This window comes from Anomaloglossus baeobatrachus, chromosome 4 (assembly GCF_048569485.1).
Source record: "Anomaloglossus baeobatrachus isolate aAnoBae1 chromosome 4, aAnoBae1.hap1, whole genome shotgun sequence".
Classification (NCBI taxonomy): Eukaryota; Metazoa; Chordata; class Amphibia; order Anura; family Aromobatidae; genus Anomaloglossus; species Anomaloglossus baeobatrachus.
Window position 1 is genome coordinate 8,982,147 of NC_134356.1, and position 142,590 is coordinate 9,124,736.

The 142,590-nt window shown below is 51.6% G+C and overlaps 4 protein-coding genes across 10 annotated transcripts in view; 3 read left to right on the forward strand and 1 right to left on the reverse strand.

Moving 5' to 3' along the window:
* The window catches only part of CREBL2 (cAMP responsive element binding protein like 2), an 11,671-nt gene extending 9,961 nt beyond the window's left edge, over positions 1-1,710 (forward strand). Inside the window, 1 exon segment of the mRNA XM_075341958.1 lies at positions 1,031-1,710. Coding sequence (XP_075198073.1) covers positions 1,031-1,159 — 129 coding nt within the window. The 3' untranslated portion in view covers positions 1,160-1,710.
* A 32,819-nt stretch (positions 1,711-34,529) lies between these two features.
* On the reverse strand, positions 34,530-55,479 carry GPR19 (G protein-coupled receptor 19). Its single transcript, XM_075343573.1, has 2 exons — positions 55,261-55,479; positions 34,530-36,305 (listed from the first exon to the last, which is right to left on the reverse strand). Exon 2 carries the CDS (start codon positions 36,282-36,284, stop codon positions 35,037-35,039), a length of 1,248 nt encoding a protein of 415 aa, XP_075199688.1. The 5' UTR covers positions 36,285-36,305; positions 55,261-55,479; the 3' UTR covers positions 34,530-35,036.
* LOC142302499 (uncharacterized) lies at positions 54,988-112,447 on the forward strand. 5 transcript variants are annotated; one of them, XM_075343577.1, is made up of 2 exons: positions 54,988-55,062; positions 109,072-112,447. In XM_075343577.1, exon 2 carries the CDS (start codon positions 109,171-109,173, stop codon positions 110,104-110,106), a length of 936 nt encoding a protein of 311 aa, XP_075199692.1. In that variant the 5' UTR covers positions 54,988-55,062; positions 109,072-109,170; the 3' UTR covers positions 110,107-112,447. The 5 variants fall into 5 exon arrangements, with proteins under 5 accessions (XP_075199692.1, XP_075199694.1, XP_075199693.1 ...); XM_075343579.1 differs by lacking the exon at positions 54,988-55,062 and adding an exon at positions 58,562-58,580; XM_075343578.1 differs by lacking the exon at positions 54,988-55,062 and adding an exon at positions 105,659-105,679.
* A 10,269-nt stretch (positions 112,448-122,716) lies between these two features.
* On the forward strand, positions 122,717-126,786 carry TUBA8 (tubulin alpha 8). Of its 3 annotated transcripts, XM_075343571.1 has the most exons (6): positions 123,137-123,538; positions 123,574-123,626; positions 123,819-124,044; positions 124,218-124,366; positions 125,584-126,264; positions 126,471-126,786. In XM_075343571.1, exons 2-6 carry the CDS (start codon positions 123,603-123,605, stop codon positions 126,759-126,761), a joined length of 1,371 nt encoding a protein of 456 aa, XP_075199686.1. In that variant the 5' UTR covers positions 123,137-123,538; positions 123,574-123,602; the 3' UTR covers positions 126,762-126,786. The 3 variants fall into 3 exon arrangements, with proteins under 3 accessions (XP_075199687.1, XP_075199686.1, XP_075199685.1); XM_075343572.1 differs by lacking the exons at positions 123,137-123,538; positions 123,574-123,626 and adding an exon at positions 122,717-122,820; XM_075343570.1 differs by having other exon boundaries at positions 123,137-123,626.
* The last annotated feature ends 15,804 nt before the right edge of the window (positions 126,787-142,590 follow it).

A 142,590-nucleotide genomic window follows, 5' to 3' on the forward strand; every position in this document is an offset into this window, starting at 1 on the left:
ATATATATATATATATATATATATACATTTTTTACATTATTATTCACTTTTTATTGTATTTTTTACCGTACAGGACTTGAATCTCCAACCACAATATGTAAATACTGCTTTGTATAGTAAAAATCCCTGCCCCCACACCCCCCCCCCCCCCCACGCCCCTCCCCATGACATGGCCACGGGATGCCAGGAGAACAGTAATGACCGGCACGGGGGTCTTCAGCACAGCACTAGCTATCATAACAATTCAGGGGAGCTGATGGGTGGTTAGAACAGTGCCCCCCCCCCCCCCATCCCCCCCATCCCCCCGACATGTGCTGACATCATCATTTGTCAGGTTACCAGCCTTGGGCTGAGCTCCACTAGCAGCTGTTAGAGGCAGTTGATGGCTGCATATCACAGCTATTATCTGCTGGGAATGGTGCGGGCTCGGCTCCTGTGCCTGTATCAAAGTCAGTGATCCAGTATATAATATATCTGTACTGGGGCACAGCTCCTGAGCGCACTGATTGGTTGCAGCGCTGCAACCAATCACAAATGATGGAGACAACACTTTTTTTTGTCTCCAGCTTCTATACAAAACTGTGTCTCCATGGTAACAGAATACAAACAAGCTCCGTGTAAACAGATTCTCCATTCCTAGTCCCATCTGGGAGGTGACGTAGGGGTGCAGTTTATGGTCCCACACATCACACACCTGTCCCCTCCCGACACCTCAGAGCTGAAGTTGGGGTGCAGTTTATGGTCCCCCACATTACACATCTGTCCCCTCCGAGGCCTCGGAGCTGAAGTTGGGGTGCAGTTTATGGTCCCCCACATTACACAGCTCCGAGGCCTCGGGACGGGACAGCTGAAGTTGGGGTGCAGTTTATGGTCCCCCACATTACACAGCTGTCCCGTCCCGAGGCCTCAGAGCTGAAGTTGGGGTGCAGTTTATGGTCCCCCACATCACACATCTGCCCTATAATGTCTGTGACTGGGAAAATAAATAATTGTAATCATTAATCTTCTTTATTTTTTTTTTATTTTAAAGGAGCCGCTCGCTATTTTGTTGAAAACGTCTCTGCACAGATGGCTACGTGGAAGAACGGGGGTCTGGCAGCTGAGATTTCCCACCCTCTTCCCCGGACCTGAGCCCACCACCCCCCGCCCCCGATCATAACAGCAGACAGTAATGGAGGTCACGTTGGCTCCGCGCTCCCCTTGTTCCGCCCCGTCCGTAGCCGGCAGGAGAGCGAGGGCGATTCCTCGTAGGATGTAAGGGTTAGATGCTCGGTGTTCTGCTTCCAATGCTGCAGTCTCCTCACTATTCGGTGCTCGTGCACTACACGCCCAGAATGCAGCGAGGTACAGGGCCTTTATATGGAGGATTTCTGGGGGTGATGAAAATGTGCATTACATGGGTTCATCTGCCGCTCCGTTTTGCTTAATGTTGTCAGTCCAGCTCTGCTACATCCCAGCCACGCACATACATAGTGCCTTGTAAGGTGGACGGTCAGCAACGCCTCATCTGTCCCATCCAGAAGCTGAACTGCATGGCAGTCACCACATTAATGCTTCATGCCTTAAAGGGTAACTCCAGCTTAAATAGCGCACACCCACACACACACCCCCACACACACTATATACACACACCCACACACATTTATATACACACACACACATATATATATATATATATACACACACACCCACACACAGATATACATACACACACATGTTTATATATATATATATATATATATATATATATATATATATATATATATATATATATATATATATATATATATATATATATATATATATATATATATATATATATATATATATATATATATATATATATATATATATATATATATATATATACATATACTACACACACACACATACTCCCTACACCTGACAACCCGCATGGTGGTTGTCAGAGCTTGTAATGATTAACATCACATAATAGCAAGGAATAGGAAGTTAAAGGGTAATTGCAGAAGTGCTCACGCCTCCTTGTGTCCAAGGCTGATGGTTTTGTCTGGTCTGAATGTCACCCGTTGTGTAAAGGCGCAGTACAAATAAATAGGATTTCTGTACAAGAAAAAGTGCAATAAAATAATGAACTCTGAGCGGTAGCTTGTTTTTTTTTTTTTTTTTTTTATCACAACCCTCATCAAACATGGCGAGACCACCGAGGTGACCGGCATCGGAAACGCCTCCCCCCGCCGCCTATGGGAGAGGATGGTAAGATATGGATAATGTCGGGGTCTGGGGCTCCTGTACGGTGACACTACGTAACTTCATAACACGCAGGTCACCGCAGCCGTCAGAGGACAGCGATGGCCGCTTTATTAGAGGCTCCGAAGCTTTCATCATCGGCTCCTATATAAAAATAAGAGAGGGATCAAAGAGCAGGCAAAGAATTGCTCCAAATAAATAAGCAGAGGAGGAAGTGAAGGATCGTTCTGATGAAAGGATCAGAGGAGGATGTGAAATGTTGTTCTGTGAAAGGGTCACACACTATTACGTTGGAGCAGGGCTGGGAGAAGTACAGCCTGTGGATGGACAGCCGAAGGACTGAAAACTGGACCGCAAGCCGCACCGTGCCCTACCAATATAGTCCCCTCTACATAGTATGAATCCCCACATAGCCTCCTATATAGAGTAAAAGCCCCCACATAGCTCCCTATATACAGTATGAGCCCCCACATAGCTCCTATATACAATGAGCCCCCACATAGCTCCATATATACAGTATGAGCCCCCACATAGCCCTCTATATACAGTATGAGCCCCCACATAGCCCTCTATATACAGTAGAGCCCCCACATAGCTCCCTATATACAGTATGAGCCCCCACATAGCCTCCTATATACAGTATGCGCCCCCACATAGCCTCCTATATACAGTATGCGCCCCACATAGCCTCCTATATACAGTATGAGCCCTCACATAGCCTCTTATATACAGTATGAGCCCCCACATAGCCTCCTATATACAGTATGAGCCCCCACATAGCCCTCTATATACAGTATGCTACAGTATGCGCCCCCACATAGCCTCCTATATACAGTATGCGCCCCCACATAGCCTCCTATATACAGTATGAGCCCCCACATAGCCCTCTATATACAGTATGCGCCCCCACATAGCCTCCTATATACAGTATGCGCCCCCACATAGCCTCCTATATACAGTATGAGCCCCCACATAGCCTCCTATATACAGTATGAGCCCCCACATAGCTCCCTATATACAATGAGCCCCCACATAGCTCCCTATATACAGTATGAGCCCCCACATAGCCCTCTATATACAGTATGAGCCCCCACATAGCCCTCTATATACAGTATGAGCCCCCACATAGCTCCCTATATACAGTATGAGCCCCCACATAGCCTCCTATATACAGTATGAGCCCCCACATAGCCTCCTATATACAGTATGCGCCCCACATAGCCTCCTATATACAGTATGCGCCCTCACATAGCCTCCTATATACAGTATGAGCCCTCACATAGCCTCTTATATACAGTATGAGCCCCCACATAGCCCTCTATATACAGTATGAGCTCCCACATAGTCTCCTATATACAGTATGAGCCCCCACATAGCCCTCTATATACAGTATGCGCCCCCACATAGCCTCCTATATACAGTATGCGCCCCCACATAGCCTCCTATATACAGTATGAGCCCCCACATAGCCCTCTATATACAGTATGCGCCCCCACATAGCCTCCTATATACAGTATGAACCCCCACATAGCCTCCTATATATAGTATGAGCCCCCACATAGCTCCCTATATACAGTATGCACCCCCATAGCCTCCTATATACAGTATGAGCCCCCACATAGCCTCCTATATACAGTATGAGCCCCCACATAGCCTCCTATATATAGTATGAGCCTCCACATAGCCCCCTATATACAGTATGCACCCCCATAGCCTCCTATATACAGTATGAGCCCCACATAGCCTCCTATATACAGTATGAGCCCCCACATAGCCTCCTATATACAGTATGAGCACCCCCATAGCCTCCTATATATAGTATGAGCCCCCACATAGCCTCCTATATACAGTATGAGCCCCCACATAGCCTTCTATATACAGTATGAGCCCCCACATAGCCTCCTATATACAGTATGCACCACGCATAGCCTCCTATATACAGTATGAGCCCCCACATAGCCCCCTATATACAGTATGCACCCCCAAAGCCTCCTATGTACAGTATGAGCACCCATAGCCTCCTATATACAGTATGAGCCCCCACATAGCCTCCTATATATAGTATGAGCCCCCACATAGCCTCCTATATACAGTATGAGCCCCCACATAGCCTTCTATATACAGTATGAGCCCCCACATAGCCTCCTATATACAGTATGCACCACCCATAGCCTCCTATATACAGTATGAGCCCCCACATAACCCCCTATATACAGTATGCACCCCCAAAGCCTCCTATGTACAGTATGAGCACCCATAGCCTCCTATATACAGTATGAGCCCCCACATAGCCTCCTATATATAGTATGAGCCTCCACATAGCCTCCTATATACAGTATGCACCCCCCATAGCCTCCTATATACAGTAGGAGCCCCCACATAGCCCCATATATATACAGTATGCACCCCCTATAGCCTCCTATATACAGTATGAGCCCCTACATAGCCTCCTATATACAGTATGAGCCTCTACATAGCATCCTCTATACAGTATGCACCCCCCATAGCCTCCTATATACAGTAGTAGCCCCCACATAGCCCCTTATATACAGTATGCACCCCCCATAGCCTCCTATATACAGTATGAGCCCCCACATAGCCTCCTATATATAGTATGAGCCTCTACATAGCCCCCTATATACAGTATGCACCCCCATAGCCTCCTATATACAGTATGAGCCCCCACATAGCTTCCTATATACAGTATGAGCCCCCACATAGCCTCCTATATACAGTATGAGCCCCACATAGCCCCCTATATACAGTATGCACCCCGCATAGCCTCCTATATACAGTATGAGCCCCCACATAGCCTCCTATATATAGTATGAGCCTCCACATAGCCCCCTATATACAGTATGCACCCCCATAGCCTCCTATATACAGTATGAGCCCCCACATAGCCTCCTATATACAGTATGAGCCCCCACATAGCCTCCTATATATAGTATGAGCCTCCACATAGCCCCCTATATACAGTATGCACCCCCATAGCCTCCTATATACAGTATGAGCCCCCACATAGCCTCCTATATACAGTATGAGCCCCCACATAGCTCACTATATACAGTATGCGCTCCCACATAGCCTCCTATATACAGTATGGGCCCCCACATAGCCTCCTATATACAGTATGAGCCCCCACATAGCCCCTTATATACAGTATGCACCCCGCATAGCCTCCTATATACAGTATGAGCCCCCACATAGCCTCCTATATACAGTATGAGCCCCCACATAGCCTCCTATATATAATATGAGCCTCCACATAGCCCCCTATATACAGTATGCACCCCCATAGCCTCCTATATACAGTATGAGCCCCCACATAGCCTCCTATATATAGTATGAGCCTCCACATAGCCCCCTATATATAGTATGCACCCCAAATAGCCTCCTATATACAGTATGAGCCCCCACATAGCCTCCTATATACAGTATGAGCCCCCACATAGCCTCCTATATATAGTATGAGCCTCCACATAGCCCCCTATATACAGTATGCACCCCCATAGCCTCCTATATACAGTATGAGCCCCCACATAGCCTCCTATATACAGTATGAGCCTCCACATAGCTCACTATATACAGTATGCGCCCCCACATAACCTCCTATATATACTGCTCAAAAAATAAAGGGAACACAAACAACAAAATGGTATTTTAGTGTTCCCTTTATTTTTTTGAGCAGTATACATTATTAGGCTCCACATAGACTCTCACATATATACAAACATCCCATAAACATGACACAAAAAAAACAACACCCCATACTCTCCTCGCTCCTGCTCCCGCCGCATTATACTCCATGCAGCACACGCACTCATGTGACGTCATCTGCTGTGCCTCATTCTGATTGGTGGAGGATGGAGCCGTGTTCCCCGCAGTCTGCACCCTGTGGATGCAGATAGTGGTGACACTGGCGGTGGGGAGGGCATGGTGCGGCCTGTGGTCCACTGTTTTCAGTCCTTCGGCTGTCTGTCCGTGGACTGCACTTTCCCAGCTCTGCTCTAACCTAATAATCTTTCTTGTAAGGTTTGTGTCTCTTCAAAAAGAAATAAATTTAATAATAATTCTATTTAAAAAGACTCTGCACCAGATAGATATATTATATATTATATATATATATATAAGTTTTATATATGTTTTATTGCCGGTGTGGGGTTACATTTCTGTTCAATTCTTTGGCTTCTCGCACCAGGTTCTTCCATCTCTGCATTTCCAATGCTTTTCATTCTATTCCTATTGGTGGTGATTTCTTAGAAGCTCCTTGGTCTCTTGATACCAGCTGCTCTTATTTTGCCCTGGACTTGGTTCTGAATTCTGTCCATTTTTCTACATGATATTATTTTCATACACTTCTTCTATAGAGCTTGCACGGCATATCTGCAAAGTCTGGTCCGCTGTTCAATGTTTGCCTGGGGGAGAGCTGGCTGATGCAGTATAACTACCTGGTGCCTTGTAGCTGTGTTCAGGCTCACCATGGTGTGTGACCTGTGACTGTCTTCCATAACCTCACCTATATAGCAGAGGTTGTCTGTTCCTCACCCATAATTAAACCTTCTACTCTCTTTTTTCAGTTAATAACAGTGTTTCAAACTCCAAAATGATAATTACTGACTATTTGACTGCTCCTACAGCTGACTATAATCCTACAAAATCCCTGTCCAAGTATAACTAGAAAACCCAATGCAGGCAAAGTGCGGTAACCAATCACTGATGGGATCTGTTTCTCTTTGTCTCGTTGTCACCAAAACCTCTTGGATACAAAAACTTTCAAAAATGGGGGCAGAACTGCAAAGTCAGATGATAAAAAGACGAATGGTTTCTGCTCCTGATGGCAGAGACTTGTTTCAAGCTTCATATAACATGAAGTGAATAGATATATAAAGAGTCATATACAAATATACATGTATAGTTTTGGGGATAACCCCCAGGGTGCAGATTGTGTGCCATCCTGCGAGCTGCAGCACCGTGCGCACACGTCTCGCTCCGCGGCGGGAGTCTGCTGCACCCACAACACAGACTAATTGGCAATTATAGAGAAATGACTATCAATAAGCCAACTCTGGATTTAATTAAATCAGAGCGTCAGGCACACGCAGACGGGAAGGAATTAGCAGCCCCCGGAGGAAAGCGATCACTTCTCACTGCTGCAGGAGGAGACGCGTATTACACGGAATCACTGGAGACAGAAGCGCTTGTCTGGCAAATCTTCAGAACGGGAGATCCCATAGCAAGGAGATGCCGGAAAGAATCTACTATAGGACCATAGATATACGTTATCAGGGATGGCAGAGAGATCCATCACCAGAGATCAGCGGTGACATCACTGAGAACACCGCCTATCCATCACCAGAGATCAGCGGTGACATCACTGAGAACACCGCCTATCCATCACCAGAGATCAGCGGTGACATCACTGAGAACACCTCCTATCCATCACCAGAGATCAACAGTGACATCACTGAGAACACCGCCTATCCATCACCAGAGATCAGCGGTGACATCACTGAGAACACCTCCTATCCATCACCAGAGATCAGCAGTGACATCACTGAGAACACCTCCTATCCATCACCAGAGATCAGCGGTGACATCACTGAGAACACCTCCTATCCATCACCAGAGATCAGCAGTGACATCACTGAGAACACCTCCTATCCATCACCAGAGATCAGCAGTGACATCACCGAGAACACCGCTTATCCATCACCAGAGATCAGCGGTGACATCACTGAGAACACCTCCTATCCATCACCAGAGATCAGCGGTGACATCACTGAGAACACCTCCTATCCATCACCAGAGATCAGCAGTGACATCACTGAGAACACCGCCTATCTATCACCAGAGATCAGCGGTGACATCACTGAGAATACCTCCTATCCATCACCAGAGATCAGCGGTGACATCACTGAGAACACCTCCTATCCATCACCAGAGATCAGCGGTGACATCACTGAGAAAACCTCCTATCCGTCACCAGAGATCAGCAGTGACATCACTGAGAACACCGCCTATCCATCACCAGAGATCAGCGGTGACATCACTGAGAACACCTCCTATCCATCACCAGAGATCAGCGGTGACATCACTGAGAACACCTCCTATCCATCACCAGAGATCAGCAGTGACATCACTGAGAACACCTCCTATCCATCACCAGAGATCAGCGGTGACATCACTGAGAACACCTCCTATCCATCACCAGAGATCAGCAGTGACATCACTGAGAACACCTCCTATCCGTCACCAGAGATCAGCGGTGACATCACTGAGAACACCGCCTATCCATCACCAGAGATCAGCAGTGACATCACTGAGAACACCTCCTATCCATCACCAGAGATCAGCGGTGACATCACTGAGAACACCTCCTATCCGTCACCAGAGATCAGCAGTGACATCACTGAGAACACCGCCTATCCATCACCAGAGATCAGCGGTGACATCACTGAGAACACCTCCTATCCATCACCAGAGATCAGCGGTGACATCACTGAGAACACCTCCTATCCATCACCAGAGATCAGCAGTGACATCACTGAGAACACCTCCTATCCATCACCAGAGATCAGCGGTGACATCACTGAGAACACCTCCTATCCGTCACCAGAGATCAGCGGTGACATCACTGAGAACACCGCCTATCCATCACCAGAGATCAGCAGTGACATCACTGAGAACACCTCCTATCCATCACCAGAGATCAGCGGTGACATCACTGAGAACACCTCCTATCCGTCACCAGAGATCAGCAGTGACATCACTGAGAACACCGCCTATCCATCACCAGAGATCAGCGGTGACATCACTGAGAACACCTCCTATCCATCACCAGAGATCAGCGGTGACATCACTGAGAACACCTCCTATCCATCACCAGAGATCAGCAGTGACATCACTGAGAACACCTCCTATCCATCACCAGAGATCAGCGGTGACATCACTGAGAACACCTCCTATCCATCACTAGAGATCAGCAGTGACATCACTGAGCACCTATCCATCACCAGAGATCAGCAGTAAGGAATAACGTTTGGAACTCCATTCTATGTCTGAACTGGGTGCAAAAAACCTAAAAAACATCACTATGGGGAGATAAGGTATGCACACCAGTGACTATGGAAGGGGAATACATGGAATAGCAGAAACTGCTGTGTGAATACTGACATGAAAAATTCAATAGCTATTTGTAAGAATGAAATGTGAAAAATGGAACCTGCATTACTGCCATGAATATATGAATAAAGAGAAATTTAGCTACTGAATTGATCAATGCAGAAGAGCCCCAACACTACGCCAAAGTATTTCTCTACGTTGGGGTCCCTAGCTTGTGTGTGTCCTCTCATGCAGTTAAAAAACTTACCGTGTATGGGACGCTGAGACCCAGGCTATATATGCGTATAATGTGGATTGGCAATAGGTGTGTATGGGGAGGGTGACATCACTGAGAACGCCTCCTATCCATCACCAGAGATCAGCGGTGACATCACTGAGAACACCTCCTATCCATCACCAGAGATCAACAGTGACATCACTGAGAACACCGCCTATCCATCACCAGAGATCAGCGGTGACATCACCAGAGATCAGCGGTGACATCACTGAGAACACCTCCTATCCATCACCAGAGATCAACAGTGACATCACTGAGAACACCGCCTATCCATCACCAGAGATCAACAGTGACATCACTGAGAACACCTCCTATCCATCACCAGAGATCAGCGGTGACATCACTGAGAACGCCTCCTATCCATCACCAGAGATCAGCGGTGACATCACTGAGAACACCGCCTATCCATCACCAGAGATCAGCAGTGACATCACTGAGAACACCGCCTATCCATCACCAGAGATCAGCGGTGACATCACTGAGAACGCCTCCTATCCATCACCAGAGATCAGCGGTGACATCACTGAGAACGCCTCCTATCCGTCACCAGAGATCAGCAGTGACATCACTGAGAACACCGCCTATCCATCACCAGAGATCAGCGGTGACATCACTGAGAACACCTCCTATCCATCACCAGAGATCAGCGGTGACATCACTGAGAACACCTCCTATCCATCACCAGAGATCAGCAGTGACATCACTGAGAACACCTCCTATCCATCACCAGAGATCAGCGGTGATATCACTGAGAACGCCTCCTATCCATCACCAGAGATCAGCGGTGACATCACTGAGAACACCTCCTATCCATCACCAGAGATCAGCGGTGACATCACTGAGAACACCTCTGTGAGGTAAATCCGCAGATATGACGATAAATCATGATATTCAAGTATGTCAGGAAGCCCTCTCCTGGTGTCACCCCCCCTTTCCTTCACACAACTGGTTTAGCAACAAATCCCATGGCCATCTCCTGTGATATGGAGATGAGGTGGTGTGGGAACAATGGACACAGGATGACTCCCTGCCGTCACCCTGTAACAAGAGTTGTATCTCATTAGCAAGGCTATGGAACTAGCTAGACAGAACGACTCCAGTAAAAAATGGTTCATATCTCGCAAGCCATATTTCCGATAAATACGGCAACCATAAAAATGGTGTCTCCGCATGCGGACGATGCCGGCACACCCTTTTTATGGGAGCAGGACATTGGGAAATGCCCCAGGCGTGATATCAGCCAATGGGGAACTGGCAGGCAGGTCATGAGTCCCCTCGTTCTGTAGCTAAATTCATAACTGTCACAATGAGAGCATTGGCGTCCGCCTACGACGCTCCCAGGCCAAGTTATGGCCATATTCCATGTTGTGGATTTTGTCCATAACTCCAGCCAGGGGTGGAGCAGTGCTCCCTGTGAGGTCACTAAGGTAGGAGGGGACCTGGATTGCCCAGGTTGATAACCCTACTTCGGCCATTTTCCAGTGTTCTTTTCGCTGGGGGCACGTGTAGGAAACATCTGTGGGAAGGATCCTAGAAACCTGGGTACAGCGCCCCCCTGTGGCCAGACGCAACAAGGTAACTGCTGGAACTGTGTATGCCTGTTTGTAACCCATGCTTTGATTGTAACTGTACTCTGACATATGTATATTCTGTAGATTCCCTATTGTATATATTGTAGTTTCTAGTGTGCTTTAGGCTGATTAAATTATATAATTAATCTTGGGCTGTTCTGTTATCTCGATCTTGAATCCCACGTCTGTGTGTTCGGCTAATAGTTACCGTAAATCGGTTGGTGGCAGCGAATTGTGCCAAGGATTATTGTGGGGAGGCCAGTGAGATTCGGGGAGATTTTATATATTCCGCCCGCGGAGGTCGGGGGAATATATACCTTACTCTCACCGGGGACCCTTCAATAATCGGCATAAGTAGTATAGCGGCCTCCTTGCTTATGGTCGGGCAATTCCATAATTGGCCTGACTATAAGAGGGGCGCTAGAGAGCGCGTCACGTGCTCTGTCTGTCGGTCGGGAGGTATAAAGGAGGGGTGACCCCCACTTGTTACCCCCCGATTGTGACGTACTGGTAGCCAGCGCGGGGGATTTCTGAGTGACCCCCCCGGTGGTTTGTGACATATTGGTGGCATAGCGGTGGGATCGAGATAATAGTGTGTGTGAGTGTGAGACCCATACTCCCAGACACTAAAGACTGCCTGCAGCAGCTGTGGCTGCTGGGGTCTTCAGACTAGCTCAACACTAGAGTGTCAGAGTGCAGATACTGTAAGGTGTGTGGAGGCATCAGGTGTCAGTTCTGTGTCAGTGACCAAAAGTCTGCAAGAATGGCTGATGGCACCAGGAGCAGAGCTATGCAACTGGCCAATGCTAAGGCAGGAGCCGAAGAGAGGGAGGACGGTGCTGTGGACAGCAATGAGGAGGTTGCCCACGAGTCCTCCAGGAGCTCGACGCCAGAAAACCGTTCTGCCGAGGACATTGCGCAACCTGGCACTGCTGGACAAGATGAGGAGGAGCTCACCCAAGGTTCCTCAACGAGCCAGATGCCAGCCCTCCGCTCTGAAAGGGACAGTGAATCGCCTAGCTCTGCAGCGTGCCGCAGATCACCACGTGCCATTCCACCGAGCCTGGGAGGCTCGGATAGCCTTCTTCAAATGGCTATGGCCCTTCTCCAGGCTGGAGACCAGAAGGGCTACAAGGAACTCCTGGCAGAGCGCAGGGCAGAGCGGCAGGCAGCGCGTGACGCTGAGGCTGCGGAGCGGCACGCAGAGCGTGAGGCTGCGGAGCGAGAGCGGCAGGCAGCGCGTGAAGAGCGAGAGCGACAGGCAGACCGTGACTACCAGCTGCAGCTAGCTCAGCTCCGGCCCTCATCAGCCACATGTGACCTTCGAGACACCAAACTTCCAAAGGTCCGTGTTGAGGACTTCCCAGTGCTGTAGAAGGATGGAGACTTGGACTCTTTCTTGACTGCTTTTGAACGGACTTGCTTGCAGCACCATCTGGACAAGGACCAGTGGGCCAAATACCTGACCCCCCGTTTAAGGGGTAAGGCCCTGGATATCCTTGGGGACTTGCCTGCTGAGGCAGATCAGGGCTACGACACCATCAAGCGGGCCCTGATCCAACAGTACAACCTCACTCCAGAGTCCTACCGCAAGAAGTTCCGGAGCCTACAGAAGGGACCAAAGGACTCCTGGGCTGACCACCGGCGGGCACTTGCCCGAGCTGCCGACCACTGGACCCAAGGCCTGCAGCTTTCCACCGGACCGGAGATCCTGGACTTGTTCATCACGGAGCAACTCTTGTGGAACTGCCCTGAGGATCTCCGCCAGTTCATCCGAGACCAGAAGCCAAAGGGGTCCACGGCTACAGCTGCCCTTGCCGATGACTACACCAACAACCGGGCCCCTGAGGCCAGGAGAGCGGCCACCAGCAGCACCTGGAGAGGGGGTAAGATGAATTCTGCGACTGCCCCACCTGCCCCTAGACTGCAGGGGGTGTCCCCCTCAACTCCCCTCTCCAGGCCCGTGGCGGAACCAAGACGGTGCCACCAGTGCAACCTACCTGGACACTTCAAGGCCATGTGCCCTCAGCGTCCCAAGGCCCCGGCTCCGTCCCCGTCCCAAGGGCCGCCCAAGGTGTATTGTGTGGGTGGGGGTGGTGGTAGGTCCCTGGACAGCTTCCAACCTGTCACCGTCGGCCGGTCTGTGACCATAGGACTGCGAGACAGCGCCTCGGAGGTGACTCTGGTGCGGCCTGAGATGGTGTCCCCCCAAGACTTGATCCCTGGAAAAACCCTCGCTGTCTCCGGGATTGGAGGCACTGACCCGGCGCTGCCTGTTGCTGACATTTATGTGGACTGGGGCGCAGGGCGGGGGGTGAGGGAGGTGGGGGTAACTGATCGGATCCCTGCAAACGTGCTACTTGGGACAGATTTGGGGCAGATAACCTCCCAGTTTGGGCCCCCCCCAAGGGCTGAACCTTCAGCCCGTACTGACATGACTCCTAACAATGTTAATGTGTTATCTATGAATGATGTAAGGGAGGAGGGAGTGAACTCTGATATTTCTGCTTGCATAGACACCATAGACACACACTCAGCTGCAGCTGTGACAGGGGAGGGGGTCAGAGAAAGGTGTGACAATGCCTCTACAAGTAATCAGCCTGTGAGCTGGGATCTGCTGCCCTCTGCAGGGATAAGCAGAGAGCAGGGTGCTGCAGGGGGAGGACCAGTGTGTGGGGTGGGGGCTACCACAGCAAATGTGGGGTCCCCAGAGATTTCACAGCGGGGTTCTGTTGCTGCAGGAGGGGAACAGGCAGGTGAGATTGGGGCCGGTCCAGGAGCGGAAGTGCTCCCAGGTAAGATCTCGGTGCATGGTTCCCCCACAACCGGGGTGTCAGGAAGCCAGGTAGGTCTGCCTGAACCGGCGACTTGGTCAGGAACGGAGGAGGAGCAGGCACGACCCACGGTCGCAGCGGCTGTGGCCGCTGTCACCCGCAGTGGGAGTGCTGGAAGCCAAGGGGCCTCCCGGAGGTCCGATAGCTCTTCCCCTTCTGACCAAGTGGCAGCCGAGTCAGGTGGAGGCCAGGACACAGGTCCCGGGGTACTGACTGAAGATGTGACAGTCTCGTCGATTCTGGCCACATCTAGTCAGGGGTTTCAGGCAGCGTTAGAAGCTGACGACAGCCTGAAAGCTCTTAAGGAGCAGGCGGCACAGCCTCCCTCGGACTCGGACCCGGAGCGAGTGGTCTGGGACCAAGGACGGCTGTACCGGGCCACGGTCCAGCAGGGTTCACCGGAGGCGTGGCCCAGGGACCGACAGTTGGTGGTACCCTATCCGTTCCGGACGGAGTTGTTGCAGATCGCACATGAGATTCCGATGGCCGGACACCTAGGGATCGCTAAGACCAAGGCCAGGTTAAACCAGCATTTCTACTGGCCAAAAATGGGGGCCGATGTGGCTGCCTACTGCCGTTCGTGTGAAACCTGTCAGAGAGTGGGGAAGGCGGGGCCACGCCCCAAAGCCCCACTGGTATCTCTGCCCATCATCGATGAGCCTTTCAGGAGGGTGGCTGTGGATCTGGTCGGCCCGCTGGCCATCCCCAGCAGCTCCGGGAAACGCTTCATACTGACGGTAGTGGACTATGCCACCCGGTACCCAGAAGCAGTGGCCTTGTCGTCCATTCGGGCTGACAAGGTGGCCACCGCATTGCTGGAGATTTTCTCCCGAGTGGGTTTTCCCCAGGAAATGCTCACTGACCGGGGGACCCAATTCATGTCCCAGCTGATGGAGGCCCTCTGTAAGCAAGTCCAGGTGCGACATCTGGTGGCCAGCCCGTACCATCCACAGACTAATGGCCTGTGCGAGCGGTTCAATGGCACCTTAAAGCAGATGCTTAAGATGTTGGTCGACTCCCATGGGCGTGACTGGGAGCGGTATCTCCCACACCTGTTATTTGCTTACCGGGAGGTTCCACAGGCCTCAACAGGATTCTCACCGTTTGAGCTCCTGTACGGGCGACGTGTGCGGGGCCCCCTGGCTCTGGTGAAAGAGGCTTGGGAAGGGGATTTGGCCACCCCTGGAGTGTCGGTTATCGAGTATGTCATGCGCTTCCGGGACAAAATGCAGGCCTTGACGCAACTGGTACACGACAATATGGCTCAAGCCCAGGCCGATCAGAAGCGTTGGTACGACCAGAACGCTTGTGAGAGGACCTACCAAGTGGGTCAAAAGGTGTGGGTACTGGTCCCCGTACCACAGGACAAGCTTCAGGCAGCCTGGGAAGGCCCATACCTCGTGTACCAGCAGCTCAACCCTGTAACGTACCTGGTCACCCTGGACCCTGCCCGTGGAAGGCGGAAGCCCTTCCATGTGAACATGATGAAGGCACATCATGAGCGGGAGGCATGTGCGCTCCCCGTGTGCAACCTGCCCGAGGAGGGAGAAGCGGAAACCCTCTTGGATATGCTAGCCCAGGTTAGGGCAGGCGGATCCATTGAGGATGTGGAGGTTGGCCACCAGCTCTTGGAAGACCAACGGTCCCAGCTGTGGGCCACCCTCCTCCCCTTCCGGGGGTTGTTTACCAACCAGCCCGGAAGGACTGACTTGGCTGTCCATCACGTGGACACTGGGGATCATCCCCCGATCCGGCGTTCAGCATATCGGGTCTCCCTGGAGGTGCAGCAACACATGCGCCAGGAGATTGACGAGATGCTGAAGCTGGGGGTGATCCAGGCATCCAACAGCGCTTGGGCCTCGCCTGTAGTCCTCGTCCCTAAGAAGGACCGAACCACTCGGTTCTGCGTGGACTACAGGGGGCTCAATGCGGTCACGGTCGCCGATGCGTACCCAATGCCACGCATCGATGACCTGCTCGATCAGTTGGCCGGGGCTCAGTACCTGACCATCATGGATCTGAGCCGGGGATATTGGCAGATCCCCCTGACTCGCAAGGCCAGGGAACGCTCTGCCTTTATTACCCCATTTGGACTATACGAGTCCACGGTGATGCCATTCGGGATGAGGAATGCCCCTGCCACTTTCCAGCGGATGGTCAACACCCTGCTCAAGGGACTTGAAGGGTACGCGGCCGCGTACCTAGATGACATTGCCGTCTTCAGTCCCACCTGGGAGGACCACCTAGAGCATCTAGCACAGGTGCTCAGGCGGATCCACCGGGCAGGTTTGACCATCAAGCCGGGAAAGTGTCAGCTGGCCATGAGCGAGGTCCAGTACCTCGGTCACCGGGTAGGTGGGAGAACACTGAAGCCCGAGCCTGAGAAAGTGGAAGCCATCGCATCCTGGCCCACCCCCAGGACCAAGAAGCAGGTGATGTCCTTCTTGGGGACCGCTGGGTACTATAGGAGGTTTGTTCCATGCTATAGTAGCCTGGCAAAGCCCTTGACGGACCTCACCAAGAAGAAGCTGCCCTCTGCAGTCGATTGGACAATGGACTGCGAGACAGCCTTCCGGGCCCTAAAGGACGCCCTGTCCAGCCCGCCCGTGCTACAGGCAGCCGACTTCACGCGGCCGTTTGTAGTACAGACCGACGCCAGTGACTTCGGCCTCGGTGCGGTGCTCAGCCAGGTGGACTCTGCGAGCCAAGAGCACCCAGTCTTGTACCTGAGCAGGAAGCTGTTACCAAGGGAAGTTGCCTATTCCACGATGGAGAAGGAGTGCCTGGCCATAGTGTGGGCCCTGCAGCGTCTGCAACCCTATCTATACGGGCGCCACTTCATCGTGGAGACGGACCACAATCCCCTCAGCTGGTTGCACACCGTCTCTGGGACGAATGGGCGATTGTTGCGATGGAGCCTTGCGCTCCAGCAATACAACTTCACCATTCGCCACAAAAGGGGCCGTGACCACGGTAACGCAGACGGGCTGTCCCGACAAGGAGAGGTCGCGGACGGGCGCACGGGGGAACACCGGAGTGTGCTGCCCCCTAGCGCCCTCAAAAGGGGGGAGGTGTGAGGTAAATCCGGAGATATGACGATAAATCATGATATTCAAGTATGTCAGGAAGCCCTCTCCTGGTGTCACCCCCCCTTTCCTTCACACAACTGGTTTAGCAACAAATCCCATGGCCATCTCCTGTGATATGGAGATGAGGTGGTGTGGGAACAATGGACACAGGATGACTCCCTGCCGTCACCCTGTAACAAGAGTTGTATCTCATTAGCAAGGCTATGGAACTAGCTAGACAGAACGACTCCAGTAAAAAATGGTTCATATCTCGCAAGCCATATTTCCGATAAATACGGCAACCATAAAAATGGTGTCTCCGCATGCGGACGATGCCGGCACACCCTTTTTATGGGAGCAGGACATTGGGAAATGCCCCAGGCGTGATATCAGCCAATGGGGAACTGGCAGGCAGGTCATGAGTCCCCTCGTTCTGTAGCTAAATTCATAACTGTCACAATGAGAGCATTGGCGTCCGCCTACGACGCTCCCAGGCCAAGTTATGGCCATATTCCATGTTGTGGATTTTGTCCATAACTCCAGCCAGGGGTGGAGCAGTGCTCCCTGTGAGGTCACTAAGGTAGGAGGGGACCTGGATTGCCCAGGTTGATAACCCTACTTCGGCCATTTTCCAGTGTTCTTTTCGCTGGGGGCACGTGTAGGAAACATCTGTGGGAAGGATCCTAGAAACCTGGGTACAGCGCCCCCCTGTGGCCAGACGCAACAAGGTAACTGCTGGAACTGTGTATGCCTGTTTGTAACCCATGCTTTGATTGTAACTGTACTCTGACATATGTATATTCTGTAGATTCCCTATTGTATATATTGTAGTTTCTAGTGTGCTTTAGGCTGATTAAATTATATAATTAATCTTGGGCTGTTCTGTTATCTCGATCTTGAATCCCACGTCTGTGTGTTCGGCTAATAGTTACCGTAAATCGGTTGGTGGCAGCGAATTGTGCCAAGGATTATTGTGGGGAGGCCAGTGAGATTCGGGGAGATTTTATATATTCCGCCCGCGGAGGTCGGGGGAATATATACCTTACTCTCACCGGGGACCCTTCAATAATCGGCATAAGTAGTATAGCGGCCTCCTTGCTTATGGTCGGGCAATTCCATAATTGGCCTGACTATAAGAGGGGCGCTAGAGAGCGCGTCACGTGCTCTGTCTGTCGGTCGGGAGGTATAAAGGAGGGGTGACCCCCACTTGTTACCCCCCGATTGTGACGTACTGGTAGCCAGCGCGGGGGATTTCTGAGTGACCCCCCCGGTGGTTTGTGACAACCTCCTATCCATCACCAGAGATCAGCGGTGACATCACTGAGAACACCAACTATCCATCACCAGAGATCAGCGGTGACATCACTGAGAACACCTCCTATCCATCACCAGAGATCAGCGGTGACATCACTGAGAACACCTCCTATCCATCACCAGAGATCAGCAGTGACATCACTGAGAACACCTCCTATCCATCACCAGAGATCAGCAGTGACATCACTGAGAACACCTCCTATCCATCACCAGAGATCAGCAGTGACATCACTGAGAACACCTCCTATCCATCACCAGAGATCAGCGGTGACATCACTGAGAACACCTCCTATCCATCACCAGAGATCAGCGGTGACATCACTGAGAACACCTCCTATCCATCACCAGAGATCAGCGGTGACATCACTGAGAACACCTTCTATCCATCACCAGAGATCAGCAGTGACATCACTGAGAACACCGCCTATCCATCACCAGAGATCAGCGGTGACATCACTGAGAACACCGCCTATCCATCACCAGAGATCAGCAGTGACATCACTGAGAACACCTCCTATCCATCACCAGAGATCAGCGGTGACATCACTGAGAACACCTCCTATCCATCACCAGAGATCAGCGGTGATATCACTGAGAACACCTCCTGTGGAGACACGGGGCTCAGTGGGTGCTTTCGTCCACTAAAACCCGCCGCCTTTAGAAAGACAGCGTGGCTCAGGGCTCATCCCAACTGAACGCCGGCCTCCTTAACCGTGGGCGTAACACTACTCAGACAACACAGGGTGAGGGAACCACAATAATTAGACTTTATTGGATCCCCAAACAATTAACGGCACATAACACATAACCAGCAAAACACACAAATGTAACAGGCAACAGAGTCTCACCCTTCCGCTGGCTCACCAGGGATTTAGAATGTCCGTGCCTCAGAGGTTCCAGGGCTATTTACTCCAGTCCAGCAGCACCCCGCTTTTGGCGGGCACCCACCGAGAAAGGAATAATGCCAGATTTAGGAAGCTGTCTGAGGTCTGCAAAGTCTGTACCAGGTGACTGAACTGTCCCAACCTGAGTGTCCTCCTTAGGTAGTCCTGGTATGATGTTACAATCCTGGCAGCCGGAGTCGAAATCCCTAGGCTGCGGATATGGTCTCCAACCGGAACCGGAGTCCCTAGATTGAAGCCATAAGATATCCTGATCGTCTAGTCAGCTCCTAAGAGCTTAGACTGGATCCATCAGCATCCATCAACAACCCACTGGTGGCTTAAAGAAATCCCTTTTATAGCCACAGCCTTCCACTTGGATACACTGCGTCTTCATCGATTGGTTGGACAAGATCGCCTCTCCCATTGGATGAATCTCAAGCTGCATGGATAATGTTCATTTAAATGGTGTGCATAGAAAGACTGAGGATATCTACATGGAGTCTGCAAGTCACAGACTCGACAATGGCTACTAAGGGTGACATTAGCAATACACAACTACAATACAATGATTACTGGAAGAGTCTGGAGATACAATACGTCTGGCTTTCAGTGGCCAACACAATTACACGAGTCAACAAGAGTCTTGTAAAAACAATGAGAGTCCATGTCGTCACATTCCTCCCCCTTCTTAATATTAGCCAGACATGATAGGCTTCCGATCATCCTTCTCCTCTTGACGGCATTGTCCTTTTTAATGGTGAGGTCAGCAATAGAGGCTCGCATCTATACACCTCCCCCTGATTATCTCCCCCAAGTTGAGCAGCCATATTGCGGACAAGCACTAAGGTGGGGTCCATGAGTTGGGCTTGCATACATTTCTTACTATCAATCTTTCCCCAGTCAATAGCCACAGTGTGGTTAGGCTTACTCACGGTTCTTGGCTCAGAAGTGGATGCTAGAGACTGGGAATGTGAATTATCCTTGGAAAAGATGTTAGAAAGATCCACATCAGGGTCCTGCTTGGCTTGGAAGTGGGTGATGGCTGCTTCAAACTGACTGGATAGTCCTTGTCCTAGGTCATACTCCAATCTGACTGGTGTGAGCAGGTAATCCCCAAGCCCCACTTTCACTTCCCTCTGAGTGGTATCTGAAACAACAGGCTTGGTGGGGCCATCTGTGAACCCCACTTCAACTTCCTCCTGGCTAGTCCCTGAAACAACAGGTGTGGGGAGGCTGTCCATAAACTCCATATGGACCTCTTCCTGGTCAGACCCCAAAGTAACTGGTGTGGGGACGGTGTCTATAAGCTCCACATCAGCCTTGCTCTGGTCAGTCTCCAGAATGACAGGTATAGGGAGCCTCTTCACAAGTCCCACATCGATCGCTTCCTGGTTAGTTCCCAAAATACCAGGGGCGGGGAGGCTGTCCACAAGCTCCACCTCGACCTCTCCCTGGTCGGTCCTTAGGTCCAACTGCACACATGCCAGAGGGATGTCCGAGCGCTGGCCCTCAGCCAGGGAGATGGATAATTGGGAATCTGGTAAATGGTCTTCTGGGGAAACAATAACTGGGCTTACCAGGGTAATGGAGGAACCAGTGTCTCGTAGTCCCTGGCTCTTAACCTGCTGAGCTGGCAGATGGGCTACAAGCATGCGGCCTCGGTTTTGGAGACAATCTTTATCTATATGTCCATGGCTCCCACATGTATAACAGCGCCATAGATTGGGCGAGTCACAGGCCCTGTTTGTAGTCCTTTGTTTTGGTGCAGCTTCTGCTGGGTAGCGGGACCATCCTTCTCGAGCGGCTGGTGCTAGCAGTGCGGCAGCTGGAATCCCATAAACATATTCCAGAACCCAAGCCCTCTCTTCTCTTGAGGATCTAGGCCCCAATGCATCCAACAACGCTGTGGCTTGGGCCATTTTAGACAAAGTTGATTCCCGATTGTCACTAGATCCATGATGTGGCACATAGTTTAAATCCTCTGGGTCAATATCGGCGGGATCCTCATCGTCCTCTGCATCATTCTGGGCATCCCAACGGACTAATATCTGGATCAAGTCCGACCGAGTCTCAGCGTTCCAGGAGATAATCTTTCGCCTCTGGCACAGATCCTGTAGCATCCATTTACTGCAGCGGTCGTAACTCCTCTCTGGTCCGTGTCCCATGGCTGAGCTGGTGGGGTTGGACATGGCAGCGTCCGAAACCTGAATGCCTCACCTATGGCCTGCTGGGTATGCTTATGTGCCTCCCTGGTTGTTGAGCCCGGGACGGTGTCCACGAACACCAGTCCTCTGCAGCTCTCCTGGGTAAACCAGGCTGAGTAGTATCCCACCGCTGCCCCCAATTGTGGAGACACAGTGCTCAGTGGGTGCTCTCCTGTGGAGACACGGGGCTCAGTGGGTGCTCTCGATCACTAAAACCCGCCGCCTTTAGAAAGACAGCGTGGCTCAGGGCTCATCCCAACTGAACGCCGGCCTCCTTAATCGTGGGCGTAACATTACTCAGACAACACAGGGTGAGGGAACCACAATAATTAGACTTTATTGGATCCCCAAACAATTAACGACACATAACACATAACCAGCAAAACACACAAATGTAACAGGCAACAGAGTCTCCCCCTTCCGCTGGCTTACCAGGGATTTAGAATGTCCATGCCTCACAGGTTCCAGGGCTATTTACTCCAATCCAGCAGCACCCCGCTTTTGGCGGGCACCCACCGAGAAAGGAATAATGCCAGATTTAGGAAGCTGTGTGAGGTCTGTAAAGTCTGTAACAGGTGACTGAACTGTCCCAACCTCAACCGGAGTGTCCTCCTTAGGTAGTCCTGGTATGATGTTACAATCCTGGCAGCCGGAGTCGAAATCCCTAGGCTGTGGATATGGTCTCCAACCGGAACCGGAGTCCCTAGATTGAAGCCATAAGATATCCTGATCCTCCATTCAGCTCCTAAGAGCTTAGACTGGATCCATCAGCATCCATCAACAACCCACTGGTGGCTTAAAGAAATCCCTTTTATAGCCACAGCCTTCCACTTGGATACACTGCGTCTTCATCGATTGGTTGGACAAGATCGCCTCTCCCATTGGATGAATCTCAAGCTGCATGGATAATGTTCATTTAAATGGTGTGCATAGAAAGACTGAGGATATCTACATGGAGTCTGCAAGTCACAGACTCAACAATGGCTACTAAGGAAATCACATTAGCAATACACAACTACAATACAATGATTACTGGAAGAGTCTGGAGAAACAATACGTATGGCTTTCAGTGGCCAACACAATTACACGAGTCAACAAGAGTCTTGTAAAAACAATGAGGGACTTATCCCCCGTCTATAAACAATCTATCATCCTGTCTGGCTGAATTTTAAGAAATGTTAACCCATGAGAGTCCATGTCGTCACACCTCCTATCCATCAACAGAGATCAGCGGTGACATCACTGAGAACGCCGCCTATCAATCACCAGAGATCAGCGGTGACATCACTGAGAACACCGCCTATCCATCACCAGAGATCAGCGGTGACATCACTGAGAACACCTCCTATTCATCACCAGAGATCAGCGGTGACATCACTGAGAACACCACCTATCCATCACCAGAGATCAGCGGTGACATCACTGAGAACACCTCCTATTCATCACCAGAGATCAGCGGTGACATCACTGAGAACACCACCTATCCATCACCAAAGATCAGCGGTGACATCACTGAGAACACCACTTATCCATCACCAGAGATCAGCGGTGACATCACTGAGAACACCACCTATCCATCACCAGAGATCAGCAGTGACATCACTGAGAACACCGCCTATCCATCACCAGAGATCAGCAGTGACATCTCTGAGAACACCACCTATCCATCACCAGAGATCAGCAGTGACATCACTGAGAACACCACCTATCCATCACCAAAGATCAGCGGTGACATCACTGAGAACACCACCTATCCATCACCAGAGATCAGCGGTAACATCACTGAGAACACCACCTATCCATCACCAGAGATCAGCAGTGACATCACTGAGAACACCGCCTATCCATCACCAGAGATCAGCAGTGACATCTCTGAGAACACCTCCTATCCATCACCAGAGATCAGCAGTGACATCACTGAGAACACCGTCTATCCATCACCAGAGATCAGCGGTGACATCACTGAGAACACCTCCTATCCATCCCCAGAGATCGGCGGTGACATCACTGAGAACACCGCCTATCCATCACCAGAGATCAGCGGTGACATCACTGAGAACACCTCCTATCCATCACCAGAGATCAGCAGTGACATCACTGAGAACACCACCTATCCATCACCAGAGATCAGCAGTGACATCACTGAGAACACCACCTATCCATCACCAGAGATCAGCGGTGACATCACTGAGAACACCGCCTATCCATCACCAGAGATCAGCGGTGACATCACTGAGAACACCGCCTATCTATCACCAGAGATCAGCAGTGACATCACTGAGAACACCTCCTATCCATCACCAGAGATCAGCGGTGACATCACTGAGAACACCTCCTATCCATCACCAGAGATCAGCAGTGACATCACTGAGAACACCACCTATCCATCACCAGAGATCAGCAGTGACATCACTGAGAGCACCTACTATCCATCACCAGAGATCAGCGGTGACATCACTGAGAACACCTCCTATCCATCACCAGAGATCAGCGGTGACATCACTGAGAACACCGCCTATCCATCACCAGAGATCAGCGGTGACATCACTGAGAACACCTCCAATCCATCACCAGAGATCAGCGGTGACATCACTGAGAACACCTCCTATCCATCACCAGAGATCAGCGGTGACATCACTGAGAACACCACCTATCCATCACCAGAGATCAGCGGTGACATCACTGACAACACCACCTATCCATCACCAGAGATCAGCGGTGACATCACTGAGAACACCTCCTATCCATCACCAGAGATCAGCAGTTTATACTGTGATATTCGGGGCTCTGTTCTCTACATTGTGAGAATCTTGTTTTGTTTTCAGCAGGTTTAATCATTGACTGGTGTTTATCCTGTTTCCCAGCAACTGAGCAGCTGTGAATGGATGAGACATGTGATTGTCTCCAGGATACAGTCTATCATGGATTTAAAAGTTACTGCAATGAATGAATATGCGGTGATCTCAGTGATGTCACCGCTGATCTCTGGTGATGGATAGGAGGTGTTCTCAGTGATGTCACCGCTGATCTCTGGTGATGGATAGGCGGTGTTCTCAGTGATGTCACCGCTGATCTCTGGTGATGGATAGGAGGTGTTCTCAGTGATGTCACTGCTGATCTCTGGTGATGGATAGGTGGTGTTCTCAGTGATGTCACTGCTGATCTCTGGTGATGGATAGGCGGTGTTCTCAGTGATGTCACTGCTGATCTCTGGTGATGGATAGGCGGTGTTCTCAGTGATGTCACCGCTGATCTCTGGTGATGGATAGGAGGTGTTCAGTGATGTCACTGCTGATCTCTGGTGATGGATAGGTGGTGTTCTCAGTGATGTCACTGCTGATCTCTGGTGATGGATAGGCGGTGTTCTCAGTGATGTCACTGCTGATCTCTGGTGATGGATAGGAGGTGTTCTCAGTGATGTCACTGCTGATCTCTGGTGATGGATAGGCGGTGCTCTCAGTGATGTCACCGCTGATCTCTGGTGATGGCTAGGAGGTGTTCTCAGTGATGTCACCGCTGATCTCTGGTGATGGATAGGCGGTGTTCTCAGTGATGTCACTGCTGATCTCTGGTGATGGATAGGAGGTGTTCTCAGTGATGTCACTGCTGATCTCTGGTGATGGATAGGTGGTGTTCTCAGTGATGTCACTGCTGATCTCTGGTGATGGATAGGAGGTGTTCTCAGTGATGTCACCGCTGATCTCTGGTGATGGATAGGAGGTGTTCTCAGTGATGTCACCGCTGATCTCTGGTGATGGATAGGCGGTGTTCTCAGTGATGTCACCGCTGATCTCTGGTGATGGATAGGAGGTGTTCTCAGTGATGTCACTGCTGATCTCTGGTGATGGATAGGTGGTGTTCTCAGTGATGTCACTGCTGATCTCTGGTGATGGATAGGCGGTGTTCTCAGTGATGTCACTGCTGATCTCTGGTGATGGATAGGAGGTGTTCTCAGTGATGTCACTGCTGATCTCTGGTGATGGATAGGCGGTGTTCTCAGTGATGTCACCGCTGATCTCTGGTGATGGATAGGAGGTGTTCAGTGATGTCACTGCTGATCTCTGGTGATGGATAGGAGGTGTTCAGTGATGTCACTGCTGATCTCTGGTGATGGATACGTGGTGTTCTCAGTGATGTCACTGCTGATCTCTGGTGATGGATAGGCGGTGTTCTCAGTGATGTCACTGCTGATCTCTGGTGATGGATAGGAGGTGTTCTCAGTGATGTCACTGCTGATCTCTGGTGATGGATAGGCGGTGCTCTCAGTGATGTCACCGCTGATCTCTGGTGATGGCTAGGCGGTGTTCTCAGTGATGTCACCGCTGATCTCTGGTGATGGATAGGAGGTGTTCTCAGTGATGTCACCGCTGATCTCTGGTGATGGATAGGCGGTGTTCTCAGTGATGTCACTGCTGATCTCTGGTGATGGATAGGAGGTGTTCTCAGTGATGTCACTGCTGATCTCTGGTGATGGATAGGCGGTGTTCTCAGTGATGTCACCGCTGATCTCTGGTGATGGATAGGAGGTGTTCAGTGATGTCACTGCTGATCTCTGGTGATGGATAGGAGGTGTTCAGTGATGTCACTGCTGATCTCTGGTGATGGATAGGTGGTGTTCTCAGTGATGTCACTGCTGATCTCTGGTGATGGATAGGCGGTGTTCTCAGTGATGTCACTGCTGATCTCTGGTGATGGATAGGAGGTGTTCTCAGTGATGTCACTGCTGATCTCTGGTGATGGATAGGCGGTGTTCTCAGTGATGTCACCGCTGATCTCTGGTGATGGCTAGGCGGTGTTCTCAGTGATGTCACTGCTGATCTCTGGTGATGGATAGGAGGTGTTCTCAGTGATGTCACCGCTGATCTCTGGTGATGGATAGGCGGTGTTCTCAGTGATGTCACTGCTGATCTCTGGTGATGGATAGGAGGTGTTCTCAGTGATGTCACCGCTGATCTCTGGTGATGGATAGGCGGTGTTCTCAGTGATGTCACCGCTGATCTCTGGTGATGGATAGGCAGTGTTCTCAGTGATGTCACTGCTGATCTCTGGTGATGGATAGGCGGTGTTCTCAGTGATGTCACCGCTGATCTCTGGTGATGGATAGGCGGTGTTCTCAGTGATGTCACTGCTGATCTCTGGTGATGGATAGGCGGTGTTCTCAGTGATGTCACCGCTGATCTCTGGTGATGGATAGGTGGTGTTCTCAGTGATGTCACCGCTGATCTCTGGTGATGGATAGGAGGCGTTCTCAGTGATGTCACTGCTGTCTGGTGATGGATAGGCGGTGTTCTCAGTGATGTCACCGCTGATCTCTGGTGATGGATAGGCGGTGTTCTCAGTGATATCACCGCTGATCTCTGGTGATGGATAGGAGGTGTTCTCAGTGATGTCACCGCTGATCTCTGGTGATGGATAGGAGGTGTTCTCAGTGATGTCACCGCTGATCTCTGGTGATGGATAGGCGGTGTTCTCAGTGATATCACCGCTGATCTCTGGTGATGGATAGGAGGTGTTCTCAGTGATGTCACCGCTGATCTCTGGTGATGGAGAGGAGGTGTTCTCAGTGATGTCACCGCTGATCTCTGGTGATGGATAGGCGGTGTTCTCAGTGATGTCACTGCTGATCTCTGGTGATGGATAGGAGGTGTTCTCAGTGATGTCACCGCTGATCTCTGGTGATGGATAGGAGGTGTTCTCAGTGATGTCACTGCTGATCTCTGGTGATGGATAGGAGGTGTTCTCAGTGATGTTTCCGCTGATCTCTGGTGATGGATAGACGGTGTTCTCAGTGATGTCACCGCTGATCTCTGGTGATGGATAGGAGGTGTTCTCAGTGATGTTTCCGCTGATCTCTGGTGATGGATAGACGGTGTTCTCAGTGATGTCACCGCTGATCTCTGGTGATGGATAGGTGGTGTTCTCAGTGATGTCACTGCTGATCTCTGGTGATGGATAGGAGGTGTTCTCAGTGATGTCACCGCTGATCTCTGGTGATGGATAGGAGGTGTTCTCAGTGATGTCCCCGCTGATCTCTGGTGATGGATAGGAGGTGTTCTCAGTGATGTCACCGCTGATCTCTGGTGATGGATAGGAGGTGTTCTCAGTGATGTCACCGCTGATCTCTGGTGATGGATAGGCGGTGTTCTCAGTGATGTCACCGCTGATCTCTGGTGATGGATAGGAGGTGTTCTCAGTGATGTCACCGCTGATCTCTGGTGATGGATAGGCGGTGTTCTCAGTGATGTCACCGCTGATCTCTGGTGATGGATAGGAGGTGTTCTCAGTGATGTCACCGCTGATCTCTGGTGATGGATAGGAGGTGTTCTCAGTGATGTCACCGCTGATCTCTGGTGATGGATAGGCGTGTTCTCAGTGATGTCACCGCTGATCTCTGGTGATGGATAGGAGGTGTTCTCAGTGATGTCACCGCTGATCTCTGGTGATGGATAGGAGGTGTTCTCAGTGATGTCACCGCTGATCTCTGGTGATGGATAGGAGGTGTTCTCAGTGATGTCACCGCTGATCTCTGGTGATGGATAGGAGGTGTTCTCAGTGATGTCACCGCTGATCTCTGATGATGGATAGGAGGTGTTCTCAGTGATGTCACCGCTGATCTCTGGTGATGGATAGGAGGTGTTCTCAGTGATGTCACCGCTGATCTCTGGTGATGGATAGGAGGTGTTCTCAGTGATGTCACCGCTGATCTCTGGTGATGGATAGGCGGTGATCTCAGTGATGTGACCGCTGATCTCAGGTTTGCTTCCATCGTTTTCTGCCATTACATGTGATATGTGGATGTCGCTGCTTCCGTGTGATGTTATATACAGGACTGGAGAACATATACACATTACTTTGCAGGACACTATGTAACGCTGACCTCACACCATTGATACTGCGCTCACTGATAATTCTAATGACCTTTTTTTCACATTAATAATCCAGAATATTGTTTCTTACTTTCATTCAGATTCAGTTAAAGGTAAAAATAGCCGTGTGCTATAGATTCCCATAGACCGCCACCCACACACTCCAGCTGCCACCACGGGGTCTGTGCCAGAATCACTGCGCTATCATACACCAGACCGGACCCTCCCCCAGAGAACATTAATGATCCCACTATATATACATATGAATAGAAACATAGCGGCTCCTTTTCGGCTCCGTTCCCACCAGGAGTATTTGGTGCGGTGTTTATCCTGTGCACGGCAGCTCCAGAATAGTGAGTGGGATGCACAGATGAGACTTCATCCACGCTGCGCAAACTGAGCGCTTTTTGTAAATCCGCAACATTTCGATTTCACTTGCAGTAAATTCGCTTTTTATTGGTGGATTTTCTTTATAGACTTGAATGAGATGATGAAGATCAGCAGAAAAAAAAACACGCGTTTATGTAATCCGCACGACTGTATCAATAAAGTTTTATCAAAGCTTAGTCACAAAACAAAACCTAAACATTGCAGTTTTATTTAAAAAAAAAAAACGACAATAAAAACGAAAACAATGGATGCAATTAATAGGTGCAAAAACTCCACATAAAAAACGCACCAAATCCTCCTTCTGGGACTACGGCACGGGTATAAAGGGATTCTGCAACGTTCTCAAATACTTTGTGTCTTTCATTATTTTCAGGATTTCTGCTTGCTGTGAGTGAATGGAAACCATTATACACAGAATGCTGCCAATCAGTGGTATGGGCAGGAATTATAGATAGCATGCTGACAATCAGTGGTATGGGCGGGAATTATAGATAGAATGCTGCCAATCAGTGGTGTGGGCGGGATTATACATAGAATGTTGCCAATTAGTGGTGTGGGCGGGATTATACATAGAATGTTGCCAATTAGTGGTGTGGGCGGGATTATACATAGAATGTTGCCAATTAGTGGTGTGGGCAAGATTATACATAGAATGTTTCCAATTAGTGGTGTGGGTGAGATTACACATAGAATGTTGCCAATTAGTGGTGTGGGCGGGATTATACATAGAATGTTGCCAATTAGTGGTGTGGGCAAGATTATACATAGAATGTTTCCAATTAGTGGTGTGGTCGGGATTATACATATAATGTTGCCAATTAGTGGTGTGGGCGGGATTATACATAGAATGTTGCCAATTAGTGGTGTGGGCGGGATTATACATAGAATGTTGCCAATCAGTGGTGTGGGTGGGGTTATACACAACTTAGGATTCCGAGCTCTGCTAGATCTGCAGCAGAAAAAAATATGATTGTATCACAACACCTGTAGCCAGTAAACTAAGTGACACAGTCGGCGGTCATGTGGCCACAAGTACGTGATATGTATACTTCCGGCCACATTCAGACTAGACTTTTTACGGTGTTGCTCAATACACTTGCATTGAGTCCATGCAAGTCTAGTCGGTATGTGACTTAATGTAACCAATTCACATACTTATGGTCACGCACCTTCCATTTACAGCACGGTGTGAGGATTTACAACAGTCACAAGTGACACAGAGTGACTGCAGGCTAGTAGTTTAAGACCAGACAACCCCTTTAACATGTACAGTATACAGAAGAAGAATATATGGGCTGGAATATAGGGGTGAGCAAGTTAATGTGCAGGACCTTAGTCCAGTAGCTGCTGGATTGATCCCTGTGCCATCTCCTGCAGCCCGGCACAGTGTTCTGTATACATCATACTGCAAAGATGTCATCACGCAAGGCCCATACGCCAAAAGTGGAGCCAGAGGTGCCTCACAGCGTCGGGTCTGGTGGTCACGGACTATTTCCATATTGCCCACTCCTGTCACTTGCCACATGGAAGTCTGAACGACCATCACGTGCTGGAAACAAAGTTGTTTTACCCACAATTCTGTAAAGGAGGCGATGATTTTGTCCGGCCCATTTTTGGGATTTTGTGTAAAATTATGTACAATTTGCTTTTTTTTTTTCTTTTGCTGCAATAGACACAAAGGAAATAAACCTGTGTATAAGAAATCATGAGCAATCCAATCATTTTCTGGGAGAAATGCTTCATTATGTGGAATATTTTGAAGACTGCCATCAACCTGTAGAGTTCGGGGTCTGTACCGGACCACTAGTGCCCATGCACGGACTTCTCAGGGAACGCCGTGTTACTGGTCGGGTTCGGCCACCCAGATAATGATAGAAATTAAAAAAAAAATACAAAAAAGAAAATAAGGAATAAAGCAGGGCAGTTATACAGCACTTACCGACCTTCCCGCAGCTGTAGCACTACTTCCGGGTCCAATCATTAGCCCTCATACATATTCACTACTTCCCCCACCCACCATCAGTCCCGGCGTCTGCGATTGGTTGCAGTCAGACCGCGCCCCCAGCCTCTGTGACAGCATCTGTGATTGGATGGAATCAATGGAATCACATACGCTCTCTGTGTCCCTAAAGGGGTGTAAAAATGAATTAATACATAAAACAATTGGTGAAGGGTCCTCCCATAACGTGATAAAGCCAGGGCTACAGGCTGCAGCCCCCAGCCGTGCACTTATCTTGACTGTGTACCAAAATAAGAGGAACCGCATGAGGATTTTTTTTAACTTATTTAGATAAATCTTTTTAAAAAACAGCATACACCCCCTCCCCCCAAACCCACAATTTTAACACCCAGCCATGATAAAGCCGACAGCTGGGAGCTGATATTCTCAGGCTGGGGAGACCCAAGCTTATTGGGGCCCCCAGGCAAAAAAAAAAACGCTTCAAAACCATTTCACATTTTGATGCGGTTTTTTGTTTATGTGTTGTTTTTTTTGCAGGAGATACAGATTTGGTGCAGGCATTTGGTGTATAAATTCCAGCACCAAATCTGCATCTCTTGCCAAAAAAAAGTGGTTTGCTGCCAGGAGATGCTGGTCTCATTGAACTCAATGAGTTCACCCGAGGTGAGGTTACTGAGCTCAATGAGTTCACCCGAGGTGAGGTTGCTGAGCTCAATGAGTTCACCCGAGGTGAGGTTACTGAGCTCAATGAGTTCACCTGAGGTGAGGTTACTGAGCTCAATGAGTTCACCTGAGGTGAGGTTACTGAGCTCAATGAGTTCACCTGAGGTGTTTACCTACGGTTACAGGTTGGACTGTTGGACCCTCCAGCTGTGACCGCATGTAAACTCAGTGACATTACCGCTCACAGCTGGGGCCCAGTCAGCATCTGCCTGAAGCCGCAGCGGGCGGTCATGTTCTTTAATGTTCCCATGCTCTGCGATTTCAGTATGTAGCAGATTTGAGAACATTGTGGGATTATGTCAGACCTGGGTGTTTTGGGGGTTGCTAAATTGGAGAAAGAGGGTGGGGTTTTTTGAATTTTGTTTCAAATAAAGGATTTTTTTGGTGTTTGTGTTTTATTTCTTTTCACTACAGGATTAGTAATGGGGGCTCTCATAGACCCCACCCATTACTAATGGAGGGCTTAGTGGCAGCTGTGTGCTGTCATTAACCCCTTATATTGCCTCGATTGCCACCGCACTAGGGCAATCGGGTTGAGCCGGGTAGAGCACAAGGATTGGCGCATCTAATGGATGCGACAATTCTTGTGCGGCTACAGGATGCTATTTTTAGGCTGGGGGGTCCCAATAACTATGGCCCTCTCCAGCCCCCAGCTGTGAGGCTTTATCTTGGCTGGGAAACAAACTGGGGGGGACCACGCGCCGTTTTTTTTTTTCACTATTTATTTAAATCAGTTTAAAGAAGCCACACAAGGACCCTCTATTTTTAATACACAAATAAGATAAACGCACGGCTGGGGACTGCAGCCTGTAGCTGTTTGCTTTATCTGTGTTGGGTATCAATATACGCCATTTATACGGGTTACCTTACACCATTTTTTATTTATTTATTTTTACACCACTGTAGGGACGCCGACAGCATGATTCCAACCAATCACAGACGCTGCCACACAGGATGGGGGCGTGGTCTTACTGCAATCAATCACAGACGCCAGGACTGACGGTGGGCAGGGAAAGCAGTGTAAATTATCGGACCTGAAAGTAGTGTTACAGCCATGGGGAAGGTCAGTATGTAAGTCCAGCCAGACCCGCCGAACCTAAACACCTATGGGTTTGCCCATCTCTAGTGCCAACACTTTTGGTCATGACTGTATATCACCAGCTGCATATCATATGATGTCTGGATACATAGTATATTACATCTGGTATACAGGAGACTACATGACTGGTTTATGATATATTGTGACTACAGACATCTGATGGTATATGCCGTGTGCATTTTGTATAACATCTAATATCTGAGCACTAGTGACGAGTCAGCACTACCATGCTCGGGTGATCGGTACTTGTAACAGGGGGTGAGCAGCGTCCTGCTACTTCGCCATTAGGATCGCCTCATATTGAGCTCCAGACGCTGTGCGACGCTTGATGTGGACAGCCGGAATCAACCACTATTGAAGGTACAGTGCCGGACCCCCAGCGACCCTGGACAGCTGCATGGGAACTGGCCTGGGGAACATATGCCCCCTCCCTCCCCTGAACCGCCCCTGATGGGAACATTCATGTTTTACAACCAAAGGCTCAAAACCTGCTCTGGTTCTTCCAGGGGTTGTTTTCCATACACAGGTGATAACGGATCATGTAAATAAACCCTACAGAGAGTGAGCAGATGTATCCTGCTTCATCAAGGACAAGCAGAGCTCCTAAAAATGGTGAGAGACGGATATCCGAAATATAGAAGAAGCCTGCAGGATATTTGGTCAGGGATCGCAGTGGGGCCGCAGTTACACATTATCTCTTAGTATGATTGGAAGACCCCTTTAAGCATCAGAAACAGATCTCTAGCTGATCCCTTAAAGGGAAAATGTCAGCAGGTTTTTGCTATGTAATCTGACACCAGCATGCTGTAGGGGCAGAGACCCTGATTCCAGCGCTGTGTCACTTAGTTTAGTGGCTACAGCAGTTTTGATACAATCATAATTTTTCCTGCGGCAGATTTAGCAGAGCTCGGAATCCTGAGCCCGTGTATAACCCCGCCCACACCACTGATTGGCAGCATTCTGTGTATAATCCTGCCCATACCACTGATTGGCAGCATTCTGTGTACAATCCCGCCATATCACAGATTAGCAGCATTCTGTGTATAATCCCAACCATACAACTGATTGGCAGCATTCTGTGTATAATCCCGCCCATATCACAGATTGGCAGCATTTTGTGTATGGTCCCAACCATACCACTGATTGTCAGCATTCTGTGTATAATCCCGCCCATATCACAGATTGGCAGCATTTTGTGTATAGTCCCAACCATACCACTGATTGGCAGCATTCCGTGTATAATCCTGCCCATACGACTGATTGGCAACATTATGTGTATAAACCTGCCCATACCACTGATTGTCAGCATTCTGTGTATAATCCCGCCCATATCACAGATTGGCAGCATTCTGTGTATAATCCCAACCATACAACTGATTGGCAGCATTCTGTGTATAATCCCGCCCATATCACAGATTGGCAGCATTCTGTGTATAATCCCAACCATATCACTGATTGGCAGCATTCTGTGTATAATCCCGTCCATAGCACTGATTGGCAGCATTCTCTGTATCACCTCACCCACACCATTGATTGGCAGCATTATGTGTATAATCACACCCACACCAATGATTGGCTGCATTCTGTGTATAACCACGCCCACACCACTGATTGGCAGCTTTGTGTGTATACTGTACACTGTTGAGAGAAAGCTACTAATCAGTGGTGGGGGTATGGTTCGACCAGGAGGCACACCACTCCTAGACCTGTAGAGATAATCTCCTGATGATAAAACACAGATTTTATTGAAACAGCAAAACCACAGCCCAGTAAGTGGCACATCGCTGGAATCAGGGTCTTTGCCCCCACCTCATGCTGCTCTCAGATTACATAGCGAAAACCTGCAGAGAGATTCCTTTTAAATGATACTGAGTCGCAGTCAGAATGAGCTATGCTAATTTTCTTCATCAGTAATAATCAGAAAAAAAGTCCAAAAATAATAAAGTAAAAAAAAAATATATACAAAAATGAAACCTGGACAGGAATGAGTCGAGCGGTCTGGAACGTTTTATTGAAATTTAGCCCTTTTTGTAAACAAGTGATCTCAAAAGACGAGAAATAAGGGGGTCTGGACGTTGTGATGGAGCCCCCCATGGTGATCAGGTCAGATTGACAACCTGACAACTACACATTGGGGGGTTCCAATCCGGATTCATGGCACCAGGGAAAAAGAAAATAACGATACAGTGGAACCAGACTACGATGTGACACCGACCAGACCGGCCATGGAAATTTGGGAGATTCCTATTTTACGAACTCGCTGATATATTTTATTTACAGAACCATTTTTTTTTTTTTTTTTTTTTTTACTTTTTACTTATTTTTTTATGCATTTCTTTTGTTTGAATTTCACAAAATAAATATTGCTTCAATTAAAATACTTTTTTTTTTTACAAAATATAACCTAGCAAGTCTTGGAGTCCATGCTGGGATGATCCGCCGGGGACGGCCGATGTATTGGTATCGTGATGGGGGGGGTCTGTAGTAGGCGATCACACAAATGTGTTCGGAGGGTTGGAGTCGATGGGCCACGCCAGTTTTTTCTCTTTAGCGTCACGGTCAAATGAATCATAAACAGACTCCTTGACAGCCGTTTTGCCGGGGATGGGCATTTCGCAGATGCCAACGTAGTTCCTTTTGGCCATGCGGGAGCTGGTGGTGATGGTGTACGCGTTGCTCCGATAGCACTTCATGGATGACATACAGAAGGTCTCTTTCATGCCACGTCGGAAGTTGGCGTTGTATACGGAGTACAAAGTTGGCTTTGCAGCCGAGGATCCGAAAGAAAGCCAGGAGACTGCCAGATAGGCGAGGCAGCACTGGCGCTGGTCACTCTCATCCGGGTGCCACAGCTGCACCACGTAGAAGGGCATCCATGACACCAGGAATATGGTGTTTAACATCAAGAACATCTTGATGGTTTTCACTTTGGTTCTGGGCACAATGTTCATGGTGCGTCTGACACTCAGTCGGTCAGTGCCAATGCGCCAAATATATTTCACTACTTTCTGATAGAAAAGGAGGATGAGGGCAGAGGGCACCAGGAAGCCCACCAGAAGATGGGCCACACCATACACTGCCCCGTCCCAGGACGGAGGAGGGAAAAAGTTGCAGTGTCCGTCCACGACATCGTAAAAGAAGAACGCTGGAGAAACAAAGGCGGCATCGAAGAGCCACGAAGCCACGATCATCCTTTTGGCTTTCTCTCTGGAGACCTTGAAGCTCAGAGGGTACAAAATGGTGTAAAAACGATCGAGGCAGATGGATAAAAGCACATAAATTTGGACTCCGGGGGTCAGGTAGTGGAAATAACGTGCCAATTTACACATGGCACTGCCCAGTGCCCAGCGACCAGAAGTGATCTGTAACAGCGTGAACGGGGCACTGCCAAGGCTGAGCAGCAGGTCCGCACAAGCCAGAGAAACCACAAAGTAGTTTGTTGTTGACTGAGTCCGGCGGCTCCGATGAATGACGAGACAAACCAAAGCGTTGCCGAACACCGAGAGAATCCAGATAAACCCAAAGATCAACCCAGCCGCGGCAATCTCCCCGGGAAAAAGAAATTGGACCGGACCGGTGCTGTTCCTCTGCTCCGTTGGGTTGTGCCTGTATAGTCCTGGCATCCATGGTTCTCCAGCTGATATCGGGCAGGTGGTCAGACTGTTATTTGGCATGGGGTAGAGGATGGTGGGTGGGATGAGACGAGGCCTCTGGGCGTCCATACTATGGGCAAACACCATCTTTGTTGCAGTTGAAGGATCCTGAGAAAATGCAAACGAAGAGGAGTAGGATGGCACCAAGAGGGGAGGTCAGGAGAAGAGGAGGAGGATGGCACCAAGAGAGGTCATGAGAAGAAGAGGAGGATGGCACCAAGAGGGGAGGTCAGGAGAAGAGGAGGAGGATGGCACCAAGAGGGGAGGTCAGGAGAAGAGGAGGAGGATGGCACCAAGAGGAGAGGTCAGGAGAAGAGGAGGGGGATGACACCAAGAGGAGAGGTCAAGGGAAGAGGAGGAGGATGGCACCAAGAGGAGAGGTCAGGAGAAGAGGAGGAGGATGGCACCAAGAGAGGAGGTCAGGAGAAGAGGAGGAGGATGACACCAAGAGAGGTCATGAGAAGAAGAGGAGGATGACACCAAGAGGGGAGGTCAGGAGAAGAGGAGGAGGATGGCACCAAGAGAGGTCATGAGAAGAAGAGGAGGATGGCACCAAGAGGAGAGGTCAGGAGAAGAGGAGGATGGCACCAAGAGGGGAGGTCAGGAGAAGAGGAGGAGGATGGCACCAAGAGGAGAGGTCAGGAGAAGAGGAGGGGGGTGACACCAAGAGGAGAGGTCAAGAGAAGAGGAGGAGGATGGCACCAAGAGGAGAGGTCAGGAGAAGAGGAGGAGGATGGCACCAAGAGGGGAGGTCAGGAGAAGAGGAGGAGGATGGCACCAAGAGAGGTCATGAGAAGAAGAGGAGGATGGCACCAAGAGGGGAGGTCAGGAGAAGAGGAGGAGGATGGCACCAAGAGGAGAGGTCAGGAGAAGAGGAGGAGGATGACACCAAGAGGGGAGGTCAGGAGAAGAGGAGGAGGATGGCACCAAGAGAGGTCATGAGAAGAAGAGGAGGATGGCACCAAGAGGAGAGGTCAGGAGAAGAGGAGGGGGATGACACCAAGAGGAGAGGTCAGGAGAAGAGGAGGAGGATGGCACCAAGAGGAGAGGTCAGGAGAAGAAGAGGAGGATGGCACCAAGACGGGAGGTCAGGAGAAGAGGAGGGGGATGACACCAAGAGGAGAGGTCAGGAGAAGAGGAGGAGGATGGCACCAAGAGAGGAGGTCAGGAGAAGAGGAGGAGGATGACACCAAGAGAGGTCATGAGAAGAAGAGGAGGATGACACCAAGAGGGGAGGTCAGGAGAAGAGGAGGTTGATGGCACCAAGAGAGGTCATGAGAAGAAGAGGAGGATGGCACCAAGAGGAGAGGTCAGGAGAAGAGGAGGATGGCACCAAGAGGGGAGGTCAGGAGAAGAGGAGGAGGATGGCACCAAGAGGAGAGGTCAGGAGAAGAGGAGGGGGATGACACCAAGAGGAGAGGTCAGGAGAAGAGGAGGAGGATGGCACCAAGAGGAGAGGTCAGGAGAAGAGGAGGAGGATGGCACCAAGAGAGGAGGTCAGGAGAAGAGGAGGAGGATGACACCAAGAGAGGTCATGAGAAGAAGAGGAGGATGGCACCAAGAGGAGAGGTCAGGAGAAGAGGAGGAGGATGGCACCAAGAGGGGAGGTCAGGAGAAGAGGAGGAGGATGGCACCAAGAGGAGAGGTCAGGAGAAGAGGAGGAGGATGGCACCAAGAGGAGAGGTCAGGAGAAGAGGAGGAGGATGGCACCAAGAGAGGTCATAAGAAGAAGAGGAGGATGGCACCAAGAGGAGAGGTCAGGAGAAGAGGAGGGGGATGACACCAAGAGGAGAGGTCAGGAGAAGAGGAGGAGGATGGCACCAAGAGGAGAGGTCAGGAGAAGAAGAGGAGGATGGCACCAAGACGGGAGGTCAGGAGAAGAGGAGGGGGATGACACCAAGAGGAGAGGTCAGGAGAAGAGGAGGAGGATGGCACCAAGAGGAGAGGTCAGGAGAAGAGGAGGAGGATGGCACCAAGAGAGGAGGTCAGGAGAAGAGGAGGAGGATGACACCAAGAGAGGTCATGAGAAGAAGAGGAGGATGACACCAAGAGGGGAGGTCAGGAGAAGAGGAGGAGGATGGCACCAAGAGGAGAGGTCAGGAGAAGAGGAGGAGGATGACACCAAGAGAGGTCATGAGAAGAAGAGGAGGATGACACCAAGAGGAGAGGTCAGGAGAAGAGGAGGAGGATGACACCAAGAGGGGAGGTCAGGAGGAGGATGGCACCAAGAGGAGAGGTCAGGAGAAGAGGAAAAGGATGACACCAAGAGGAGAGGTCAGGAGAAGAGGAGGAGGATGGCACCAAGAGAGGTCATGAGAAGAAGAGGAGGATGACACCAAGAGAGGAGGTCAGGAGAAGAGGAGGAGGATGACACCAAGAGGGGAGGTCAGGAGAAGAGGAGGAGGATGACACCAAGAGGGGAGGTCAGGAGAAGAGGAGGATGGCTCCAAGAGAGGTCAGGAGAAGAGGAGGAGGATGGCACCAAGAGGGGAGGTCAGGAGAAAAGGAAGAGGATGGCACCAAGAGAGGAGGTCAGGAGACGAGGAGGAGGATGGCACCAAGAGGGGAAGTCAGGAGAGGAGGAGGATGGCACCAAGAGGGGAGGTCAGGAGAAGAGGAGGAGGATGACACCAAGAGGGGAGGTCAGGAGAAGAGGAGGAGGATGGCACCAAGAGAGAAGGTCAGGAGAAGAGGAGGAGGATGACACCAAGAGAGGTCATGAGAAGAAGAGGAGGATGACACCAAGAGGGGAGGTCAGGAGAAGAGGAGGAGGATGGCACCAAGAGAGGTCATGAGAAGAAGAGGAGGATGACACCAAGAGGGGAGGTCAGGAGAAGAGGAGGAGGATGACACCAAGAGGGGAGGTCAGGAGAAGAGGAGGAGGATGACACCAAGAGGGGAGGTCAGGAGAAGAGGAGGATGGCTCCAAGAGAGGTCAGGAGAAGAGGAGGAGGATGGCACCAAGAGGGGAGGTCAGGAGAAAAGGAAGAGGATGGCACCAAGAGAGGAGGTCAGGAGACGAGGAGGAGGATGGCACCAAGAGGGGAAGTCAGGAGAGGAGGAGCATGGCACCAAGAGGGGAGGTCAGGAGAAGAGGAGGATGGCACCAAGAGGGGAGGTCAGGAGAAGAGGAGGATGGCACCAAGATGGGAGGTCAGGAGAAGAGGAGGGGGATGACACCAAGAGGAGAGGTCAGGAGAAGAGGAGGAGGATGATACCAAGAGGGGAGGTCAGGAGAAGAGGAGGAAGATGACACCAAGAGGAGAGGTCAGGAGAAGAGGAGGAGGATGATACCAAGAGGGGAGGTCAGGAGAAGAGGAGGAGGATGGCACCAAGAGGAGAGGTCAGGAGAAGAGGAGGAGGATGACACCAAGAGGGGAGGTCAGGAGAAGAGGAGGAGGATGGCACCAAGAGAGGTCATGAGAAGAAGAGGAGGATGGCACCAAGAGAGGTCATGAGAAGAAGAGGAGGATGACACCAAGAGGGGAGGTCAGGAGAAGAGGAGGAGGATGGCACCAAGAGGGGAGGTCAGGAGAAGAGGAGGATGGCACCAAGAGGAGAGGTCAGGAGAAAAGGAGGAGGATGGCACCAAGAGAGGTCATGAGAAGAAGAGGAGGATGACACCAAGAGAGGTCATGAGAAGAAGAGGAGGATGACACCAAGAGGGGAGGTCAGGAGAAGAGGAGGAGGATGACACCAAGAGGAGAGGTCAGGAGAAGAGGAGGAGGATGGCACCAAGAGGAGAGGTCAGGAGAAGAGGAGGAGGATGGCACCAAGAGAGGTCATGAGAAGAAGAGGAGGATGGCACCAAGAGGGGAGGTCAGGAGAAGAGGAGGAGGATGACACCAAGAGGGGAGGTCAGGAGAAGAGGAGGAGGATGGCACCAACAGGAGAGGTCAGGAGAAGAGGAGGAGGATGACACCAAGAGGGGAGGTCAGGAGAAGAGGAGGAGGATGGCACCAAGAGAGGTCATGAGAAGAAGAGGAGGATGGCACCAAGAGGGGAGGTCAGGAGAAGAGGAGGAGGATGACACCAAGAGGGGAGGTCAGGAGAAGAGGAGGAGGATGACACCAAGAGGGGAGGTCAGGAGGAGGATGGCACCAAGAGGAGAGGTCAGGAGAAGAGGAAAAGGATGACACCAAGAGGAGAGGTCAGGAGAAGAGGAGGAGGATGGCACCAAGAGAGGTCATGAGAAGAAGAGGAGGATGACACCAAGAGAGGAGGTCAGGAGAAGAGGAGGAGGATGACACCAAGAGGGGAGGTCAGGAGAAGAGGAGGAGGATGACACCAAGAGGGGAGGTCAGGAGAAGAGGAGGATGGCTCCAAGAGAGGTCAGGAGAAGAGGAGGAGGATGGCACCAAGAGGGGAGGTCAGGAGAAAAGGAAGAGGATGGCACCAAGAGAGGAGGTCAGGAGACGAGGAGGAGGATGGCACCAAGAGGGGAAGTCAGGAGAGGAGGAGGATGGCACCAAGAGGGGAGGTCAGGAGAAGAGGAGGAGGATGACACCAAGAGGGGAGGTCAGGAGAAGAGGAGGAGGATGGCACCAAGAGAGAAGGTCAGGAGAAGAGGAGGAGGATGACACCAAGAGAGGTCATGAGAAGAAGAGGAGGATGACACCAAGAGGGGAGGTCAGGAGAAGAGGAGGAGGATGGCACCAAGAGAGGTCATGAGAAGAAGAGGAGGATGACACCAAGAGGGGAGGTCAGGAGAAGAGGAGGAGGATGACACCAAGAGGGGAGGTCAGGAGAAGAGGAGGAGGATGACACCAAGAGGGGAGGTCAGGAGAAGAGGAGGATGGCTCCAAGAGAGGTCAGGAGAAGAGGAGGAGGATGGCACCAAGAGGGGAGGTCAGGAGAAAAGGAAGAGGATGGCACCAAGAGAGGAGGTCAGGAGACGAGGAGGAGGATGGCACCAAGAGGGGAAGTCAGGAGAGGAGGAGCATGGCACCAAGAGGGGAGGTCAGGAGAAGAGGAGGATGGCACCAAGAGGGGAGGTCAGGAGAAGAGGAGGATGGCACCAAGATGGGAGGTCAGGAGAAGAGGAGGGGGATGACACCAAGAGGAGAGGTCAGGAGAAGAGGAGGAGGATGATACCAAGAGGGGAGGTCAGGAGAAGAGGAGGAAGATGACACCAAGAGGAGAGGTCAGGAGAAGAGGAGGAGGATGATACCAAGAGGGGAGGTCAGGAGAAGAGGAGGAGGATGGCACCAAGAGGAGAGGTCAGGAGAAGAGGAGGAGGATGACACCAAGAGGGGAGGTCAGGAGAAGAGGAGGAGGATGGCACCAAGAGAGGTCATGAGAAGAAGAGGAGGATGGCACCAAGAGAGGTCATGAGAAGAAGAGGAGGATGACACCAAGAGGGGAGGTCAGGAGAAGAGGAGGAGGATGGCACCAAGAGGGGAGGTCAGGAGAAGAGGAGGATGGCACCAAGAGGAGAGGTCAGGAGAAAAGGAGGAGGATGGCACCAAGAGAGGTCATGAGAAGAAGAGGAGGATGACACCAAGAGAGGTCATGAGAAGAAGAGGAGGATGACACCAAGAGGGGAGGTCAGGAGAAGAGGAGGAGGATGACACCAAGAGGAGAGGTCAGGAGAAGAGGAGGAGGATGGCACCAAGAGGAGAGGTCAGGAGAAGAGGAGGAGGATGGCACCAAGAGAGGTCATGAGAAGAAGAGGAGGATGGCACCAAGAGGGGAGGTCAGGAGAAGAGGAGGAGGATGACACCAAGAGGGGAGGTCAGGAGAAGAGGAGGAGGATGGCACCAAGAGGAGAGGTCAGGAGAAGAGGAGGAGGATGACACCAAGAGGGGAGGTCAGGAGAAGAGGAGGAGGATGGCACCAAGAGAGGTCATGAGAAGAAGAGGAGGATGGCACCAAGAGAGGTCATGAGAAGAAGAGGAGGATGACACCAAGAGGGGAGGTCAGGAGAAGAGGAGGAGGATGGCACCAAGAGGGGAGGTCAGGAGAAGAGGAGGATGGCACCAAGAGGAGAGGTCAGGAGAAAAGGAGGAGGATGGCACCAAGAGAGGTCATGAGAAGAAGAGGAGGATGACACCAAGAGAGGTCATGAGAAGAAGAGGAGGATGACACCAAGAGGGGAGGTCAGGAGAAGAGGAGGAGGATGACACCAAGAGGAGAGGTCAGGAGAAGAGGAGGAGGATGGCACCAAGAGGAGAGGTCAGGAGAAGAGGAGGAGGATGGCACCAAGAGAGGTCATGAGAAGAAGAGGAGGATGGCACCAAGAGGGGAGGTCAGGAGAAGAGGAGGAGGATGACACCAAGAGGGGAGGTCAGGAGAAGAGGAGGAGGATGGCACCAACAGGAGAGGTCAGGAGAAGAGGAGGAGGATGACACCAAGAGGGGAGGTCAGGAGAAGAGGAGGAGGATGGCACCAAGAGAGGTCATGAGAAGAAGAGGAGGATGGCACCAAGAGGGGAGGTCAGGAGAAGAGGAGGAGGATGACACCAAGAGGGGAGGTCAGGAGAAGAGGAGGATGGCTCCAAGAGAGGTCAGGAGAAGAGGAGGATGGCTCCAAGAGAGGTCAGGAGAAGAGGAGGAGGATGGCACCAAAAGAGGAGGTTAGGAAGATGAAGAAAGAAGGTGGATAGACAATCATTGGGGGGGATGAGGAATATTCAGAGAGGGTAGACATGTAAGCCGGGGGGTGGTAATGTGTTAGAGAAATGTATGATTGACATAAAGAGGAGTTATCAGGAGAAGGTGGAGGAAATGATTAGAGGGATGATGAGATTGAGGTTTGGGATAAAAAAAAAAAAGAAAACAGAAAAGTAAAAGATCAGTGAAGAATAAGGTAACACCAACGTGACAAGCTGCACCAAGTCACTATGGCGCTGAAATATACCAACACTACAGGGGTCCGACCTCTGGGAATTTAGGGGAAGAGACCCAGCTGTTGTTCCCTGCACAGAAACACAGCACAGGCGTCCCCTCACTCTAGGATCGGAGAGGACCCCTGTCAATCATAAAGTGTTTGCTGTCAGTGAATGAAACCGTTCTTCTAATCGGGAGCCCAAAAACTGATGCAGGTGGAATATTTCCCACTGCTGAGTGTTTGTTACAATTCTCTGTACATGCAGTTCTGGTTTTAAAGGGGTTTTCCAACAAACAAAGCTCACTTAAATCAATAGATCTCTGAATAATAATAATTTCCATAATTGGATGTTATATAAAATGTTTGTAGAATAACCCCTTTAAAGACATTATCGATGCTATCAGTGATTGGCTGCAGTGGTCTTCTGCCCGTCCGGCTGGAAGAAGAGGCACAAAAATCCTCAAGGGTCCAGGACAGCACTAAAAGACAAACTGCGGGGGTCAGTGAAGACGAGCACGCTGCGCGATTCTGGTAGAAGACCCCTTTAATGGCATTAATTTGGAGGTTTAGCTCACAGAGGATTGTCCATGATAGCAAGGGCTATGTTTTTTTTTTATCTAAAACATTTCTCATTTAATGACAGCGAGCAGAGATCGCAGCAGAGATCACAGCAGAGATCGCAGCAGAGACCGCAGAAGAGACCGCAGCAGAGACCGCAGAAGAGACCGCAGAAGAGACCGCAGAAGAGACCGCAGAAGAGACCGCAGCAGAGACCGCAGAAGAGACCGCAGAAGAGACCGCAGCAGAGACCGCAGAAGAGACCGCAGAAGAGACCGCAGCAGAGACCGCAGAAGAGACCGCAGCAGAGATCGCAGCAGAGATCGCAGCAGAGATCGCAGCAGAGACCGCAGAAGAGACCGCAGCAGAGATCGCAGCAGAGATCGCAGCAGAGATCGCAGCAGAGACCGCAGAAGAGACCGCAGCAGAGACCGCAGAAGAGACCGCAGAAGAGACCGCAGAAGAGACCGCAGCAGAGACCGCAGAAGAGACCGCAGAAGAGACCGCAGCAGAGACCGCAGAAGAGACCGCAGAAGAGACCGCAGAAGAGACCGCAGAAGAGACCGCAGCAGAGACCGCAGAAGAGACCGCAGAAGAGACCGCAGCAGAGATCACAGCAGAGATCAAAGCAGAGACAAATCTACAAAGTTGTAGACTGCGCTGGAATATACAAGGAGGAGGACTCACTGGGGACGAGACCCCAGCCGTCAGGGACACAACCAGATCCTGATGGGACGTTTCTCCTGCTCTGGAGCTGGATGTGGCCCCCTGACCTCTTGGGTCCATGTGTGTCTCTGCCCCTGTGTGTCCGGCTCTGTATGTCCCCCCTTGTCTGTGTATCCGGCCCCTGTGTGTCCGGCCCCTGTGTGTCCAGCCCCTGTGTGTCCAGCCCCTGTGTGTCCAGCCCCTGTGTGTCCAGCCCCTGTGTATCCGGCCCCTGTGTGTCCGGCCCCTGTGTGTCCAGCCCCTGTGTGTCCAGCCCCTGTGTATCCGGCCCCTGGGTGTCCAGCCCCTGGGTGTCCGACCCCTGGGTGTCCGGCCCCTGTGTATCCAGCTCCTGGGTGTCCGGCCCCTGTGAATCCAGCCCCTGGGTGTCCGGCCCTTGTGTATCCAGCCCCTGGGTGTCCGGCCCCTGGGTGTAAGGCCCCTGTGTATCCGGCCCCTGGGTGTCCGGCCCCTGGGTGTACGGCCCCTGTGTGTACGGCCCCTGTGTGTACAGCCCCTGTGTATCCAGCCCCTGGGTGTCCGGCCCCTGGGTGTCCGGCCCCTGTGTGTCCGGCCCCTGTGTGTACAGCCCCTGTGTATCCAGCCCCTGGGTGTCCGGCCCCTGTGTACCCGGCCCCTGGGTGTCCGGCCCCTGGGTGTCCGGCCCCTGTGTATCCAGCCCCTGGGTGTCCGGCCCCTGGGTGTCCGGCCCCTGTGTATCCGGCCCCTGTGTATCCAGCCCCTGTGTGTCCGGCCCCTGTGTATCCAGCCCGTGTGTCCGGCCCCTGTGTCCGGCCCCTGTGTATCCAGCCCCTGTGTATCCGGCCCCTGTGTATCCAGCCCCTGTGTATCCGGCCCCTGTGTGTCCGGCCCCTGTGTATCCGGCCCCTGTGTATCCAGCCCCTGTGTGTCCGGCCCCTGTGTATCCAGCCCGTGTGTCCGGCCCCTGTGTCCGGCCCCTGTGTATCCAGCCCCTGTGTATCCGGCCCCTGTGTATCCAGCCCCTGTGTATCCGGCCCCTGTGTGTCCAGCCCCTGTGTGTCCGGCCCCTGTGTCCGGCCCCTGTGTCCGGCCCGTGTGTATCCAGCCCCTGGGTGTCCGGCCCGTGTGTCCGGCCCCCGGGTGTCCAGCCCCCGGGTGTCCAGCCCCCGTGTGTCCCACAAACTACGTGACACCTTAGGCTACATGCGCACGCTGCATCTTTTTGTGATCACAAACTGCAGGCAAAATGCAGCCAAAACTGCACCTTGTCAGAGAGAGCCTGGAAATGTCACAAAAAACACTTGTAATTATAGGTGCGTTTTTGCTGCGTTTTCGGTGCGTTTTTGGTGCATTTTTGGTGCGTTTTTCACAACCTGCATTTTTGCTGCGTTTTTCACAACCTGCATTTTTGCTGCGTTTTTCACAACCTGCATTTTTGCTGCGTTTTTGTGACAAATGTTGACAAAAACGCAGGAAGAATGAACAGGCTGCATTTTTTTTGTCACAAACTTTTGACAAATAAAACGCTGACAAATAAACTGCAATGTGCGCAGCAAATCTGACTTCTCATAGACTTTGCTGGGAAGTCAGATGTCAGAAATTTCTGACAAATAAACTGCAGCCAAAAACGCACCAAAAAAAGCAGTGTGCGCATGTAGCCTTACAAAACCTAAAATTCACAAATTATATTAACCCTTCTCCTCCCATGAATCAACCGTCCTGACCAGAATCAGCAATGGAGCTGATGGCGCTACGCAGGGGGCTCTACCTCCTCCTATCAGCTGCCCACCAAAGTCTATGCCCTACTGAGTAATCAGTTTTTATAAAAAGTAAATCAGGGCACTGCAGTGATGTGAAAAAGTATTCATACCCCTTGAACTTTTCCACATTTTTTTTTCCCCATATAACCACAAACATAAAAGTTTTTTACGTGGCACCAACACTAAGTACAAGTATTTGTGACGTGCAAAGTAAAGGATTCCTGTTTTCTAAGTATTGTAAAAATATAAATGTGATAATTGTGCCATACATTAGTATTGAGCCCCCTATAGTCTAAGTAAAATCCTGAGTGACAGTCGCCCCAGAAGTCACATAATCCGTCCATTGCCTCCTGGGTCATTTCTTCTCAGTATAACGACAGCTGTTCTGAGACGGCCTCAGAGGTTTATGTGAGAAGATCAGGGATCAGCCAGCAGAAAAACCAAGGAACCCACCGGACAGGTCAATGATAAAGAGGAGAGGAGGAAAGCAGGGTTAGGTTATAGAAAATATACCAAGCTCTGAACATCTCACGGAGCGCTGCTCAATCCATCATCCAAAAATGGGAGTACGGCACAAACACAAGCTACAGAGACCAAGACATGGCGTCCATCAAAACTGACACCCCAAGAAGGAGAGAAGAGCTGAGAGGTCCCCGTTCACTGGAGAAGCCGCAGAGATCACAGCTCAGGGGGAGAATCTGTCCTTAGGTCGCCTATTAGTCATAGACTCCACAAATCTGCCCTTTAGGGAAGAGCGGCAAGAAGAAGGGTGCGGGGGACACAGCGAGCCGTGGAAGGAGGAGCTCTGATCAGAGGAGACCAAAGAAGGAGTGGGCTAAATGCTATATGTAGTGGAAAACTACCATAACCCTGCACATCCCCCTGAGAACACTCTCCCCACCGTCACGCATGGTGGAGGCCGCACCCTGCTGTGGGGAGGCTTCTCTTCAGCAGGGGCAGGGGCTGGTCAGAGGTGATGGGAAGATGGATGGAGCTAAATACAGGACAATCCTAGGGGAAAACCTGTAGAGGCTGCAGAAGATGTGACACTGGGGGGTAGCTTCACCTTCCAGCAAGACAACGACCCCCAACATCCTGCAGAGCCGCAATGCAGGGTTCAGATCAGAGCATATTCCTGTGTGTGAGCGGCCGAGTCACAGTCCAGACCCAAATCCACCGACAATCTGTGTCACTGAGCGAGAGAAGATGGGGAAAATGTCACTTCTAGATGTTCAAAGGTGGAGAGACCCAAAAGACAAAGGGAAAGAGAAAGGTGGTCCTACAAAGTACTCACTCCAAGGACTGAATACTAATGTAAAATAGAGAATGGAGGTCCTACAAAGTGCTGAATCCGGGGGCTGAATAATAATGCTAGACAGAAAGGTGGTCCTACAAAGTACGGACTCTGGGGGATGGATACTAATGCAAGATAAAGAAAGGAGGTCCTACAAAGTACTGACTTTGGGGGCTGAATACTAATGCAAAATAGAGAATGGAGGTTCTACAAAGTGCTGACTCCGGGGGCTGAATACTAATGCAAGACAGAGAAAGGTGGTCCTACAAAGTACTGACTCCAAGGGCTGAATAATAATGCAAAAGAGAAAGGTGGACCTACAAAGTGCTGAATCCGGGGGCTGAATAATAATGCAAGACAGAGAAAGGTGGTCTACAAAGTACTGACTCCAAGGGCTGAATACTAATGCAAAAGAGAAAGGTGGACCTACAAAGTACTGACTCCGGGGGCTGAATACTAATGCACCTATAATTTTAAATATTTAGAAAACCAGGTATCATCTCCTTTACACTTCACAAATACTTTTACTTAGTGTCGGTATCTCACATCAAATCAAAATAACAGACATTTACGTTTGTGGTTGTAATGTGTAAAACTGAAAAAGCTGACGGGGTATGAAAACTTTTTCAAGGCACTATATATCAATAGACTTATTGGAAAATCTCCTACTGTATTGTGTATACCTTTCCCTAGTTACAGGCTGTATATAAACCCTACTCTACATGCATATCCTCTTCTGTCTGTAATTGGTCAAGAAGAATTGGGATCGGGCTACACTGTAACCATGGAGACGTGCCGTCCTGCACAGGAGCTGCATACACAAAATAGTAGGAGATTGTAAAATAAGTCTATATACAAAATAGTGTCACTTATTCTTACTTCTTACTAAAGATGCATCAATAATGTCGATATTGGAATTATTTTAGCTTTATTATAAGTAAAAGAAAATATTTTCATACTTTCTATACCTTGTGTTTTCCTTCCTCATCTTTTGTAAGATCTCTGTTTGCTGTCAACCAATGAGAATTAAATCTTGTCTTGTAGGAAGCCAAGAAAATACTCAGCGAGATAAATATATTATCTGACATAGTCACCTGCACTGATACATTGTAGCAAACAATCAGCACAGGAGGAAGATTATACAGACCGATACCATAACAAACACTGATCAGTCTTCCAGGCCCGAGCGCTTGTAGTCATCGCAGTCTCTGCCTATAAACTCTTCCCTTAGGTCCGCAGTAACGTAGCACCCCACAATGTGAACGCATCAAGGAAGTAACAGAAGATACCGTGCACCCCGAAATGCCAGCTCTGCAGCCTCTCATCAGCCTCAGCCTCCCCAGAACGTCCTGGAGCAGCAAACCTCTGTACCAGTCCTGTATACAGCCGGGAACTACAATATATATTATCCATCCTGCACCCTCTATTATCTACAACTGTACCCCAGTATTATCCATTCTGCACCCCCTATAAGCTACTACTGTACCCCAGTATAATCCATCCTGCACCCAATTATATAAACTGTACCCCAGTATAATCCATCCTGCACCCCATTATATAAACTGTACCCCAGTATAATCCATCCTACACCCCATTATATAAACTGTACCCCTGTATTATCCATCCAGCACCCTCTATAATCTACTACTGTACCCCAGTATTATCCATTCTGCACCCCCTATAAGCTACTACTGTACCTCAGTATAATCCATCCTGCACCCCATTATATAAACTGTACCCCAGTATAATCCATCCTGCACCCCATTATATAAACTGTACCCCTGTATTATCCATCCAGCACCCTCTATAATCTACTACTGTAGCCCAATATTATCCATCCTGCACTCACTATTATCTACTACTGTACCCCAATATTATCCATCCTGCACCCCCCTATTATTTATACTATACCCTAGTATTATCCATCCTGCACCCCCCGTTATTTACTACTGTACCCCTATATTATCCATTCTGCACCCAGTATTATTTATACTGTACCCCTGTATTATCCATCCTGCACCCCCTATTATTTCCACTGTACCCCTGTATTTTTCATCCTGCACCCCCTATTATCTACCACTGTACCCCTGTATTTTTCATTCTGCACCCCCTATTATCTACCACTGTACCCCTGTATTATCCATCCTGCACTCCCTATTATCTACTACTGTACCCCAATATTATCCATCCTGCACCCCCCTATTATTTATACTGTACCCTAGTATTATCCATCCTGCACCCCCCGTTATTTACTACTGTACCCCTATATTATCCATTCTGCACCCAGTATTATTTATACTGTACCCCAGTATTATCCATTCTGCACCCCCTATAAGCTACTACTGTACCTCAGTATAATCCATCCTGCACCCCATTATATAAACTGTACCCCAGTATAATCCATCCTGCACCCCATTATATAAACTGTACACCAGTATAATCCATCCTGCACCCCATTATATAAACTGTACCCCTGTATTATCCATCCAGCACCCTCTATAATCTACTACTGTAGCCCAATATTATCCATCCTGCACTCACTATTATCTACTACTGTACCCCAATATTATCCATCCTGCACCCCCCTATTATTTATACTGTACCCTAGTATTATCCATCCTGCACCCCCCGTTATTTACTACTGTACCCCTATATTATCCATTCTGCACCCAGTATTATTTATACTGTACCCCTGTATTATCCATCCTGCACCCCCTATTATTTCCACTGTACCCCTGTATTTTTCATCCTGCACCCCCTATTATCTACCACTGTACCCCTGTATTTTTCATTCTGCACCCCCTATTATCTACCACTGTACCCCTGTATTATCCATCCTGCACTCCCTATTATCTACTACTGTACCCCAATATTATCCATCCTGCACCCCCTATTATTTATTCTGTACCCGTGTTATCCATCCTGGACCCCCCCTATTGTTTATACTGTACCCTACTATTATCCATCCTGCACCCCCCTATTAATTATATTGTACCCCTGTGTTTTCCATCCTGCACCCAGCATTACTTATACTGTACCCCTGTGTTATCCATTCTGCACCCCCCCCATTATTTATACTGTACCTCGGTATTATCCATCCTGCACCCCCCCATTATGTATACTGTAACCGGATATTATCCATCCTGCACCCCCCATTATTTATACTGTACCCCTGTACTATCCATCCTGCACCATTATTATTTACACTGTACCCCTGTACGCCCATGTTGTCCCCCTATTATGTACACTATAACCCTATACGCCCCCCCATGTTTTCCCTATTTAAACAGTAACCATGTACGCCCCATGTTGTTCCCCTATTATTTATCTTTTATCCTGTAACTCCCCATGTTGTCCCCATTGTTTACCCTGTACTCCCTCATGTTGTCCCCCCCATTATTTGCCCTGCAATCCCCAATGTTGTCTCCCCATTATTTACCCTGTACTCCCCCATACTATCCCCCATTATTTACCCTGTACTCCCCCCATGTTGTCCCCCATTATTTACCCTGTACTCCCATATGTTCTCCCCAGATTATTTACCCTGTACTCCCCCCCATGTTGTCCCCCATTATTTGCCCTGCATTCCCCTATGTTTTCCCCCCATTATTTACCCTGTACTCCCCCACACTATCCCCCATTATTTACCCTGTACTCCCCCCATGTTGTCCCCCATTATTTACCCTGTACTCCCCCATACTATCCCCCATTATTTACCCTGTACTCCCCCCATGTTGTCCCCCATTATTTACCCTGTACTCCCCTATGTTCTCCCCCCATTATTTACCCTGTACTCCCCCTTGTTGTCCCTATTATTTACCCTGTACCCCTCATGTTGTCCCCATTATTTACCCTATACTCCCCCATGTTGTTCCCATTATTTACCCTATACTCCCCCATGTTGTTCCCATTATTTACCCTGTACTCCCCCATGTTGTTCCCATTATTTACCCTGTACTCCCCCATTATTTACCCTGTACTCCCCAAGTTGTTCCCATTATTTACCCTGTACTCCCCCATGTTGTCCCCCATTATTTACCCTGTACTCCCCCCATGTTGTTCCCATTATTTACCCTGTACTCCCCCCATGTTGTTCCCATTATTTACCCTGTACTCCCCCATGTTGTCCCCCATTATTTACCCTGTACTCCCCCATGTTGTCCCCATTATTTACCCTGTACTCTCCCCCCATGTTGTCCCCATTATTTACCCTGTACTCCCCCCATGTTGTCCCCATTATTTACCCTGTACTCTCCCATGTTGTCCCCATTATTTACCCTGTACTCTCCCCCCATGTTGTCCCCATTATTTACCCTGTACTCCCCCATGTTGTCCCCATTATTTACCCTGTACTCCCCCCATGTTGTCCCCATTATTTACCCTGTACTCTCCCCCCATGTTGTCCCCATTATTTACCCTGTACTCCCCCATGTTGTCCCCATTGTTTACCCTGTACGCCCCCCATGTTGTCCCCATTATTTACCCTGTACTCCCCCAATGTTGTCCCCATTGTTTACCCTGTACTCCCCCCATGTTGTCCCCATTATTTACCCTGTACTCCCCCCATGTTGTCCCCCATTATTTACCCTGTACTCCCCCCATGTTGTCCCTCATTATTTACCCTGTACTCCCCACATGTTGTCCCCATTATTTACCCTGTACTCCCCCATGTTGTCCCCATTATTTACCCTGTACTCTCCCCCCATGTTGTCCCCATTATTTACCCTGTACTCCCCCAATGTTGTCCCCATTGTTTACCCTGTACTCCCCCCATGTTGTCCCCATTATTTACCCTGTACTCCCCCCATGTTGTCCCCCATTATTTACCCTGTACTCCCCCCATGTTGTCCCTCATTATTTACCCTGTACTCCCCACATGTTGTCCCCCATTATTTACCCTGTACTCCCCCAATGTTGTCCCCATTGTTTACCCTGTACTCCCCTCATACTGTCCCTCATTATTTACCCTCTACTCCCCCCATGCTGTCCCCCATTATTTGCCCTGTACTCCCCCCATGTTGTCCCAATTATTTACCCTGTACTCCCCCCATGTTGTCCCCATTGTTTACCCTGTACTCCCCTCATGTTGCCCCCCCATTATTTACCCTGTACTCCCCCCATGCTGTCCCTCATTATTTATCCTGTACTCACCCATGTTGTCCCCCATTATTTACCCTGTACTCCCCCCATGTTGTCCCCATTATTTACCCTGTACTCCCCCATGTTGTCCCCCATTAATTACCCTATACTCCCCCCATGTTGTTCCCATTGTTACCCTGTACTCCCCCCATGTTGCCCCCATTATTTACCCTGTACTCCCCCATGTTGTCCCCCATTAATTACCCTGTACTCCCCTCATGCTGTCCCCATTATTTACCCTGTACTCCCCCCATGTTGTTCCCATTGTTACCCTGTACTCCCCCATGTTGTCCCCCATTATTTACCCTGTACTCCCCCCATGTTGTCCCCCATTATTTACCCTGTACTCTCCCCCCATGCTGTCCCCATTATTTACCCTATACTCCCCCCATGTTGTTCCCATTGTTACCCTGTACTCCCCCCATGTTGCCCCCATTATTTACCCTGTACTCCCCCATGTTGTCCCCCATTAATTACCCTGTACTCCCCTCATGCTGTCCCCATTATTTACCCTGTACTCCCCCCATGTTGTTCCCATTGTTACCCTGTACTCCCCCATGTTGTCCCCCATTATTTACCCTGTACTCCCTCCATGCTGTCCCTCATTATTTACCCTGTACTCCCCCCATGTTGTTCCCATTGTTACCCTGTACTCCCCCCATGTTGTCCCCCATTATTTACCCTGTACTCTCCCCCCATGTTGTCCCCATTGTTACCCTGTACTCCCCCCATGCTGTCCCCATTATTTACCCTGTACTCCCCCATGTTGTCCCCCATTATTTACCCTGTACTCCCCCATGTTGTCCCCCATTATTTACCCTGTACTCCCCCCATGTTGTCCCCCATTATTTACCCTGTACTCTCCCCCCATGTTGTCCCCATTGTTTACCCTGTACTCCCCCCATGCTGTCCCCATTATTTACCCTGTACTCCCCCATGTTGTCCCCATTGTTTACCCTGTACTCCCCCCATGCTGTCCCCATTATTTACCCTGTACTCCCCACATGTTGTCCCAATTGTTTACCCTGTACTCCCCCCCATGTTGTCCCCATTATTTACCCTGTACTCCCCCATGTTGTCCCCATTGTTTACCCTGTACTCCCCCCATGTTGTCCCCATTATTTACCCTGTACTCCCCCCATGTTGTTCCCATTATTTACCCTGTACTCCCCCCATGCTGGCCCCCATTATTTACCCTCTACTCCCCCAATGTTGTCCCCATTGTTTACCCTGTACTCCCCCCATGTTGTCCCCCATTATTTACCCTGTACTCCCCCAATGTTGTCCCCATTGTTTACCCTGTACTCCCCCATGTTGTCCCCATTATTTACTCTGTACTCCCCCCATGTTGTCCCCATTGTTTACCCTGTACTCCCCCCATGTTGTCCCCATTATTTACCCTGTACTCCCCCATGTTGTCCCCATTATTTACCCTGTACTCCCCCCATGTTGTTCCCATTGTTTACCCTGTACTCCCCCCATGTTGTCCCCCATTATTTACCCTGTACTCCCCCCATGCTGTCCCCATTATTTACCCTGTACTCCCCCATGTTGTCCCCCATTATTTACCCTGTACTCCCCCCATGCTGGCCCCCATTATTTACCCTCTACTCCCCCAATGTTGTCCCCATTGTTTACCCTGTTCTCCCCCCATGTTGTCCCCATTGTTTACCCTGTACTCCCCCATGTTGTCCCCATTATTTACCCTGTACTCCCCCCATGTTGTCCCCATTGTTTACCCTGTACTCCCCCATGTTGTCCCCATTGTTTACCCTGTACTCCCCCCATGTTGTCCACATTGTTTACCCTGTACTCCCCCATGTTGTCCCCATTATTTACCCTGTACTCCCCCCATGTTGTCCCCATTGTTTACCCTGTACTCCCCCTATGCTGTCCCCCATTATTTACCCTGTACTCCCCCCATGTTGTCCCCCATTATTTAGCCTGTACTCCCCCATGTTGTACCCCATTATTTAGCCTGTACTCCCCCATGTTGTCCCCATGATTTACCCTGTACACCCCCATGTTGTCTCCCATTATTTAGCCTGTACACCCCCATGTTGTCCCCCATTATTTACCCTGTACTCCCCCCATGCTGTCCCCATTGTTTACCCTGTACTCTCCCCCATGTTGTCCCCATTGTTTACCCTGTACTCCCCCCATGTTGTCCCTCATTGTTTACCCTGTTCTCCCCCATGCTGTCCCCCATTATTTACCCTGTTCTCCCCCATGTTCTCCCCCATTATTTACCGTTCTCCCCCATGTTGTCCCCCATTATTTACCCTGTTCTCCCCCATGCTGTCCCCATTATTTACCCTGTACTCCCCCATGTTGTCCCCCATTATTTACCCTGTACTCCCCCATGTTGTCCCCCATTATTTACCGTTCTCCCCCATGTTGTCCCCCATTATTTACCGTTCTCCCCCATTATTTACCCTGTTCTCCCTCATGTTGTCCCCATTATTTACCCTGTACTCCTCCATGTTGCCCCCTCCCCCTGCAGCAGCTGGATGCAGTGGCAGTGGTCCAGCGTCAGGCCCATCCTCCCTCTGCTTCCTAGAAGGCCCTGGGCAATGCATGGACCGTGCAGTGTGACAAGGTAGGGACCTCCAGGTTTGCAGTGTGGGGATCAGTGTGATGTGGGGGCTGCAGTGTACCCCAATAATACCCTGCTGTATAGAGGCTAGTGTGCACAGTGCTGAGCAGGGCCGCCGCTGGCCTCCTCCTGCACACAGATGCCCCCAGATACAGTGATGCCCCGTATACCCCCGTCTACACACACACAGTGCGCACGTACCAGGCTCCAGCTGCGATGCCTCCGTGGTACACTGTGTCACCAGCTGTCACGCAGCATCCTCCAGCCGGGGGCAGAGAAGGGGTCCCCCGGGCTGCGCCCCCATCACGGCTGAGCCATACCGGAATGTCCCCGGGAGATGCAGCGAGAAGCACAACCGCAACAAAGCACCGGGGACGTCCCAGCACCGACCCTCCCCCTGTCTGATCACACACTGAGGGGGAGGAGAGGGGCTGCATCACAGCCCACCCCCCTCCAGACTGCCGCCTCCGCACTGCACCGAGGGCTCCTCCAGCACACGAGCTCTATTTATATCATATCGCGACACAGACGATAGTGCTGCGACTGAGAGGAAATGTGACTGCACCAGCAGAATAGTGAGTGCAGCTCTGGAGTATAATACAGGAGGTAACTCAGGATCAGTAATGTATGTACACAGTGACTGCACCAGCAGAATAGTGAGTGCAGCTCTGGAGTATAATACAGGAGGTAACTCAGGATCAGTAATGTATGTACACAGTGACTGCACCAGCAGAATAGTGAGTACAGCTCTGGAGTATAATACAGGAGGTAACTCAGGATCAGTAATGTATGTACACAGTGACTGCACCAGCAGAATAGTGAGTGCAGCTCTGGAGTATAATACAGGAGGTAATTCAGGATCAGTAATGTTATGTGTGAATACAGTGACTGCACCAGCAGAATAGTGAGTGCAGCTCTGGGGTATAATACAGGAGATAACTCAGGATCAGTAATGTATGTACACAGTGACTGCACCAGCAGAATAGTGAGTGCAGCTCTGGAGTATAATACAGGAGGTAACTCAGGATCAGTAATGTATGTACACAGTGACTGCACCAGCAGAATAGTGAGTGCAGCTCTGGAGTATAATACAGGAGGTAACTCAGGATCAGTAATGTATGTACACAGTGACTGCACCAGCAGAATAGTGAGTGCAGCTCTGGAGTATAATACAGGAGGTAACTCAGGATCAGTAATGTAATGTATGTACACAGTGACTGCACCAGCAGAATAGTGAGTGCAGCTCTGGAGTATAATACAGGAGGTAACTCAGGATCAGAAATGTAATGTATGTACACAGTGACTGCACCAGCAGAATAGTGAGTGCAGCTCTGGAGTATAATACAGGAGGTAACTCAGGATCAGTAATGTAATGTATGTACACAGTGACTGCACCAGCAGAATAGTGAGTGCAGCTCTGGAGTATAATACAGGAGGTAACTCAGGATCAGTAATGTATGTACACAGTGACTGCACCAGCAGAATAGTGAGTACAGCTCTGGAGTATAATACAGGAGGTAACTCAGGATCAGTAATGTATGTACACAGTGACTGCACCAGCAGAATAGTGAGTGCAGCTCTGGAGTATAATACAGGAGGTAACTCAGGATCAGTAATGTAATGTATGTACACAGTGACTGCACCAGCAGAATAGTGAGTGCAGCTCTGGAGTATAATACAGGAGGTAACTCAGGATCAGTAATGTATGTACACAGTGACTGCACCAGCAGAATAGTGAGCGCAGCTCTGGAGTATAATACAGGAGGTAACTCAGGATCAGTAATGTAATGTATGTACACAGTGACTGCACCAGCAGAATAGTGAGTGCAGCTCTGGAGTATAATACAGGAGGTAACTCAGGATCAGTAATGTATGTACACAGTGACTGCACCAGCAGAATAGTGAGTGCAGCTCTGGAGTATAATACAGGAGGTAACTCAGGATCAGTAATGTATGTACACAGTGACTGCACCAGCAGAATAGTGAGTGCAGCTCTGGAGTATAATACAGGAGGTAACTCAGGATCAGTAATGTAATGTATGTACACAGTGACTGCACCAGCAGAATAGTGAGTGCAGCTCTGGGGTATAATACAGGAAGTAACTCAGGATCAGTAATGTATGTATGTACACAGTGACTGCACCAGCAGAATAGTGAGCGCAGCTCTGGAGTATAATACAGGAGGTAACTCAGGATCAGTAATGTATGTATGTATACAGTGACTGCACCAGCAGAATAGTGAGTGCAGCTCTGCAGTGTAATACAGGAGGTAACTCAGGATCAGTAATTTATGTACACAGTGACTGCACCAGCAGAATAGTGAGTGCAGCTCTGGAGTATAATACAGGAGGTAACTCAGGATCAGTAATGTATGTACACAGTGACTGCAGCAGCAGCAGAATAGTGAGTGCAGCTCTGGAATATAATACAGGAGGTAACTCAGGATCAGTAATGTAATGTATGTACACAGTGACTGCATCAGCAGAATAGTGAGTGCAGCTCTGGAGGATAATACAGTAGGTAAGTCAGGATCAGTAATGTAATGTATGTACACAGTGACTGCATCAGCAGAATAGTGAGCGCAGCCCTGGAGTATAAGGATCAGTAATGTAATGTATGTACACAGTGACTGCACCAGCAGAATAGTGAGTGCAGCTCTGGAGTATAATACAGGAGGTAACTCAGGATCAGTAATGTAATGTATGTACACAGTGACTGCACCAGCAGAATAGTGAGTGCAGCTTTGGAGTATTATACAGGAGGTAACTCATGATCAATAATGTAATGTATGTACACAGTGACTGCTCCAGCAGAATAGTGAGTGCAGCTCTGGGGTATAATACAACCAATAACTCAGGATCAGTACAGGATGACTAATGTATTGTATGCACACAGTGACCGCAACAGCAGAACTGTGAGTGCGGCTCTGAAGTTTATAGCTATGTTTATATACAGCACTTCACAGCAAATTTTTTCTTGGTAGTAAAAACTGTTCAAAGCAGGTTTTTGTGCATTTTGCTGCTTTTTTGGTGCAGATTACCTGTGTGATTTGTCCACAGTAGAGGTTTAATAAATGTATCTATATTCGCTCAAAATGCAGAAAAAAAATGCTGCAAACCCTGTTCACTTACGTTTCGTTGCTTTCTATTGGTAAAAAATAAAAAAAAAAAAAACACTGAAAGAAGAAAAGCAGCGCGTGCGTGTGAACGCTCATAGCTTTCCTGGAGCCGGTTCTTTTCTGCACGATGCGAGTTTGCGGAGGTTTTGATGTTGCATTATTTCTGCAGTCACTCGCGTTTTTCATTGTTTTTTGCAGACGCTTTTTTACGTTTTTTTTATCGAGCTTTTACGCTGCCATCTTTGACTCTTTTTGTCATGTTTTACATAAAGCTGCTTTTTTATACTTCCTGATATGTGGCTTTGACAAAGCTTTATTGATACAGTCATGTGCGGATCACAAGCCTTTTTAGTGCATTTCTGCAACACAAGCTTGAGCGGATCCTGATATTGAAGACTGTGAGGTAATTAATCTGGTGGCGGCTGTTTGTGGTGCACTATGGGGCTGTATTTACTGTACTCAGAGCTACTATCAGTACTGTAAGGGCAGGTTTTCAAGGGCCACAATCTTTGTTTATGAAACCCAAATGTTGCGGCTTATACATTAACCACTTCCTGACATGACATATATACAGATGTGGGGTCTTCCTTTAGTCCCCCTGTTATTGATAGCACAGTTGGTGCTCATAACGTTCTATGGAGAGGTGTAACTGTCATTTCTGGAGAACTTGCAGCAGAAGGTCTGTGCTGACCTCTAGTCTCTCCCCACCATAGAATCTTATAAGCACTAACTGTCAGCATAGAGCTGTGCAGGGCCCCAGGAGCTGCTCAGATCCAGCGTTCACCCACCCTCAGAGCAGCGCTCGCAGGTTCTGAAGCAAATCACTTGAAAGAGCTGTGCTACTTTCCCAGGAAACCGGCCACTGCAGATAGAGTGCGGAGGTGGCCGGTAACCTAGGCAACCAGCAGTTTATCATGCAAAATGCTCGGCCTAGGACGGAGTGTGTGTTCTCTGCAATGCACCGCCACGGCCTTATACATACCGTCCGTGTCTCTACCGGGGGTCTCTCTGTAGTAATATCCTCCTGGGGGTCCCTCTGTAGTAATGTCCTCCTGGGGGTCCCTCTGTAGTAATGTCCTCCTGGGGGTCTCTCTGTAGTAATGTCCTCCTGGGGGTCCCTCTGTAGTAATGTCCTCCTGGGGGTCCCTCTGTAGTAATATCCTCCTGCGGGTCTCTCTGTAGTAATGTCCTCCTGGGGGTCTCTCTGTAGTATTGTCCTCCTGGGGGTCTCTCTGTAGTAATGTCCTCCTGGGGGTTTCTCCGTAGTAATGTCCTCCTGGGGGTCTCTCTGTAGTAATGTCCTCCTGGGGGTCTCTGTGTAGTAATGTCCTCCTGGGGGTCTCTCTGTAGTAATGTCCTCCTGGGGGTTTCTCTGTAGTAATGTCCTCCTGGGGGTTTCTCTGTAGTAATGTCCTCCTGGGGGTCTCTCTGTAGTAATATCCTCCTGGGGGTCTCTCTGTAGTAATGTCCTCCTGGGGGTCCCTCTGTAGTAATGTCCTCCTGGGGGTCTCTCTGTAGTATTGTCCTCCTGGGGGTCTCTCTGTAGTAATGTCCTCCTGGGGGTTTCTCCGTAGTAATGTCCTCCTGGGGGTTTCTCTGTAGTAATGTCCTCCTGGGGGTCTCTCTGTAGTAATGTCCTCCTGGGGGTCCCTCTGTAGTAATGTCCTCCTGGGGGTCTCTCTGTAGTAATGTCCTCCTGGGGGTCTCTCTGTAGTAATGTCCTCCTGGGGGTCCCTCTGTAGTAATGTCCTCCTGGGGGTCCCTCTGTAGTAATATCCTCCTGGGGGTCTCTCTGTAGTAATGTCCTCCTGGGGGTCTCTCTGTAGTATTGTCCTCCTGGGGGTCTCTCTGTAGTAATGTCCTCCTGGGGGTCTCTGTGTAGTAATGTCCTCCTGGGGGTCTCTCTGTAGTAATGTCCTCCTGGGGGTTTCTCTGTAGTAATGTCCTCCTGGGGGTTTCTCTGTAGTAATGTCCTCCTGGGGGTCTCTCTGTAGTAATATCCTCCTGGGGGTCTCTCTGTAGTAATGTCCTCCTGGGGGTCTCTCTGTAGTAATGTCCTCCTGGGGGTCTCTCTGTAGTAATGTCCTCCTGAGGGGTCTCTCTGTAGTAATGTCCTCCTGGGGGTCCCTCTGTAGTAATGTCCTCCTGGGGGTCCCTCTGTAGTAATGTCCTCCTGGGGGTCTCTCTGTAGTAATGTCCTCCTGGGGGTCTCTCTGTAGTAATGTCCTCCTGGGGGTTTCTCTGTAGTAATGTCCTCCTGGGGGTTTCTCTGTAGTAATGTCCTCCTGGGGGTCCCTCTGTAGTAATGTCCTCCTGGGGGTCCCTCTGTAGTAATGTCCTCCTGGGGGTCCCTCTGTAGTAATGTCCTCCTGGGGGTCTCTCTGTAGTAATGTCCTCCTGGGGGTTTCTCTGTAGTAATGTCCTCCTGGGGGTCTCTCTGTAGTAATATCTTCCTGGGGGTTTCTCTGTAGTAATGTCCTCCTGGGGGTTTCTCTGTAGTAATGTCCTCCTGGGGGTCTCTCTGTAGTAATGTCCTCCTGGGGGTTTCTCTGTAGTAATGTCCTCCTGGGGGTCTCTCTGTAGTATTGTCCTCCTGGGGGTTTCTCTGTAGTAATGTCCTCCTGGGGGTTTCTCTGTAGTAATGTCCTCCTGGGGGTCTCTCTGTAGTAATGTCCACCTGGGGGTTTCTCTGTAGTAATGTCCTCCTGGGGGTCCCTCTGTAGTAATGTCCTCCTGGGGGTCTCTCTGTAGTAATGTCCTCCTGGGGGTTTCTCTGTAGTAATGTCCTCCTGGGGGTCTCTCTGTAGTAATGTCCTCCTGGGGGTCTCTCTGTAGTAATATCCTCCTGGGGGTCTCTCTGTAGTAATGTCCTCCTGGGGGTCTCTCTGTAGTAATGTCCTCCTGAGGGGTCTCTCTGTAGTAATGTCCTCCTGGGGGTCCCTCTGTAGTAATGTCCTCCTGGGGGTCCCTCTGTAGTAATGTCCTCCTGGGGGTCTCTCTGTAGTAATGTCCTCCTGGGGGTCTCTCTGTAGTAATGTCCACCTGGGGGTCTCTCTGTAGTAATGTCCTCCTGGGGGTCTCTCTGCAGTAATGTCCTCCTGGGGGTCTCTCTGTAGTAATGTCCACCTGGGGGTTTCTCTGTAGTAATGTCCTCCTGGGGGTTTCTCTGTAGTAATGTCCTCCTGGGGGTCCCTCTGTAGTAATGTCCTCCTGGGGGTTTCTCTGTAGTAATGTCCTCCTGGGGGTCTCTGTGTAGTAATGTCCTCCTGGGGGTCTCTGCTTAGTAATGTCCTCCTGGGGGTCTCTGTGTAGTAATGTCCTCCTGGGGGTCTCTCTGTAGTAATGTCCTCCTGGGGGTTTCTCTGTAGTAATGTCCTCCTGGGGGTTTCTCTGTAGTAATGTCCTCCTGGGGGTCTCTCTGTAGTAATGTCCACCTGGGGGTTTCTCTGTAGTAATGTCCTCCTGGGGGTCCCTCTGTAGTAATGTCCTCCTGGGGGTCTCTCTGTAGTAATGTCCTCCTGGGGGTTTCTCTGCAGTAATGTCCACCTGGGGGTTTCTCTGTAGTAATGTCCTCCTGGGGGTCTCTCTGTAGTAATGTCCTCCTGGGGGTTTCTCTGTAGTAATGTCCTCCTGGGGGTCTCTCTGTAGTAATGTCCTCCTGGGGGTTTCTCTGTAGTAATGTCCTCCTGGGGGTCTCTCTGTAGTAATGTCCACCTGGGGGTCTCTCTGTAGTAATGTCCTCCTGGGGGTCTCTCTGTAGTAATGTCCTCCTGGGGGTCTCTCTGTAGTAATGTCCTCCTGGGGGTCTCTCTGTAGTAATGTCCTCCTGGGGGTTTCTCTGTAGTAATGTCCTCCTGGGGGTCTCTGTGTAGTAATGTCCTCCTGGGGGTCTCTGATTAGTAATGTCCTCCTGGGGGTCTCTGTGTAGTAATGTCGTCCTGGGGGTCTCTCTGTAGTAATGTCCTCCTGGGGGTCTCTCTGTAGTAATGTCCTCCTGGGGGTTTCTCTGTAGTAATGTCCTCCTGGGGGTCTCTGTGTAGTAATGTCCTCCTGGGGGTCTCTCTGTAGTAATGTCCTCCTGGGGGTCTCTGTGTAGTAATGTCCTCCTGAGGGGTCTCTCTGTAGTAATGTCCTCCTGGGGGTCCCTCTGTAGTAATGTCCTCCTGGGGGTCCCTCTGTAGTAATGTCCTCCTAGGAGTTTCTCTGTAGTAATGTCCTCCTGAGGGGTCTCTCTGTAGTAATGTCCTCCTGGGGGTCCCTCTGTAGTAATGTCCTCCTGGGGGTCCCTCTGTAGTAATGTCCTCCTAGGGGTTTCTCTGTAGTAATGTCCTCCTGGGGGTCTCTCTGTAGTAATGTCCTCCTGGGGGTTTCTCTGTAGTAATGTCCTCCTGAGGGGTCTCTCTGTAGTAATGTCCTCCTGGGGGTTTCTCTGTAGTAATGTCCTCCTGAGGGGTCTCTCTGTAGTAATGTCCTCCTAGGGGTTTCTCTGTAGTAATGTCCTCCTGGGGGTCTCTGTGTAGTAATGTCCTCCTGGGTGTCTCTCTGTAGTAATGTCCTCCTGGGGGTTTCTCTGTAGGAATGTCCTCCTGGGGGTCTCTCTGTAGTAATGTCCGCCTGGGGGTCCCTCTGTAGTAATGTCCTCCTGGGGATCCCTCTGTAGTAATGTCCTCCTGGGGGTTTCTCTGTAGTAATGTCCTCCTGGGGGTCTCTCTGTAGTAATATCCTCCTGGGGGTCTCTCTGTAGTAATGTCCACCTGGGGGTCTCTCTGTAGTAATGTCCTCCTGGGGGTCTCTGTGTAGTAATGTCCTCCTGGGGGTCTCTGTGTAGTAATGTCCTCCTGGGGGTCTCTCTGTAGTAATGTCCTCCTGGGGGTCTCTCTGTAGTAATGTCCTTCTGGGGGTCTATCTGTAGTAATGTCCTCCTGGGGGTCTCTCTGTAGTAATGTCCTCCTGGGGGTCTCTCTGTAGTAATGTCCTCCTGGGGGTCTCTCTGTAGTAATGTCCTCCTGGGGGTCTCTCTGTAGTAATGTCCTCCTGGGGGTCTATCTGTAGTAATGTCCTCCTGGGGGTTTCTCTGTAGTAATGTCCTCCTGGGGGTCTCTCTGTAGTAATGTCCTCCTGGGGGTTTCTCTGTAGTAATGTCCTCCTGGGGGTCTCTCTGTAGTAATGTCCTCCTGGGGGTCTCTCTGTAGTAATGTCCTCCTGGGGGTCTCTCTGTAGTAATGTCCTCCTGGGGGTCTCTCTGTAGTAATGTCCTCCTGGGGGTCTCTCTGTAGTAATGTCCTCCTGGGGGTCTCTCTGTTGTAATGTCCTCCTGGGGGTCCCTCTGTAGTAATGTCCTCCTGGGGGGTCTCCATGTAGTAATGTCCTCCTGAGGGGTCTCCATGTAGTAATGTCCTCCTGGGGGTCTTTCTGTAGTAATGTCCTCCTGGGGGTCTCTCTGTAGTAATGTCCTCCTGGGGGTTTCTCTGTAGTAATGTCCACCTCAGGGTCTCTCTGTAGTAATGTCCTCCTGGGGGTCCTTCTGTAGTAATGTCCTCCTGGGGGTCCCTCTATAGTAATGTCCTCCTGGGGGTCTCTCTGTAGTAATGTCCTCCTGGGGGTCTCTCTGTAGTAATGTCCTCCTGGGGGTCTCTCTGTAGTAATGTCCTCCTGGGGGTCTCTCTGTAGTAATGTCCTCCTGGGGGTCTCTCTGTAGTAATGTCCTCCTGGGGGTCCTTCTGTAGTAATGTCCTCCTGGGGGTCCCTCTGTAGTAATGTCCTCCTGGGGGTCTCTCTGTAGTAATGTCCTCCTGGGGGTCTCTCTGTAGTAATGTCCTCCTAGGGGTCCTTCTGTAGTAATGTCCTCCTGGGGGTCCCTCTGTAGTAATGTCCTCCTGGGGGTCTCTCTGTAGTAATGTCCCCCTGGGGGTCCCTCTGTAGTAATGTCCTCCTGGGGGTCCCTCTGTAGTAATGTCCTCCTGGGGGTCTCTCTGTAGTAATGTCCTCCTGGGGGTCTCTGTGTAGTAATGTCCTCCTGGTGGTCTCTCTGTAGTAATGTCCCCCTGGGGGTCCCTCTGTAGTAATGTCCTCCTGGGGGTCTCTGTGTAGTAATGTCCTCCTGGGGGTTTCTCTGTAGTAATGTCCTCCTGGGGGTCTCTGTGTAGTAATGTCCTCCTGGGGGTCCCTCTGTAGTAATGTCCTCCTGGGGGTCTCTCTGTAGTAATGTCCTCCTGGGGGTTTCTCTGTAGTAATGTCCTCCTGGGGGTCTCTCTGTAGTAATGTCCTCCTGGGGGTCCCTCTGTAGTAATGTCCTCCTGGGGGTCCCTCTGTAGTAATGTCCTCCTGGGGGTTTCTCTGTAGTAATGTCCTCCTGGGGGTCTCTCTGTAGTAATGTCCTCCTGGGGGTTTCTCTGTAGTAATGTCCTCCTGGGGGTCTCTCTGTAGTAATGTCCTCCTGGGGGTCTCTGTGTAGTAATGTCCTCCTGGGAATCTCTCTGTAGTAATGTCCTCCTGGGGGTCTCTCTGTAGTAATGTCCTCCTGGGGGTCTCTCTGTAGTAATGTCCACCTGGGGGTCCCTCTGTAGTAATGTCCTCCTGGGGGTCCCTCTGTAGTAATGTCCTCCTGGGGGTCTCTCTGTAGTATTGTCCTCCTGGGGGTCTCTCTGTAGTAATGTCCTCCTGGGGGTTTCTCTGTTGTAATGTCCTCCTGGGGGTCTCTGTGTAGTAATGTCCTCCTGGGGGTCTCTCTGTAGTAATGTCCTCCTGGGGGTCTCTCTGTAGTAATATCTTCCTGGGGGTCTCTCTGTAGTAATGTCCACCTGGGGGTCCCTCTGTAGTAATGTCCTCCTGGGGGTCCCTCTGTAGTAATGTCCTCCTGGGGGTCTCTCTGTAGTATTGTCCTCCTGGGGGTCTCTCTGTAGTATTGTCCTCCTGGGGGTCTCTCTGTAGTAATGTCCTCCTGGGGGTTTCTCTGTAGTAATGTCCTCCTGGGGGTCTCTGTGTAGTAATGTCCTCCTGGGGGTCTCTCTGTAGTAATGTCCTCCTGGGGGTCTCTCTGTAGTAATGTCCTCCTGGGGGTCTCTCTGTAGTAATGTCCTCCTGGGTGTCTCTCTGTAGTAATGTCCACCTGGGGGTCCCTCTTGTAGTAATGTCCTCCTGGGGGTCTCTCTGTAGTATTGTCCTCCTGGGGGTCTCTCTGTAGTAATGTCCTCCTGGGGGTCTCTCAGTAGTAATGTCCTCCTGGGGGTCTCTCTGTAGTAATGTCCTCCTGGGGGTCTCTCTGTAGTAATATCTTCCTGGGGGTCTCTCTGTAGTATTGTCCTCCTGGGGGTCTCTCTGTAGTAATGTCCTCCTGGGGGTCTCTCTGTAGTAATGTCCTCCTGGGGGTCTCTCTGTTGTAATATCTTCCTGGGGGTCTCTCTGTAGTATTGTCCTCCTGGGGGTCTCTCTGTAGTAATGTCCTCCTGGGGGTCTCTCTGTAGTAATTTCCTCCTGGGGGTCTCTCTGTTGTAATATCTTCCTGGGGGTCTCTCTGTAGTATTGTCCTCCTGGGGGTCTCTCTGTAGTAATGTCCTCCTGGGGGTCTCTCTGTAGTAATGTCCTCCTGGGGTCTCTCTGTTGTAATATCTTCCTGGGGGTCTCTCTGTAGTATTGTCCTCCTGGGGGTCTCTCTGTAGTAATGTCCTCCTGGGGGTCTCTCTGTAGTAATGTCCTCCTGGGGGTCTCTCTGTAGTAATATCTTCCTGGGGGTCTCTCTGTAGTATTGTCCTCCTGGGGGTCTCTCTGTAGTAATATCTTCCTGGGGGTCTCTCTGTAGTAATGTCCACCTGGGGGTCCCTCTGTAGTAATGTCCTCCTGGGGGTCCCTCTGTAGTAATGTCCTCCTGGGGGTCCCTCTGTAGTAATGTCCTCCTGGGGGTCTCTCTGTAGTATTGTCCTCCTGGGGGTCTCTCTGTAGTAATGTCCTCCTGGGGGTTTCTCTGTAGTAATGTCCTCCTGGGGGTCTCTGTGTAGTAATGTCCTCCTGGGGGTCTCTCTGTAGTAATGTCCTCCTGGGGGTCTCTCAGTAGTAATGTCCTCCTGGGGGTCTCTCTGTAGTAATGTCCTCCTGGGTGTCTCTCTGTAGTAATGTCCACCTGGGGGTCCCTCTTGTAGTAATGTCCTCCTGGGGGTCTCTCTGTAGTAATGTCCTCCTGGGGGTCCCTCTGTAGTAATGTCCTCCTGGGGGTCCCTCTGTAGTAATGTCCTCCTGGGGGTCTCTCTGTAGTAATGTCCTCCTGGGGGTCGCTCTGTAGTAATGTCCTCCTGGGGGTTTCTCTGTAGTAATGTCCTCCTGGGGGTCCCTCTGTAGTAATGTCCTCCTGGGGGTCTCTCTGTAGTAATGTCCTCCTGGGATTCTCTCTGTAGTAATGTCCTCCTGGGGGTCTCCATGTAGTAATGTCCTCCTGGGGGTCCCTCTGTAGTAATGTCCTCCTGGGGGTCCCTCTGTAGGAATGTCCACCTGGGGGTCCCTCTGTAGTAATGTCCTCCTGGGGGTCTCTGTGTAGTAATGTCCTCCTGGGGGTCCCTCTGTAGTAATGTCCACCTCGGGGTCTCTCTGTAGGAATGTCCACCTGGGGGTCTCTCTGTAGTAATGTCCTCCTGGGGGTTTCTCTGTAGTAATGTCCTCCTGGGGGTCTCTGTGTAGTAATGTCCTCCTGGGGGTCTCTGTGTAGTAATGTCCTCCTGGGGGTCTCTGTGTAGTAATGTCCTCCTGGGGGTCTCTCTGTAGTAATGTCCTCCTGGGGGTTTCTCTGTAGTAATGTCCTCCTGGGGGTCTCTGTGTAGTAATGTCCTCCTGGGGGTCTCTCTGTAGTAATGTGCTCCTGGGTGTCTCTCTGTAGTAATGTCCTCCTGGGGGTTTCTCTGTAGTAATGTCCTCCTGGGGGTTTCTCTGTAGTAATGTCCTCCTGGGGGTCTCTGTGTAGTAATGTCCTCCTGGGGGTCTCTCTGTAGTAATGTCCTCCTGGGGGTCTCTCTGTAGTAATGTCCTCCTGGGGGTTTCTCTGTAGTAATGTCCTCCTGGGGGTTTCTCTGTAGTAATGTCCTCCTGGGGGTCTCTCTGTAGTAATGTCCTCCTGGGGGTTTCTCTGTAGTAATGTCCTCCTGGGGGTCTCTGTGTAGTAATGTCCTCCTGGGGGTCTCTGTGTAGTAATGTCCTCCTGGGGGTCTCTGTGTAGTAATGTCCTCCTGGGGGTCTCTCTGTAGTAATGTCCTCCTGGGGGTTTCTCTGTAGTAATGTCCTCCTGGGGGTCTCTGTGTAGTAATGTCCTCCTGGGGGTCTCTCTGTAGTAATGTCCTCCTGGGGGTCTCTCTGTAGTAATGTCCTCCTGGGGGTCTCTCTGTAGTAATGTCCTCCTGGGGGTTTCTCTGTAGTAATGTCCTCCTGGGGGTCTCTGTGTAGTAATGTCCTCCTGGGGGTCTCTGTGTAGTAATGTCCTCCTGGGGGTCTCTGTGTAGTAATGTCCTCCTGGGGGTCTCTCTGTAGTAATGTCCTCCTGGGGGTTTCTCTGTAGTAATGTCCTCCTGGGGGTCTCTGTGTAGTAATGTCCTCCTGGGGGTCTCTCTGTAGTAATGTCCACCTGGGGGTCTCTCTGTAGTAATGTCCACCTGGGGGTCTCTCTGTAGTAATGTCCTCCTGGGGGTCTCTCTGTAGTAATGTCCTCCTGGGTGTCCCTCTGTAGTAATGTCCTCCTGGGGGTTTCTCTGTAGTAATGTCCACCTGGGGGTCCCTCTGTAGTAATGTCCTCCTGGGGGTTTCTCTGTAGTAATGTCTTCCTGGGGGTCTCTCTGTAGTAATGTCCTCCTGGAGGTTTCTCTGTAGTAATGCCCTCCTGGGGGTCTCTCTGTAGTAATGTCCACCTGGGGGTCCCTCTGTAGTAATGTCCTCCTGGGGGTTTCTCTGTAGTAATGTCTTCCTGGGGGTCTCTCTGTAGTAATGTCCTCCTGAGGGTTTCTCTGTAGTAATGTCCTCCTGGGGGTCTCTCTGTAGTAATGTCCACCTGGGGGTCCCTCTGTAGTAATGTCCTCCTAGGGGTCCCTCTGTAGTAATGTCCTCCTGGGGGTCTCTCTGTAGTATTGTCCTCCTGGGGGTCACTCTGTAGTAATGTCCTTCTGGGGGTTTCTCTGTAGTAATGTCCTCCTGGGGGTCTCTGTGTAGTAATGTCCTCCTGGGGGTCTCTCTGTAGTAATGTCCTCCTGGGGGTCTCTCTGTAGTAATGTCCTCCTGGGGGGTCTCCATGTAGTAATGTCCTCCAGGGGGTCCCTCTGTAGTATTGTCCACCTCAGGGTCTCTCTGTAGTAATGTCCTCCTGGGGGTCTCTCTGTAGTAATGTCCTCCTGGGGGTCCCTCTGTAGTAATGTCCTCCTGGGGGTCCCTCTGTAGTAATGTCCACCTGGGAGTCCCTCTGTAGTAATGTCCTCCTGGGGGTCTCTGTGTAGTAATGTCCTCCTGGGGGGTTCTCTGTAGTAATGTCCTCCTGGGGGTCTCTCTGTAGTAATGTCCTCCTGGGGGTCTCTCTGTAGTAATGTCCTCCTGGGGGTCTCTCTGTAGTAATGTCCTCCTGGGGGTCTCCATGTAGTAATATCCTCCTGGGGGTCCCTCTGTAGTAATGTCCTCCTGGGGGTCCCTCTGTAGTAATGTCCACCTGGGGGTCCCTCTGTAGTAATGTCCTCCTGGGGGTCTCTCTGTAGTAATGTCCACCTCGGGGTCTCTCTGTAGTAATGTCCTCCTGGGGGTCTCTGTGTAGTAATGTCCTCCTGGGGGTCTCTGTGTAGTAATGTCCTCCTGGGGGTCTCTCTGTAGTAATGTCCTCCTGGGGGTCCCTCTGTAGTAATGTGCTCCTGGGGGTCCCTCTGTAGTAATGTCCTCCTGTGGGTCCCTCTGTAGTAATGTCCACCTGGGGGTTTCTCTGTAGTAATGTCCTCCTGGGGGTCTCTCTGTAGTAATGTCCTCCTGGGGGTCCCTCTGTAGTAATGTCCTCCTGGGGGTCCCTCTGTAGTAATGTCCTCCTGGGGGTTTCTCTGTAGTAATGTCCTCCTGGGGGTCTCTCTGTAGTAATGTCCACCTGGGGGTCTCTCTGTAGTAATGTCCTCCTGGGGGTCCCTCTGTAGTAATGTCCTCCTGGGGGTTTCTCTGTAGTAATGTCCTCCTGGGGGTCTCTCTGTAGTAATGTCCTCCTGGGGGTCTCTCTGTAGTAATGTCCTCCTGGGGGTCTCTCTGTAGTAATGTCCTCCTGGGGGTCTCTGTGTAGTAATGTCCTCCTGGGGGTTTCTCTGTAGTAATGTCCTCCTGGGGGTCTCTGTGTAGTAATGTCCTCCTGGGGGTCCCTCTGTAGTAATGTCCTCCTGTGGGTCTCTCTGTAGTAATGTCCTCCTGGGGGTTTCTCTGTAGTAATGTCCTCCTGGGGGTCTCTCTGTAGTAATGTCCTCCTGGGGGTCCCTCTGTAGTAATGTCCTCCTGGGGGTCCCTCTGTAGTAATGTCCTCCTGGGGGTTTCTCTGTAGTAATGTCCTCCTGGGGGTCTCTCTGTAGTAATGTCCTCCTGGGGGTTTCTCTGTAGTAATGTCCTCCTGGGGGTCTCTCTGTAGTAATGTCCTCCTGGGGGTCTCTGTGTAGTAATGTCCTCCTGGGAATCTCTCTGTAGTAATGTCCTCCTGGGGGTCTCTCTGTAGTAATGTCCTCCTGGGGATCTCTGTAGTAATGTCCACCTGGGGGTCCCTCTGTAGTAATGTCCTCCTGGGGGTCCCTCTGTAGTAATGTCCTCCTGGGGGTCTCTCTGTAGTATTGTCCTCCTGGGGGTCTCTCTGTAGTAATGTCCTCCTGGGGGTTTCTCTGTAGTAATGTCCTCCTGGGGGTCTCTGTGTAGTAATGTCCTCCTGGGGGTCTCTCTGTAGTAATGTCCTCCTGGGGGTCTCTCTGTAGTAATATCTTCCTGGGGGTCTCTCTGTAGTAATGTCCACCTGGGGGTCCCTCTGTAGTAATGTCCTCCTGGGGGTCCCTCTGTAGTAATGTCCTCCTAGGAGTTTCTCTGTAGTAATGTCCTCCTGAGGGGTCTCTCTGTAGTAATGTCCTCCTGGGGGTTTCTCTGTAGTAATGTCCTCCTGGGGGTCTCTGTGTAGTAATGTCCTCCTGGGGGTCTCTCTGTAGTAATGTCCTCCTGGGGGTCTCTGTGTAGTAATGTCCTCCTGAGGGGTCTCTCTGTAGTAATGTCCTCCTGGGGGTCCCTCTGTAGTAATGTCCTCCTGGGGGTCCCTCTGTAGTAATGTCCTCCTAGGAGTTTCTCTGTAGTAATGTCCTCCTGAGGGGTCTCTCTGTAGTAATGTCCTCCTGGGGGTCCCTCTGTAGTAATGTCCTCCTGGGGGTCCCTCTGTAGTAATGTCCTCCTAGGGGTTTCTCTGTAGTAATGTCCTCCTGGGGGTCTCTCTGTAGTAATGTCCTCCTGGGGGTTTCTCTGTAGTAATGTCCTCCTGAGGGGTCTCTCTGTAGTAATGTCCTCCTGGGGGTTTCTCTGTAGTAATGTCCTCCTGAGGGGTCTCTCTGTAGTAATGTCCTCCTAGGGGTTTCTCTGTAGTAATGTCCTCCTGGGGGTCTCTGTGTAGTAATGTCCTCCTGGGTGTCTCTCTGTAGTAATGTCCTCCTGGGGGTTTCTCTGTAGGAATGTCCTCCTGGGGGTCTCTCTGTAGTAATGTCCGCCTGGGGGTCCCTCTGTAGTAATGTCCTCCTGGGGATCCCTCTGTAGTAATGTCCTCCTGGGGGTTTCTCTGTAGTAATGTCCTCCTGGGGGTCTCTCTGTAGTAATATCCTCCTGGGGGTCTCTCTGTAGTAATGTCCACCTGGGGGTCTCTCTGTAGTAATGTCCTCCTGGGGGTCTCTGTGTAGTAATGTCCTCCTGGGGGTCTCTGTGTAGTAATGTCCTCCTGGGGGTCTCTCTGTAGTAATGTCCTCCTGGGGGTCTCTCTGTAGTAATGTCCTTCTGGGGGTCTATCTGTAGTAATGTCCTCCTGGGGGTCTCTCTGTAGTAATGTCCTCCTGGGGGTCTCTCTGTAGTAATGTCCTCCTGGGGGTCTCTCTGTAGTAATGTCCTCCTGGGGGTCTCTCTGTAGTAATGTCCTCCTGGGGGTCTATCTGTAGTAATGTCCTCCTGGGGGTTTCTCTGTAGTAATGTCCTCCTGGGGGTCTCTCTGTAGTAATGTCCTCCTGGGGGTTTCTCTGTAGTAATGTCCTCCTGGGGGTCTCTCTGTAGTAATGTCCTCCTGGGGGTCTCTCTGTAGTAATGTCCTCCTGGGGGTCTCTCTGTAGTAATGTCCTCCTGGGGGTCTCTCTGTAGTAATGTCCTCCTGGGGGTCTCTCTGTAGTAATGTCCTCCTGGGGGTCTCTCTGTTGTAATGTCCTCCTGGGGGTCCCTCTGTAGTAATGTCCTCCTGGGGGGTCTCCATGTAGTAATGTCCTCCTGAGGGGTCTCCATGTAGTAATGTCCTCCTGGGGGTCTTTCTGTAGTAATGTCCTCCTGGGGGTCTCTCTGTAGTAATGTCCTCCTGGGGGTTTCTCTGTAGTAATGTCCACCTCAGGGTCTCTCTGTAGTAATGTCCTCCTGGGGGTCCTTCTGTAGTAATGTCCTCCTGGGGGTCCCTCTATAGTAATGTCCTCCTGGGGGTCTCTCTGTAGTAATGTCCTCCTGGGGGTCTCTCTGTAGTAATGTCCTCCTGGGGGTCTCTCTGTAGTAATGTCCTCCTGGGGGTCTCTCTGTAGTAATGTCCTCCTGGGGGTCTCTCTGTAGTAATGTCCTCCTGGGGGTCCTTCTGTAGTAATGTCCTCCTGGGGGTCCCTCTGTAGTAATGTCCTCCTGGGGGTCTCTCTGTAGTAATGTCCTCCTGGGGGTCTCTCTGTAGTAATGTCCTCCTAGGGGTCCTTCTGTAGTAATGTCCTCCTGGGGGTCCCTCTGTAGTAATGTCCTCCTGGGGGTCTCTCTGTAGTAATGTCCCCCTGGGGGTCCCTCTGTAGTAATGTCCTCCTGGGGGTCCCTCTGTAGTAATGTCCTCCTGGGGGTCTCTCTGTAGTAATGTCCTCCTGGGGGTCTCTGTGTAGTAATGTCCTCCTGGTGGTCTCTCTGTAGTAATGTCCCCCTGGGGGTCCCTCTGTAGTAATGTCCTCCTGGGGGTCTCTGTGTAGTAATGTCCTCCTGGGGGTTTCTCTGTAGTAATGTCCTCCTGGGGGTCTCTGTGTAGTAATGTCCTCCTGGGGGTCCCTCTGTAGTAATGTCCTCCTGGGGGTCTCTCTGTAGTAATGTCCTCCTGGGGGTTTCTCTGTAGTAATGTCCTCCTGGGGGTCTCTCTGTAGTAATGTCCTCCTGGGGGTCCCTCTGTAGTAATGTCCTCCTGGGGGTCCCTCTGTAGTAATGTCCTCCTGGGGGTTTCTCTGTAGTAATGTCCTCCTGGGGGTCTCTCTGTAGTAATGTCCTCCTGGGGGTTTCTCTGTAGTAATGTCCTCCTGGGGGTCTCTCTGTAGTAATGTCCTCCTGGGGGTCTCTGTGTAGTAATGTCCTCCTGGGAATCTCTCTGTAGTAATGTCCTCCTGGGGGTCTCTCTGTAGTAATGTCCTCCTGGGGGTCTCTCTGTAGTAATGTCCACCTGGGGGTCCCTCTGTAGTAATGTCCTCCTGGGGGTCCCTCTGTAGTAATGTCCTCCTGGGGGTCTCTCTGTAGTATTGTCCTCCTGGGGGTCTCTCTGTAGTAATGTCCTCCTGGGGGTTTCTCTGTTGTAATGTCCTCCTGGGGGTCTCTGTGTAGTAATGTCCTCCTGGGGGTCTCTCTGTAGTAATGTCCTCCTGGGGGTCTCTCTGTAGTAATATCTTCCTGGGGGTCTCTCTGTAGTAATGTCCACCTGGGGGTCCCTCTGTAGTAATGTCCTCCTGGGGGTCCCTCTGTAGTAATGTCCTCCTGGGGGTCTCTCTGTAGTATTGTCCTCCTGGGGGTCTCTCTGTAGTATTGTCCTCCTGGGGGTCTCTCTGTAGTAATGTCCTCCTGGGGGTTTCTCTGTAGTAATGTCCTCCTGGGGGTCTCTGTGTAGTAATGTCCTCCTGGGGGTCTCTCTGTAGTAATGTCCTCCTGGGTGTCTCTCTGTAGTAATGTCCACCTGGGGGTCCCTCTTGTAGTAATGTCCTCCTGGGGGTCTCTCTGTAGTATTGTCCTCCTGGGGGTCTGTGAGGTAAATCCGGAGATATGACGATAAATCATGACATTCAAGTCATGTCAGGAAGCCCTCTCCTGGTGTCACTACCCCCTTCCCTTCACACAACTGGTTTAGCAACAAATCCATGGCCATGTCCTGTGATATGGAAATTAGGTGGCTTTAGGACAATGGATACAGGATGACTCCCTGCCGTCACCCTGTAGTAGGAGCTGCTAGCTAGTTAGCAGGGCTATGGAAATAGCCAGACAGAACGACTCCAGTAAAAAATGGTTCATATCTCGCAAGCCATATCTCCGATAAATATGGCAACCATAACAATGGTGTCTCCGCATGTGGACGATGCTGGCACACCCTTTTTATGGAAGTAGGACATTGGGAAACACACCAAACGTGATATCAGCCATATGGGAACTCGTAGACAGGTCATGAGTCCCCTCGTTCTGCAGCTAAATTCATAACTGTCACAATGAGAGCATTGGCGTCCGTCTACGACGCTCCCAGGCACAGTTATGGCCAAAATCCCCTTTTCTGGATAATTCTGATCCATGCAGGGGGAGTGGCAGTGCTTCCCCGTGAGGTCACTAAGGTAGGAGGAGACCTGGATTTGCCCAGGTTGATAACCCTGCTTCGGCCATTTTCCAAGGTTCTTCTGCTCGGGGGCCTGGTTGGGAAAGACCTGGAGAGGGAGTTCCTGGAAACCTGGTCTACAGCGCCCCCCTGTGGCCAGACACACAAGGTAACTGATGTAATTGTATACCTGTTTGTAACCCATGCTTTATCTGTAACTGTACTCTGACATATGTATATTCTGTAGATTCCCTATTGTATATATTGTAGTTTCTAGTGTGCTTTAGGCGATTAAATTATATAATTAATCCTGGGCTGTTCTGTTATCTCGATCTTGAATCCCACGTCTGTGTGTTCGGCTAATAGTTACCGTAAAGCGGTTGGTGGCAGCGAGTTGTGCCAAGGATTATTGTGGGGAGGCCAGTGAGATTCGGGAAGATATTATATATTCCGCCCGCGGAGGTCGGGGGAATATATACCTTACTCTCACCGGGGACCCTTCAATAATCGGCATAAGTAGTATAGCGGCCTCCTTGCTTATTGTCGGGCAATTCCATAATTGGCCTGACTATAAGAGGGGCGCTAGAGAGCGCGTCACGTGCTCTGTCTGTCGGTCGGGAGGTATAAAGTAGGGGTGACCCCCACTTGTTACCCCCCGATTGTGACGTACTGGTAGCCAGCGCGGGGGATTTCTGAGTGACCCCCCCGGTGGTTTGTGACATATTGGTGGCAAGCGGTGGGATCGAGATAATAGTGTGTGTGAGTGTGAGACCCATACTCCCAGACACTAAAGACTGCCTGCAGCAGCTGTGGCTGCTGGGGTCTTCAGACCAGCTCAACACTAGAGTGTCAGAGTGCAGATACTGTAAGGTGTGTGGAGGCATCAGGTGTCAGTTCTGTGTCAGTGACCAAAGTCTGCAACAATGGCTGATAGCACCAGGAGCAAAGCCAAAGGAATGGCCGATGCTCAGGCCAGAGACGATGAGGAGGTTGTCCACGAGCCCTCCAGGAGCCCGACGCCAGAGAACAGCTCTGCAGAGGACATCGCACAACCTGGGACTGCTGGACAAGATGAGGAGGAGCTCGCCCAAGGTTCCTCAACGAGCCAGATGCCAGCCCTCCGCTCTGCAATGGACAGTGAAGCACCAGGCTCCGCAGCGGGCCGCAGATCACCACGTGCCATTCCACCGAGCCTGGGAGGCTCGGATAGCCTTCTTCAAATGGCTATGGCCCTTCTCCAGGCTGGAGACCGGGATACCTACGAGATACTCATGGCAGAGCGCAGGGCAGAGCGGCAGGCAGCGCGTGAAGAGCGCCAGGCAGAGCGTGACTACCAGCTGCAGCTAGCTCAGCTCCGGCCCTCATCAGCCACACGTGACCTTCAAGACACCAAACTTCCAAAGGTCCGTGTTGAGGACTTCCCAGTGCTGGAGAAGGATGGAGACTTGGACTCTTTCTTGACTGCTTTTGAGCGGACTTGCTTGCAGCACCATCTGAACAAGGACCAGTGGGCCAAATACCTGACCCCCCGTTTAAGGGGTAAGGCCCTAGATGTCCTTGGGGACTTGCCTGCTGAGGCAGATCAGGGCTACGACACCATCAAGCGGGCCCTGATCCAACAGTACAACCTCACTCCAGAGTCCTACCGCAAGAAGTTCCGGAGCCTACAGAAGGGACCAAAGGACTCCTGGGCTGACCACAGGCGGGCACTTGCCCGAGCTGCCGACCACTGGACCCAAGGCCTGCAGCTTTCCACCGGACCGGAGATCCTGGACTTGTTCATCACGGAGCAACTCTTGTGGAACTGCCCTGAGGATCTCCGCCAGTTCATCCGAGACCAGAAGCCAAAGGGGTCCACGGCTACAGCTGCCCTTGCCGATGACTACACCAACAACCGGGCCCCTGAGGCCAGGAGAGCGGCCACCAGCAGCACCTGGAGAGGGGGTAAGATGAATTCTGCGACTGCCCCACCTGCCCCTAGACTGCAGGGGGTGTCCCCCTCAACTCCCCTCTCCAGGCCCGTGGCGGAACCAAGACGGTGCCACCAGTGCAACCTACCTGGACACTTCAAGGCCATGTGCCCTCAGCGTCCCAAGGCCCCGGCTCCGTCCCCGTCCCAAGGGCCGCCCAAGGTGTATTGTGTGGGTGGGGGTGGTGGTAGGTCCCTGGACAGCTTCCAACCTGTCACCGTCGGCCAGTCTGTGACCATAGGACTGCGAGACAGCGCCTCGGAAGTGACTCTGGTGCGGCCTGAGATGGTGTCCCCCCAAGACTTGATCCCTGGAAAAACCCTCGCTGTCTCCGGGATTGGAGGCATTGACCCGGCGCTGCCTGTTGCTGACATTTATGTGGACTGGGGCGCAGGGCGAGGGGTGAGGGAGGTGGGGGTAACTGATCGGATCCCTGCAAACGTGCTACTTGGGACAGATTTGGGGCAAATAACCTCCCAGTTTGGCCCCGCCCCAAAGGCTGAACCTTCAGCCAGTGCTGACATGACTCCTGACAATGTTAATGTGTTATCTATGAATGATGTAAGGGAGGAGGGAGTGAACTCTGATATTTCTGCTGGCACAGACACCATAGACACACACACAGCTGCAGCTGTGACAGGGGAGGGGGTCAGAGAAAGGTGTGACAATGCCTCTACAAGTAACCAGCCTGTGAGCTGGGATCTGTTGCCCTCTGCAGGGATAAGCAGAGAGCAGGGTGCTGCAGGGGGAGGACCAGTGTGTGGGGTGGGGGCTACCACAGCAAATGTGGGGTCCCCAGAGATTTCACAGCGGGGTTCTGTTGCTGCAGGAGGGGAACAGGCAGGTGAGATTGGGGCCGGTCCAGGAGCGGAAGTGCTCCCAGGTAAGATCTCGGTGCATGGTTCCCCCACAACCGGGGTGTCAGGAAGCCAGGTAGGTCTGCCTGAACCGGCGACTTGGTCAGGAACGGAGGAGGAGCAGGCACGACCCACGGTCGCAGCGGCTGTGGCCGCTGTCACCCGCAGTGGGAGTGCTGGAAGCCAAGGGGCCTCCCGGAGGTCCGATAGCTCTTCCCCTTCTGACCAAGTGGCAGCCGAGTCAGGTGGAGGCCAGGACACAGGTCCCGGGGTACTGACTGAAGATGTGACAGTCTCGTCGATTCTGGCCACATCTAGTCAGGAGTTTCAGGCAGCGTTAGAAGCTGACGACAGCCTGAAAGCTCTAAAGGAGCAGGCGGCACAGCCTCCCTCGGACTCGGACCCGGAGCGAGTGGTCTGGGACCAAGGACGGCTGTACCGGGCCACGGTCCAGCAGGGTTCACCGGAGGCGTGGCCCAGGGACCGACAGTTGGTGGTACCCTATCCGTTCCGGACGGAGTTGTTGCGGATCGCACATGAGATTCCGATGGCCGGACACCTAGGGATCGCTAAGACCAAGGCCAGGTTAAACCAGCATTTCTACTGGCCAAAAATGGGGACCGATGTGGCTGCCTACTGCCGTTCGTGTGAAACCTGTCAGAGAGTGGGGAAGGCGGGGCCACGCCCCAAAGCCCCACTGGTATCTCTGCCAATCATCGATGAGCCTTTCAGGAGGGTGGCTGTGGATCTGGTCGGCCCGCTGGCCATCCCCAGCAGCTCCGGGAAACGCTTCATACTGACGGTAGTGGACTATGCCACCCGGTACCCAGAAGCAGTGGCCTTGTCGTCCATTCGGGCTGACAAGGTGGCCACCGCATTGCTGGAGATTTTCTCCCGAGTGGGTTTTCCCCAGGAAATGCTCACCGACCGGGGGACCCAATTCATGTCCCAGCTGATGGAGACCCTCTGTAAGCAAGTCCAGGTGCGACATCTGGTGGCCAGCCCGTACCATCCACAGACTAATGGCCTGTGCGAGCGGTTCAATGGCACCTTAAAGCAGATGCTTAAGATGTTGGTCGACTCCCATGGGCGTGACTGGGAGCGGTATCTCCCACACCTGTTATTTGCTTACCGGGAGGTTCCACAGGCCTCAACAGGATTCTCACCGTTTGAGCTCCTGTACGGGCGACGTGTGCGGGGCCCCCTGGCTCTGGTGAAAGAGGCTTGGGAAGGGGATTTGGCCACCCCTGGAGTGTCGGTTATCGAGTATGTCATGCGCTTCCGGGACAAAATGCAGGCCTTGACGCAACTGGTACACGACAATATGGCTCAAGCCCAGGCCGATCAGAAGCGTTGGTACGACCAGAACGCTTGTGAGAGGACCTACCAAGTGGGTCAAAGGGTGTGGGTACTGGTCCCTGTACCACAGGACAAGCTTCAGGCAGCCTGGGAAGGCCCATACCTCGTGTACCAGCAGCTCAACCCTGTGACGTACCTGGTCACCCTGGACCCCGCCCGTGGAAGGCGGAAGCCCTTCCATGTGAACATGATGAAGGCACATCATGAGCGGGAGGCATGTGCGCTCCCCGTGTGCAACCTGCCCGAGGAGGGAGAAGTGGAAACCCTCTTGGATATGCTAGCCCAGGTTAGGGCAGGCGGATCCATTGAGGATGTGGAGGTTGGCCACCAGCTCTTGGAGGACCAACGGTCCCAGCTGTGGGCCACCCTCCTCCCCTTCCGGGGGTTGTTTACCAACCAGCCCGGAAGGACTGACTTGGCTGTCCATCACGTGGACACTGGGGATCATCCCCCGATCCGGCGTTCAGCATATCGGGTCTCCCTGGAGGTGCAGCAACACATGCGCCAGGAGATTGACGAGATGCTGGAGCTGGGGGTGATCCAGGCATCCAACAGCGCGTGGGCCTCGCCTGTAGTCCTCGTCCCTAAGAAGGACCGAACCACTCGGTTCTGCGTGGACTACAGGGGGCTCAATGCTGTCACGGTCGCCGATGCGTACCCAATGCCACGCATCGATGACCTGCTCGATCAGTTGGCCGGGGCTCAGTACCTGACCATCATGGACCTGAGCCGGGGATATTGGCAGATCCCCCTGACTCGCAAGGCCAGGGAACGCTCTGCCTTTATTACCCCATTTGGACTGTACGAGTCCACGGTGATGCCATTCGGGATGAGGAATGCCCCTGCCACTTTCCAGCGGATGGTCAACACCCTGCTCAAGGGACTTGAAGGGTACGCGGCCGCGTACCTGGATGACATTGCCGTCTTCAGTCCCACCTGGGAGGACCACCTAGAGCATCTAGCACAGGTGCTCAGGCGGATCCACCGGGCAGGTTTGACCATCAAGCCGGGAAAGTGTCAGCTGGCCATGAGCGAGGTCCAGTACCTCGGTCACCGGGTAGGTGGGGGAACGCTGAAGCCCGAGCCTGAGAAAGTGGAGGCCATCGCATCCTGGCCCACCCCCAGGACCAAGAAGCAGGTGATGTCCTTCTTGGGGACCGCTGGGTACTATAGGAGGTTTGTTCCATGCTATAGTAGCCTGGCAAAGCCCTTGACGGACCTCACCAAGAAGAAGCTGCCCTCTGCAGTCGATTGGACAGTGGACTGCGAGACAGCCTTCCGGGCCCTAAAGGACGCCCTGTCCAGCCCGCCCGTGCTACAGGCAGCCGACTTCACGCGGCCGTTTGTAGTACAGACCGACGCCAGTGACTTCGGCCTCGGTGCGGTGCTCAGCCAGGTGGACTCTGCGAGCCAAGAGCACCCAGTCTTGTACCTGAGCAGGAAGCTGTTACCAAGGGAAGTGGCCTATTCTACAATGGAGAAGGAGTGCCTGGCCATAGTGTGGGCCCTGCAGCGTCTGCAACCCTATCTATACGGGCGCCACTTCATCGTGGAGACGGACCACAATCCCCTCAGCTGGTTGCACACCGTCTCTGGGACGAATGGGCGATTGTTGCGATGGAGCCTTGCGCTCCAGCAATACAACTTCACCATTCGCCACAAAAGGGGCCGTGACCACGGTAACGCAGACGGGCTGTCCCGACAAGGAGAGGTCGCGGACGGGCGCACGGGGGAACACCGGAGTGTGCTGCCCCCTAGCGCCCTCAAAAGGGGGGAGGTGTGAGGTAAATCCGGAGATATGACGATAAATCATGACATTCAAGTCATGTCAGGAAGCCCTCTCCTGGTGTCACTACCCCCTTCCCTTCACACAACTGGTTTAGCAACAAATCCATGGCCATGTCCTGTGATATGGAAATTAGGTGGCTTTAGGACAATGGATACAGGATGACTCCCTGCCGTCACCCTGTAGTAGGAGCTGCTAGCTAGTTAGCAGGGCTATGGAAATAGCCAGACAGAACGACTCCAGTAAAAAATGGTTCATATCTCGCAAGCCATATCTCCGATAAATATGGCAACCATAACAATGGTGTCTCCGCATGTGGACGATGCTGGCACACCCTTTTTATGGAAGTAGGACATTGGGAAACACACCAAACGTGATATCAGCCATATGGGAACTCGTAGACAGGTCATGAGTCCCCTCGTTCTGCAGCTAAATTCATAACTGTCACAATGAGAGCATTGGCGTCCGTCTACGACGCTCCCAGGCACAGTTATGGCCAAAATCCCCTTTTCTGGATAATTCTGATCCATGCAGGGGGAGTGGCAGTGCTTCCCCGTGAGGTCACTAAGGTAGGAGGAGACCTGGATTTGCCCAGGTTGATAACCCTGCTTCGGCCATTTTCCAAGGTTCTTCTGCTCGGGGGCCTGGTTGGGAAAGACCTGGAGAGGGAGTTCCTGGAAACCTGGTCTACAGCGCCCCCCTGTGGCCAGACACACAAGGTAACTGATGTAATTGTATACCTGTTTGTAACCCATGCTTTATCTGTAACTGTACTCTGACATATGTATATTCTGTAGATTCCCTATTGTATATATTGTAGTTTCTAGTGTGCTTTAGGCGATTAAATTATATAATTAATCCTGGGCTGTTCTGTTATCTCGATCTTGAATCCCACGTCTGTGTGTTCGGCTAATAGTTACCGTAAAGCGGTTGGTGGCAGCGAGTTGTGCCAAGGATTATTGTGGGGAGGCCAGTGAGATTCGGGAAGATATTATATATTCCGCCCGCGGAGGTCGGGGGAATATATACCTTACTCTCACCGGGGACCCTTCAATAATCGGCATAAGTAGTATAGCGGCCTCCTTGCTTATTGTCGGGCAATTCCATAATTGGCCTGACTATAAGAGGGGCGCTAGAGAGCGCGTCACGTGCTCTGTCTGTCGGTCGGGAGGTATAAAGTAGGGGTGACCCCCACTTGTTACCCCCCGATTGTGACGTACTGGTAGCCAGCGCGGGGGATTTCTGAGTGACCCCCCCGGTGGTTTGTGACAGGGTCTCTCTGTAGTAATGTCCTCCTGGGGGTCTCTCAGTAGTAATGTCCTCCTGGGGGTCTCTCTGTAGTAATGTCCTCCTGGGGGTCTCTCTGTAGTAATATCTTCCTGGGGGTCTCTCTGTAGTATTGTCCTCCTGGGGGTCTCTCTGTAGTAATGTCCTCCTGGGGGTCTCTCTGTAGTAATGTCCTCCTGGGGGTCTCTCTGTTGTAATATCTTCCTGGGGGTCTCTCTGTAGTATTGTCCTCCTGGGGGTCTCTCTGTAGTAATGTCCTCCTGGGGGTCTCTCTGTAGTAATTTCCTCCTGGGGGTCTCTCTGTTGTAATATCTTCCTGGGGGTCTCTCTGTAGTATTGTCCTCCTGGGGGTCTCTCTGTAGTAATGTCCTCCTGGGGGTCTCTCTGTAGTAATGTCCTCCTGGGGTCTCTCTGTTGTAATATCTTCCTGGGGGTCTCTCTGTAGTATTGTCCTCCTGGGGGTCTCTCTGTAGTAATGTCCTCCTGGGGGTCTCTCTGTAGTAATGTCCTCCTGGGGGTCTCTCTGTAGTAATATCTTCCTGGGGGTCTCTCTGTAGTATTGTCCTCCTGGGGGTCTCTCTGTAGTAATATCTTCCTGGGGGTCTCTCTGTAGTAATGTCCACCTGGGGGTCCCTCTGTAGTAATGTCCTCCTGGGGGTCCCTCTGTAGTAATGTCCTCCTGGGGGTCCCTCTGTAGTAATGTCCTCCTGGGGGTCTCTCTGTAGTATTGTCCTCCTGGGGGTCTCTCTGTAGTAATGTCCTCCTGGGGGTTTCTCTGTAGTAATGTCCTCCTGGGGGTCTCTGTGTAGTAATGTCCTCCTGGGGGTCTCTCTGTAGTAATGTCCTCCTGGGGGTCTCTCAGTAGTAATGTCCTCCTGGGGGTCTCTCTGTAGTAATGTCCTCCTGGGTGTCTCTCTGTAGTAATGTCCACCTGGGGGTCCCTCTTGTAGTAATGTCCTCCTGGGGGTCCCTCTGTAGTAATGTCCTCCTGGGGGTCCCTCTGTAGTAATGTCCTCCTGGGGGTCTCTCTGTAGTAATGTCCTCCTGGGGGTCGCTCTGTAGTAATGTCCTCCTGGGGGTTTCTCTGTAGTAATGTCCTCCTGGGGGTCCCTCTGTAGTAATGTCCTCCTGGGGGTCTCTCTGTAGTAATGTCCTCCTGGGATTCTCTCTGTAGTAATGTCCTCCTGGGGGTCTCCATGTAGTAATGTCCTCCTGGGGGTCCCTCTGTAGTAATGTCCTCCTGGGGGTCCCTCTGTAGGAATGTCCACCTGGGGGTCCCTCTGTAGTAATGTCCTCCTGGGGGTCTCTGTGTAGTAATGTCCTCCTGGGGGTCCCTCTGTAGTAATGTCCACCTCGGGGTCTCTCTGTAGGAATGTCCACCTGGGGGTCTCTCTGTAGTAATGTCCTCCTGGGGGTTTCTCTGTAGTAATGTCCTCCTGGGGGTCTCTGTGTAGTAATGTCCTCCTGGGGGTCTCTGTGTAGTAATGTCCTCCTGGGGGTCTCTGTGTAGTAATGTCCTCCTGGGGGTCTCTCTGTAGTAATGTCCTCCTGGGGGTTTCTCTGTAGTAATGTCCTCCTGGGGGTCTCTGTGTAGTAATGTCCTCCTGGGGGTCTCTCTGTAGTAATGTGCTCCTGGGTGTCTCTCTGTAGTAATGTCCTCCTGGGGGTTTCTCTGTAGTAATGTCCTCCTGGGGGTTTCTCTGTAGTAATGTCCTCCTGGGGGTCTCTGTGTAGTAATGTCCTCCTGGGGGTCTCTCTGTAGTAATGTCCTCCTGGGGGTCTCTCTGTAGTAATGTCCTCCTGGGGGTTTCTCTGTAGTAATGTCCTCCTGGGGGTTTCTCTGTAGTAATGTCCTCCTGGGGGTCTCTCTGTAGTAATGTCCTCCTGGGGGTTTCTCTGTAGTAATGTCCTCCTGGGGGTCTCTGTGTAGTAATGTCCTCCTGGGGGTCTCTGTGTAGTAATGTCCTCCTGGGGGTCTCTGTGTAGTAATGTCCTCCTGGGGGTCTCTCTGTAGTAATGTCCTCCTGGGGGTCTCTGTGTAGTAATGTCCTCCTGGGGGTCTCTCTGTAGTAATGTCCTCCTGGGGGTCTCTCTGTAGTAATGTCCTCCTGGGGGTCTCTCTGTAGTAATGTCCTCCTGGGGGTTTCTCTGTAGTAATGTCCTCCTGGGGGTCTCTGTGTAGTAATGTCCTCCTGGGGGTCTCTGTGTAGTAATGTCCTCCTGGGGGTCTCTGTGTAGTAATGTCCTCCTGGGGGTCTCTCTGTAGTAATGTCCTCCTGGGGGTTTCTCTGTAGTAATGTCCTCCTGGGGGTCTCTGTGTAGTAATGTCCTCCTGGGGGTCTCTCTGTAGTAATGTCCACCTGGGGGTCTCTCTGTAGTAATGTCCACCTGGGGGTCTCTCTGTAGTAATGTCCTCCTGGGGGTCTCTCTGTAGTAATGTCCTCCTGGGTGTCCCTCTGTAGTAATGTCCTCCTGGGGGTTTCTCTGTAGTAATGTCCACCTGGGGGTCCCTCTGTAGTAATGTCCTCCTGGGGGTTTCTCTGTAGTAATGTCTTCCTGGGGGTCTCTCTGTAGTAATGTCCTCCTGGAGGTTTCTCTGTAGTAATGCCCTCCTGGGGGTCTCTCTGTAGTAATGTCCACCTGGGGGTCCCTCTGTAGTAATGTCCTCCTGGGGGTTTCTCTGTAGTAATGTCTTCCTGGGGGTCTCTCTGTAGTAATGTCCTCCTGAGGGTTTCTCTGTAGTAATGTCCTCCTGGGGGTCTCTCTGTAGTAATGTCCACCTGGGGGTCCCTCTGTAGTAATGTCCTCCTAGGGGTCCCTCTGTAGTAATGTCCTCCTGGGGGTCTCTCTGTAGTATTGTCCTCCTGGGGGTCACTCTGTAGTAATGTCCTTCTGGGGGTTTCTCTGTAGTAATGTCCTCCTGGGGGTCTCTGTGTAGTAATGTCCTCCTGGGGGTCTCTCTGTAGTAATGTCCTCCTGGGGGTCTCTCTGTAGTAATGTCCTCCTGGGGGGTCTCCATGTAGTAATGTCCTCCAGGGAGTCCCTCTGTAGTATTGTCCACCTCAGGGTCTCTCTGTAGTAATGTCCTCCTGGGGGTCTCTCTGTAGTAATGTCCTCCTGGGGGTCCCTCTGTAGTAATGTCCTCCTGGGGGTCCCTCTGTAGTAATGTCCACCTGGGAGTCCCTCTGTAGTAATGTCCTCCTGGGGGTCTCTGTGTAGTAATGTCCTCCTGGGGGGTTCTCTGTAGTAATGTCCTCCTGGGGGTCTCTCTGTAGTAATGTCCTCCTGGGGGTCTCTCTGTAGTAATGTCCTCCTGGGGGTCTCTCTGTAGTAATGTCCTCCTGGGGGTCTCCATGTAGTAATATCCTCCTGGGGGTCCCTCTGTAGTAATGTCCTCCTGGGGGTCCCTCTGTAGTAATGTCCACCTGGGGGTCCCTCTGTAGTAATGTCCTCCTGGGGGTCTCTCTGTAGTAATGTCCACCTCGGGGTCTCTCTGTAGTAATGTCCTCCTGGGGGTCTCTGTGTAGTAATGTCCTCCTGGGGGTCTCTGTGTAGTAATGTCCTCCTGGGGGTCTCTCTGTAGTAATGTCCTCCTGGGGGTCCCTCTGTAGTAATGTGCTCCTGGGGGTCCCTCTGTAGTAATGTCCTCCTGTGGGTCCCTCTGTAGTAATGTCCACCTGGGGGTTTCTCTGTAGTAATGTCCTCCTGGGGGTCTCTCTGTAGTAATGTCCTCCTGGGGGTCCCTCTGTAGTAATGTCCTCCTGGGGGTCCCTCTGTAGTAATGTCCTCCTGGGGGTTTCTCTGTAGTAATGTCCTCCTGGGGGTCTCTCTGTAGTAATGTCCACCTGGGGGTCTCTCTGTAGTAATGTCCTCCTGGGGGTCCCTCTGTAGTAATGTCCTCCTGGGGGTTTCTCTGTAGTAATGTCCTCCTGGGGGTCTCTCTGTAGTAATGTCCTCCTGGGGGTCTCTCTGTAGTAATGTCCTCCTGGGGGTCTCTCTGTAGTAATGTCCTCCTGGGGGTCTCTGTGTAGTAATGTCCTCCTGGGGGTTTCTCTGTAGTAATGTCCTCCTGGGGGTCTCTGTGTAGTAATGTCCTCCTGGGGGTCCCTCTGTAGTAATGTCCTCCTGTGGGTCTCTCTGTAGTAATGTCCTCCTGGGGGTTTCTCTGTAGTAATGTCCTCCTGGGGGTCTCTCTGTAGTAATGTCCTCCTGGGGGTCCCTCTGTAGTAATGTCCTCCTGGGGGTCCCTCTGTAGTAATGTCCTCCTGGGGGTTTCTCTGTAGTAATGTCCTCCTGGGGGTCTCTCTGTAGTAATGTCCTCCTGGGGGTTTCTCTGTAGTAATGTCCTCCTGGGGGTCTCTCTGTAGTAATGTCCTCCTGGGGGTCTCTGTGTAGTAATGTCCTCCTGGGAATCTCTCTGTAGTAATGTCCTCCTGGGGGTCTCTCTGTAGTAATGTCCTCCTGGGGATCTCTGTAGTAATGTCCACCTGGGGGTCCCTCTGTAGTAATGTCCTCCTGGGGGTCCCTCTGTAGTAATGTCCTCCTGGGGGTCTCTCTGTAGTATTGTCCTCCTGGGAGTCTCTCTGTAGTAATGTCCTCCTGGGGGTTTCTCTGTAGTAATGTCCTCCTGGGGGTCTCTGTGTAGTAATGTCCTCCTGGGGGTCTCTCTGTAGTAATGTCCTCCTGGGGGTCTCTCTGTAGTAATATCTTCCTGGGGGTCTCTCTGTAGTAATGTCCACCTGGGGGTCCCTCTGTAGTAATGTCCTCCTGGGGGTCCCTCTGTAGTAATGTCCTCCTGGGGGTCTCTCTGTAGTATTGTCCTCCTGGGGGTCTCTCTGTAGTAATGTCCTCCTGGGGGTTTCTCTGTAGTAATGTCCTCCTGGGGGTCTCTGTGTAGTAATGTCCTCCTGGGGGTCTCTCTGTAGTAATGTCCTCCTGGGGGTCTCTCAGTAGTAATGTCCTCCTGGGGGTCTCTCTGTAGTAAAGTCCTCCTGGGTGTCTCTCTGTAGTAATGTCCACCTGGGGGTCCCTCTTGTAGTAATGTCCTCCTGGGGGTCTCTCTGTAGTATTGTCCTCCTGGGGGTCTCTCTGTAGTAATGTCCTCCTGGGGGTCTCTCAGTAGTAATGTCCTCCTGGGGGTCTCTCTGTAGTAATGTCCTCCTGGGGGTCTCTCTGTAGTAATATCTTCCTGGGGGTCTCTCTGTAGTATTGTCCTCCTGGGGGTCTCTCTGTAGTAATGTCCTCCTGGGGGTCTCTCTGTAGTAATGTCCTCCTGGGGGTCTCTCTGTTGTAATATCTTCCTGGGGGTCTCTCTGTAGTATTGTCCTCCTGGGGGTCTCTCTGTAGTAATGTCCTCCTGGGGGTCTCTCTGTAGTAATTTCCTCCTGGGGGTCTCTCTGTTGTAATATCTTCCTGGGGGTCTCTCTGTAGTATTGTCCTCCTGGGGGTCTCTCTGTAGTAATGTCCTCCTGGGGGTCTCTCTGTAGTAATGTCCTCCTGGGGTCTCTCTGTTGTAATATCTTCCTGGGGGTCTCTCTGTAGTATTGTCCTCCTGGGGGTCTCTCTGTAGTAATGTCCTCCTGGGGGTCTCTCTGTAGTAATGTCCTCCTGGGGGTCTCTCTGTAGTAATATCTTCCTGGGGGTCTCTCTGTAGTATTGTCCTCCTGGGGGTCTCTCTGTAGTAATATCTTCCTGGGGGTCTCTCTGTAGTAATGTCCACCTGGGGGTCCCTCTGTAGTAATGTCCTCCTGGGGGTCCCTCTGTAGTAATGTCCTCCTGGGGGTCTCTCTGTAGTATTGTCCTCCTGGGGGTCTCTCTGTAGTAATGTCCTCCTGGGGGTTTCTCTGTAGTAATGTCCTCCTGGGGGTCTCTGTGTAGTAATGTCCTCCTGGGGGTCTCTCTGTAGTAATGTCCTCCTGGGGGTCTCTCAGTAGTAATGTCCTCCTGGGGGTCTCTCTGTAGTAATGTCCTCCTGGGGGTCTCTCAGTAGTAATGTCCACCTGGGGGTCCCTCTTGTAGTAATGTCCTCCTGGGGGTCTCTCTGTAGTAATGTCCTCCTGGGGGTCTCTCTGTAGTAATGTCCTCCTGGGGGTCCCTCTGTAGTAATGTCCTCCTGGGGGTCCCTCTGTAGTAATGTCCTCCTGGGGGTCTCTCTGTAGTAATGTCCTCCTGGGGGTCCCTCTGTAGTAATGTCCTCCTGGGGGTTTCTCTGTAGTAATGTCCTCCTGGGGGTCCCTCTGTAGTAATGTCCTCCTGGGGGTCTCTCTGTAGTAATGTCCTCCTGGGATTCTCTCTGTAGTAATGTCCTCCTGGGGGTCTCCATGTAGTAATGTCCTCCTGGGGGTCCCTCTGTAGTAATGTCCTCCTGGGGGTCCCTCTGTAGGAATGTCCACCTGGGGGTCCCTCTGTAGTAATGTCCTCCTGGGGGTCTCTGTATAGTAATGTCCTCCTGGGGGTCCCTCTGTAGTAATGTCCACCTCGGGGTCTCTCTGTAGGAATGTCCACCTGGGGGTCTCTCTGTAGTAATGTCCTCCTGGGGGTTTCTCTGTAGTAATGTCCTCCTGGGGGTCTCTGTGTAGTAATGTCCTCCTGGGGGTCTCTGTGTAGTAATGTCCTCCTGGGGGTCTCTGTGTAGTAATGTCCTCCTGGGGGTCTCTCTGTAGTAATGTCCTCCTGGGGGTTTCTCTGTAGTAATGTCCTCCTGGGGGTCTCTGTGTAGTAATGTCCTCCTGGGGGTCTCTCTGTAGTAATGTGCTCCTAGGTGTCTCTCTGTAGTAATGTCCTCCTGGGGGTTTCTCTGTAGTAATGTCCTCCTGGGGGTTTCTCTGTAGTAATGTCCTCCTGGGGGTCTCTGTGTAGTAATGTCCTCCTGGGGGTCTCTCTGTAGTAATGTCCTCCTGGGGGTCTCTCTGTAGTAATGTCCTCCTGGGGGTTTCTCTGTAGTAATGTCCTCCTGGGGGTTTCTCTGTAGTAATGTCCTCCTGGGGGTCTCTCTGTAGTAATGTCCTCCTGGGGGTTTCTCTGTAGTAATGTCCTCCTGGGGGTCTCTGTGTAGTAATGTCCTCCTGGGGGTCTCTGTGTAGTAATGTCCTCCTGGGGGTCTCTGTGTAGTAATGTCCTCCTGGGGGTCTCTCTGTAGTAATGTCCTCCTGGGGGTTTCTCTGTAGTAATGTCCTCCTGGGGGTCTCTGTGTAGTAATGTCCTCCTGGGGGTCTCTCTGTAGTAATGTCCTCCTGGGGGTCTCTCTGTAGTAATGTCCTCCTGGGGGTCTCTCTGTAGTAATGTCCTCCTGGGGGTTTCTCTGTAGTAATGTCCTCCTGGGGGTCTCTGTGTAGTAATGTCCTCCTGGGGGTCTCTGTGTAGTAATGTCCTCCTGGGGGTCTCTGTGTAGTAATGTCCTCCTGGGGGTCTCTCTGTAGTAATGTCCTCCTGGGGGTTTCTCTGTAGTAATGTCCTCCTGGGGGTCTCTGTGTAGTAATGTCCTCCTGGGGGTCTCTCTGTAGTAATGTCCACCTGGGGGTCTCTCTGTAGTAATGTCCACCTGGGGGTCTCTCTGTAGTAATGTCCTCCTGGGGGTCTCTCTGTAGTAATGTCCTCCTGGGTGTCCCTCTGTAGTAATGTCCTCCTGGGGGTTTCTCTGTAGTAATGTCCACCTGGGGGTCCCTCTGTAGTAATGTCCTCCTGGGGGTTTCTCTGTAGTAATGTCTTCCTGGGGGTCTCTCTGTAGTAATGTCCTCCTGGGGGTTTCTCTGTAGTAATGCCCTCCTGGGGGTCTCTCTGTAGTAATGTCCACCTGGGGGTCCCTCTGTAGTAATGTCCTCCTGGGGGTTTCTCTGTAGTAATGTCTTCCTGGGGGTCTCTCTGTAGTAATGTCCTCCTGAGGGTTTCTCTGTAGTAATGTCCTCCTGGGGGTCTCTCTGTAGTAATGTCCACCTGGGGGTCCCTCTGTAGTAATGTCCTCCTAGGGGTCCCTCTGTAGTAATGTCCTCCTGGGGGTCTCTCTGTAGTATTGTCCTCCTGGGGGTCACTCTGTAGTAATGTCCTTCTGGGGGTTTCTCTGTAGTAATGTCCTCCTGGGGGTCTCTGTGTAGTAATGTCCTCCTGGGGGTCTCTCTGTAGTAATGTCCTCCTGGGGGTCTCTCTGTAGTAATGTCCTCCTGGGGGGTCTCCATGTAGTAATGTCCTCCAGGGGGTCCCTCTGTAGTATTGTCCACCTCAGGGTCTCTCTGTAGTAATGTCCTCCTGGGGGTCTCTCTGTAGTAATGTCCTCCTGGGGGTCCCTCTGTAGTAATGTCCTCCTGGGGGTCCCTCTGTAGTAATGTCCACCTGGGAGTCCCTCTGTAGTAATGTCCTCCTGGGGGTCTCTGTGTAGTAATGTCCTCCTGGGGGGTTCTCTGTAGTAATGTCCTCCTGGGGGTCTCTCTGTAGTAATGTCCTCCTGGGGGTCTCTCTGTAGTAATGTCCTCCTGGGGGTCTCTCTGTAGTAATGTCCTCCTGGGGGTCTCCATGTAGTAATATCCTCCTGGGGGTCCCTCTGTAGTAATGTCCTCCTGGGGGTCCCTCTGTAGTAATGTCCACCTGGGGGTCCCTCTGTAGTAATGTCCTCCTGGGGGTCTCTCTGTAGTAATGTCCACCTCGGGGTCTCTCTGTAGTAATGTCCTCCTGGGGGTCTCTGTGTAGTAATGTCCTCCTGGGGGTCTCTGTGTAGTAATGTCCTCCTGGGGGTCTCTCTGTAGTAATGTCCTCCTGGGGGTCCCTCTGTAGTAATGTGCTCCTGGGGGTCCCTCTGTAGTAATGTCCTCCTGTGGGTCCCTCTGTAGTAATGTCCACCTGGGGGTTTCTCTGTAGTAATGTCCTCCTGGGGGTCTCTCTGTAGTAATGTCCTCCTGGGGGTCCCTCTGTAGTAATGTCCTCCTGGGGGTCCCTCTGTAGTAATGTCCTCCTGGGGGTTTCTCTGTAGTAATGTCCTCCTGGGGGTCTCTCTGTAGTAATGTCCACCTGGGGGTCTCTCTGTAGTAATGTCCTCCTGGGGGTCCCTCTGTAGTAATGTCCTCCTGGGGGTTTCTCTGTAGTAATGTCCTCCTGGGGGTCTCTCTGTAGTAATGTCCTCCTGGGGGTCTCTCTGTAGTAATGTCCTCCTGGGGGTCTCTCTGTAGTAATGTCCTCCTGGGGGTCTCTGTGTAGTAATGTCCTCCTGGGGGTTTCTCTGTAGTAATGTCCTCCTGGGGGTCTCTGTGTAGTAATGTCCTCCTGGGGGTCCCTCTGTAGTAATGTCCTCCTGTGGGTCTCTCTGTAGTAATGTCCTCCTGGGGGTTTCTCTGTAGTAATGTCCTCCTGGGGGTCTCTCTGTAGTAATGTCCTCCTGGGGGTCCCTCTGTAGTAATGTCCTCCTGGGGGTCCCTCTGTAGTAATGTCCTCCTGGGGGTTTCTCTGTAGTAATGTCCTCCTGGGGGTCTCTCTGTAGTAATGTCCTCCTGGGGGTTTCTCTGTAGTAATGTCCTCCTGGGGGTCTCTCTGTAGTAATGTCCTCCTGGGGGTCTCTGTGTAGTAATGTCCTCCTGGGAATCTCTCTGTAGTAATGTCCTCCTGGGGGTCTCTCTGTAGTAATGTCCTCCTGGGGATCTCTGTAGTAATGTCCACCTGGGGGTCCCTCTGTAGTAATGTCCTCCTGGGGGTCCCTCTGTAGTAATGTCCTCCTGGGGGTCTCTCTGTAGTATTGTCCTCCTGGGGGTCTCTCTGTAGTAATGTCCTCCTGGGGGTTTCTCTGTAGTAATGTCCTCCTGGGGGTCTCTGTGTAGTAATGTCCTCCTGGGGGTCTCTCTGTAGTAATGTCCTCCTGGGGGTCTCTCTGTAGTAATATCTTCCTGGGGGTCTCTCTGTAGTAATGTCCACCTGGGGGTCCCTCTGTAGTAATGTCCTCCTGGGGGTCCCTCTGTAGTAATGTCCTCCTGGGGGTCTCTCTGTAGTATTGTCCTCCTGGGGGTCTCTCTGTAGTAATGTCCTCCTGGGGGTTTCTCTGTAGTAATGTCCTCCTGGGGGTCTCTGTGTAGTAATGTCCTCCTGGGGGTCTCTCTGTAGTAATGTCCTCCTGGGGGTCTCTCAGTAGTAATGTCCTCCTGGGGGTCTCTCTGTAGTAAAGTCCTCCTGGGTGTCTCTCTGTAGTAATGTCCACCTGGGGGTCCCTCTTGTAGTAATGTCCTCCTGGGGGTCTCTCAGTAGTAATGTCCTCCTGGGGGTCTCTCTGTAGTAATGTCCTCCTGGGGGTCTCTCTGTAGTAATATCTTCCTGGGGGTCTCTCTGTAGTATTGTCCTCCTGGGGGTCTCTCTGTAGTAATGTCCTCCTGGGGGTCTCTCTGTAGTAATGTCCTCCTGGGGGTCTCTCTGTTGTAATATCTTCCTGGGGGTCTCTCTGTAGTATTGTCCTCCTGGGGGTCTCTCTGTAGTAATGTCCTCCTGGGGGTCTCTCTGTAGTAATTTCCTCCTGGGGGTCTCTCTGTTGTAATATCTTCCTGGGGGTCTCTCTGTAGTATTGTCCTCCTGGGGGTCTCTCTGTAGTAATGTCCTCCTGGGGGTCTCTCTGTAGTAATGTCCTCCTGGGGTCTCTCTGTTGTAATATCTTCCTGGGGGTCTCTCTGTAGTATTGTCCTCCTGGGGGTCTCTCTGTAGTAATGTCCTCCTGGGGTCTCTCTGTAGTAATGTCCTCCTGGGGGTCTCTCTGTAGTAATATCTTCCTGGGGGTCTCTCTGTAGTATTGTCCTCCTGGGGGTCTCTCTGTAGTAATATCTTCCTGGGGGTCTCTCTGTAGTAATGTCCACCTGGGGGTCCCTCTGTAGTAATGTCCTCCTGGGGGTCCCTCTGTAGTAATGTCCTCCTGGGGGTCTCTCTGTAGTATTGTCCTCCTGGGGGTCTCTCTGTAGTAATGTCCTCCTGGGGGTTTCTCTGTAGTAATGTCCTCCTGGGGGTCTCTGTGTAGTAATGTCCTCCTGGGGGTCTCTCTGTAGTAATGTCCTCCTGGGGGTCTCTCAGTAGTAATGTCCTCCTGGGGGTCTCTCTGTAGTAATGTCCTCCTGGGGGTCTCTCAGTAGTAATGTCCACCTGGGGGTCCCTCTTGTAGTAATGTCCTCCTGGGGGTCTCTCTGTAGTAATGTCCTCCTGGGGGTCTCTCTGTAGTAATGTCCTCCTGGGGGTCCCTCTGTAGTAATGTCCTCCTGGGGGTCCCTCTGTAGTAATGTCCTCCTGGGGGTCTCTCTGTAGTAATGTCCTCCTGGGGGTCCCTCTGTAGTAATGTCCTCCTGGGGGTTTCTCTGTAGTAATGTCCTCCTGGGGGTCCCTCTGTAGTAATGTCCTCCTGGGGGTCTCTCTGTAGTAATGTCCTCCTGGGATTCTCTCTGTAGTAATGTCCTCCTGGGGGTCTCCATGTAGTAATGTCCTCCTGGGGGTCCCTCTGTAGTAATGTCCTCCTGGGGGTCCCTCTGTAGGAATGTCCACCTGGGGGTCCCTCTGTAGTAATGTCCTCCTGGGGGTCTCTGTATAGTAATGTCCTCCTGGGGGTCCCTCTGTAGTAATGTCCACCTCGGGGTCTCTCTGTAGGAATGTCCACCTGGGGGTCTCTCTGTAGTAATGTCCTCCTGGGGGTTTCTCTGTAGTAATGTCCTCCTGGGGGTCTCTGTGTAGTAATGTCCTCCTGGGGGTCTCTGTGTAGTAATGTCCTCCTGGGGGTCTCTGTGTAGTAATGTCCTCCTGGGGGTCTCTCTGTAGTAATGTCCTCCTGGGGGTTTCTCTGTAGTAATGTCCTCCTGGGGGTCTCTGTGTAGTAATGTCCTCCTGGGGGTCTCTCTGTAGTAATGTGCTCCTAGGTGTCTCTCTGTAGTAATGTCCTCCTGGGGGTTTCTCTGTAGTAATGTCCTCCTGGGGGTTTCTCTGTAGTAATGTCCTCCTGGGGGTCTCTGTGTAGTAATGTCCTCCTGGGGGTCTCTCTGTAGTAATGTCCTCCTGGGGGTCTCTCTGTAGTAATGTCCTCCTGGGGGTTTCTCTGTAGTAATGTCCTCCTGGGGGTTTCTCTGTAGTAATGTCCTCCTGGGGGTCTCTCTGTAGTAATGTCCTCCTGGGGGTTTCTCTGTAGTAATGTCCTCCTGGGGGTCTCTGTGTAGTAATGTCCTCCTGGGGGTCTCTGTGTAGTAATGTCCTCCTGGGGGTCTCTGTGTAGTAATGTCCTCCTGGGGGTCTCTCTGTAGTAATGTCCTCCTGGGGGTTTCTCTGTAGTAATGTCCTCCTGGGGGTCTCTGTGTAGTAATGTCCTCCTGGGGGTCTCTCTGTAGTAATGTCCTCCTGGGGGTCTCTCTGTAGTAATGTCCTCCTGGGGGTCTCTCTGTAGTAATGTCCTCCTGGGGGTTTCTCTGTAGTAATGTCCTCCTGGGGGTCTCTGTGTAGTAATGTCCTCCTGGGGGTCTCTGTGTAGTAATGTCCTCCTGGGGGTCTCTGTGTAGTAATGTCCTCCTGGGGGTCTCTCTGTAGTAATGTCCTCCTGGGGGTTTCTCTGTAGTAATGTCCTCCTGGGGGTCTCTGTGTAGTAATGTCCTCCTGGGGGTCTCTCTGTAGTAATGTCCACCTGGGGGTCTCTCTGTAGTAATGTCCACCTGGGGGTCTCTCTGTAGTAATGTCCTCCTGGGGGTCTCTCTGTAGTAATGTCCTCCTGGGTGTCCCTCTGTAGTAATGTCCTCCTGGGGGTTTCTCTGTAGTAATGTCCACCTGGGGGTCCCTCTGTAGTAATGTCCTCCTGGGGGTTTCTCTGTAGTAATGTCTTCCTGGGGGTCTCTCTGTAGTAATGTCCTCCTGGGGGTTTCTCTGTAGTAATGCCCTCCTGGGGGTCTCTCTGTAGTAATGTCCACCTGGGGGTCCCTCTGTAGTAATGTCCTCCTGGGGGTTTCTCTGTAGTAATGTCTTCCTGGGGGTCTCTCTGTAGTAATGTCCTCCTGAGGGTTTCTCTGTAGTAATGTCCTCCTGGGGGTCTCTCTGTAGTAATGTCCACCTGGGGGTCCCTCTGTAGTAATGTCCTCCTAGGGGTCCCTCTGTAGTAATGTCATCCTGGGGGTCTCTCTGTAGTATTGTCCTCCTGGGGGTCACTCTGTAGTAATGTCCTTCTGGGGGTTTCTCTGTAGTAATGTCCTCCTGGGGGTCTCTGTGTAGTAATGTCCTCCTGGGGGTCTCTCTGTAGTAATGTCCTCCTGGGGGTCTCTCTGTAGTAATGTCCTCCTGGGGGGTCTCCATGTAGTAATGTCCTCCAGGGGGTCCCTCTGTAGTATTGTCCACCTCAGGGTCTCTCTGTAGTAATGTCCTCCTGGGGGTCTCTCTGTAGTAATGTCCTCCTGGGGGTCCCTCTGTAGTAATGTCCTCCTGGGGGTCCCTCTGTAGTAATGTCCACCTGGGAGTCCCTCTGTAGTAATGTCCTCCTGGGGGTCTCTGTGTAGTAATGTCCTCCTGGGGGGTTCTCTGTAGTAATGTCCTCCTGGGGGTCTCTCTGTAGTAATGTCCTCCTGGGGGTCTCTCTGTAGTAATGTCCTCCTGGGGGTCTCCATGTAGTAATATCCTCCTGGGGGTCCCTCTGTAGTAATGTCCTCCTGGGGGTCCCTCTGTAGTAATGTCCTCCTGGGGGTCTCTCTGTAGTAATGTCCTCCTGGGGGTCTCTGTGTAGTAATGTCCTCCTGGGGGTCTCTGTGTAGTAATGTCCTCCTGGGGGTCTCTCTGTAGTAATGTCCTCCTGGGGGTCCCTCTGTAGTAATGTGCTCCTGGGGGTCCCTCTGTAGTAATGTCCTCCTGTGGGTCCCTCTGTAGTAATGTCCACCTGGGGGTTTCTCTGTAGTAATGTCCTCCTGGGGGTCTCTCTGTAGTAATGTCCTCCTGGGGGTCCCTCTGTAGTAATGTCCTCCTGGGGGTCCCTCTGTAGTAATGTCCTCCTGGGGGTCCCTCTGTAGTAATGTCCTGCTGGGGGTTTCTCTGTAGTAATGTCCTCCTGGGGGTCTCTCTGTAGTAATGTCCACCTGGGGGTCTCTCTGTAGTAATGTCCACCTGGGGGTCTCTCTGTAGTAATGTCCTCCTGGGGGTCTCTCTGTAGTAATGTCCTCCTGGGGGTCTCTCTGTAGTAATGTCCTCCTGGGGGTCTCCATGTAGTAATATCCTCCTGGGGGTCTCTCTGTAGTAATGTCCACCTCGGGGTCTCTCTGTAGTAATGTCCTCCTGGGGGTCTCTGTGTAGTAATGTCCTCCTGGGGGTCTCTGTGTAGTAATGTCCACCTGGGGGTCCCTCTGTAGTAATGTCCTCCTGGGGGTCTCTCTGTAGTAATGTCCACCTCGGGGTCTCTCTGTAGTAATGTCCTCCTGGGGGTCTCTGTGTAGTAATGTCCTCCTGGGGGTCTCTGTGTAGTAATGTCCACCTGGGGGTCCCTCTGTAGTAATGTCCTCCTGGGGGTCTCTGTGTAGTAATGTCCTCCTGGGGGTCTCTGTGTAGTAATGTCCACCTGGGGGTCCCTCTGTAGTAATGTCCTCCTGGGGGTCTCTCTGTAGTAATGTCCACCTCGGGGTCTCTCTGTAGTAATGTCCTCCTGGGGGTCTCTGTGTAGTAATGTCCTCCTGGGGGTCTCTGTGTAGTAATGTCCACCTGGGGGTCCCTCTGTAGTAATGTCCTCCTGGGGGTCTCTGTGTAGTAATGTCCTCCTGGGGGTCTCTGTGTAGTAATGTCCTCCTGGGGGTCTCTCTGTAGTAATGTCCTCCTGGGGGTCCCTCTGTAGTAATGTGCTCCTGGGGGTCCCTCTGTAGTAATGTCCTCCTGTGGGTCCCTCTGTAGTAATGTCCACCTGGGGGTTTCTCTGTAGTAATGTCCTCCTGGGGGTCTCTCTGTAGTAATGTCCTCCTGGGGGTCTCTCTGTAGTAATGTCCTCCTGGGGGTCCCTCTGTAGTAATGTCCTCCTGGGGGTCCCTCTGTAGTAATGTCCTCCTGGGGGTCCCTCTGTAGTAATGTCCTGCTGGGGGTTTCTCTGTAGTAATGTCCTCCTGGGGGTCTCTCTGTAGTAATGTCCACCTGGGGGTCTCTCTGTAGTAATGTCCTCCTGGGGGTCCCTCTGTAGTAATGTCCTCCTGGGGGTCTCTCTATAGTAATGTCCTCCTGGGGGTCTCTGTGTAGTAATGTCCTCCTGGGGGTCCCTCTGTAGTAATGTCCTCCTGGGGGTCTCTCTATAGTAATGTCCTCCTGGGGGTTTCTCTGTAGTAATGTCCTCCTGGGGGTCTCTCTGTAGTAATGTCCTCCTGGGGGTCCCTCTGTAGTAATGTCCTCCTGGGGGTCCCTCTGTAGTAATGTCCTCCTGGGGGTTTCTCTGTAGTAATGTCCTCCTGGGGGTCTCTCTGTAGTAATGTCCTCCTGGGGGTTTCTCTGTAGTAATGTCCTCCTGGGGGTCTCTCTGTAGTAATGTCCTCCTGGGGGTCTCTGTGTAGTAATGTCCTCCTGGGAATCTCTCTGTAGTAATGTCCTCCTGGGGGTCTCTCTGTAGTAATGTCCTCCTGGGGGTCTCTCTGTAGTAATGTCCACCTGGGGGTCCCTCTGTAGTAATGTCCTCCTGGGGGTCCCTCTGCAGTAATGTCCTCCTGGGGGTCCCTCTGCAGTAATGTCCTCCTGGGGGTCTCTCTGTAGTATTGTCCTCCTGGGGGTCTCTCTATAGTAATGTCCTCCTGGGGGTTTCTCTGTAGGAATGTCCTCCTGGGGGTCTCTCTGTAGTAATGTCCTCCTGGGGGTCCCTCTGTAGTAATGTCCTCCTGGGGGTCCCTCTGTAGTAATGTCCTCCTGGGGGTCCCTCTGTAGTAATGTCCTCCTGGGGGTTTATCTGTAGTAATGTCCTCCTGGGGGTCTCTCTGTAGTAATGTCCTCCTGGGGGTTTCTCTGTAGTAATGTCCTCCTGGGGGTCTCTCTGTAGTAATGTCCTCCTGGGGGTCTCTGTGTAGTAATGTCCTCCTGGGAATCTCTCTGTAGTAATGTCCTCCTGGGGGTCTCTCTGTAGTAATGTCCTCCTGGGGGTCTCTCTGTAGTAATGTCCACCTGGGGTCCCTCTGTAGTAATGTCCTCCTGGGGGTCCCTCTGCAGTAATGTCCTCCTGGGGGTCTCTCTGTAGTATTGTCCTCCTGGGGGTCTCTCTGTAGTAATGTCCTCCTGGGGGTTTCTCTGTAGTAATGTCCTCCTGGGGGTCTCTGTGTAGTAATGTCCTCCTGGGGGTCTCTCTGTAGTAATGTCCTCCTGGGGGTCTCTCTGTAGTAATATCTTCCTGGGGGTCTCTCTGTAGTAATGTCCACCTGGGGGTCCCTCTGTAGTAATGTCCTCCTGGGGGTCCCTCTGTAGTAATGTCCTCCTGGGGGTCTCTCTGTAGTATTGTCCTCCTGGGGGTCTCTCTGTAGTAATGTCCTCCTGGGGGTTTCTCTGTAGTAATGTCCTCCTGGGGGTCTCTGTGTAGTAATGTCCTCCTGGGTGTCTCTCTGTAGTAATGTCCTCCTGGGGTCTCTCAGTAGTAATGTCCTCCTGGGGGTCTCTCTGTAGTAATGTCCTCCTGGGTGTCTCTCTGTAGTAATGTCCACCTGGGGGTCCCTCTTGTAGTAATGTCCTCCTGGGGGTCTCTCTGTAGTATTGTCCTCCTGGGGGTCTCTCTGTAGTAATGTCCTCCTGGGGGTCTCTCAGTAGTAATGTCCTCCTGGGGGTCTCTCTGTAGTAATGTCCTCCTGGGGGTCTCTCTGTAGTAATATCTTCCTGGGGGTCTCTCTGTAGTATTGTCCTCCTGGGGGTCTCTCTGTAGTAATGTCCTCCTGGGGGTCTCTCTGTAGTAATGTCCTCCTGGGGGTCTCTCTGTTGTAATATCTTCCTGGGGTCTCTCTGTAGTATTGTCCTCCTGGGGGTCTCTCTGTAGTAATGTCCTCCTGGGGGTCTCTCTGTAGTAATGTCCTCCTGGGGTCTCTCTGTTGTAATATCTTCCTGGGGGTCTCTCTGTAGTAATGTCCTCCTGGGGGTCTCTCTGTAGTAATGTCCTCCTGGGGGTCTCTCTGTAGTAATGTCCTCCTGGGGGTCTCTCTGTAGTAATATCTTCCTGGGGGTCTCTCTGTAGTATTGTCCTCCTGGGGGTCTCTCTGTAGTAATGTCCTCCTGGGGGTCTCTCTGTAGTAATGTCCTCCTGGGGGTCTCTCTGTAGTAATGTCCTCCTGGGGGTCTCTCTGTAGTAATATCTTCCTGGGGGTCTCTCTGTAGTATTGTCCTCCTGGGGGTTTCTCTGTAGTAATGTCCTCCTGGGGGGTCTCTCTGTAGTAATGTCCTCCTGGGGGTTTCTCTGTAGTAATGTCCTCCTGGGGGTCTCTCTGTAGTAATATCTTCCTGGGGGTCTCTCTGTAGTATTGTCCTCCTGGGGGTCTCTCTGTAGTAATGTCCTCCAGGGGGTCTCTGTAGTAATGTCCTCCTGGGGGTCTCTCTGTAGTAATATCTTCCTGGGGGTCTCTCTGTAGTATTGTCCTCCTGGGGGTCTCTCTGTAGTAATGTCTTCCTGGGGGTCTCTCTGTAGTATTGTCCTCCTGGGGGTCTCTCTGTAGTAATGTCCTCCAGGGGGTCTCTCTGTAGTAATGTCCTCCTGGGGGTCTCTCTGTAGTAATATCTTCCTGGGGGTCTCTCTGTAGTATTGTCCTCCTGGGGGTTTCTCTGTAGTAATGTCCTCCTGGGGGTTTCTCTGTAGTAATGTCCTCCTGGGGGTTTCTCTGTAGTAATGTCCTCCTGGGGGTTTCTCTGTAGTAATGTCCACCTGGGGGTCTCTCTGTAGTAATGTCCTCCTGGGGGTCTCTCTGTAGTAATATCTTCCTGGGGGTCTCTCTGTAGTATTGTCCTCCTGGGGGTTTCTCTGTAGTAATGTCCTCCTGGGGGTTTCTCTGTAGTAATGTCCTCCTGGGGGTTTCTCTGTAGTAATGTCCTCCTGGGGGTTTCTCTGTAGTAATGTCCACCTGGGGGTCTCTCTGTAGTAATGTCCTCCTGGGGGGGTCTCTAGTAATATCGTAGTGGGGGTCTTTAGTTTTTCTACCGTTTGCCAGGGTGTGTAACCTTTTGAGCACGATTTTTTGCTTTCTTGGCCTTTTTTCAGAGAATATGAATGATAACACACAATCTTTCTTCCGCTCATGGTCAGTGGTCGGGTGAAGCCATTTATTGTCATCTATTGTGTTTTCTCTTATTAAATCAAAATGACAACCAAAAACATCCAAGTGACCCTGATCAGAAGTTCTCACACCTCGGTGATTTTGGCTGATAACATGCACAGACGTTGCACAAATGGGTGTGAATGGGCAATAAAGGTGACATCCTCACCTGTGACCTGTCTGCTTCTAATCAGTGTGTGCATAAAAGCTGAGTGATTTCTGGGGTCCAGACAGACTCTTGCATTTGTCATCCAGCCACTGACGTTTTTGGATTGTGAGTCATGGGGAAAGCAAAAGAATTGTCAACAGATCTACAGGAAAAGATAGTTGAACTGTATAAAACAGGAAAGGGATACAAAAACAGATTCAAGGAATTGATAATGCCGGTCAGCAGTGTTCAAACTGTGATTAACAAATAAAAAATCAGGGGCTCTTTAAAAAACCACGATCAGGTAGACCAACAAAAATATCAGCCAGAACTGCCAGGAAAATTGTTTGGGATGCAAAGAAAAACCCCACAAATAACATCAGTTGAAATCCAGGAGTCAGTGAAAGCCAGCGGTGCGGCCGCTTCAAGATGCACAATAAGGAGGCACGAAGAAAAATGGGCCAGAAGAAAGCCATTACTGCGCAAATGCCACCAAGTATCTCACCTACAATACGCAAACCGCACAGACAAGCCCCCAAACTTCTGGAACAAGGTGATTTGGAGTGATGAGACCAATATCGAACTTTTTGGCCAGAACCATAAACGTTACATTTGGAGAGGTGTCAACAAGGCCTATGATAAAAGGAGCACCATTCCTACTGTAAAGCACGGAGGTGGATCGCTGATGATGTGGGGATGTGTTTGCTACAAAGGCACAGGAAACTTGGTCACAGTTGAAGGAAAGATGAATTCAGCATGTTATCAGCAAATACTGGAGGCATTTGCACTCATCAGCCTGGAAGCTGCGCATGGGACGTACTTGGACGTTCCAACATAACAACGATCCAAATCACAAGGCCAAGTCAACCTGTCATTGGCTACAGCAGGACAAAGTGAAGATTCTGGAGTGGCCATCTCAGTCTCCTGAACTCAATATCATTTAGCCACTCTGGGGAGAACTCATGCATAAAAGCCAAGGAATTTACTGGAACTGGAGGCGCCAAGAAGAAAGGGCAGCTTTACCATCTGACCAAGGAGAATGGGCAGCTTTACCATCTGACCAAGGAGAATGGGCAGTTGTACCTTCTGACCAAGAAGAATGGGCAGCTGTACCTTGTGACCAAGAAGAATGGGCAGCTTCACCATCTGACCAAGAAGAATGGGCGGCTTCACCATCTGACCAAGAAGAATGGGCGGCTTTACCATCTGACAAAGAAGAATGGGCGGCTTTACCATCTGAGAAAATAAAGAGCTTTATCCACAACTACCACAAAAGACTTCAAGCTGTCATTGATGCTAGCGGGGGCAACACACGGGATTAAGAACTGGAGTGTGTGAACTTTTCATCAAGGTCATTTGGATGTTTTTCATATTCTCTGGAAAAGGCCAAGAAAGCAAAAATCTGTCGGGGTGTGTAAACTTTTGAGCACAACTGTATATACAGGCAAGCACTGAAGCACTGCATATATTGTATTTTATTGATGCACGCAGTGAAGATAAGTCTGGTACAACATCGCCCCCACATGGCCAACTCTAATTAAGACACCCCGGTTACCGCCTGCAATTTACATGTAGAGCAGAGAATTTAAAGGGGCGCTCCACTGTATCTTCTCATAGAGACCATGGCGCTATTTAACCCCTTATATGCAGCGGTCAATCTGAAACAGTGACGTGTCCTGCTCGGCATCCATTTCTCCCAATCCTCCCCATTGTGATGTGATCATGGGATGTCACTGGGTTGCCATGGCAACCGGTGACCCCCTTTTAGGCTTGGGATGGGCTTCATAGAAGACACATTTCTAGTGTTATTTTCTGCATATTGGTTACCGCAACCACCCTAAAAAATACGGGACGGAGAACAAACTGTTGGTTTTGTAAGAAAATGAGGGGAAAAAATTAAGGCGCAAAAACTAAAAATGGCGGACGGGGACAAGATAGGGGGGAGCGCCAGCATTTTGGGCTGTGTAATGTGTTAGGGTTCAATAAAATAATTTTTCTAATACAAAATGGCCACTACGACCCACACCCAACAAGGTCACCAGCCCCTCTCCCCACAGCACTGGTAGAACATATGGTTTCCATTGTGTTTTCACCTTTCAGGATAGATAATGTGACATTTACCTCATAAATCATTAACAAGAACAACAGGGAAATCAATAACTACCTTAGGATGGTTTTCCCGCCCATATATCAGTACAGACTCTGAGGTGAACCTGTTGTTTTCGCAGTGATTGCCGGGTGTTGTAGTTTATTAATCAGTTAAGGCCGTTATATAAAACCAGATGTAAACTACAGTTCCCAGAATCCCGTGCGACGCAAATGGATTCTGGGAATTGTTGTTCAGAGCTTGCAGTACCAAATGCTAGAATGGGACCGTTAAACTACGAATCCCAGAAAACATTGTGAGCAATTCGAGGCGGGAAAATGAGGGTGGTGGTGATGAGGGGAGCTCTGGGCTGCTACGAGGAGGGATGGAGGAGTAAATAGCACAGGACATGAGGGACTGCTGGGGCTTGTAGTTCCCATCTAGCTCAGTTTACATTGATAATGTCAGTAAGTCTTCAGCATCATGATTGTATAAATGTCAGTGACCATTATTATCAAATTTCTCAGGGTTTGTTCGCCTCATGAGGTAATTTCAGCCATATTTTGCAGTTACTGTCCCTGGATAAAATCATTCTTGAGGCTCTAGTCCTGTGTAGTCCTGGTCCTGCTCATACAGCTGACTGGTCCTTACAACTGCATCCGGCCAAGTTGAATCGTAGCAGAGGACAATAATGGCGGATGGTCACGTTCTCACAGTATTTAGCGGACGTCCACGTTCCCGCAGCATAGACAGACACATTCCTGCAACATTTGGTGGACGGACACGTTCCCACAACATTTGGCGGATGGACACGTTCCCGGCAGCATTTGGCGGATGGACACGTTCCCCGCAGCATTTGGTGAACGGCCATGTTCCCTCAGCAATTGGTGGATGGACACGTTCCCGCAGCATTTGGTGGATGGCCATGTTACCCGCAGCATTTGGCGGACGGCCACGTTCCCCGCAGCATTTGGTGGATGACCATGTTACCCGCAGCATTTGGCGGACGGCCACGTTCCCCGCAGCATTTGGTGGATGGTTACATTCCCCGCAGCATTTGGCGGATGGACACGTTCCCCCAGCATTTGGTGGATGGTCACGTTCCGCGCAGCACTTGGCGGATGGCCATGTTCCCGCAGCATTTGGCGGATGGCCATGTTCCCGCAGCATTTGGTGGATGGCCATGTTACCCGCAGCATTTGGCGGATGGCCACGTTCCCCGCAGCATTTGGTGGATGGCCATGTTACCCGCAGCATTTGGCGGACGGCCACGTTCCCCGCAGCATTTGGTGGATGGCCATGTTACCTGCAGCATTTGGCGGATGGCCACGTTCCCCGCAGCATTTGGTGGATGGCCATGTTACCCGCAGCATTTGGTGGATGGTTACATTCCCCGCAGCATTTGGCGGATGGACACGTTCCGCGCAGAACTTGGCGGATGGCCATGTTCCCGCAGCATTTGGCGGATGGCCATGTTCCCGCAGCATTTGGCGGATGGCCATGTTCCCGCAGCATTTGGTGGACGGCCACGTTCCCCGCAGCATTTGGTGGATGGTTACATTCCCCGCAGCATTTGGTGGATGGTCACGTTCCGCGCAGAACTTGGCGGATGGCTTTGTTCCCGCAGCATTTGGCGGATGGCCATGTTCCCGCAGCATTTGGCGGATGGTCACATTCCCCGCAGCATTTGGTGGATGGTCACGTTCCCCGCAGCATTTGGCGGACGGCCATGTTCCCGCAGCATTTGGCGGACGGCCACGTTCCCGCAGCATTTGGCGGACGGCCACGTTCCCGCAGCATTTGGCGGACGGCCACGTTCCCGCAGCATTTGGCGGACGGCCACGTTCCCGCAGCATTTGGCGGACGGCCACGTTCCCGCAGCATTTGGCGGACGGCCACGTTCCCGCAGCATTTGGCGGACGGCCACGTTCCCGCAGCATTTGGCGGGCGGCCATGTTCCCGCAGCATTTGGCGGACGGCATTCCAGCAGCATTTGGCGGACGGCCACGTTCCCCCACAGCATTTGGTGGATGGCCATGTTACCCGCAGCATTTGGCGGATGGCCACGTTCCCCGCAGCATTTGGTGGATGGCCATGTTACCTGCAGCATTTGGCGGATGGCCATGTTACCCGCAGCATTTGGCGGACGGCCACGTTCCCCGCAGCATTTGGTGGATGGCCATGTTACCCGCAGCATTTGGCGGATGGCCACGTTCCCCGCAGCATTTGGTGGATGGCCATGTTACCCGCAGCATTTGGCGGACGGCCACGTTCCCCGCAGCATTTGGTGGATGGTTACATTCCCCGCAGCATTTGGCGGATGGACACGTTCCCCCAGCATTTGGTGGATGGCCATGTTCCCGCAGCATTTGGCGGATGGCCATGTTCCCGCAGCATTTGGCGGATGGCCATGTTCCCGCAGCATTTGGCGGATGGCCATGTTCCCGCAGCATTTGGCGGATGGCCATGTTCCCGCAGCATTTGGTGGATGGTCACATTCCCCGCAGCATTTGGTGGATGGTCACGTTCCCCGCAGCATTTGGCGGACGGCCATGTTCCCGCAGCATTTGGCGGACGGCCACGTTCCCGCAGCATTTGGCGAACGGCCACGTTCCCGCAGCATTTGGCGAACGGCCACGTTCCCGCAGCATTTGGCGGATGGCCACGTTCCCGCAGCATTTGGCGGATGGCCACGTTCCCGCAGCATTTGGCGGATGGCCATGTTCCCGCAGCATTTGGCGGACGGCCACGTTCCCGCAGCATTTGGCGAACGGCCACGTTCCCGCAGCATTTGGCGAACGGCCACGTTCCCGCAGCATTTGGCGAACGGCCACGTTCCCGCAGCATTTGGCGAACGGCCACGTTCCCGCAGCATTTGGCGAACGGCCATGTTCCCGCAGCATTTGGCGAACGGCCACGTTCCCGCAGCATTTGGCGAACGGCCACGTTCCCGCAGCATTTGGCGGATGGCATTCCAGCAGCATTTTGCGGACGGCCATGTTCCCGCAGCATTTGGCGGAGTATCCTTGGCTCTGGCACACCTGGACAAAGCCACGAGTCTGGACTCGGGTCACAGGGCGGACGCCATCCCCAATTTTAATTTTTGCGCTTTCTTTTTCCTCGCCTTCCACCAAAGGCATAACTGAATAGCAGCAGTTATTTTCTTTTCGCCGTTTAGGGGTATATTTTGATGAATCGGACTTTTCCGGACTCAGCGAATCCTCATTTAAATGAAAATATGTTTTATTTTGGAAAAAGGGAAGTCATTTCATCTTTTATGTTTACTCAATTTTTTTTCCCCTCATTCAATTTTTTATGGGTTTTTATTTATTTTTTTTAAATATTTGTTTTAATTAATTTTTTAGTCCTCCTCGGCGTTTAATCATTTGCACAATTGGGACTACGATATATGGAGAATTTAACGATGGTCCTGGCTTCATAGGAGCACAAAGATGGCAGTGACCAAAGCTACCCACGATCACATTGTCTGAATGCACGATGGCATGTGACACCGCTGAGGTCAGTGATTGTCTGCAGCGGTCACTTGCCCGTGTATCCTTGGAAAGGAGGCGTGAAGAAAATTGGTGATCCGTACAGTGACAAGTGATTGGCTGAGGTTGTCACATGTTTGTCCATTATGGACATGACCGCTGCAGGCAATCCATGGCTGCAAAAGTCGCATGTTCATGCAGCCTGAGGAGGAGGAGTGGAGAATATTGGTGATCCGTACAGTGACAAGTGATTGGCTGAGGTTGTCACATGTTTGTCCATTATGGACATGACCGCTGCAGGCAATCCATGGCTGCAAAAGTCGCATGTTCATGCAGCCTGAGGAGGAGGAGTGGAGAAAATTTGTGATCGATACAGAATCAAGTGATTGGCTAAGGTGGTCACATGTCCATACGACCAAGCTCTATTATGGATGTGACCGCTGCAGTCCATCCGTGGCTGCAGAAGTCACATGCCAGTCCAAGGATAAGGGGAAACCTAGACAGATGTGGGACTTGGGCGGCGCGGCTCTGGCAGAGGGGGAGGTGAGTATTTATCCAGTGTTGCCTCCATACTTCATCCTCAGGACGGACACGTGGTGACCACTGCAGCCAATCATCGTCAGCAGTAATCCTTCCCGAGGGATCAGGGTGCTGCGCTGGCACCATGGTCTCCCGGGCACACAGGGCTCTGGTGTTTGTGTTATCTGCAAAACCCGCCATTAACCCTATAACCGGGAGGCAGAAAAAAAAATGGATTCCAAAGGAAAGAACGTCCCGGGCAGAGCTGGGGCCGAGGTGCGAGTGACGGCGCCGCCCCTTTAATAGGAGGTCTGGGGTTTCTCCATGGTGAGGCCACGCCCCTCGCAGCTGCTACACTTTTTTTTATTTTTTTTTTTTTAAAGTCGACGAAGGGAATTATCGCGGAGCAGACGTTCAGGTACGGCGTCATCAGGCGGTGCCTGTATATGTGGTGTGCGGCGCTGCAGGGGTTAAGGCCCCTTTAATTCCCGAATGTCAGTGACTTGTCAGATGATTGGTGCTGTCGCTCCCCCCTCCCCCCCCCCCCCCGGGGCACCGCACGCGTCTGGAGGATTCTGGGCGAGCAACACTCCGGCATTGTGTGGAGAGGAGCAGCAGCAGCTTGTGGACGCTGCGCCCTTCCTCCATCTACGCCTCCTGACGCTACAGGGGTCACCCGGAGCCTCCCATCACTGACGCCACCGGCCACCGCATAATGTGAGTAGCCTCTGCGGGAGTCTCCGAGGAGGGGGACATATATATATATATATATATATATACACACTCTCTGCGCCGGGAGCACGGTATCACGTCTCAGATGTATTGCTCTCTATTATTAGACAGCAGGTGCATGCTATCTATTGCTCCCTGTTGTCAGCCATTTCATGATTGGCAGAGACGAGTGACCGGAAGTGTAGAAACCTCTCCACCTTAGGCTACTTTCACACATCCGGTTTTTGCTCTGCAGCACAATACGGCGTTCTGCAGAAAAACCGCAACTGTTGGGGTTTTTTTGCCGCCGGTTGCGGGTTTTTTTTTTTGCCTAGACTTACATTAGTGTCGTATTGTGCCGCATGGGCTTGCGTTCAGTCCGGTTTTTGCCGCATGCGGCAGATTTAACCGCTGCCGCGGCCGGATGGAACGTTCCCTGGCACGGTTTTTGCTCCGGCAAAAAAAAACGCATCGCGCCGCATCCGGCCGCTGCGGCGCATTTTTCAATGCATGTCTATGGATGCCGGATGCGGTGCGATGTGGAAAAAAAACGCATCCGGCTGCCGCATGCGGTTTCTTCCACTGCGCATGCTCAGTAGCATGCCGCAACCGGAAAAAAACGGACGGGCCGCATGTAAAAACTTATGCAAAGGCTGCGGTATTTTCGCTGCATCCATTGCATAGTTTTCACAGCCGGATTGAGCCGCACTGCTCAAGTGTGAAAGTAGCCTTATAACGCTCCTGCACTATTATATATCGCCGATTACGAGATATATATATATATATATATATATACACACACACACATATATACATACACACACACATATATATACTGACAATGTATAAAGACAGGCATTCTTTAGAATACCTAGGCAATGTATAAATTTGTAGGATCGTCCAGCAAACAGGTCCAAAGTTTAAAAGTATAAAAAAAATTCTTTATTTCATCGTAGATAAATTTCCATCATGTCAAGTACACAAAACATAGAGCAGGAGGACGCGTTTCAGATATCACATCCTTATTCTGTCTCCATATAATGTATACAATGCTGGAAATGGGTTGTCACAGTGTGAAATACATAAGATGTGCATACATTTCCTAGTCATTCTATAGAATACCTAAATGACAAAGAGGCGGAGTGTAGAATACTGCAAGGGTGGGCCGTCCAAAAGTAGGTGTCAGGAATGACACTTCTGATTCCTTTTTTTTTTTCCCAGCAAAGATATCCTGTTGTTTATTTTGCATTTATTCTTTCATTAGTTTTTTGACTGTTTGTTACTAAAGACTTTTCAAATCTGGGCATTATATCAGACTTTGCCTGAGCAGTTCTTGTCATTCTTTACAATACCTAGGCATTTTATGCAATGGATAACTTTTCCAATCTGGGCACCTAGGCATTTTATGTAGTGGATAACTTTTCCAATCTGGGCACCTAGGCATTTTATGTAGTGGATAACTTTTCCAATCTGGGCACCTAGGCATTTTATGCAATGGATAACTTTTCCAATCTGGGCACCTAGGCATTTTATGTAGTGGATAACTTTTCCAATCTGGGAACCTAGGCATTTTATGTAGTGGATAACTTTTCCAATCTGGGCACCTAGGCATTGTATGTAGTGGATACCTTTTCCAATCTGGGCACCTAGGCATTGTATGTAGTGGATAACTTTTCCAATCTGGGCACCTAGGCATTGTATGTAGTGGATAACTTTTCCAATCTGGGCACCTAGGCATTGTATGTAGTGGATAACTTTTCCAATCTGGGCACCTAGGCATTGTATGTAGTGGATAACTTTTCCAATCTGGGCACCTAGGCATTTTATGCAATGGATAACTATTCCGATCTGGGCACCTAGGCATTTTATGCAATGGATATCTTTTCCGATCTGGGCACCTAGGCATTGTATGTAGTGGATAACTTTGCCAATCTGGGCACCTAGGCATTTTATGCAGTGGATAACTTTTCCAATCTGGGCACCTAGGCATTTTATGCAGTGGATAACTTTTCCAATCTGGGCACCTAGGCATTTTATGTAGTGGATAACTTTGCCAATCTGGGCACCTAGGCATTTTATGTAATTCCTAGGAAAAGTATAGAACAATGCAGATATTTCATACCTTGCCAGGGATTGTATACATTGCCTAGGTATTCTGTAGAATGCCGGGTTTTCATACATTGCCTGTAACACATATGTGGTCACAGACACATTTCTGGAACGCTGGATTCATTTACGGCATTTTGCAGCCCATTTTTGCTTTTTTTTTTTTTTAATCAGACTTTGAATGTTTTTTTATTCTTGGCGTCATTGTGGCTTTATTTTTTTTTTCCGTATATAATCGGGGGTTTTTTATCCGTAGTCTTCTCTCAGACTTCAGAAATAAATGTAAGATGCTATAAGTTCCCGTCCTTGGAATCTGTTTCCGGGCGTCGGACGCTACGTTACTTTACAGAAAGTCATGGCAGATTCACGTTCAATGTGGTTTTTCCGTGCAGAAATAAGTTGCACATTGACAGCACTTTCCGTGGCTTGTGGGCGCCCCGTTGACGTGAATGGGATTGTACATGGATTTTTTGTACCAAATACAGGTGTGAACGAGGCTTTCGCTGTTAATTGTCGCATCCATCTCCGTCGTCTAATCTTACACTGTTATTAAGTGATTACCGCAGACAATGAGTAACCCGTCCGTCCTTCTGTTTCAGGGACTTCATTGCTTATGGGAGGTGAAGAAACTGGGTGTGAGAATTTCTGCAAGTCGTGATTCCAGCTAGATCTTGTGTCCAGAGATACCCTCCCCCGACATGTCCTGCTCCGAAGCCTCCACCTCCAGTTATCCCAGGACGTCCCGAGAACGTGACAACGACGTTGGGGCACTTCCCGACCTCGTTACCATATCTGACGAGGGAACGTTGGACTTCAGGCCGGGATGTAACCAGACGGCCCAGGATCTGGTCAACTCGATACTATCCCCGCGGACCTGGGAGAAGTATCTGGCCTCCTGGAAATCCTGGATACAGTTCAAGAAAACAGCTCGCCAAAGAGGTTGGTGCCGGGCGGAGAAAATTATGGTGGATTTTTTCGAACACCTAATAGACATCGGGTACAGCCGGGGCAAAGTGGTGGGCACCTTGGCCGGGATCTCCTTTTGCTTGCAGATCATGGAAAAGAAAGACGTCACCAAGCAGTTTCTGATCCAGCAGATGCTGACGAGCTGGAGAAACAAGGAGATGGAGGACAACGTGGAGACGGAGAGCAACGGTGACGTCAGCGAGTTCCTGACCCCCGAGATGCTCGCCTCCGTGCTCTACGCCACCAAGAAGGTTTGCTTCGACAACAACGAGAGCCGGCTGTTTTCCGCCGTCTTCACGTTGGCTTTTTATGGACCCTTTGACATGGAGGAACTGGTGGCCAGAACCAAAGATGAAGACGGCTCAGGACTGACCTTCAAAGACGTCATCATGGAGCGCAATTCCATATATTGCAAGATGCAGAAAGTCCGCTCCAACAAAAGCCAATGGGTGGAGGTGAAGAAGCGAGAGGACAAGTTCTTATGTCCTGTGAATAGGATGAAGAAATTCCTGGAGGTCCGGCCCGAGGGGGGCAGAAACTTTTTCATCCACGAGAACGGGACGCTTCTGACCCAGTTCCAGTTCAGCAGGGTCCTGTCTTTTGCCTTGGAGGAGGCTGGCCTCGATTCTAGACGGTTCGGGCCTCATTCCCTCTGCCACAAGACATGAGGCTGCTGCGCCCGACCGGCCGGGGTACAGGAGGGGAATATTTGTGAAGCATTGCTATTTTATGAGGCCTTATGTAGGGGGAGAAGTCACCGTATAACGGTGGTATGTTCCCGTCCATATTACCGTCCTGCAACGGGTTTATAGAAGGTGATTGGGTAGATAATAACATAAACTGATAGAATTAAAGCCTCCTGACATGTCAGGACTGATTTACTGACGGGCGGCCGAAACGCTGATGTGGTTTTCTAATAGATTGTTAAAAATGGGTTATTTATTTGTTGTTGCATCTTTTCGCCCGTCCTGAGTGTTTCTACCCTTTTGGTGAGTGGTTTGGGCGAAGGTTGTGCCCAGCTCTGACTGAGCGTCCAAGCATATCCGCCCTCATGACTTAGCGTACAAGCATATCCGCCCTCATGGCTGAGCGTACAAGCATATCCACCCTCATGACTGAGCGTACAAGCCTATCCGCCCTCATGGCTGAGCGTACAAGCCTATCCGCCCTCATGACTGAGCGTCCAAGCATATCCGCCCTTATGACTGAGCGTCCAAGCATATCCGCCCTCATGGCTGAGCGTACAAGCCTATCCGCCCTCATGACTGAGCGTACAAGCCTATCCGCCCTCATGACTGAGCGTACAAGCCTATCCGCCCTCATGACTGAGCGTACAAGCCTATCCGCCCTCATGACTGAGCGTACAAGCCTATCCGCCCTCATGACTGAGCGTACAAGCCTATCCGCCCTCATGACTGAGCGTACAAGCCTATCCGCCCTCATGACTGAGCGTACAAGCCTATCCGCCCTCATGACTGAGCGTACAAGCCTATCCGCCCTCATGACTGAGCGTCCAAGCATATCCGCCCTCATGACTTAGCGTACAAGCCTATCCGCCCTCATGGCTGAGCGTCCAAGCCTATCCGCCCTCATGGCTGAGCGTCCAAGCCTATCCGCCCTCATGACTGAGCGTCCAAGCCTATCCGCCCTCATGACTGAGCGTCCAAGCCTATCCGCCCTCATGACTGAGCGTCCAAGCCTATCCGCCCTCATGACTGAGCGTCCAAGCCTATCCGCCCTCATGACTGAGCGTCCAAGCATATCCGCCCTTATGACTGAGCGTCCAAGCATATCCGCCCTCATGGCTGAGCGTACAAGCCTATCCGCCCTCATGACTGAGCGTACAAGCCTATCCGCCCTCATGACTGAGCGTACAAGCCTATCCGCCCTCATGACTGAGCGTACAAGCCTATCCGCCCTCATGACTGAGCGTCCAAGCATATCCGCCCTCATGACTGAGCGTCCAAGCATATCCGCCCTCATGACTGAGCGTCCAAGCCTATCCGCCCTCATGACTGAGCGTCCAAGCCTATCCGCCCTCATGACTGAGCGTCCAAGCCTATCCGCCCTCATGACTGAGCGTCCAAGCCTATCCGCCCTCATGACTGAGTGTCCAAGCCTATCCGCCCTCATGGCTGCAGCCTGGACACATAGGGTACGGTGACACGACCCTCGTCCTCCTGTGAGGATGAAGCAGCGAGGTGTTCCTTCATCCCCGATAGGTGTCGTGTGCCCGTACCCCCAGGCCGAATTCTGATGTGCACACTCAGCAGCCTCATACGTGCCTACAGCGTCCATATTTCACCGACGTCTCATATCCATATCCTCTAAAATCAGCTTTTCTGTGCGTGTATCTATGTCTTCCCCTCTCAGGTTGATAATGCCATTACACGCCTGTTTCTGGGGAAGACGGGTGACAACCGATCCAACCTGATTATTTTCTGTCCAATATTTCCAGATGGAAAATCTCAGGATTGTGGACGAGATTTCACTAAAAAAGAGAAAAAAACCGCCGCAGAAATTGTCCGGTGCCGAGTGCAGTTTCCTCTGTTGGCGGTCACCCATCTTGCCGTGGACCCTGCACGGGCCGGAGCGCTGGTCACATTGGTTGTCGCCCGTCTTTCCGTGGACCCTGCACGGGCCGGAGCGCCGGTCACATCGGTTGTCACCCGTCTTTCCGTGGACCCTGCACAGGCCGGAGCGCCGGTCACATCGGTTGTCACCCATCTTGCCGTGGACCCTGCACGGGCCGGAGCGCCGGTCACATCGGTTGTCACCCGTCTTTCCGTGGACCCTGCACGGGCCGGAGCGCTGGTCACATTGGTTGTCGCCCGTCTTTCCGTGGACCCTGCACGGGCCGGAGCGCCGGTCACATCGGTTGTCACCCGTCTCTCCCTAGAATTGATTTGACATTTAATGTGATTGTTGTTTTCCCTCCCGCAGTCTCCAGAGATTCACGTCTCGTTGTCTTTTGTTTTCTTCTTTGGAATAAACGTTTTCCTGACTTTGCCTCTTTGTGGTCTCCTTCACTTCCCGTGGACTTTGCTGATAAATTCCTCCCCTGGTGAGAGATGATCACGTCTACTGTTCTTAAAGGGGCAAACCATGAATAAAATACTAGACTGTAGAGTGAGGCCCGCTGCCTCCAAACCCCACAATGCCGTGATATCTCCGTTCTTAGTGGGGTCCGGCTGCAGCCCCTTATTTGACGTTTGCCATCGTTTCCGCTCAGGACTCTGTATATTTTCCTCCGTACACGTGGATAACACGCAGCGGCGCTCCGCCATTTACCATCTATTGATATCACTGCGGCGCTGGGACCAGGCCTGAAAAGTTGCACAAAAGGTAAATTCATGTTTTTTTATTATTCCTATTCACATTTTTTTTCTGTCCCACTTCCATAGGACACCCTTCCCCTCCCCCACCACGCAACCAGCATTTAAAGGGGTTGTCCATAGTCGGCCAATATCATTATTAAAATAATACCCGTGTGTGCTCCCCTCCCATAATGGAGCTGTATCGGGAATATTGGTGCTGCTGTTCCCATAAAGTGGCATCACGTTCCGGCCGCTTGCCATCGTTCCCCTCCCCCAACCAGCATTTAAAGGGGTTGTCCACTGTCGGCCAAGATCATTATTAAAATAATACCAGTGTGTGCTCACCTCCCATAATGGAGCTGTTTTGGGAATATTGATGCGGCTGCTCCCATAAAGTGGCATTACGTTCCGGCCGCTCGCCCTCACAGAGGACGTCCACCCCGACGGTGACATTGGCCACAAGTCACGGCATTCTATGGGTACCGGATTGGCTCCATGTCAGGGTCCTATATTGATGATGCACGGGTTGGCCAGTATTGAACAACCCCTTTAAGTAGAGCAAAGGGTCCCACATGCCCCCCGTTACCTGCTCATTCCATAGTTATACCATCTTCAGTGTCACAGACCTGGCATGAAGTATCGGGGTGCGTGAGGGGCAGACGCTCTTGAATACAGGATTAGTATAATTATTGGATAGGTGATAATTTCTGAACATGTATGCAAATTAGCTCACAAGTGTCAAGTGGGCGGTTCCGAGCCTAGTAAGTGATCCAGGTCTTGGTCACTAACCCCTCCCCAGTTACTCCATGTTGGTGTCGACTGACTCATCCGTTGGTCGTTTGCAACTCTCCGTGCAGGGGGCAGCGCAGGCGTCACTGCTTGTGATTAATGTGGACCCATCAGTCGGCACAATTCAGGTTTAGAACCGTCGTGTCTGATACGGCAGCTGAGCCCCATTAAAGTGACTATGGCGCAGCTGCAGTACCAGGCACAACCTGATGACAGGGGGTGGCGCTGTTTCTGAAAGAAGGAAGATATTTTTGGAATTCTGTACAAACCAATTGGTGTATGCGTCCCCCGCTGTGCATAACAATGATCAGGTGTGGCTCGATACCACCACACATCTCCTGTTTACAGGACCCCTGAGTACGTCCTGCGGGGGAGGGGCGCAGCGGCTGTCCCTGCACTCACACCTGTATTATTGTGAGGCAGAGGCTGGAATTTTCCCAGAGGATTAATTATTTGTAGCTGAAAGTGCAAAATACATTCAGCCCCCCGGAGTCGGGGGAAATTAGTTGCACAGGGAGAGACCGGAGCCGACACCGCGAATCAGTGTGTGATCGACTCTGATCCGGGGAGAAGATGGCGGCCGGAGTGTCAGGAGTCAGGGCCGAACACTGATTATATGTTTACAACACGCTGATGACATCCAGGGGTGAAGACTATTGCTTCTGTGGGACAAAATCTCCAAAAAGCGACACCGAAGTAAGACGGCGACGGCCGAGATCCCACCGTAGGGAGCGGCAACATCATCTCTTATGTATATTTAGGTGCAAACGCTGAAAGGTGTATGTAAATCTCACAGCCGCCGCTCGGGATTTTATGCTGCGTCTATTAAATCTGCAGCAAGTGGATAGAATAAGTCTACACACCCCTGAGAAAAGACCAGGGTTTGGTCAAGTAAATTAAGGCTCCAGTCTTGCCCCCGTGCCCCCAGATCTGACATCTGAAGAATACGGGAGATTGTTGTCACAGGCAGGACACAACCAGGACTAGTCCGAAATTCCTGCAGCTCCTTTAATGTTGCCGTCGGCCTCTTGGCTGCCCCCCGGACCAGTTTTCTTCGAATTTTTTTTTTTTTTTTTTTGAGGTGCTTCCAGTTCTAGGTGATTGTCACTTCTGTTCAAACCACATCTTGATGACGTCCTCACATCGTCCATGATGGATCTGATGCCTGGGAAACGTGTTTGTACCTTCTATTAGCTGAAAACGTTTCGTAATGAGATCCCTTTGCTGTGTTGTCAGCTGTTTATACACCAAACCCATCATGAGAATCCCCCCAGATCCGCCTCGCTGCGTATTTACGAATCCTCAACACATCGATTCTTTCTGAAATATTTTGCTGCTCAGACAAAAGTAATAACATTAAAAAATAAATATCCAAAAAATGCAATATTGAAAACATAAATGGCAATATACATGGACAAGATGTTTTTTTCACATAGATAAAATGAGAAAAAAAAACAAAAACCTTAAAAATACACCATCGTGGGTCCTGATTCTGCAGATGTACTGTCCCTTTAAATGACGCCATGACGTCACTGGCCGCCTCGGCGTGCAATCAACGTACAGTAAAGTAAATAAATCCCGTAGCCCCGCCCTTGTTTCGCCTACCAGCCAATCACACAAACTGTGTCTTGTGCTTCTCAAGGATTATCTTAAAGCACAGCGGCTACTGGATAATATGGAGGTGGGCGGTGCTCTCTCTGATTGGCTGTACTGACCTCTTCCGGGTCTGGAAGGAGCTGCGCACTCTATCTCTACCCGTGTGTGCGGTAACGGCCGGGAGAGGCTGGTGTATGTGCGACACAAGGGGGACAGCACAACGGCATTCTGGGACTTGTAGTTTTATTTCTACGCAGTGGTCTTAAACCTTTATCTTTCTAGTTGTACTGAAACTACATTTCCCAGCATGCCTTTCTCTTCATGTATAGTCTTAAAGGGACAGTCCCTGCAGAGTACAGCCCCAATACATCACTGCTCTATGTGACTTATGTAATAACTGGATTTTTTTTTTCTTTCTCTTTCCAAGGTCCCAGTCCTCTGTGATCATGGCGGTGACCGAGAACGTGTCCAGCTGCTCCCTGAGCGCCATGTGGGACTGGTCGCACTTATCGCTGTCAGGGACCCCCCCGGCCGAATCCCTGCTGGAGGCAGCCACTGACCTGCTGGTGCTAGAGAGGAACTTCACAGGGTCCCTGGAGCTGTGCGAGCGCGGACTGCAGATCATCAGCACCGAGCCGCGAGACGGAAAGTGAGAGCCGCCAAATGGACCGGCTCCTGGCCGACGGGCACTGTATAGGATTTATGTACATAGGGGCAGTATTATAGTAGTTATATTCTTGTATATAGGAGCAGTATTATAGTAGTTATATTCTTGTATATAGGGGCAGTATTATAGTAGTTATATTCTTGTACATAGGGGCAGTATTATAGTAGTTATATTCTTGTATATAGGGGCAGTATTATAGTAGTTATATTCTTGTATATAGGAGCAGTATTATAGTAGTTATATTCTTGTATATAGGGACAGTATTATAGTAGTTATATTCTTGTATATAGGAGCAGTATTATAGTAGTTATATTCTTGTACATAGGAGCAGTATTATAGTAGTTATATTCTTGTACATAGGGGGCAGTATTATAGTAGTTATATTCTTGTACATAAGGGGCAGTATTATAGTAGTTATATTCTTGTACATAGGGGCAGTATTATAGTAGTTATATTCTTGTACATAGGGGCAGTATTATAGTACTTATATTCCTGTACATAGGAGCAGTATTATAGTAGTTATATTCTTGTACATAGGGGCAGTATTATAGTAGTTATATTCTTGTACATAGGGGCAGTATTATAGTACTTATATTCCTGTACATAGGAGCAGTATTATAGTAGTTATATTCTTGTACATAGGGAGCAGTATTATAGTAGTTATATTCCTGTACATAGGGGCAGTATTATAGTAGTTATATTCTTGTACATAGGGGCAGTATTATAGTAGTTATATTCTTGTACATAGGGGCAGTATTATAGTAGTTATATTCTTGTACATAGGGGGCAGTATTATAGTAGTTATATTCTTGTACATAGGGGCAGTATTATAGTAGTTATATTCTTGTACATAGGGGCAGTATTATAGTACTTATATTCCTGTACATAGGAGCAGTATTATAGTAGTTATATTCTTGTATATAGGGGCAGTATTATAGTAGTTATATTCTTGTACATAGGGGCAGTATTATAGTAGTTATATTCTTGTATATAGGGGCAGTATTATAGTAGTTATATTCTTGTATATAGGAGCAGTATTATAGTAGTTATATTCTTGTATATAGGGACAGTATTATAGTAGTTATATTCTTGTATATAGGAGCAGTATTATAGTAGTTATATTCTTGTACATAGGAGCAGTATTATAGTAGTTATATTCTTGTACATAGGGGGCAGTATTATAGTAGTTATATTCTTGTACATAAGGGGCAGTATTATAGTAGTTATATTCTTGTACATAGGGGCAGTATTATAGTAGTTATATTCTTGTACATAGGGGCAGTATTATAGTACTTATATTCCTGTACATAGGAGCAGTATTATAGTAGTTATATTCTTGTACATAGGGGCAGTATTATAGTAGTTATATTCTTGTACATAGGGGCAGTATTATAGTACTTATATTCCTGTACATAGGAGCAGTATTATAGTAGTTATATTCTTGTACATAGGGAGCAGTATTATAGTAGTTATATTCCTGTACATAGGGGCAGTATTATAGTAGTTATATTCTTGTACATAGGGGCAGTATTATAGTAGTTATATTCTTGTACATAGGGGCAGTATTATAGTAGTTATATTCTTGTACATAGGGGGCAGTATTATAGTAGTTATATTCTTGTATATAGGGGCAGTATTATAGTAGTTATATTCTTGTACATAGGGGCAGTATTATAGTAGTTATATTCTTGTACATAGGGGCAGTATTATAGTAGTTATATTCTTGTATATAGGGGCAGTATTATAGTAGTTATATTCTTGTATATAGGGGGCAGTATTATAGTAGTTATATTCTTGTACATAGGGGGCAGTATTATAGTAGTTATATTCTTGTATATAGGGAGCAGTATTATAGTAGTTATATTCTTCTATATAGGGAGCAGTATTATAGTAGTTATATTCTTGTACGTAGGGGCAGTATTATAGTAGTTATATTCCTGTACATAGGGGGCAGTATTATAGTAGTTATATTCTTGTATATAGGGGGCAGTATTATAGTAGTTATATTCTTGTACATAGGGGGCAGTATTATAGTAGTTATATTCTTGTATATAGGGAGCAGTATTATAGTAGTTATATTCTTGTACATAGGGGCAGTATTATAGTAGTTATATTCTTGTATATAGGGGGCAGTATTATAGTAGTTATATTCTTGTATATAGGGGCAGTATTATAGTAGTTATATTCTTGTACATAGGGGCAGTATTATAGTAGTTATATTCTTGTATATAGGGGGCAGTATTATAGTAGTTATATTCTTGTATATAGGGAGCAGTATTATAGTAGTTATATTCTTGTATATAGGGGCAGTATTATAGTAGTTATATTCTTGTACATAGGGAGCAGTATTATAGTAGTTATATTCTTGTACATAGGGGCAGTATTATAGTAGTTATATTCTTGTACATAGGGGCAGTATTATAGTAGTTATATTCTTGTATATAGGGGCAGTATTATAGTAGTTATATTCTTGTACATAGGGGCAGTATTATAGTAGTTATATTCTTGTATATAGGGGGCAGTATTATAGTAGTTATATTCTTGTATATAGGGAGCAGTATTATAGTAGTTATATTCTTGTATATAGGGAGCAGTATTATAGTAGTTATATTCTTGTACATAGGGGCAGTATTATAGTAGTTATATTCTTGTACATAGGGGCAGTATTATAGCAGTTATATTCTTGTACATAGGGGGCAGTATTATAGCAGTTATATTCTTGTATATAGGGGCAGTATTATAGCAGTTATATTCTTGTACATAGGGGGCAGTATTATAGCAGTTATATTCTTGTACATAGGGGGCAGTATTATAGCAGTTATATTCTTGTATATAGGGGCAGTATTTTTCTTGTACATAGGGGCGGTATTATAGTGCTGTTTTTGTGTCACCTCCTCTGGTGTGGAGCTTTGTAGCCGGCTCGTCCTCCCCGGGGTCCCGCCGCTCCTGGTTTCTATGGCAGCCGTGTCATTATCGGGGGGATTTGCTCTCGGTCTCGGGAGATCTCTTGCACAATGTGTAATTTATAGTGTGAGGACGCTCCGGGCCTCGGCTGCGTCTCGTGTAATGTGATCTCTATAATTACATGACTGGAATATCCGCATTAGAATGGAAAGTGCATGAAGACGTTCACATTCACTGACAGCAAACGGAGAGCCCGGATCCGGAGACATCCAAATGCAGAATCCTTCTCTTTGCGATTATGCTTTTGCTTTTGGTGACGTCTTGTCCTTTGTTTCTCCCCCAGGAATGATCCGGTGAAGGCGTCTCTCGCGGTTATTGCCATCCAGGCCCTGGCAGAAATGGAGCGATGGCGCGAGGTCCTGCCCTGGCTAATCCAGTACTACCAGAGCCCGCAGGAGCTACCGCACAACATCATGGAGATGTGGTAATGTCACACTGCAGGACTAATACAGGGATTCATAAATATCTGCAGAATAGCGAGTGCAGCTCTGGGGTATAATACAGGAGGCAACTCAGGATCAGTAATGTATGTACACAGTGACTGCACCAGCAGAATAGTGAGTGCAGCTCTGGAGTATAATACAGGAGGTAACTCGGGATCAGCAATGTATGTACACAGTGACTGTACCAGCAGAATAGTGAGTGCAGCTCTGGAGTATAATACAGGAGGTAACTCAGGATCAGTAATGTAATGTATGTACACAGTGACTGCACCAGCAGAATAGTGAGTGCAGCTCTGGAGTATAATACAGGAGGTAACTCAGGATCAGCAATGTATGTACACAGTGACTCCACCAGCAGAATAGTGAGTGCAGCTCTGGAGGCTAATGCATGCTGAGTTTTCCTTTCCTCTCAGCTTGCTCCTGTACAGCCGGGTGAAGCAGCCCCATGTGATGCTGGATCTGGGCAGGGATTGGCTGCGGGCACACGCCTCTCGCCCCTCGCTGCAGTATAAGAGGGTGGCAGAGCTGCACCTCCTGAATATTCTCCTTCCCCTCGGTCACTTCTCGGAGGCGGAGGATTTAGCCCAGGACCCTCGTGTGTTCTCAAAACAGCAACAGGAAGTGGCGCTAAAAGCTGTGAGAGAGGAGAAGCGGCGCCTGGAACGGGAAGAGGAGACGGAGAGAGCAGAGGGTGCGCGCCGGCCCCCGGAGCAGAGGGTCCGCCCGTCAGGTGGGGATCCAGAGAGTGATCACGCGTTTTGTGACTTTTCTGTGTAGATTCTTCTTTCTGACTCTTGCATTGCAGGGAATGTGCGGGCCACGTATCTGCAGCTCGCCCGGCTGTTCTCTGCGGCGCTGATGTGGATTCGTAGGCTTCCCGTCCGGCCGGCGCTGCTGGCGCTCCTGCTGCTCTACGTCATCCTACTGCGTCTGGATCCAGGTCAGTGACGCTTCCAGCACAGCCGCTGTCTGGGTCCACCGCGGTATAAAAATAAATAAAATATTTGGTGATGCCCAATACAGATAAAGCCCACGGCTACAGGCTGCAGCCCCCATCCGTGCGCTTATCTTGGCTGTGTATCAAAAAAAGAGGAACCGTATGAGACTTTTTTTTTTTATTATTATTATTATTTAAATCACAGTATAAAAAAAAAAAGTGTCCCCCCCCCCCCCAATTTGGATATCCAGTCATGATAAAGCCTGACTGCTAGGGGCTGGTATTCTCAGGCTGGGGAGGCCCATGGTTATTGGAGGACCCCCAGGCTAAGAATAGCAGCCTGCAGCCGCCCACAATTGTCACATCTTTTAGATGTGATAAGACCGGCGCTTTACCCGGCTCTTCCCGATTGCCCTGGTGCGAGGGTAATAAGGAGTTAATAACAGTGTACAGCTGCCACTAAGCCCAGAATTCGTGATGGGGGTAAGGGGGTCTATGAGACTCCCCATCACTAATCCTATAAGTCAAAAGAAACAAGCACAGAGAAAAATGCTTTATTTGAAATAAAATACAGCACCTTTTTCCCCTCTTTATTAACCCCCATAAAACCCTTGAAGTTACACCGTAATGCACACGACGTCCCCTGACGGTCCTGGCTCTGCTACATCCGAGCCTGGAGAGACAGAAAACATGTCCCATTTGTCCAGGCTCAGGGGAACACTGACAAGGGGGACCGGCTGACAGCGGTGACATCACTCAGCTCATCGGAGGTCATTCCCGGGTTTTCACGGCATGACCTCTGGTGACCTGTAGCACTCTGGCTTAAAGTGCGGGGCCATGTCCTGCACCCTGCCAGCCCCTTAACACTGCCAGTGCCAGCCGGAGCCTCGGTGAGTATGAAACGCTCGCTTCATTCTTATTTTTGCCCCCCTTTTTTTTTTTTTCCTCTTTCATACTCTAGTCCTGGCACCCAGGTAAGTTTGACACCGCTCGGATCCAGACTTTTACAGTCGGCGTCCGCCCATCACTATTTGTAAGTCCATTGCAGAGGATCAGGCTATAAACCCCTTAGATGTCACAGTCAGTAGGGGCCCCGGCGTCTTCACGTATAGACAGATTCCCTCATTCTTGACCTCACATCTTCTCTTTCCTTCCAGCTTCTCCAGCATCTCGGGCTCCGCTGTCTCGTCTGCTGCTCCTGCTCCGTCAGATGTTCGGTGGCTGATTCCTCGCTGGCCGCCCTCGCTCCGGACAGTCCGTCTTACATCGCTGGCTGCCCTCGGTCCGGACAGTCCGTCTTACATCGCTGGCCGCCCTCGCTCCGGACAGTCCGTCTTACATCGCTGGCCGCCCTCGGTCTGGACAATCCGTCTTACATCGCTGGCCGCCCTCGGTCCGGACAGTCCGTCTTACATCGCTGGCCGCCCTCGCTCCGGACAGTCCGTCTTACATCGCTGGCCGCCCTCGCTCCGGACAGTCCGTCTTACATCGCTGGCCGCCCTCGGTCCGGACAGTCCGTCTTACATCGCTGGCTGCCCTTTGTCCGGACAGTCCGCCTTACATCGCTGGCCGCCCTCGCTCCGGACAGTCCGCCTTACATCGCTGGCCGCCCTCGGTCCGGACAGTCCGTCTTACATCGCTGGCCGCCCTCGGTCCGGACAGTCCGTCTTACATCGCTGGCCGCGTTCGGTCTGGACAGTCCGTCTTACATCGCTGGCCTCCCTCGGTCTGGACAGTCCGTCTTACATCGCTGGCCTCCCTCGGTCCAGACAGTCCGTCTTACATCGCTGGCCGCCCTCTGTTCGGACAGTCCGTCTTACATCGCTGGCCGCCCTCGGTCCGGACAGTCCGTCTTACATCGCTGGCCGCCCTCGGTCCCGACAGTCCGTCTTACATCGCTGGCCGCCCTCGGTCCGGACAGTCCGTCTTACATCGCTGGCCGCCCTCGGTCCGGACAGTCCGTCTTACATCGCTGGCCGCCCTCGGTCCGGACAGTCCGTCTTACATCGCTGGCCGCCCTCGGTCCGGACAGTCCGTCTTACATCGCTGGCCGCCCTCGGTCCGGACAGTCCGTCTTACATCGCTGGCCGCCCTCGGTCTGGACAGTCCGTCTTACATCGCTGGCCGCCCTCGGTCTGGACAGTTCGTCTTACATCGCTGGCCGCCCTCGCTCCAGACCATCCGTCTTCTGTCGCTGGCCGCCCTCGGTCTGGACAGTCCGTCTTACATTACTGGCCGCCCTCGCTCCGGACCGTCCGTCTTCTGTCGCTGGCCGCCCTCGCTCCGGACCGTCCGTCTTAGACTGGAAGTTACTATGATTAAAGCTTGGCACCCCTGTAACTAGAATCTGTACACCGCAGTACACACTGACACTGCTCCGGGCAGATGCTCGCGGGCAGCGGAGAAGACAGCGGAGTGTCTTTTCATTTTCGAGAAGTTTTTGAATTTGTGGTGATTTGTAACGTCTCTCGATTTCTGTTCTATTTTTGTAATAAATGGAATCTGATTGGCTGCGGCTGTGATAGTAGGCGGGGATTCCTGGTGAGGTCACTGCCCGCTGTGATGTCACGCATTCTCAGTGTGATGTCATCGTCCTCCTTTGTCACGCCCTGTCCACTGCCCTGACACACAGTCACGAAGACGCAGAGAACCAGATGCCACAGACAATGGTGAGCTCCCGCCGCCCCAGCGCTGCCCCCCCATCACATTGGGGTTATCTTCCCTCACCCCCGACTATAGATCACATGGGGGGGGGGGGGGGAGGGTCGTTATGTCCTTTTTTTTTTTTTTTTTTTAAACCCTTTGCTCCCCCAATTAAATGCAGTGACTTCTGCTCCAGCAGACAGAGGCCCATAGATGGCTTCAGACTGGCAGGAAATGCTGGGACTTGTAGTTCTATGTCATTCTATGGGGCTCCTGCCTGTTTTGTGTCTGCGAGGGGTTAAGTGGCTGGTATGTCAGCGGCGTTCTAGAAATAGCCGCCTGTCACATGTCTTCCTGGCACCGGGTCACCCGATGGAGCCGTGTGGAGGGCTCGGGCCTCGCCTAGATCCGCTGGGGGCTGTGATCCCTCCGCTCTTGCACCTAAACACCAGGTGTGACCCCCGACTTTACAGCACAGGTTCTAATTTAAAGGGACCTGCCCCGTAATATACACACGCTCCATACATGTGCTGCCCGCACCCCTGTGGGGGGGCACACGTGTGTGACGGGCACCGCACGCCCGGCCACTCATTGGTGGCTGTTTATAGCCCGCAGTCCTGAAACTGAACCTCCAGCTCTGGTCATAAAGGCCGGGACTGGAGACGCTCTGCGGGGATCCGGGGAGACGCTCTGCGGGGATCCTGAGAGACCGGAGACGAGACCCTCTGCAGGGATCTGGGGAGACGCTCTGCGGGGATCCTGAGAGACCGGAGACGAGGCGCTCTGCGGGGATCCAGGGAGACGCACCATGTGGGGGATCAAGACCAAATCTGTAAGATCTGTGTGCGGGCGGGGGGCACTGCGAGGGGCGGGGGTCAGTGATGGGACGTGTGGTGTAAGGGGCTTCGGGCCGCACCGTGCGAGAGTCATTCATGTGCATGCCGCCATAGTGTGCTGCGCTGCCCTGTGGTGACCGGCAGACGCTGTGCGCTATTATACGCCCTGTCATGTTGTGTCTGTGCAGAGGGAGTGTATCTCGGTGCACGTCGGCCAGGCCGGGGTGCAGATCGGTAACGCCTGCTGGGAGCTCTTCTGCCTGGAGCACAACATCGAGCCCGATGGCACCGTCCGCGGGGGGGCGTCCAACCCCAGCTCCTACGACGACTCCTTCTCCACCTTCTTCAGCGAAAGCGGCAATGGAAAGCGCGTCCCCCGAGCCGTCCTCGTAGACCTGGAGCCCTCCGTCATAGGTGAGCGGACAGAACGGGGTAACTGCAGCACAGAGGATTTCAGGAGAGGAGAGCACTGATCTTATAGGAGAACACAGAGATACATAGAGGAAGGAGCAGGTCCCAGCAGCACAGAGTATTTCAGGGGAGGAGTGTTAGTGAGGACGGGCTAATTAACCCTTTATTCTCTGCAGATGAGGTTCGCGCTGGACCGTACCGCCACCTCTTCCACCCAGAGCAGCTAATTACCGGGAAGGAGGATGCAGCGAACAACTATGCCCGTGGGCACTACACCGTGGGCAAGGAGATTGTCGAGCCGGTGGCGGATCGTATCCGGAAGTTGGTGAGTGTTCAATGTGCTGCCCTCCGGGCTGTGATCCCTCCCCCGGGCCGTGCACTGTCTGGCGGTGTCTCATTACATATGATGCCCCCCGGGCCGTGCACTGTCTGGCAGTATGTCTCATTTTATATGATGCCCCCCAGGCCGCGCACTGTCTGGCGGTATGTCTCATTACATATGACGCACCCCAGGCCGTGCACTGTCTGGCGGTATGTCTCATTATATATGATGCCCCCCAGGCCGCGCACTGTCTGGCGGTATGTCTCATTACATATGAAGCCCTCGGGCCGTGCACTGTCTGGCGGTATGTCTCATTATATATGATGCCCCCCAGGCCGCGCACTGTCTGGCGGTATGTCTCATTACATATGACGCACCCCAGGCCGTGCACTGTCTGGCGGTATGTCTCATTAAATATGATGCCTCCCGGGCCATGCACTGTCTGGCGGTATGTCTCATTACATATGATGCCCCCCAGGCCGTGCACTGTCTGGCGGTATGTCTCATTACATATGATGCCCCCCAGGCCGTGCACTGTCTGGCAGTATGTCTCATTACATATGATGCCCCCAAGCCGTGCACTGTCTGGCGGTATGTCTCATTACATATGATGCCCCCCAGGCCGTGCACTGTCTGGCGGTATGTCTCATTACATATGATGCCCCCAAGCCGTGCACTGTCTGGCAGTATGTCTCATTACATATGATGCCCCCCAGGCCGTGCACTGTCTGGCGGTATGTCTCATTATATATGATGCCCCCCAGGCCGTGCACTGTCTGGCGGTATGTCTCATTATATATGATGCCCCCCAGGCCGTGCACTGTCTGGCAGTATGTCTCATTACATATGATGCCTCCTGGGCCGTGCACTGTCTGGCGGTATGTCTCATTACATATGATGGCTCCTGGGCTGCGCACTGTCTGGTGGTATGTCTCATTACATATGATGCCCCCGGCCTGTGCACTGTCTGGCGGTATGTCTCATTACATACGATGCCTCCTGGGCTGCGCACTGTCTGGCGGTATGTCTCATTACATATGATGCCCCCGGCCTGTGCACTGTCTGGCGGTATGTCTCATTACATATGATGCCCCCGGCCTGTGCACTGTCTGGCGGTATGTCTCATTACATATGATGCCCCCGGCCTGTGCACTGTCTGGCGGTATGTCTCATTACACATGATGCCCATTTCGCCTCTGCGCGTGTGTTTTCTCTTGCAGAGCGACGCCTGCTCCGGCCTCCAGGGTTTCCTTATCTTCCACAGCTTTGGCGGGGGCACGGGCTCCGGATTCACCTCCCTCCTCATGGAGCGCCTCTCCGTTGACTATGGCAAGAAGTCGAAGCTGGAGTTTGCCATCTACCCGGCGCCTCAGATCTCCACCGCGGTGGTGGAGCCGTACAACTCCATCCTGACCACGCACACCACCCTGGAGCACTCGGACTGCACATTCATGATGGACAACGAGGCCATCTACGACATCTGCCACCGGAACCTGGACATCGAGCGTCCGACCTACATCGACCTGAACCGGCTCATCAGCCAGAACGTGTCCTCCATCACCGCCTCGCTGAGGTTCGACGGTGCGCTCAACGTGGACCTGACCGAGTTCCAGACCAACCTGGTGCCGTACCCCCGCATCCACTTCCCCCTGGTCACCTACGCTCCCATCATATCGTCTGATCGGGCGTACCACGAGCAGATGTCCGTGGCCGACATTACCAACTCCTGCTTCGACCCCTTCAACCAGATGGTGAAGTGTGACCCCCGTCACGGCAAGTACATGGCCTGCTGCATGCTGTACCGGGGGGACGTGGTGCCCAAAGACGTCAACGTGGCCATCGCCAACATCAAGACCAAGAGGACCATCCAGTTTGTGGACTGGTGCCCTACAGGGTTCAAGGTAAGACGGTGCTATAGAGGGGGTGTCTGATATACGGGGGGTGCATCGCTCCAGTCACATCCGGAGCTGCAATCTGAACTCCATCCCTGTAAGGACAGGATGCAAGGTGCAGCTTTGGCTGTGACTAGAGCATCCATTCACGTTATGCAGAGGACCTGCTGTATCCGATGCTTCTCCTGAGCTCCTCCATCTTTCTCCTTCCCCAGGTTGGCATTAATTACCAGCCGCCCACCGTGGTTCCCAGTGGCAATCTGGCGAAGGTGCCGCGGGCGGTCTGCATGCTGAGTAACACCACCGCCATCGCCGAGGCCTGGGCCCGGCTGGACCACAAGTTCGACCTAATGTACGCCAAGCGAGCGTTCGTCCACTGGTACGTCGGGGAAGGCATGGAGGAGGGCGAGTTCTCCGAAGCTCGGGAGGACCTGGCCGCGCTGGAGAAGGACTACGAGGAGGTCGGACTGGACTCTTATGTGGAGGAGGATGGAGGCGAGGAGTAAATCCAGAATAAACCAGTGCAAACCATTCTCAGAGTCCGTATTGTGTGAGGAAAGGGTGGAAAACCGCGCCGCCATCCGTGCCAGTGATCCGGGTGACACCGCGCCGCCATCCGTGCCAGTGATCCGGGTGACACCGCGCCGCCATCCGTGCCAGTGATCCGGGTAACACCGCGCCACCATCCGTGAAAGTGCAGAATGATCCGGGTGATACAGCACCATGTGGCCGGGCACAGTGATCCGGGGACATAGTCCCATGTGGCCGGGCACAGTGATCCGGTGACATAGTCCCATGTGGCCGGGCACAGTGATCCGGTGACATAGTCCCATGTGGCCGGGCACAGTGATCCGGTGACATAGTCCCATGTGGCCGGGCACAGTGATCCGGTGACATAGTCCCATGTGGCCGGGCACAGTGATCCGGTGACATAGTCCCATGTGGCCGGGCACAGTGATCCGGTGACATAGTCCCATGTGGCCGGGCACAGTGATCTGGTGACATAGTCCCATGTGGCCGGGCACAGTGATCCGGTGACATAGTCCCATGTGGCCGGGCACAGTGATCCGGTGACATAGTCCCATGTGGCCGGGCACAGTGATCCGGTGACATAGTCCCATGTGGCCGGGCACAGTGATCCGGTGACATAGTCCCATGTGGCCGGGCACAGTGATCCGGTGACATAGTCCCATGTGGCCGGGCACAGTGATCCGGTGACATAGTCCCATGTGGCCGGGCACAGTGATCCGGTGGCATAGTCCCATGTGGCCGGGCACAGTGATCCGGTGACATAGTCCCATGTGGCCGGGCACAGTGATCCGGTGACATAGTCCCATGTGGCCGGGCACAGTGATCCGGTGACATAGTCCCATGTGGCCGGGCACAGTGATCCGGTGACATAGTCCCATGTGGCCGGGCACAGTGATCCGGTGACATAGTCCCATGTGGCCGGGCACAGTGATCCGGTGACATAGTCCCATGTGGCCGGGCACAGTGATCCGGTGACATAGTCCCATGTGGCCGGGCACAGTGATCCGGTGACATAGTCCCATGTGGCCGGGCACAGTGATCCGGTGGCATAGTCCCATGTGGCCGGGCACAGTGATCCGGTGACATAGTCCCATGTGGCCGGGCACAGTGATCCGGTGACATAGTCCCATGTGGCCGGGCACAGTGATCCGGTGACATAGTCCCATGTGGCCGGGCACAGTATATCCCCCCATATAGGGCCTCTCCGGTTTTCCTCTTGTTCCCATGGCATCATCTTATGGCACAAGTAATCATTAGAATCACAGGCCGGACGTGGCTCCCGCTTCTTCCGCTTCCTCTCGGCTGACGGTGATTTTCTCGATCTCTGACGTCGTTTTCTGAATGTGAAAGTGGCAGAAAGTGAAACTTTGCTCCTCGGGCTGAGGACGCCTCCCGGAGAGACGCAGATGTCATAAACATATGGAGGAAGTGGTGAGGGGGAGGGGCCGGGGACTGTTCCCCAATATTCAGATCACAGCTGTTTAGTCCGTGCGTCATCGATAGATCCGCTATACAATATGAGGAGTGACGCAAAACAGGCGAAAATCTGAATACACCTCTCTGTGCGGGCGAGGAGAGAAGTCCTGCAGCAACCATAACTCCGGAACAACCCGCGACGTCCGCTCTGCTGACCGATTGCTGCAGGCTGCGCACAGCCGACACCTGCGGACACACTGTATGGCTCGGCATTGTGCTTGGTGATGTATGGCTCAGCATTGTGCTTGGTGATGTACGGCTCAGCATTGTGCTTGGTGATGTACGGCTCGGCATTGTGCTTGGTGATGTACGGCTCGGCATTGTGCTTGGTGATGTACGGCTCGGCATTGTGCTTGGTGATGTATGGCTCGGCATTGTGCTTGGTGATGTACGGCTCGGCATTGTGCTTGGTGATGTACGGCTCAGCATTGTGCTTGGTGATGTACGGCTGCTGCTGTTCGGCCATGAAGCCCCCGGCAGTTGCAGTGTTTGTGCTGATGTTACCAGGGGAGGTCTGGACTCTGCAGTTATGGGGTCCGCAGAGCGGTGGTCTTGGGACATTATACACCGGGGGTACTAGGACTGAATAAGACCCCAGCGTTCAGTGGATGACTCCGGGGACCACCACTTCCCGCCATATAGTGGTGATGACAGCGGCTCTGAATAAATAAATGATCTGCAAAACAACAAAAATGAGTCACTGAAATGAAGAAAAGAAACCATCGCTCTGCTGCTTCCCCGTCCTCCCCTCCCGTGCGGGGAACAGCCCTGATCTCACCTGGAGACCCCGAACATGAAGAGTGATATCATGACTTTCTTCCACTTCTGAGAAATGCAAAATAAAGCTGTGCAGTGCGCCCCCTACTGATGGCCGGACCAGCTGTGCAGAGCGCCCCCTACTGATAGCCGGACCAGCTGTGCAGAGCGCCCCCTACTGATGGCCGGACCAGCTATGCAGAGCGCCCCCTACTGATAGCCGGACCAGCTGTGCAGAGCGCCCCCTACTGATGGCCGGACCAGCTGTGCAGAGCGCCCCCTACTGATAGCCGGACCAGCTGTGCAGAGCGCCCCCTACTGATGGCCGGATCAGCATACCTCCCAACTTTTAAAGAAAGTAAAGGGGGACAAAGTCTGCGGTGCGCCAGTGCGCCATGGCAAATTTTGACACCGCCCCTAGCCACGCCCATTTGGCAGTAAGGGTCATTCAGCAGATGCACTTGACTGTTCATTCAGTCACAGCAGCCAGAATTGTCTTATATTTCTATGTGTTTTTACACCATGTTCTAAATTATTATGCAAATTAGATTTAAGGGTCCTAGCGATTTTTTTATTTTTTTTTTCAATGAAGCCCATTGCTGGTTTTGTGTCTCGGGGTCTTTGGTCACTGAAATCAGTCTCAGATCCCTGTGATAATCAGTTTCCAGGTGAGGCCCAATAAAAGGAAATCTGGATGCTCCACAATATTAAGCAGCCGCAGTTTACAAGTAACATGGGAAAGAAAAAGGAATCGGATCTCTCTTCTGCCGAAAAGCATCAAATACTGCAATGCCTTGGACAAGGGATGAAAACATTACATATTTCAGGAAAACGTAAGTGTAATCATCGTCCTGTGAAGAGATTTGTGGCTGATTCTGAGCACATATGTGTTGGTGCAGATAAAGGCAGAATGAGGAAGGTTTCTGCCAGACAAGTTCATCGGGTTAAGAGAGCAGCTGCTAAAAAGCCATTAAAGCAAACAGATATATGAAGCTGCTGGTGCCTCTGGAGTCCCTTGAACCTCAAGGTGTAGGGTCCTTCAAAGGCTAGATGTAGTGCATAAAGCTACTATTCAGCCCCCCCTGACCTGTGCTCACAAGCAGAAACGACTGCAGTGGCCCAGACATACATGAACACTAATTTTCAAACAATCTTGCTTACTGATGAGTGTGGAGCAACCCTGGATGGTCCAGATGGATGGAGTGGTGGATGGTTGGTGGATGGCCACCATGTCCCAACAAGGCTGCGACGTCAGCAAGGAGGTGGAGGAGTCATGTTTTGGGCTGGAGTCACAGGGAGACATCTGGTACGCCCCTTTAGGGTTCCTGAAGGTGTGAAAATGACCTCTGCAAAGTATATAGAGTTTCTGACTGACAACTTTCTTCCATGGAACAAAAAGCAGAAACGTGCCTTCAGGAGCAAAATCATCTTCATGCATGACAATGCCCCATCTCATGCTGCAGAGAACACCTCTGTGTCATTGGCTGCTATGGGCATAAAAGGAGATAAACTCATGGTGTGGCCACCATCTTCCCCTGACCTCAACCCTATAGAGAACCTTTGGAGTATCATCAAGCAAAAGATCTATGAGGGTGGGAGGCCAATCACATCAAAACAGCAGCTCTGGGAGGCGATTCTGACATCATGCAAAGAAATTCAAGCAGAAACTCTCCAAAAACTCACAAGTGCAATGGATGCAAGAATTGTGAAGGTGACATCAAAGAAGGGTTCCTGTGTTACATGTAACTTGGCCTGTTCGGAGGTTTTGGAGGTAAATAGCTCTTTATTTCAGTGAATGTGACCTCCTAATGCTGCAAATTCCAATAATGAGCATTTTCACTTCTTTACAACATATAAAATGTTTAGAAACTCTCCTGTGCGTAATAATGTGGAACAGGAGGATTATACTGTTATCATCGGGGGGTTTCTTCAATAAAACTCGATGTATCCTCTAATGGGGGATGACTGTTATTAGACGGACGGTCGCCTGCACCGAGCATTCAGGAAAATCAGAGAAAAATATCATATGCATAATAATTTGGAACATGGTGTATGTGACATGCTGCTTATTGTGCCTATAAAGCCGTGTTCACACGCTGCAGAAATTCTGTGTTTTTTGTTTCTGTCTGCTACGATATCGTCTGCTGCAGCTAATCAGGGTAAGATCAGCTGTTTTCCAGTCCTGTTGTGACCGCGCACGCTCCCGCGGTCACAACAGATCTGAAGAAGCGAGGGCGCATGCGCCGCCCTCTCATGCACCATAATACTGTGGGCTTCAGAAACATGGCGCCGGAGATGAGCGCTATGCGCAGGCGCTAAATCCGATGCCGTGTAAATGAAGATTAGAAATTTACATACGGCTAGTGAGAGGGAGGAACAGGGGGGGGGGGGCGGGGAACACGTGCATAACACGCCCGGACATTAGGAGAGAGGTGCACACGTCAATCAAAAAGTGCACGAATTTTCAAACTTTATAAAGTTGGATTTCACAGCCTAAACACCCGAGCTGCCCCCTGATGGTATGTACACACTGTGCCTGACAGTGCCAGTGCTGCACCGGCTGCCCCCTGATGGTATGTACACACTGTGCCTGACAGTGCCAGTGCTGCACCGGCTGCCCCCTGATGGTATGTACACACTGTGCCTGACAGTGCCAGTGCTGCACCGGCTGCCCCCTGATGGTATGTACACACTGTGCCTGACAGTGCCAGTGCTGCACCGGCTGCCCCCTGATGGTATGTACACACTGTGCCTGACAGTGCCAGTGCTGCACCGGCTGCCCCCTGATGGTATGTACACACTGTGCCTGACAGTGCCAGTGCTGCACTGGCTGCCCCCTGATGGTATGTACACACTGTGCCTGACAGTGCCAGTGCTGCACTGGCTGCCCCCTGATGGTATGTACACACTGTGCCTGACAGTGCCAGTGCTGCACCGGCTGCCCCCTGATGGTATGTACACACTGTGCCTGACAGTGCCAGTGCTGCACCGGCTGCCCCCTGATGGTATGTACACACTGTGCCTGACAGTGCCAGTGCTGCACCGGCTGCCCCCTGATGGTATGTACACACTGTGCCTGACAGTGCCAGTGCTGCACCGGCTGCCCCCTGATGGTATGTACACACTGTGCCTGACAGTGCCAGTGCTGCACCGGCTGCCCCCTGATGGTATGTACACACTGTGCCTGACAGTGCCAGTGCTGCACCGGCAGCCCCCTGATCCTATGTACACACTGTGCCTGACAGTGCCAGTGCTGCACCGGCTGCCCCCTGATGGTATGTACACACTGTGCCTGACAGTGCCAGTGCTGCACTGGCTGCCCCCTGATGGTATGTACACACTGTGCCTGACAGTGCCAGTGCTGCACCGGCTGCCCCCTGATGGTATGTACACACTGTGCCTGACAGTGCCAGTGCTGCACCGGCTGCCCCCTGATGGTATGTACACACTGTGCCTGACAGTGCCAGTGCTGCACCGGCTGCCCCCTGATGGTATGTACACACTGTGCCTGACAGTGCCAGTGCTGCACCGGCTGCCCCCTGATGGTATGTACACACTGTGCCTGACAGTGCCAGTGCTGCACTGGCTGCACCTTATACACGAAAAACATGAGGTTTGGTTCCCTTTAAGCACAACAGAATATATGGGCAAAAACACAGCAGAAAAAAATGCAGCATTTACACCACGTGTGAACACGGACTAATTGTCCAAGCAAAGTGGATGAGACGTCATGAAATCTCCGCCCCTGGTGCGTGTGCAGACGCCGCTGAACTCTGCGGATTTGGTGTTTTTTTTTTCTTTATAAGCTTCAGGATTCACATCTGCACCAAACATGTATCAAATAAGGGGACAATGCATAAAAAATACCGCAAACACTCAATAATCAGAGGAGATTGTTATCGCACTCGTGGTGCGGACTGCGGCAGAAAAAAACACAGCATTTACACTACGTGTGAACATGGCCTCAGCGATACATTTTTAATACATTTTTTATGGGTTTTAATAGAGAAAAATAATAAATTGCGACATTTTTTTTTTTACAACATTTACTGATCCTATAAATAATCTGATCGCTGTGTTGGGTCATTACGATTACAGGAACATTTTTATAAAAAAAAAAGTATAATAAAAGTACATTCTATTTTTTCTATTATTATTTTTAGTAATTTTATTAGAAGAGAAAAAAAAATCTTTTCCTCTTCCTCTAGAATATAGGCTACAGAGACGCTGCTCTGTACAATGGAGCTCTGTGTCCTGTGTAATCTGCTGTGTAATCAGAGGCTGCATTCTAGGTTCATCTATATAAAATACTCCTTCTGACATCATCATTCCTAGTGGCTCAACAGCTAGAACAGCTACCAGGGCTGCAGGACACGTGTGACAGTTGCTGGTTTGAATCCAAGGTAGTAAAAATAAAGAAGTCTTTTTTATAAATGTATTTTTTTCCTCATTTCTTAATAGTATTTGTTTAGGGGAACAAATAAATCGGACTCTTTCCTTCACCTACAAAGAAATGCAGTATCTATCTATCCATCTATTATATATCTATCCCTCTATTATCTATTTATCATGTATTTATCTATCATCATGTATCTATTATATATATCCCTCTATCTATCTATCCCTCTATCTATCTATCTATCCCTCTATCCCTCTATCTATCCCTCTATCTATCTATCCCTCTATCTATCCCTCTATCTATCCCTCTATCTATCCCTCTATCTATCCCTCTATCCCTCTATCTATCCCTCTATCTATCCCTCTATCTATCTATCTATCTATCTATCTATCCCTCTATCTATCCCTCTATCTATCCCTCTATCTATCCCTCTATCTATCCCTCTATCCCTCTATCTATCCCTCTATCTATCCCTCTATCTATCCCTCTATCTATCCCTCTATCCCTCTATCTATCCCTCTATCCCTCTATCTATCCCTCTATCCCTCTATCCCTCTATCCCTCTATCCCTCTATCCCTCTATCCCTCTATCCCTCTATCCCTCTATCCCGCTATCCCGCTATCCCGCTATCCCTCTATCCCTCTATCCCGCTATCCCGCTATCCCTCTATCCCTCTATCCCTCTATCCCTCTATCTATCCCTCTATCTATCCCAATAATCTGCTTCTTGTTCTGGTTTCTCTACTGCAATACAGAGGTCAAGATTACCAAATCTTCCTATGGTTTTCAATACAGGCAGCGGCTCAGTGGTAGAGCTACTGTCTATGGACAATGAGAATTTAATTTATTCACTGCACTGAGGAGAGGAGCAGGGACATCAGCTATGAGCCGCGGGACTGCGGGCAAGAGCCCTGAAATCGGGACAGTCCCGCAGAATCCAGGACGGTTGGGAGGTATGCGGACCAGCTGTGCAGAGCGCCCCCTACTGATGGCCGGACCAGCTGTGCAGTGCGCCCCCTACTGATGGCCGGACCAGCTGTGCAGTGCGCCCCCTACTGATGCCCGGACCAGCTATGCAGAGCGCCCCCTACTGATGGCCGGACCGACCACTCAAGCGCTGTTCTCAATTTACCTTCATGTCTCCTATTTCTTCAAAATTTGTGGCTCGTGAGCCGGACCCTCCCTTCTCAGTGTCTGTAATGTCTGATATTGTCTGTACACGTCCCCTCTGATTGTACAGTGCTGCGGAATATGATGGCGCTATCAGGGCCGTATTTACCATTAGGCACCCGTGGTCCCGTGCCTAGGGCGGCAGGATGCAGGGGGCGGCACCTTCTAGCAGTAAAAAAAAAATTATTTTTTTTTTACACATTCATTAAATCCACTGTATTTTCGGAGGGGGGAGAGGCGCACCTTTATTTATTTGTATCCGCGTCAATTAAGACGCGAATGCAGACAAACTGCGGCAGTCGGGCACAGAGAGCTGATTGACCCCGGAACTGCCGGCACCTGCACTTCCGGGGTCACAGGCGCGCCAATCAGCTCCTTCCTCTGTGCTGCGTCCAATGCTGTGTGGATTTCACATGCAGAGCTCACAGCAGGACGCCGCAGAGGACGCCGCGATGGAAGCCGGTGTCAGAAGAGGATACTCACGTGAGCCAGGAAGATGGCGGGCCCTGGAGCAGGAAAGTGCTCGCAGAGCTGAAGATTCATAAGGAGCATGGGGGTGTCTCTAATGCAGACTGGAGATCTGCGTATGGGGTGGGAGGAGAGAGGCTGATACTGGGGGAGACTTGGGGGAAGAGAAGCTGATACTGGGGGAGGCTGGGAGGAGAGAGTATGATGCTGGGGGAGGCTGGGAGGGGGGAGGCTGATGTTGCGGAAGGCTGGGATGGGGGAGGCTGACGCTGGGGGAGGCTGGGAGGAAGGAGGCTGATGCTGAGGGAGGCTGATGCTGGGGGAGGCTGGGAGGAGAGAGTCTGATGCTGGGGGAGGCTGGGAGGAGAGAGGCTGGTGCTGGGGGAGGCTGATGCTGGGGGAGGCTGGGAGGAGGGAGGCTGATGCTGGGGGAGGCTGGGAGGAGGGAGGCTGATGCTGAGGGAGGCTGGGAGGGGGGAGGCTGGGAGGAGAGAGGCTGATGCTGGGGGAGGCTAGGAGGAGGGAGGCTGATGCTGAGGGAGGCTGATGCTGGGGGAGGCTGGGAGGAGAGAGGCTGATGCTGGGAGAGGCTGGGAGGAGAGAGGCTGATGCTGCGGGAGGCTCGGAGGAGAGAGGCTGATGCTGAGGGAGGCTGATGCTGGGGGAGGCTGGGAGGAGAGAGGCTGATGCTGGGGGTGGCTAGGAGGGGGGAGGCTGATGCTGGGGGAGGCTGGGAGGAGGGAGGCTGATGCTGAGGGAGGCTGATGCTGGGGGAGGCTGGGAGGAGAGAGGCTGATGCTGGGGGAGGCTGATGCTGAGGGAGGCTGGGAGGAGAGAGGCTGATGCTGGGGGTGGCTAGGAGGGGGGAGGCTGATGCTGGGGGAGGCTGGGAGGAGGGAGGCTGATGCTGAGGGAGGCTGATGCTGGGGGAGGCTGGGAGGGGGAGGCTGATGCTGGGGGAGGCTTGGAGGAGAGAGGCTGATGCTGGGGGAGGCTGATGCTGGGGGACGCTGGGAGGAGAGAGGCTGATGCTGGGGGTGGCTAGGAGGGGGGAGGCTGATGCTGTGGGAGGCTGGGAGGAGGGAGGCTGATGCTGAGGGAGGCTGATGCTGGGGGAGGCTGGGAGGAGAGAGGCTGATGCTGGGGGAGGCTGATGCTGGGGGAGGCTGGGAGGAGAGAGGCTGATGCTGGGGGTGGCTAGGAGGGGGCAGGCTGATGCTGGGGGAGGCTGGGAGGAGGGAGGCTGATGCTGAGGGAGGCTGATGCTGGGGGAGGCTGGGAGGGGGAGGCTGATGCTGGGGGAGGCTGGGAGGAGAGAGGCTGATGCTGGGGGAGGCTGATGCTGGGGGACGCTGGGAGGAGAGAGGCTGATGCTGGGGGTGGCTAGGAGGGGGGAAGGTGATGCTGGGGGAGGCTGGGAGGAGGGAGGCTGATGCTGAGGGAGGCTGGGAGAAGAGAGGCTGATGCTGGGGGCAGAGAGGCTGATGCTGGGGGCAGAGAGGCTGATGCTGGGGGCAGAGATGCTGATGCTGGGGGAAGCTGGGGGAGAGAGGCTGATGCTGGGGGAAGCTGGGGGAGAGAGGCTGATGCTGGGGGAAGCTGGGGGAGAGAGGCTGAAGCTGGGGGAGGCTGGGGGGGAGAGAGGCTGAAGCTGGGGGACGCTGGGGGGAGAGAGGTTGATGCTGGGGGGGCTGGGGGGAGAGAGGCTGATGCTGGGGGAGAGGCTGCTGGTGAAGGCGGGGGAGAGCGGCTGCTGCTGGGGGAATAAGGGGCCAATCCTAGAGACAGAGGACAAGGGTTGAGGGATAGTGCAATGACAAAATCGATGGCGGGGGAGTGTAAGGACTCAGAATAAGAGGGGAGCAGCATTGGGAGCTCATTATGGAGAAGGGGCAGCATGTGTGGGCTCAGTATGGAGTTGAGCAATGTAGAGGAGTCAATATCAAGAGTGGGGTAGTGTGTGTGTGTGGGAGGGGTGTCTCAGCATAAGCGTTAGTGTGGTAGTCTTAGTATGATGAATGGGGCAGCATGGAAGTGTCTTTATGAAAAAGAGGAAGGCAGCATTAGGAGCTCATGGAGAGGGGCAGCATGCATGGGACATTGTGAGGAGGGGGCAGCATGCATGGGACATTGAGAGGAGGGGGCAGCATGCATGGGACATTGTGAGGAGGGGGCAGCATGCATGGGACATTGTGAGGAGGGGGCAGCATGCATGGAACATTGTGAGGACGGGGCAGCATGCATGGCACATTGTGAGGAGGGAGCACCATGCATGGGACATTGTGAGGAGGGGGCAGCACGCATGGGACATTGTGAGGACGGGGCAGCATGCATGGGACATTGTGAGGGGGGGACAGCATGCATGGGACATTGTGAGGAGGGGGCAGCATGCATGGGACATTGTGAGGAGGGGGCAGCATGCATGGGACACTGTGAGGAGGTGGCAGCATGCATGGGACATTGTGAGGAGGGAGCAGCATGCATGGGACATTGTGAGGAGGGAGCAGCATGCATGGGACATTGTGAGGGGGACAGCATGCATGGGACATTGTGAGGAGGGGGCAGCATGCATGGGACATTGTGAGGAGGGGGCAGCATGCATGGGACACTGTGAGGAGGGAGCAGCATGCATGGGACATTGTGAGGAGGTGGCAGCATGCATGGGACATTGTGAGGAGGGAGCAGCATGCATGGGACATTGTGAGGAGGGAGCAGCATGCATGGGACATTGTGAGGAGGGGGCAGCATGCATGGGACATTGTGAGGAGGGAGCAGCACGCATGGGACATTGTGAGGAGGGGGCAGCATGCATGGGACATTGTGAGGAGGGAGCAGCATGCATGGGACATTGTGAGGAGGGGCAGCATGCATGGGACATTGTGAGGAGGGAGCAGCATGCATGGGACATTGTGAGGAGGGGGCAGCATGCATAGGACATTGTGAGGAGGGGGCAGCACGCATGGGACATTGTGAGGACGGGGCAGCATGCATGGGACATTGTGAGGAGGGAGCAGCATGCATGGGATATTGTGAGGAGGGGCAGCATGCATGGGACATTGTGAGGAGGGGGCAGCATGCATGGGAAACTGTGAGGAGGGAGGAGCATGCATGGGACATTGGGAGATGGGGCAACATGCATGGGACATTGTGAGGAGGGACAGCATGCATGGGACATTGTGAGGAGGGGGCAGCATGCATGGGACATTGTGAGGAGGGGGCAGCACGCATGGGACATTGTGAGGACGGGGCAGCATGCATGGGACATTGTGAGGAGGGAGCAGCATGCATGGGGCATTGTGAGGAGGGGCAGCATGCATGGGACATTGTGAGGAGGGGGCAGCATGCATGGGAAACTGTGAGGAGGGAGGAGCATGCATGGGACATTGGGAGATGGGGCAACATGCATGGGACATTGTGAGGAGGGGGCAGCATGCATGGGACATTGTGAGGAGGGTGCAGCATGCATGGGACACTGTGGAGAGGGCAGCATGCATGGGACATTGTGAGGAGTGGGCAGCATGCATGGGACATTGTGAGGAGGGAGCAGCATGCATGGGACACTGTGAGGAGGGGGCAGCATGCATGGGACATTATGAGGAGGGGGCAGCATGCATGGGACACTGTGAGGAAGGGGCAGCATGCATGGGACATTGGGAGGAGGGGGCAGCATGCATGGGACATTGTGAGGAGGGGGCAGCATGCATGGGACATTGTGAGGAGGGGGCGTAAAGCATGGGACATTGTGAGGAGGGGGCAGCATGCATGGGACATTGTGAGGAGGGGGCAGCATGCATGGGATATTGTGAGGAGGGGGCAGCATGCATGGGACATTGTGAGGAGGGGGCAGCACGCATAGGACATTGTGAGGACGGGGAACAATGCATGGGACATTGTGAGGAGGGGGCAGCATGCATTGGACATTGTGAGGAGGGGGCAGCACGCATGGGACATTGTGAGGAGTGGGCAGCACGCATGGGACATTGTGAGGAGGGGGCAGCATGCATGGGACATTGTGAGGAGGGGGCAGCATGCATGGGACATTGTGAGGAGGGGGCAGCATGCATGGGACATTGTGAGGAGGTGGCAGCATGCATGGGAAACTGTGAGGAGGGAGGAGCATGCATGGGACATTGGGAGGAGGGGCAACATGCATGGGACATTGTGAGGGGGGACAGCATGCATGAGACATTGTGAGGAGGGAGCAGCATGCATGGGACATTGTGAGGAGGGAGCAGCATGCATAGGACATTGTGAGGAGGGAGCAGCATGCATGGGACATTGTGAGGAGGGGGCAGAATGCATGGGACACTGAGAGGAGGGGGAAGCATGCATGGGACATTGGGAGGAGGGGGCAGAATGCATGGGACATTGTGAGGAGGGGGCAGCATGCATGGGACATTGTGAGGAGGGGGGCAGCATGCATGGGACACTGTGAGGAGGGGGCAGCATGCATGGGACATTGTGAGGAGGGGGAAGCATGCATGGGACATTGTGAGGAGGGAGCAGCATGCATGGGACATTGTGAGGAGGGGGAAGCATGCATGGGACATTGGGAGGAGGGGGCAGAATGCATGGGACATTGTGAGGAGGGGGCAGCATGCATGGGACATTGTGAGGAGGGGGCAGCATGCATGGGACACTGTGAGGAGGGGGCAGCATGCATGGGACATTGTGAGGAGGGGGCAGCATGCATGGGACATTGTGAGGAGGGAGCAGCATGCATGAGACACTGTGAGGAGGGGGAGGCATGCATGGGACATTGGGAGGAGGGGGCAGAATGCATGGGACATTGTGAGGAGGGGGCAGCATGCATGGGACATTGTGAGGAGGGGGCAGCATGCATGGGACACTGTGAGGAGGGGGCAGCATGCATGGGACATTAGTAGGAGGGGGCAGCATGCATGGGACACTGTGAGGAAGGGGCAGCATACAAGGGACATTGGGAGGAGGGGGCAGCATGCATGGGACATTGTGAGGAGGGGGCAGCATGCATGGGACATTGTGAAGAGGGGGCAGCATGCATGGGACATTGTGAGGAGGGGGCAGCATGCATGGGACATTGTGAGGAGGGGGCAGAAAGCATGGGACATTGTGAGGAGGGGGAAGCATGCATGGGACATTGTGAGGAGGGGGCAGCATGCATGGGACATTGTGAGGAGGGGGCAGCATGCATGGGACATTGTGAGGAGGGGGCTGCAAGCATGGGACATTGTGAGGAGGGGGCAGCATGCATGGGACACTGTGAGGAGGGAGCAGCATGCATGGGACATTGTGAGGAGGGAGCAGCATGCACGGGACACTGTGAGGAGGGGGCAGCATGCATGGGACATTGTGAGGAGGGGGCAGCATGCATGGGACATTGTGAGGAGGGAGCAGCATGCACAGGACACTGTGAGGAGGGGGCAGCATGCATGGGACATTGTGAGGAGGGGGCAGCATGCATGGGACATTGTGAGGAGGGAGCAGCATGCATGGGACATTGTGAGGAGGGGGCAGCATGCATGGGATATTGTGAGGAGGGGGCAGCATGCATGGGACATTGTGAGGAGGGGGCAGCATGCATGGGACATTGTGAGGAGGGAGCAGCATGCATGGGACATTGTGAGGAGGGGGCAGCATGCATGGGACATTGTGAGGAGGGGGCAGCACGCATGGGACATTGTGAGGACGGGGCAGCATGCATGGGACATTGTGAGGAGGGAGCAGCATGCATGGGACATTGTGAGGAGGGGGCAGCACGCATGGGACATTGTGAGGACGGGGCAGCATGCATGGGACATTGTGAGGGGGGACAGCATGCATGGGACATTGTGAGGAGGGGGCAGCATGCATGGGACATTGTGAGGAGGGAGCAGCATGCATGGGACATTGTGAGGAGGGGGCAGCATGCATGGGACCTTGTGAGGAGGGGGCAGCATGCATGGGACATTGTGAGGAGGGGGCAGCATGTATGGGACACGGTGGAGAGGGCAGCATGCATGGGACATTGTGAGGAGGGGGCAGCATGCATGGGACATTGTGAGGAGGGGGCAGCATGCATGGGACATTGTGAGGAGGGGGCAGCATGCATGGGACACTGTCAGGAGGGAGCAGCAAGCATGGGACATTGTGAGGAGGGGGCAGCATGCATGGGACATTGTGAGGAGGGGGCAGCATGCATGGGACACTGTGAGGAGGGGGCAGCATGCATGGGACCTTGTGAGGAGGGGGCAGCATGCATGGGACATTGTGAGGAGGGGGCAGCATGCATGGGACCTTGTGAGGAGGGGGCAGCATGCATGGGACATTGTGAGGAGGGGGCAGCATGCATGGGATATTGTGAGGAGGGGGCAGCATGCATGGGACATTGTGAGGAGGGGGCAGCATGCATGGGACATTGTGAGGAGGGGGCAACATGCATGGGACATTGTGAGGAGGGGGCAGCATGCATGGGACATTGTGAGGAGGGGGCAGCATGCATGGGACATTGTGAGGAGGGGGCAGCATGCATGGGACATTGTGAGGAGGGGGCAGCATGCATGGGACATTGTGAGGAGGGGGCAGCATGCATGGGACATTGTGAGGAGGTTGCAGCATGCATGGGACATTGTGAGGAGGGGGCAGCATGCATGGGACACTGTGAGGAGGGGGCAGCATGCATGGGACATTGTGAGGAGGGGGCAGCATGCATGGGACATTGTGAGGAGGGGGCAACATGCATGGGACATTGTGAGGAGGGGGCAGCATGCATGGGACACTGTGAGGAGGGGGAAGCATGCATGGGACATTGTGAGGAGGGGGCAGCATGCATGGGACACTGTGAGGAGGGGGAAGCATGCATGGGACATTGTGAGGAGGGGGCAGCATGCATGGGACCTTGTGAGGAGGGGGCAGCAAGCATGGGACATTGTGAGGAGGGGGCAGCATGCATGGGACATTGTGAGGAGGGAGCAGCATGCATGGGACATTACGAGGAGGGGGCAGCATGCATGGGACATTGTGAGGAGGGGGCAGCATGCATGGGACATTGTGAGGAGGGGGCAGCATGCATGGGACATTGTGAGGAGGGGGCAGCATGCATGGGACATTGTGAGGAGGGGGCAGCATGCATGGGACATTGTGAGGAGGGGGCAGCATGCATGGGACCTTGTGAGGAGGGGGCAGCAAGCATGGGACATTGTGAGGAGGGGGCAGCATGCATGGGACATTGTGAGGAGGGAGCAGCATGCATGGGACATTACGAGGAGGGGGCAGCATGCATGGGACATTGTGAGGAGGGGGCAGCATGCATGGGACATTGTGAGGAGGGGGCAGCATGCATGGGACATTGTGAGGAGGGGGCAGCATGCATGGGACATTGTGAGGAGTGGGCAGCATGCATGGGACATTGTGAGGAGGGGGCAGCATGCATGGGACATTGTGAGGAGGGGGAAGCATGCATGGGACATTGTGAGGAGGGGGCAGCATGCATGGGACATTGGGAGGAGGGGGCAGCAAGCATGGGACATTGTGAGGAGGGGGCAGCATGCATGGGACACTGTGAGGAGGGGGCAGCA

What these genes read in the sequence shown, in the direction of transcription:
- GPR19 (XM_075343573.1), bottom strand. Translation starts at nt 36,284, where the DNA reads ATGGTGTTTGCCCATAGTATGGACGCCCAGAGGCCTCGTCTCATCCCA.
- LOC142302499 (XM_075343577.1), top strand. Translation starts at nt 109,171, where the DNA reads ATGTCCTGCTCCGAAGCCTCCACCTCCAGTTATCCCAGGACGTCCCGA.
- TUBA8 (XM_075343570.1), top strand. Translation starts at nt 123,603, where the DNA reads ATGTGGGGGATCAAGACCAAATCT. An exon ending in CCTGGAGCCCTCCGTCATAG is followed by an intron (nt 124,045 to 124,217) that starts GTGAGCGGACAG and finishes TATTCTCTGCAG; the next exon opens with ATGAGGTTCGCGCTGGACCG. An exon ending in CGGATCGTATCCGGAAGTTG is followed by an intron (nt 124,367 to 125,583) that starts GTGAGTGTTCAA and finishes TTTCTCTTGCAG; the next exon opens with AGCGACGCCTGCTCCGGCCT.